Consider the following 144,179-nt stretch of genomic DNA (forward strand, 5'->3'; position numbering starts at 1 on the left):
GTCATCACCCTGATTAGACTGGGAGCTCCTTGAAAGCAGGGATGATCTCTTACCTTTCATTGTTTCCCCAGCATTTAGCAGAGAGCTCAACACATGATAGCCTCTTAAAAAATACATATTGAATGAATGACTGACTTATTGGGGGATACTTCTGTCTAACCCAGCTCATAAAGATATGGTAGATTTCTCCTCCTGGATGCTGTTCAACCCTCTGATCTGCTGCAAATTCCTTTTAGATAAGCCAAGTCTGGCTATCTATCCACTATGAATTAAAGGATGCAGCATTTAAAGTGTGAAACTCGAAGTTTGAATTCTTCCTAGATATGTATTAGCTGTGAGATCATGGGCAAGTCACTTAGCTTCCATTGTTCTCATTTGTAAAATTGGGATAATAATAATAATAATAACTTGTAGCATCATAGTGAGGATTAATTGAGATAATATTTATAAAGTGCTTTGCAAACCTTTAAACACTCTATAAATGCTAATTATTATAACTCCTACCTATTATACTTTACAGCATCTCACAAGAGACATTAGAGGTCTGTTAGTCCAAGTTCCTAATTTTATAGAGGAGAAAATTAAAGCCTAGAAAAGAAAATCGGCTACTGCTTTGCTCTCTCATATTTCAGACAACTGATAATCTCCTCTCAGACTCTTGTTTTTTACAAAATTCATCACTCAATAGTGGGTTACAGTGGACAACTGTCCTCCAGGGAATTAGGAAACCTGAATGACCAGAGAGTTGGACAGGGTGATCTCTCATATCCTTATTTTTTCAAAAAAAATTTTATTAAGTGATAACATTTATGAATTGCTTGTCAGCTCTGGGGAGGGGAAGGAAATAAGGGAGGAAAAGAAAATGAATCATGTAAACATGGGAAAATATTTTAAAATAAAAATTGATTTAAAAAAATTTGGTGGTAGTAGTCTCTCGGAAGCCGAGAATGACGATTGTCTTTGTGCATGTGTGCACAAAGATACTTGTGCGTGAAAGAGATTTAAGTGGAAAAGTCGGTGCACAGAGAGAGTCCCACTCTCTCGGCGTTGGAACTTAACTACCATCACCACCAAAATTTAAATAAACAAATGCATAAAAGAAATTATGTGCAAAAACACAAGCTCCACAATATTTATAATTTCTAATATGTAAATTATATATGTGTAATAATATAAATATCCTCTGCTTTTGAGTTCCCTTTGGACCTTTTTTACTTTGATACTTTTTTCCCCTTGCTTTTGTGACTATTATTTTTACTTTGATAATAATATGTATTCTTATCTTCCTTGCTTCTCTTTCATCTCTTCATATATTTTCTTTGTTTTCTTCATATTTTTTATATTTATCATTTCTAATAACATAATAAAATCCATTACATTCAAATATCACAATCTATTCAGCCATTTCTCCCTATTATTGCATTTGTGTCATTTCCTGTTATTTTGTCATAACAAACAAAACTTCCATTTTCATATATACACAGTTTTTTGCCTTCTTAATAATGTCCTTAGGGTGTAATCCTAGTAATGGAATCCCTAGGTCAATCAGAATTAACAACAGTTTTATAAGTCTATGAATATTTCCATCTTGTTTTCTAAAAATACAATTCACAGCTCCTATAGTAATGCAATGTTGGACCTATTTTTCCGTGTTCCTATCAGCATTTAATTGGATTACTTTAAACCATCTGGTTCTCAGCTATCATACATTATCAGGACCATATTTAGCTAGTTTGGTCCTTAGGTATAGTGTGAATTTCAAAAAGTCACAATCTGTTGCCAGGACCATATTCTTTCCAAAACTCATCTTTCCAACTTGATCATGCTCAGTGGAACTTTTGTTCCAGTACCATAACCACTCAGGGATGCAGGAATATCTCCATAGTATGAGTGTTAAAGTAAATCTTTTACAGAATATTTATGCTCTCTAAACTATTGTTGTTCCATAAGAAACTATGTTTAGATTATGTGTATGCTCAGGCTTAGATTTACTACTAACCCCATTCAGGTGTGTGGCAATTCTTCAAAAGTCTATCATATTTAATCTATCTAGATTCTATTCACCTCCTTAATACTTTCTTATTTATTTTTTGGTTAGATTTATCTAGCTCTGAGAGAGAGAAATTAAAGTCTACTGTTATTTTGTTATCTATTTCCAACTGTACCTTGCTTAGTTTTTCCTTTAAAAATCTGTGTGCTATAGCATTTGCTGTATACAGGTCCAATATTATAATATTTCATTATCCATATTACCGGCCCACTTCAACATACTATAGTTATCCTGTTTCTCCATTCTAATAATACCAATTTTAGCCCCAACTCAGTGATCCCGACTACTACTCCTGCCTCCTCTGAATCATATGAAGCATATTTTATTCTGCTCTAGCCCCTTGACTTCCCTCTCATTTTTAGTGTGTTTCTTGTAAACAGCACACTGGTTTTATATCTATTTTCTTTCCATAGGTGAATTCATTCCAGTTACATATACTCAGTGTCAGAGTTATATCTACTCTGTTCCTCCTCACTATTTGTCCCATTCTTTCCTTTTTTTTCTGCCATATCCCTCCTCAGATTCCAATTTCCTTTGACTAATACCTCTTCAATTCATGCCCTTTCCCAAAAATCCTCCCTTTCTCTGCCTCCTAGTTTGCCCTCCTATTTCCAAACTGGCCCACTCTCTTGTCCCTTCCCCCTTATCTTACTGTTTAATTTACCTTTTCCAAAATCCAGTTCCTTATCCCCACAATCGAGCCCTCCTATTTCTTGATATGAGCTAGATTTTAAAAATCCCTCTCCTATCTTGTCCTAAGAGTTCCTCCCTATCCCTTCACCTAAACTCCCTACCTTTTGATATACTTGATATGTACACACTTCCTCAGGCCCTTCCTTATCCCATCTCTTGTTTCTATGTACATTAGGAAAATTCTTACCTTTCTAATTCTGTGTGTGTTGTTTTCTCTTTATTACAGGTCTGATGGGAGTAGAATTATAGTACTACCACGCTTCCACACCTTCCTGCCCTTCTTTGTGACAGTTCCTCCACTCATTCCTTCTCCGTTCTACCCTACTTCCTCCTATTCTATCCCCCTACCTTTTTTAGCTCATTCTATTACATTCACCTTAACCTTGAGTTTTCCATCAATATGTGCCCCTTCAAAATACTCAGGAAATGATGTCATTCTTAGGGGCTAGAGATGACATTTCCCCATACAGGAATCAAACAATTTGACCTTTGGGTTGCTTATGATTAATTAGTCTTTCATTACCTTTGTATGTTTCTTATAGATCAAATTTTCTGCTGAGTTCTGGGGTTTTCCCCAAGAATAGTCGAAACTCCTTTAGTTCAATGAATATCCATTTTTTATCTTTTATAATTATGGTCATCTTTGCTGGATGTTATTCTTGATTGTAATCCCCGTTCTTTTACTCTTTGAAATGCTGTGTTCCATGTCCTGCATTCTTTTAATATTGAGACTGCTAAGTCTTGTTCTGACTGTCATTACACAGTTAAAAAAAAATTTTCCCCTTGTTTGTAGTATTATCTCAATGTGGAAGCTGAAGAATTTAGCAATGATGTTCCCATGTGTTTTCATCTTTGTCTCTCTTTTAGGTAGTAATTGACAGATTCTTCCCATTTCTATTTTACTTTCTTTTTCTAGAATTTCCAGAATTTTCTAGAATTTCTTGGAGTGTTGTGTCAGAATTACTTTTTGATCATAACTTTCCAGGAGTTCAGGTATTCTTATGTTGTCTCTCCTTTGTCTATTTTCCAGATTAGCTAATTTTGTGATGTTTCATATCCTCTTCTATTATTTCATTCTTTTGCTTTTGCTTTATTATCCCTTGTTGTTTTAGGCAATCATTAGCTTTGCCTGATCTCATTTTAGTTCTTAACACATTATTTTCTTCCACAAGCTTCTGGATCTCTTTTCCATTTGGATGTTCTTTCTTTTGTAATTTTCTTACATTGCTCTTATTTTTTTTTTCTAATTTCTCCTCAACCTCCCCCATGTGGTTTTGAATTCTTTTTAAGCTCTTTCAAAACTCTCTTTGAGCTCATGGACATTTATTTGTATTTCTGTACTGTTTTTGAAGTAGCTATTTTTACTTTACTATCCTCTTACGTTTGAGCCAAGGTCTTCTCTGCCCCTATAATAGCTATTGATAGTTGGGTTTATTCTCTTTTGCTTGCTCATTTTTTATGAATGTATTTATTTATTTTAATTTTAGTGATCAGGCTGATAGATTTAATTATTGCCTTTTTCTCAAGTCCCAGGGTTCCTAATGTGTTTAAGTATATTACCTCTGATTTCAGGATTTTTTAATGTGTTTTTTCCCTCCTGGGTCCTATTTCATTCCAGTCTTTTTTTCTTATATTAATGGTCAGATGTACTTTCAGTCCCTCCATTCAAACCCTAGTCCATTATTGACCTCAGGTGCTCCAACCAAAGCTTACAGGCAGTTCTGCCATTGCAACTGCAAGCAAACAGTCCACCTCCCCCTGTTGCAGCAGCCAGGGATTCCATTCTTTTGGGAGTGACCATAACTGATGAGTCCCTAGATCCTCAGCAACCATGCTCACCAGTATATGTTTCTTCTTCATTCCTTCTTTCCTACTACTATAGCCTAGGATAGAGCAGGTATCTAGTCCACATTTCTTAGACCTCCAAAGTTCCTCATTTGTTAGCAGAGAGGTTTGAATTCCTTCCCTTAGGACCTGGCCCTTGTAGACTCTGTGGTATCTACTCATTCAGTTCCCAGTTTGGGGCCAGTGGGGGGTCTTCAAAGCCAAGGCTACAGAAAACACAAGTGCTCCCAGGGACCTCTACCTGCTCCCTTTCCCTGCAGATTCCAGTGGTATCCTTGGAGATGCAGGTTCAACAAACAAGGTGAAGTTGCCAATTCTGCCCCTGGGATTACCTTGTTGATTCCACTCTTTTTTGCTCTGTTCTACTCCCAGGGCCAGCCCAGGTAGGACTGAGGCCCAGGAAGTCAGAAACCTTCCTCTCCAATTATACCTGGCTATTCAGCTTCATTCCCTATTCCTGTATGTTTCTGACACTTTTAGCATCGACTGTGGAGTTATTTTTGATTGTTTGTGAAGGGTATTAGGAGGGTGAGGAAAATTCTTACCCTACTTCACCACCTTCCCACAGTGCTAGACTGCAAAGGTCTCTCATATCCTTGCAGCCTTGATGTTCTCTTTCTATGATCTCATGACTCTCATTCTGGTTTCCCTTGCCTAGAATCTTTCCTTGATTGGCTATGATTCTTTAAACCTCCTGTCCTTAAATATACCAAGTACACCGAGAAGCATAGATTTAGAGCTGAAAGGGGTTTGGAGCTCATCAACACGATCCTTTTATAGATGAGGAAACTAAGACTCAAAGAAAAGTAAAGCAGTTTGCTCAGGGTCACCCAACTAATAAGGATAGATTTGAACCCAAGGCATTCCAATTCCCAATATAGTGCTCCATCCACTATAGCGTGCTACCTGCTAATACTACTCTGTCTAAGTATTTTGGACTTTTTATTTTTGTTGTATTATATTTTGGTATACTTTTAGTAAAGTGGCATTGCTGACATGGCTAAAGGGACAGTAGACACCAATGGAGAGAATCTTTTTGGGAAAGCATCATCTCCCAAATAACAGATGGTAGGTATCCAAAGGGAGGTGGTTCATACCAAGCTGAGAATGTTTATTATGCTGAGTTTGTTAATGCCTACCCATAAAATGTGAGGAGCTACATGGAACTTTGTGTCTAATGGCAGGTGGTGGTGGATTTCCAGGGTGTCAGAACTGGAAGGAACTTAAAATATTATCCCACTGCTTCCCCCCCCCCCAACTCACTTTATAGATGAGGAAAATGAAATACAATAAGGGGAAACACCTAGGAATTATTTGATTTAGAACTGAAAAGAACTTTTAAAGATCATTCATTTCAACTCTCTCATTTTAAAGATGGGAAAACTGAGGCTCCTGTTGGTTTCACACAGAGAGTTGTTGACAGAGATGAGATTGGAATTTAAACTTATTGAATAATCCAGGACTCTGTCCATTAGGAAACACTGATTGGGAAGGTTGTTAGTTCCTTTGGACTATAAGTAAGCAAAGAAACCAATCTATCACATTGTATAAATTGACAGACAACAAGAAGTCCCCCAAATATCCTCACCCCATTCCAAATTAGACTGTTACAGTACCTGAAATTCTGTCCTTAGAACTGGGGCTCATTGTTCAGTTGTTTTCAGTTATATTTGATTCTTCATGACCCAATTGGGATTTTTTCGTCAAATAGTATAGTGGTAGTCTCTCGTTAACCAAGAATGATGATTGTCTTTGTGCGTTTTCATCTATGGTGTATAGATGAGTGTGCACAAAGACACTTGTGCATGGAGATTTAAGTGGAAAAGTCGTTGCACAGAGACAGTCCCACTCTCTCGGCTTTGGAAGCCTGGGTACAGTGGCACGAAAAGTCATTACACCTGGAGACTTGCTCAGCTGCATTGGATGGCCATGTTGTCTTTTGTGCTCCAACACGCACTAAGCACTCCACAGTGCTTTGCTGCATTGCCATCTCAGCCGTTGAACCTTCTTATTGGTTTCTTCCATCTGTTCAGTCGAAGCAGTCTTCACATGCTGGGTGAGCAAAGCCCTAGTTCACCAGGGGTTTACGACCCGATGGCTACCCTCACAAGGTTTGGCCTGCCTGTCGAAGCCATTGCCCGGGGTGTGGCCGCTGCTGCATGCTAGCAGCTACTAGGAGCCACAAGTGAGAGCTGGGTGTCAGGTGAGGGTCAGATGCTGGAAAGCTGCCCTAAGAGGGCACAACAAGCCCTCCATACCAGAGATGCTACCCCTCCCTGAGCACCCCATACACCCCTCTCAACAAATATATTGCAGGCAAACATACATGCCTTTTGTTTCTCCAGCTCATTTTTACATATGAGGAAACTGAGACAAACAGTATTAAGTCATTTGTTCAAGGTTCAAGGACAGATTTGATAAGTCTTCATGATTTCAGGTCTACAGATCTATCCACTGAGCTACCTAGCTAGCTGACCTATGTGTCCCCTATCTTATGGGTCAGTCACTACTAATGTTCATCTCCTATGTTAAAATACATCTCTTCCTCTATAAATTTATAGAATGTGAGAGCAAGAAAGAGCATTAATATCCATCAGATCTAATCCCTTAATTTTATAGCTGAGGAAGCTAAATCCCAGAAAGGTCCAGTGATTTGAAAAATAATATATAGTTAGCAAAATGGAGCAATCAAGATTTGAACCCAAGACTTCTAACTTTAAGCCCAGTGCTTTCAATGAAATCACATGTTCTGCTGTAGGGTCAACCCAAGTCAAAAGAAATGCACTGAGACTGAGTAGAAAGAATGGGAAGCCTAAGAAAGAGGGTAGAGAGAGGAGCCTAGAAGTTCTAAGGAAACTTAAGAGACTTCACAACTTTTTTTCAGGGTGGGAACAAGGGCATGACATACTCTCTGAGCAAGAATGCAGGTGGCAGAACAGGGCAGGGCATCACTGAGGTTGGTAGAGCATAGGAGGAAACACAAAGTTTGGGAAAGGAGGAATTGCAGAACATGGTAAGAGGATCAAATAATATGGTGCATCTGAATAACCATAAATACAAGGGAATTGAAGAGTGTAGGGACTCAGGGAAGTCAGAGTTAAATTCAGAGATGGCCAAAAAGCAATGTTGTATAGGAGATAGAGCACTGCACTTGGAGTTGAGAAGACCTATGTTCAAATCTCTTTCAAGCATGTGTTTAATTTGTGACTCTTAAGGGGCTACATGAATGTCAAGTATTAGTTCAGAGTCTTTATTGCCAAGTGTGGCTCGAAAAGGATGCCATTATGAAGAGGGAAGGCAGAAAAGAGTGAACTTGATTCAGATCTTTGTGATTCACTGGGAATAGGGGATACTCCACAGCCTCACAGATCAATGGTTTTGTTTTGCAAAGGAAATCTCTAGGAGAGACCAAAAAGCTCCTAAGTGTTTGGGCAAAGTTATTGGGCAACATGGTAACACCTTTTCTTTTGCAGGCAAGGAGGAAAAGCTGAGAGCATGTGATAAGGAGTGAAGGGAGACATAAATTCTTGTCTCAGAGAAAACCAATTTCATAATCTGTACCAAGACATCCTGAGAAAGATTGAAGCATATTCATTGGACAAGTGGTACTGAACTACCCTTCCCCAGATCATTGAACAAATGGTACTGGGCTCCTCTTCTACCAGTGTCAAGTTTGTAGAACATTTGCGTTTCTTACCCATGAATCTTCTAACCAGTTGTTCTAGTCTTCTCTCCACAACAGGTGCAAATGTAGGATTTCAACCTCTCAGGGTTTTTTGTCTTTGTTTTACAGATCACAAGACTCCATTAAAGGGCTAAAAGTTATCACAATTCAGGACTCTGGGATGCCCACAGGGATACAGTACCTTCAGTGAAACATCAGATAGCAAAACTATTTTAAAACAGAGAGATCCTGCTTGTACTGAGCCCAACCAGAAGAAGTCAGGGAAGGCAGTCAGTGTTATGAGGCTATTATGGAAACTTGTTTCCTTGGGTTTGTTCTCTACTGTTGTCAGAGAGATTGCAAATATCTCTTCTCTTCCATTTAATTTATTTGACTGGCCCAAGCTGAGCAAAGCAGAGGAGAGGAGAATGCCATTATGAAATGAGGGAATAAGAGGTTGCAGTTTAAAGGAAAAAGCAAAATAAATAAAAAGGGGGGAAAGTTGGGAAATCGTGGAAGGAACATAGAAAAAAATTGAAGGTTGAAAATGTTTGGAATCAAAGCTTGCTCCCTAGTCAGCCTCTGCCAGCATTGTCACAGACTAAAGAGAATCTGGGAATAGAGCTATCCCTCCACTCTAATTCAAAGAGTGCTTCCTCCCTTTAGATGAAGGAAGTATCCTCCTTCAGGACAATCAGCATTTAGAAATATTGTAAAGTTTCTGCATTTTGGATGATGGCAGCAGATCTCCAGGGATGACTGACTTCAAGGGCAAAGGAGAAAACCTGATTTGGGCTTGTGGGGCATCAGGAAGGAAAAATCCCAGAGCTCTAAGACAACTGGAAGAGGACTGTATTCAAACTCCTCCTTCTTAGTCATAAATGAAATAAAACACATTTCTACATAGAACTTACTGCATTCCAGAATCTGCTGAGAAAGAAAAGCAAGCTCCTGCCTTCAGGGAGCTCATTCATAGTCATGGGGAGAGGGAGTGGGATGGAAAAACAGGACTCCTTAGTTAGCCGGGGAACACATAAAACAAACAACTAGGGAACAATATGAACATGATATGTTCACACCTGGAATACTGAAGGTATTTTTGTCCACTGTCCTCTAGGAAAAAGTTAGGAGAAATTAAGAAGGTCCATAGAATGGAGAGGTTTGATGGAATGCCCAAATCCCTGGGTTGAAAATCAGAAAACTTGAATACTAATTTTAAGTCTGCTATCAAATTATTATGTGACTTTGAGGAAGTCCTTGACCTTCTCTGAGCCTCAGTTTCCTCCTTGGCAAAGAAGGGTTTGGGCTAGATGTTTATAATCTTTTTCAGCTCTAGAATTCTTTTAAATTCCTTTTAAGTTCTAAAAGAAATGGAGAGGCAACTAAGGAGGTAAATTAAAACAATTGAGCCCTTGTATGTGGAAAGACTGACAGAAACAGATCATTATTTTTAGAGATTATTTAGGGAGAGAAAATACAATTTCAGTCCTCTTAATACCAAAATCAAGGAGAAGTCCCCAGTGGATCCAAAGGAAGATAAATTTAGGACTAAAATGAAAGGTTATAGAACACTAGCGCTGGAAGGGATTGCAATAATCATTTAATCTGAGAACATTATTTTTAAGAAACTGAAGCTCATGGAGGTTGTGATTTTAAATTTTTTACTCAGGTCATAGGAGAGAGAGCTTGGTATAGAAGGAAGAGTACTAGGTTTAGAGTCAGGAGATCTGACTTCAAATTCAAGCTCTGTCATCTACTATCTGAATGATTGTGTGAGAATCACTTAATCTTCTTTGGCCTCACTTTCCTCATCTGTATGTCCAGAAGTTTGTGGTCTAGTGGAAAAATCACTGATTTGGAACTAGTGGATCTGGGTTCAAATCATAACTCTGCAGCTAAAATAGAAGCTTTGCATTTAAATATGAGTATTTCATATCCCAATCCAAGTTTCTTTTCCCAGAGTCATAACTAGTGCAAGAGAATTGACTTTTTCCTTTGGAAAACAACATGGTGGCAAACTACCAGCAAACCTAGGAAGCTGAACTTCCCTACATCAACCACTAACAAGGCCAGGCCTCAGGGTCTTCTTTGTCCTGTGCCCTACTACTCTCAGGACCCTGTTACCAGATCACTCCTTGTCTAAGTCTGCCATTCTCTCAATCCCTGGGAAGGTATGAGCTGGGGTCTTTCCTCTTTCAGCATGACTGCATAGGAGAGTGTCTTACCTATACTCAATTTCCCTTGGCTCACCTGCCCTTCAACTATTTTTGCTTTAGATGAAAATATTTCTAGTTATTTACAGATATAAAATAATAGACTAGGGCTAGATGATTTTGAAGACCCCTTCTCATCTTGAGAATTATAAACCTACAAGAAGAATCTTAGAATCGTTCCAGTTTGATTAAGGAAATATTTATTTTTAATTTTAATTTTAAAATTTTATTGCTATATTTTACTTTTACGTTGCCTGTATTCCTCTCTTTACTTGGAAATCATACCTTACAACAAAGGATGGGGGGAAACAGTTCAGTAAAAATAGCCAACATACCAAAAAAAAGCTTACATCATATGCAATGTTTTGCACCTTACATCTGCAAAGAAGGAGCAGGGTTGGTTATAAGGAAACAAATTCATGTTTCCTCTTTAGGGTTCAGCTTGGTTGTAATCATTTCAAAGTATTTAGTTTCAATTATTTTGTTATTATTGTTTCCATTTGCATTATAGTCATTGTATACGTTGTTTTTCCAGTTCTGCTTGCTTGTATCTGTTCATAGAAATCTTCCCACTCTTCTATGAATTCATCAAATTCATCAGTTCTTACTACATCATAGCATTCCATCATCTGTAGGTTTTTGTCATTGAGTCATTTTCAGTTGTGTTTGACTCTTTGTGATCCCATTTGGATTTTTCTTGGCAAGATGCTGGAGTGGTTTACCACTTCCTTTTCCATATGAGGAAACTGAGGCAAACAAGCTTAAGTGATTTGCCCAGGGTCACACAGCTAGTAAGTATCTGTGGTTGGATTTGAAGTCATTAAGATGAGTCTTCCTGGTTCGAAGCTCAGCAATCTATCCACTGAGCCACTAAGCTTCCCCTTCATTTTCATAGCTTATCAGGCTTCTAACAAATATTTAAGTGACCACTATATGTCATGTCCTAGCCTAGAACCTTACAATGAAGGGTCTTTGGGGGATTATTCAAGCCATCCTCCCACTTATTTCTCTAAACTATTTCTGGTAAGTTGTATTCTGGCTTCTCTTTACTCTTCTGGTGATGGGGAACTCACTATCTCACAAGGCAGATCATTTCACAATTGGACATCTCTAATCACCAGGAAATTCTTTACTTTACTTTGAAATGTTTCCCTATAATTTTTGCTTCCATTACTGTTCCTAACTTTAAACCTCACCCCCCCCCCCACTCCGCCCAGTAAAATAAATCGAATCCCTCTTTCCTAAATAACTCTTCCTCTATCTGAAGATAGCTCAAGCCCCTAAAATCAGTCTTTGCCACTTTTATCCACCACCCTCCCCCCTTCTATTTGGGCTGCTGCACTCGTCCCAAGAATGGCAGGAAGGGGGAGGGGAGGGGAAGAAAGGGGTGACAGTTGTCTGAAGGACAACAGAGTGATGGGGAAGGAGGAATACTGGAGAACAGCTTGCTCTGTCAAAACTGTTCCATGTGAGAGAAACCTTTCATCAGCTTTCCCAAGGGAAGAAGAAAAATCCTATGGTGGGTCTGAATTCAGACGAGCCACCCATCCCACATTGCCTTGCACACAATATGCCGTCTGGGCTCAGTGCATATCATCACAGCTAATCTCGTGCCAGCTGTCCTGAAGCTTTCTTCAGGCAACACCAAATAGAAACTGATAATAGGAGGAGCTTTCCTTCTCTCGCGCTTCTCCCCTTCCTGCCAACCTCCCCCGACCCCCCTCCTCCATTCTGGGAGAGAAGATGACTGAGTTGAGCCAAAAGAAAACTTAATACCCTGTGCTTTCGGAAGGGAAAGCAGGCTGCATTCTTTGCCTTTTCTGGTGGTGCATTCGGCTTGTACTAGCAAAGTGACACTTCATAATTCACAGTCCCTGGGAGAGGGGAGACCCCACCACATGAGAACTTGGAGTGGTTGGGTGGGAAATTGAAGGGTTTACTAATCAAATTCACAGAGTCCACAAGATTTGTGAGGAGGAGGATTGAGAGAGCAAATGCTGCCAGGCACGCAAGCACTTTAGAAGCATCCAGATACAGTTTAGGAGAAGAGGCAGGGTGGTAGAGTTCAAAGAGCCTTAGTCTTGAAGTCAGGGGAGACACAGCTTCATATCCTGCCTGGCTATATATTGACTATATGTCTTTGCTCAAATTAATTCAATCACTGGAACCCCATGAGCCTTAGTTTCCCCATCTGTAAAATTGGAAAACTGGGCATTTCTTCCTTCCTTCCTTCCTTCCTTCCTTCCTTCCTTCCTTCCTTCCTTCCTTCCTTCCTTCCTTCCTTCCTTCCTTCCTTCCTTCCTTCCTTCCTTCCTTCCTTCCTTCCTTCCTTCCTTCCTTCCTTCCTCCCTTCCTCCCTTCCTCCCTTCCTCCCTCCGTCCCTTTCTTTCTTTCTTTTTCTTTCTTTCTTTCTTTCTTTCTTTCTTTCTTTCTTTCTTTCTTTCTTTCTTTCTTTCTTTCTTTCTTTCTTTCTTTCTTTCTTTCTTTCTTTCTTTCTTTCTTTCTTTCTTTCTTTCTTTCTTTCTTTCTTTCTTTCTTTCTTTCTTTCTTTCTTTCTTTCTTTCTTTCTTTCTTTCTTTCTTTCTTTCTTTCTTTCTTTCTTTCTTTCTTTCTTTCTTTCTTTCTTTCTTTCTTTCTTTCTTTCTTTCTTTCTTTCTTTCTTTCTTTCTTTCTTTCTTTTCCAAGGCAAAAGAGCATTAAGGGCTAGGAAATGGGGGGTTAAGTGACTTGCCCACAATCATACATTGAGGAAGTATCTAAGGTCAGATTTGAATTCAGGAGCCCTAATCTTCAGGGTTGGCTCTCAACCTAATGAGCCACCTAACTGCCCCTGGCTAAATTATTTCTAAGGTCCCTTCCAACTCTAAATACTAAATCACTTAAAATCGTTCTTGGTAAAGTGATTCCCCAGGGAATCCCCATCACTACACAAATGACCTCTATTAGCAGAGTTTGATCAATTATTTATTTATTTATTTTTGTAGGCCCTCATCTTTTGTCTTAGAATTGATACTGTGTATTAGTTCCAAGGCAGAAGAGCTGTAAGGGCAAGGCAATTGAGATTAAGTGACTTGCTCAGAGTCACACAGTCAGGATGTGTTAAGGTCAGATTTGAACCCATGTCTTCCTCACTCTACTACTAGCACTTTATCCACTAAGCCACCTAGTTGCTTTTCAACTTGATTCATTATAATCTTAGTTTGAGTGCTAGAGTATTGGATTCACAGTCAGAGGACTTGTGTTCGAATCTTTGTTCTGCCACTTATGAACTAACCATGTGACTTTTATCCAATTTCTCCCCTCACCACAGCTCTGGGGAAGTATGTACTACTAAGTGAATTATCCAAGACTAAAAAGTTAAAATGGGAATTCAAATCCACGTCTTTTGAACAAAAAGTTAATGTACTTTCCCTTATTGTACTGTGATAATGGGACAAATTGCTGGGAATCTACTTTTTTTTCTTTTGCTGAAAGTTCTACAAGTATGGGATAGATATTTTGTGGAAGAAAACATTCCTAGAGGTCTAGACCTTACATAGGAATACCTAGTGCCTTTATTTGCAGGCCATGGGAATTTGTAAATGATGACATATATCTCAAAATAGTTCTGAAGTTCTGAAATACCTGAAGTGAAGTATGGGAAATGAGGATACTCCCAGAACCATTTTCTCACAGGATGCAACAACTATCTAGTGAATATCTATTAGGCAAGAAGCTTGTACCAAAGATATGAGTCCTTTAATCTTCTACTTCAAAATTGGATGCCTTGTCCAATAGACTTCATGGCCTGTATAAAGATTAAATATGACTATAGCTGTAAATGTATTCCTCCATAGTGGCTTATTCTTTAAGCTATCATGCCTATGGCCTTCTCTGACAAAGTACAAACTAATGTAGTTATATTAGGATTTTGCATATGACTTGAGTTGGAAGTCCTTCCAGATTATGCTACTTTTATCCAAAGTGTGAATTTATCTCTTCCGCAGAATCTTGGACAAAATCTCAACTAGCTTTTGCTTGAAGGTCTCTAAAGAGTGAAGACTTCCTATTTCATGGTGGCCATTGCCTTCTCAAAGAACTTCAAATTCTCCTTTATCCTGATCTTCAATCTGCCTCACCATAAGTTCCATATTAATGCCTCCATCACCCAGAAACACCAATCTTCCCATCTCTCCTTAACACATTTGAAGATAATTATTGTGTCTCCCCTACATCTTTTCCTCTCTGAATTTGGAAGTAGAAGTGCACATAGGTTCACTTTGTCCAATTTCCTCATTTTACATTTGAGAAAAGTCACAGAAAGGTTACATGATTTATCCAAAGTCATGGAGTAATAACAGAGATGGAATTGGAACATAGAATCTACATTCTCCAAATCCAGTATGACACGGGCTAATGAAAGATCAGTTTGGGAGATCTGAATATAGTCACTGGAAAAGGAGGTATTTTGACTAATTTCTGGGAACAGGGAAGGATCTCTTCCTCAACTGCCTACCCCAAACCATACACCTTCAAAATTTTTATTGGCTTTCTGATGGTAGAAAGTTTGTCCCTAGATGATCTGAGCTCAAGCTTTCAAGGAAGACTAAAGAGTCCTAAACTTGAAGGCACATAAACCAAACTAAAATCTTGACTTTGCCTCTTACTACTTTACTACCTCTGTAAATTTACTTTTCTTACCTTCAGTTTCCTCATCTGTAAGAGGAAGGAATTCCATTAGATGACCTCTCAAACACCTTCCTTTATGCTCCAGAGCTATAATTCTATAACTATCCACACTCCCCACGCCCCACTCTGCTGGAGAGCAGGAAACAAATATTAACATTCTCACTGAGATCTCAGAATCTTTATTGGGGGGAGGTTTGAAAAGGAAAGAATAGGGAAGAACTACAAACTTGGGACAGGGAAAAGAAATAGTGATCACCATGGAGGTGGAGGAGAAGGGGAGAACAAGAGAGGGTTTGGTGAAGCTGGAGAACACATTTGATTGATTTCACCATTTCATCTCAAGACTGGCACTGCTTAAACATTCATCAAATTCGGCAAGAGGGATATTGACATTTAATAGGAAAGCCCCTTCTCCTTCTCCCTCAACCCATAACCTTCTTGGACACTGATGTCCAAATTTAACTCCCCATTTCCTTGGACAAATGACAAACTGCCTTTGAAACAACCTTCTTGAGGCCCTGAAGATGGGGATGCAGCTCCTACTCAGTTTCATTCATCTGGTCTCTATCCTACTGTTTTTGATAGGACATTTATCACACATTTTTTGTAGGTGAGCCCTGTTTCTCTTGGTATACTGTGAAATCATGTACACCACAATATGATGAATTTAGTATTAACTAGAGGAAATCTTCCTAGAGCCCCCCTGGCTTTTAATGAAGGAAGGAAATGCAATATGAAGGCAAATAAGAATTTTGGAGAAATCCTTTCCAAAGCAAGAATTTGGGAAGAAATCATCTCTAGGACTGAAACTGCTCATGCCTGTGGTTTTATAGTTATGGACTCTCCTCCATGATGCATGCCCATGTTTCTTGAAAGTCCCATTTATGGCAATGCAGTCCAATAAAAAAAATGGTTTCTGAATTAGACAAGCTGGTATCATACTATTCAGGACATCTTGAACAAGTCATTTCCCCTCAATGGACCTCATCTCAGTTCTCACCTTTGTAAAATGAAAGGTTTGGATTTAATTAGGAGTTCTTAATGTGGAGGTCTATGAACTTGTGTATTTAGGTATAAAATGATTTAATTTCAATATAATTGGGTTCCTTTGTAATTACGTCTATTTATGCACTTAAAAACATTCTGAAGCCAAAAAGGTCCAGGACACAGAAAGTTTAAAACACTTGATCTATATTAACTCAAATGTCTTTTTTCAGCTGTAAGAGCTATGATTCTTTGTTCTTCAAGAAAATAGTTTATGATGTGAAAATTTCATTAAATTCATTATGTTCTTGACTTCCCATGATATAAAAATAGGTGTGCTGCATTACCATTTTAACTTTACAGAACATATTCATAACAATAATCTCATTTTGTCTTTGTGCCATCAGGGCTTTGAGATATTTTGGTTAAAACAACTCATTTGGAGGGTTCATGTCTTTATTTTCAGGGTACAGTGTTTTTCTTCGCAATTGTCCAAAAACACTTGTTGAATGAACATCCCCTTTGTGAAGATGTGGCACGTTTTATTCCTTTTTCAACGTAGGCCCAGAAAGACATCCCAGTGCTAAGAGTAAAATGCAAAAGCCAGAGGTGCCCAGTAGCAAGAGCTTGGCACCAGGATTTTAAGTACAATGGCTCCCTCTGTTGGTCCATAGTTTTTGATTTTTAGTCATCCTGCCTTTCCTTGGGAAATCAAAATGGTCTTATCCTATGCTTTTAAGTCCTAAGCCACAGGTGTTCTAAAACTGAGGTCAATGAACAAATTTTTGTTTGCATTTCAATAGAATTGATTTCCTTTGCAATGTTATGTATTTTATTTTGTGCTCTGAAAACCATTCTTAGAAACAGCCCCCAGGAATCAAAACAAAAGGTGCAGAACCTCTGAGGAGACCTAGGAGGAAGATCAGAAGGGATTGCTACCTCTGTGGATTCTCTTCCTTTCAGGAAGGAGCTTTAATGGCTGATGGTAAGAGAAAGTCTGTTTGTCTCTCTTTGCCAACAGAAGCTGCAAATCTTCTACTTTCAAAGAGTAGGTGAGATGCATAAGTAATTCACTTGGGCTGTTTGACACCTCTTACACTTGGGATGCTTGACGTTATGGAAACTGAGGGAGGACTCTGTCACAAGGCTGTCCAGTACAGAAGTAATGAGAACAACCTGCAATTATTTAACACCTTAACATTTGTCAAGTACTTTCCTCATGTAGCCCTGTTAGGTAGGGAGTGGGGATAGCTTTCTCCCCCTTTTATAGGAAAAGCAAACTGCAACTCCAAGAAGTTAGTGGATTTCCCAACTAATAAAGTCCAGGCTCTGGTTCACACCTAGGTTTCTTGAGTCCAAGTTTCATATTCTTTCCTCCTTTTAAAAACTTTCTTCCTCCTTTTTTTAATTGACAAATTTTACAGCTATGCCATGTAAAGCTCCAGCATACTTACAACCAAATCGCCTACAACTGATCATCTTTGAGAATAGTTGAGTAAGACCCTATCAATAATAACTGTTTGCAAAGTGCTTTTTTACTTATGTTAACATCATTTAGTTTTCCCAGCAACCCTGTGAGGTAGATACTATTATTATCTCAAATTTATTGATGAGGAATCTGAGTTTGAGGGAGATTAAATGACTTGCCCAGGGTCAGTCACACAGCTCATGAGTGAGGATTAGAACTCACAGCTCCTGTTTTCAAGTTTACTACTTCATCCACTATGATAGCAAAGAGAGATTACTATGGCCAGTTCATGTAGTGGTTCAGCCTAATGGTTTTCTGTTTACTAAAAGGACAGATGTGTTTTCTAAGTTAACACTGATCTAGGTGAATATGTTTTATCTGAGCTTTGTTGTCAGAGAAGAGAGAGTATCTATGAGGAGACAGTGGTCGGCATTGTCAAATGCTGCAGAGAGGTCAAGAAGAATGAGCATTGAGGAGAGCCCATTAGATCTGGCAATTAAGAGATCATTGGAAACTTTGAGGAGAGCAGCTTCAGATGAGTGATGGTGTTAAAAGTCAAATAACAGAGTATTTAGAAGAGTGAAAAGAAAAGAAGTGGAGTCAATGATTACAGATGGCTTTTTCAAGGAGCTGAGCTGAGAAAAAAGAAGAAAGATATAGAATGATAATTATTGAGGATGGTGGCCTTGAATGAGGGGATTTTTTTTTTTAGGATGGAGAAAATGTGGGCATGTTTGTAGTCAGCAGTGAGGGAAACAAGTGGAGAGGGAGTGATTGAATATGTTAGAAAGGGTGGGGATAATAGAAGAGGCAATCTGCTGGAAAAGATAGGAGAGATGGAATCAAGCAGACATTTTAAACCATTTGGCCTTGTCTAAGAGATGCACCATTTTTTTTTCATTAAAAACTAAAGGACAGGGGCAGCTGGGTTGCTCAGTGGTTTGAGAGTCAGACCTAGATACAGGAGGTCCTAGGTTCAAATCTGGCCTCAGACACTTCCCAGCTGTGTGACCCTGGGCAAGTCACTTAACCCCCATTGCCTAGCCCTTACCACTCTTCTGCCTTGAAGATGGAATGTAAGGGTTTAAAAACAAAACAAAACAAAAACCTAAAGGACAAAATGACAGGAGATGATGTGTGTCTGTGTGTCTATGTGTTTGACTGGAAGAATGATGAAATCAGAACATAAAAAAAGAATAGAAAGTAGTAAATACCCCCTTGGAATTTTTTTGAAAGTATACGGTAAGGATAGTGAAGAGGAGAGAAAATTATGGCTGGAAATTCTAAAAGAGGAAGAGGCTATGGGAAGTAGAAAAACTAGAGGTAAAAATGCCGTAAGTTTAAGAATCTATTGTAATATCAGAGGAAGAAGCTGGGGGGGGAGAGGGGGCAGAGGAAGACTTAGAGGGTGGAGATTGGTAATGGTGAACTGCTTGTATTGGACTGAGATAGTATATGACAGCTAGATTATGGGATACAAAGACAAAGATAAAAACAAATGATTCCCTACCCTCAAGAAGTTTATATTCTATTGAATTCTCATTATATAGATCTGTACTTTATATCCCTACTAGATTTATGAACTCCTTGAGTGAAGACACAGGTTCAGACCTTTCCTCTGATCCTGATGCCCTTTGTGACTTTGGCAAGTCACTTAACTTTCCTGGGCCTCAGGGACATTATGGCAGTTTGCAGGCATCTGAAAGGCTGTCATATGGAGGATGATTAGGCATGTGCTTTGTGGTCCCAGTGAGCAGATAACTAGGACCAATTAGGACTTCTGAATGATCAGAGCTGTTCATGAGTGGAATGGACTCCTTTGAAGACTAGGGAGTTCCTCATCACTGAAGGGTTCTCAAGTAGGATCTGGACAACCACTTGTTGAGGACTCCATTAAAGGCTATTCCTATCCAAATAAGAGTTGAAATATCTATATGGCCCTTGATATTCCTTCCCAAACAGATTTTATGCTTCCTCTTTTCTGTAGAGCAAGGAAGATGATGGTAGGGTAAGGACATAATTTACTTAAGAAACAGAAAGTAGGCCAGGAAAGGACTCTGTGGAGAAAATATGAGATGGAGGCGGTTGGGAGGTCAGTCATGAATTAATAACTTGAGCTAAACTGGACTATTTTTATATTTTCTGGTGGCTGGATGATTCATGGCTTTGCTCATTTTTCCCCTCCACCTCCTCTATATTCTCCACATTTGCCACGGTCCTGCTCAAACTCTACCTCCTCTGGGAAGTCTTCCCTGACTATTACAATTGTCATTATCCTTCCTTTTTCTGAAAAAGAACTTGGGTTGAGAACCAAACCATCTAATGCTCATGAACTGTCACCTCGTGGTGATTCCTGTTTTCTCTGGTAGGCTTGGTGCTTCCAAAGAGGAGTGATTCCTCATTCTAAGTTTGCCTCCCTCTTCAGAACTTAGTGGTTCCCATGATAGGGCCTGAATTTGTTTTCTTCCCCCTAATTATTAGTATCCCATGACCAAAGTTCTTCTATGTGCTGAAGTTTAAAACAAGAGGACATTTTCTTAAAGGCTAGAGGGGTTGGACTCTACTCCTAAAGTTCTCTCTTTATATTACTCAGAAAAGAGCCAGGCCAAAGGCAAAGGCAGAGGCAGTAGTCTCTTGGATGCAAGCCTTTTGGGGACAAGTCTTACCTGCCAATCAAATATCAGAGCTAGAAGGGGTCTTAGACTCCAAAATCAGGCATTTCTCAAAACAAACCATACTACAAGAGCAGGTAAAATACCCAAATTTCTCACCTCAGAATTACTGTGTTGGTTCAAATAAAAACCTTTTAGTTCTATGTCCCTAAAATTTGACTCAAAGGTCACTTGAAGGCTTTTTCTTACTAAAACTTCTTCATTGAACTAACTGAACACTTTTGCTTGGAGCTAGAATCAGTTTTCATTCATGGAGCTCTCTAGTAGCCTGGTGAAACCTATGGAGTCCTTTTCTGAGTAATGTTTTTAAATACATAAAATAAAATGCACAGGAATATGAAGCAATCTAATTATATTAAAATACAGTTATAGAATATACATATATTTATATATAACAAATAAATATGTGTATATATATCAAACATATATATATATGTTCAAAGCAAAATTCAAGTCCCTCTGAGAGGGACCCATGTTAAGAACCCCTGCCCCAGAGTGAAGCATGGGATGCTTAAATTAAAATAGCCAGAATGACTGCTGAATCTAGAGGGACAGTCTCTGACCACCAAACAATATTTTACCAATCTCAATATCTTTCCCAAACCAGCTTCCTTGTGTTTGGTATATTCACAGCCATCTGGGTACTCCTTACACTGGAGTGGTGAATTTGCAGAGTACCAGTTTTATTTAGACCTGAGTATAAAATCATGGAAGCTCCAATGTCTAGTTGTAGCTCAAGTCAGATGAAGTCTTTGTATAGCTTGTCAGTGTCTGGAAGGCCTCCCTCTGGCGTGTACCAAATCAAGACAAAAGAAACTTGGGTGGCTATGTTGTAGGTCACTTTGCCCTTGACTCCATATCCCTTAGAATGTAAACTCTTTGAGGATGGAGACTGTTTCATTTTTATCATTGTAACCCTATCATCTAGCAGTGCCTCACACTAAGTCACTACTTAATAAGTGTCTACTGAATTGTATCAAATTCTCTTGTTTTAGCATCAATATATTCTATCTAGGTTAAGTTCCCTTTCAGCGTGAGCTATATCTCTCTTCCTTAAATGCAAATAGAATAATATAGGTCTGTGAAAATGGCAGCCCTCATAGATGAATGATTGCCTCACTGGGGATCCTTCTAGCTTCCTGATCTTCCAAAGTGATCCTGTCACCTCCACAACACATCATGACAAGATGGCTCCTTCCCCACTGAGAGACACATGGCACAGCTGAGCCAAAGCAAGCTGGAGATAGGAGATTTTAAAAGGAGAAGTTTGCCCTGTCACAACATTTCCTTGCAGAGACTCGGGAGTTATTCAAATTAGATGGAAGGGGGCAGGGAAAGGCAATATGTTAATAGAACATGAAGTCTGAAATTTTTTTAAATGGGTAAATGTGGAGAAATCTTAAAAATTAAGCTTTCTGCTGCATCATCTCTATAAATGACTCCTACCAGAGTCAGCTGTTTCACTCTTTCCCATGGAAGGAGAGAGGAGAGGGAGGTTTAATCAGTCAAAGAGTTGGAGGCATCCTAGGATATAATCTAGTCCAACTCTCGTTTCTGAAGTGAATAATCCATCCCTGGAAGCATTTGGAATGTTCCAGGTCTTCTTTGGTCTTTTCTTGATCAGTTCCAGGATTCCTCAAAACCTCCCAGAAGACATTGCCAGCCTTATCTCCAGTTGTACCCCTCTTTCCACCTTCCCTTTATGTGTTGTCTTCCCCCATTAGAATGTAAGCTCCTTGAGGACAGAGAATATCTAGTATGCTCTTATTTTTATCCCTATTACCCATAAGAGTACCTGACATACAGGTGCACATGATAAATACTTTATCTGCCTGTCTTTTATAGGTGAGGAATCGGAACTTAAGAAAGGAGAAGGAACTTACCCAACGTCACAGAGTGAGTGGCTGAAGAAGCCAGGTAAAAATTCCAAGTCTTCTGACTCCCCAGGTAAGTGCTCTTAATAAAAATAGCATTAAATGGATATGTTAGAGTTAGAACTTGAAAGTGAGGATTAAGAACATAGTCATGGACTTTTAGAGTTGGAAAGGACCTTAAAACATTGAATGTCAAAGCTATATGACCATCTAGCAACAAAAATCTAGGATGACTCAGGAGCATCAGAATACAATGGAATGGGATCTGGAGTCAGAGGACCTGAGTTCCAACACTTCTTCTTTCTTACTATCTGTGTGACCTCACAAAAGATCCTTCAGTGATGTCCATCAGTTGGGGAATCACTGAATGAATTGTGGTACATGTTGGTGATGGAATCCTTTTGTGCTATAAGAAACGATAAGCAAAATGATTTTGGAAAAAGCTGGAAGAATCTGCAGGAACTGATACAGAATAAAATAAGCAGAACCAAAAGATCTTTGTACACAATAACAACAATATTGTACAATGATTATCTGTGAAAACTTGGTTACTCTCAGCAGTGCAATGATCTGGAACAATCCTGAAAGACTTATGATAGGAAATGCTCTCCACCTCCAGAGAAAGAACTGTGGGAGTCGTCTTTCACATCAGTATATTTATGGTCTTATTTTGAGGTTTGGGTTATGAATAACTTTGCTCTTACAGCAATGACCAATATGGAAGTGTGTTTTGCATGACAATAAGAATATATATTTTTTAAAAGATCCTTCACTTATCTAAGCCTTCTGTAAAAAAAGAGTTTGGACTAGATGGCCTTTAAGGTCCTCCTTCAGTTAGTCAACAAATATTTAGTAAGCATCTATGCTGTGCCAAGCTCTGGGTTAAGTGCTAAGAATACAAGGTGGGTCAAAAAGCAATACCTCCTCTCAAAAAATGTGTGTTCTAATGGGGAAGACAACATATAAATAACTAGGTACATGCAAGATACATAAGTTCATGGCAATTTGGAGTAAGATTATGGAAAAAAGGAGTTTGTCTAAGCATTGGGGAACATACAATTTTTAAAAATTTCAGTGTAAAGGTAATGAGGCTTAAAATCTTCCTTGCATGCCTTAGGATGGTGTGGATGTGATTGTACTCCACGTTCTGGTAGCAGAATGAAGGTTTTGCATTTGGCCCTGGGAAGCAGGACCTATGTGTTTCATCTGAGAAGCACTCTAAATTCAGAGTGGCTCATCACCAACTTTGATTCAAGGTAATTAAAGTTTCATTTGCAGCAATTCTCAAATACCCCCTATTAAAGTGAAAAAGAGACTGTAATCTGCATTGGTAAGAAGAGTCTCTATGTCAGCTTTCTGAGACTTCATAGAGTAGTAGAAAGAGAGATGGACTTGGATTCAGAAAGGCCTGGTTTCAAATTCTACCTCAAACACTTGCTAGCTAATTGACTCAGGATAAGTATGCCTCATCAGCGAAATTAGAGATATAGACTTGACAGCTTCTAAAGTTACTTCTGGTTCTAAACCTATGATATTATTCTATGGCAAATTAAATCATACATCTGTGAAGAACTGAGTAGTGGAGAACCACTGAGGTATTTGAATAGGGCAGTAGCATGATCATAACAACACTTTATTTAGAAAGGAAATAAATATTAAGAACCTACTACTGTTCAGAAGCATGGCATTAAGCAATTTATAAATATATCTCATTTGATCTTCAAAACGACTCTGTGAGGTAGGAATTATTATTATCCTTCTTTTACAGTTGAGGAAACTGAGACAGAGTTTAAGTAACTTGCCCAGGGTCACATAATTAGTGTCTGAGGCTGAATTTGAAGCCATCTTCTGACTTCAGGTTCATTTTTAGTGTGGAAGTGAGAAATTTACCATTCAAATAATCCCTTATTACATTAGGCAAAATAAAGGTTATTTTAGAGGAAGACAACATGGAGTCAAGGAAACCATTACATACTCCACAAGGAGAGGTGACAACTGCCTAAAACCATGGTGGTGATTATGATAATAAAAAAAGAGGAAATGGCTATGAGAAGTAGAAAGGAACTGGAGTTGAGACAAGGCAACAGATTGACTGTATTCAGTGAAAAGGAGAAAAGTCTAGTGGAGGATTCTAAAGTTTCATATCTGAATAACTTGCAGGATTGTCAACAGAAACAAGGAAATTAGGAGGAAGCAAAGAAGAAAATGAGTTCTTTTTAAAACTTGCTTAGCATTTGGTAGGATATCTATGGAGACATATAGATTCATATGAGATCATTTGCAAAAAGATTAATTTTGGTGGGGCAGCTGGGTAGCTCAGTGTATTGAGAGCCAAGCCTAGAGATGGGAGGTCCTAGGGTAAAATCTGACCTCAGGCACTTCCCAGCTGTGTGACCCTGGGCAAGTCACTTAACCCCCATTGCCTAGCCCTTACTGATCTTCTGCCTTGGAACCAATACACAGCATTGATTCCAAGACAGAAGGTAAGGGTTTTTATTAAAAAAAAAAAAGATTAATTTTGGATTGGAATTTAGGGACTGAGGGGAAGGGAGTTAGATCAGCTCATAACTCAACTAATAGTGCTCTATAGTTCTTTCTACATCCCTTCTAACATTTCCCTTTTTTTGTCATGTTAGTCAATGCAATAGGTGAAAGATAGTATGTCAGAATTACTTTAATTTTCATTTCTCTAATCAATAGTGATTTAGAGCATTTTTTTATGTGACTATAGAAAGCTTTGCTTTCTTCCTCTGAAAATTGCCTGTTCACACTTTTGACCATTTATCAACTGGAGAATGACTCTTATTTTTATAAATTTGGTTTGGTTCCCTATATATTTGAGAAATGAGGATTTTATCAGAGAAACTTGCTGCAAAATTTATTTCCCACTTCCTGTTTTCCTTCTAATTTTGGCCATATTGGTTTTGTTTCTGTAAACTCTTTTTATATTTAAATGAATCAAAATTATCTATTTTGTTTTCTGTAAAGTCTCATATATCCTGCTTTAATTTTTTTTTTATCCTCAGCTGAAGTATAATGGATTCTTCTTTAGCCCTCATTTTAACTTTCTGCATGTCTCTCTGTTTCAAGTATGTTTTTTGTAAACAACATGTTGTTAGATTCTGGTTTTTAATCTACTCTGCTATCCACTTCTGTTCTATGGATAAGCTCATCCCATTCACATTCATAGTTACAATTACTCACTTTAATTTCCGTTCATTCTATTTTCAACCATTTATCCCTCTCTGTTTTTATTGTATCCCTCCTTTAAAGCTTGTTTTATTTCTGACCACTGTCTTCTTTTATCTGCTCTCTCTTGTATTACCCTCCCCTCTTCTCTTATCCTCTTCCCATCCAACTTCCCTGTAAGACAAGATAAATTTTCATTACCAAGTTAGTATTTATATCTATTTTTTTTCCTTTTTGAACCAAATTAAGTGTGAGGTTAAAGCATTACCCATCCCTGACCACTATTTCACCTTCTATAAAGATTCTTCCTTGTGTGATTCTTTTATGTGAAATACTTTTCTCCATTTTTTTTCTCTTTCTTTCTCCTTCTCCCAAGGCAACCCTCTTTCTCTTCAACTCACTCCAGTAACCTCTTTTTTTTCCATAGAATCATTTTAATTTCCCTAAAAGTAATTAAAAAAAACCTTGGAAGATACATGTCCTACCTTCCCATATAAAAAAAAAGGTAAATAATTTAACCTTATTGGGTTCTTTATAATTTTTCTTCCATATTTACTTCTTAAGTTTCTCTGGAATTAAGTATTTGAAAGTAAAATTTAATATTCAGCTATTGTCTTTTTATCAGAAAAGCTTCAAATTCTTCTATTAAATAAATGTCTATTTTTTTCTCTTTCAGGATTTATTCTATTTTGTAAGTTATTTTTAAGTAAGTTATTCTTCATTGCAATTCCAGCATTTTTGCTTTCCAAGTAATCATTTCCACTATCCTTTTAAAATATAGCTGCTTGAATTGGGAAACATTGTACACAGAGACTGATACACTATGGCACAATTGAATGTAATAGACTTTTCAACTAGTTACAATGCAATGACCCAGGACAATTCTGAGATACTTATGAGAAAGAATGCCATTCACATCCAGAAAAAGAACTATGGGAGTAGAAACTCAGAAGAAAAACATATAATCAACAGATAAGTTTGAAAACATATATGTTTATATGAAAACACAAGTTTTCCAAAGCTATATGATCTTAATTGTCTCCCTCTCTCTCAATCCTCTCCCTTCCTGGAGTTGGCAAGCAATTCAATATGGATTATATATGTATTATCATGCAAAATATATTTCTAATTGTTCATTTTTATAAGAGAATAACTATATAAAACCCAAACTCCAAAATAAAAATTGAAATAAACGAAAGTGAAAAATAGTATGCTTTGCTCTGCATTCCAACTCCTAACAGTTCTTTCTCTAGAAGTGGATAGCATTCTTTGTCATATTTCCTTCAGAATTGTCCTAGATCGTTGTATTACTGAGAGAAGCTAAGTCTTTCACAGTTTATCATTCCACAATATTGCTGTTACTGTGTGCAGTGTTCTCTTGATTCTGCTTATTTCACTCTGCATCACTTCTTTAGATTTTTCCAGCTCTTTCTGAAATCATCCTGTTCATCATTTCTTACAGCACAATAGTATTTCTGTCACCATCATATACCATAAGTTATTCAGATATTCTCTAATTGATGGATATCCCTTCAATTTCCAAACCTTTGCAACCACAAAAGGAGCTACTATAAATATTTTTGGATATGCCCTCTCCTTGTTTTTAAGATCTCTTTGGGATATAGACCTAGTAGTGGTATTACATTGTTTTATAGCCCTTTGGGCATAATCCTAAATAGCTCTCCAGAATGGTTGGATCAATTCACAACTCAACCACCAGTGCTTTAGTGTCCCAATTTTGCCATATTCCCTCCAACATTTACCACTTTCCTTTACTGTCATATTGGCCAATCTGCTAGATGTGAGGTGGTACCTCCAAGTTGTTTTAATTTGCATTCTCTAATAGAGATTTATAGCATTTTTCATATTATTTTTGATAACTGATTTCTTCATGTGAAAACCACTTATTCATATCCCTTGACCATTTGTCAATTGGGGAATGACTTGTATTCTTACAAATTTGACTTAGTTCTCTATATATTTGAGAAATGAGACTTTTATCAGAGAAATTTGTTATACAGTTTTTCCCAGTTTGTTGTTTCTCTTCTAATCTTGGTTATGCTGGTTTTGTTCATACATTTTTTAAATTTAGTATAGTCAGAATTATTCATTTTATATGTGGTAATGTTCTTTTTCTCATTTGGCCATAAATTCTTCCCTTCTCCAAAGATCTGCCAGGCAAACTATACTGTGTTCCTCCTAATTTACTTATATTATCACCCTTTATGTCTAAATTATACACCCATTTTAACCTTATCTAATAGGGTTTATACGTAGTTTCTGTTATACCTTTTTCTAGTTTTCCCAATAGTTTTTGTCAAAAAGTAAATTCTTTTCCCATAAACTGGGGTCTTTAGGTTTATCAAAAACTAGATTGCTGAGGTCACTTACCTCTAAGCTATTCCATTGATCCAAACTTCTATTTCTAGTCCCTGATTGTTTTGATGGTTACTGTTTCATAATCTAGTTTGAGTTCTGATACTGCTAGGCCACCATCCATCACATTTTTTCTTCATTAATTCCCTTAAAATTCTTGATCTTCTGTTCTACCAGGTGAATTTAGTTATTATTTTTCTAGCTCCTTACACTAATTTTTTGGTAGTTTTGATTGGTATGACACTGAATAAGTTAATTAATTTATCTATGTAGTTAACTAGCCTGGAGATCTCATACAAGTGACAACATTCAGGGACTCAGTTTCTACCATCGTAAATATAGAACCAAATAAAATCCCTTCTAGGTAGATGAATATGCTTTCGTCCCATCAGCAATGGGATTGTGTCTCTTAATCTCCCCTAGACCCTAGCACTGATCTAGGCCTCTCCATAGGGATTCATCACTTTTTGGAGTTATCACATGTACAAAGTTTATAGGACCTTAAACACAAAATACTGGCTTTGGGAGAGGATTTTCTAGGAGATCTCGTTACCCATTATAGCAATGATTTGTTGTGAGGACTGAGTTCTCAGTCCCTAGTTACAGAACACAAAGTACAAACTGAACCCACTGGAGTGGTTCTGTAAAGGGAAGCAGGTGTCCGTACTTTGGCTTGACTACTCTTGACAAGACCTGGAGCTGCTCTGTCCATTTGTAAAAATGGAGATTTGAACCCTGGACTTCAATCCCCAGAAGTCCTTGCTCTAGTTCCCAAGATGCCTTCGAATCTCACTGAGATCCCTACCTGGGCGAGATCAAAATTTCTATTTAAGCTGGCTGTAAAGCCTCCTGAAGTCTCTCTCTTCCTGCTTCCACTTCCAACCACAGGCGTCTCTCAAGAGGTAGTGTAAGTGAAATTGAATGGGCCTTTCAACCCTCCTAGGCACATGCTTTCTTGTTTTGTATTTTATTTATTTCTTAATCTTTAATAAGCCTCTAAAAAATATAATACTTTTAGCAGAGAAACCTAATTTCAACCGTTACACATTTGACAGTGGGTCTGGAAAGGAGGACGTTTCTAAAAGATCTACCTAATGCCTGGTAGCTTCCTCCATTCCTATAGAGACAGAGATGCGGTATCCCTTCACAGCGAGGCTTTCACTATTTGGCCCTTTTAGAACAGCCCGTCTACCTGTGGCCCGCCCTCTCTCTTGTTGGTAACAAGATGCTCGTTTCTTTCCTTTAGCATTGTGTTTGTGAGGGGAAACCCTATTCCCTAGCAACGGGACACTGGTGTGGAGTCTGCAGTTGTTTCCTAGGAGATAGAAGCCACTTCAGTCAAGGGCACCCAGGGCAGCCCAGTTCAGACTTCTCTCTGATCCCCGCTTGAAGGAGAGTCAGTTGTCTCAAAGACTATGCCACAGTCCAGTGTCCTGCTCACCCAGGAGCCTTCCCCGCAGACCGTCCAGATCTGTGACCTTCCCCACAAGGTCTATGAGATAGAACGCAACACAGGGCCCTACAGCTCCTCGGGCTCAGCCACAGCTGGCTTCCGGACAGCCAAGTACCTTTCCGAGGAGTGGTATCAAAACAACTATGCCCGCTACCACGAGGCCTTTGCTGACCGGGACCATGCAGAGCGCAACAGGCACGAGTCCAAGCAGCTGACGTGTGAGACCGAGGCCCTGTGCCGGCGCACACAGTTAGACTCCAGCAAGAAGGTAGGGGAGAGACTACAGGACATATTTTTTTGGAAGTCAGAGCTTCAGAGGGAGATTGAGGACCTCTTGGCCGAGACAGAATTACTGAATGGTATCAAACTGAGGATGGAAAGGGCTCTGGATGCCCTCGAAGTACCTTTCAGCATTGCCACAGACAACCTACAATGTCGGGAGAGAAGACAACCTCCAGACCTGGTTCGGGATAATGTGGAATTGGAGCTACTAAAGGTGCGGAGTCCTCTCTCTTCTTGGGGCAGGCTAGAGAGATGGGTTATCACCCCCAAAATACCCCACACACACACACACACATTTCCAAGGCAGCTACCAAGGAACTATTTTCCTAACCATGGCCCGTCCTCAGTATGGGATGCTGATGACTGTAGTGAGAAAAGGTCTCAGGGTTACATGTCAGTCCATTTGTCTGTGTAATGGCACCCAAGCCCTCTCATCCTCCACTAGAGTTCCATTACTTTTAGAGGCTAGAGTTGCCACCTTTTAAAATACCATCCTATTGGGTGGCAGAAAGGGCCAGGACTCACATACTAGGTATTTTTATTTATGACTTTGTAGAGAAAAGAGGGCCTGAAAGGAGAAGTCCAGAATGTGAAAGCAGAATTTATGGATGAGGAGACTAAAAATTATTGAGTCTAATAATTTCATTTGAAAGATGAATCAACTAAGGACTAGAGAGAGGAGAGGACTTGCCCAAAAGACACATTGGTAGCATGTAGTAAATGGTTTGAATCTAGATCCTGTTTCCAAATTCTTTCTTCTGCCCAGGTAATATGATTTCCCCAATTTCATTTTCTTTTTATCAATACAAGGTAAGGTCAAATTTAGTACATTGAATCTTCTGTTAAGTTCAGATTATGCAGTTACTCGTGTCTCTCCAAGATGTGTGGAGGGGTGAAGGAAAATGAATTGATAATGTGGTCAGAATTATCAAGCTGACAAATGGTTGGGCAAGATCTTTTAAAGGGACAGTGTAGAGGGTAATGGGCAGCTAAGTGGAATGGTGATTAGAAAGGTAGGCATGGAATCTGGAATCTGAGTTCAAAGTCAGTCCCAAACACTTACTAGCTTATATTACCTGTTTGCCTCTGTTGCCTCATCTGTAAAATGGACAAGAAAATGACAAACCACTCTAGGATCTTTGCCTAAAAAACCCCAATGGAGTCACCAAAAATCAGACAATAAATTGAAAGAATTGAACAACAATAGAGGTCATTATCAAAAAACAAATCATTCATTTTACAGAGAAGGAAACTGGGAAATTAAATGGCCTCTAATATCCTACAGGAAGCAAACATAAGAAGTAGGATTAGAGTCAGTGCTCTTTTCCCTGAATAATAATGTCATTTCTGGGTCAGTGGGGTTGCCCTGTATCATTTGTTTACACATCGATTCCATCTGACACAAGGTAAAGAATATCTGACTGGGAGACAGGAGTCCTTGGTTTGCTTTCTAACTTCAGGTGATGAAACAAGTCATTCCCCCTGCCTGGGATAAAGTTTCCCTCTGAAGGGTTATAACCAAGGGTTTTCAAGGTTCCTAACACAAATTTAAACTGTATGGGACTCTGGGTCACTCTGCTTCTGATCAGGCTGGGCTTTGATGACATCTATCCTTAGCTATGTCTATACCAGTAAAATGGTTGGGAAGAGTAGTGGACAAAATCGACATGGTCAGGATTCATTATATAGTGAAAATTTAGGTTCTAAATAAATTTCACTTCCCTCCTCTGATTCCTCATTCCCTTCATTTGATGTCTCCTTGCCTTCCATCACTTAGTGATGTCCTGCTTTCACCCCATTGCCCAACTACCACTCATACATTCCCCAGTTTCATTTTGAGGCATTAAGAAATGTGCTTTCCTTTAGTAGAAGACATGGGTCTAAATCTCTGCTCCTCCATTTATTACCTGTGTGAACTTAGCTGTCACTTAACCACTCAGGACTCAGTTTCCTCAGTGGTAAATGAGATAGACTAGATGACTGTTAAGAGCTCTTTCATTCCTAAATGTATGATGTTAGGGCCAACACTCAAGTTGCAACTTTAAATAAGGAATTAACATTCTAAATTTCAGTTCCTTCCTTTTAAAAATGCTACTTTTCTGTTGGAAAACACATTTTTCCAATTAATTCAAGTGAATATTGGGGAAATCAATGTGGCAAAGTAGGAGAATAGTAGAATAAAATCTTGGAGATGTGGGCTTAAGTCCTAGCCTTATCATTCATTAAATAGTCTGATTCAGAACAGGATGGTTCACATCCTTCTGAGAAATGAACTCATAAAGGCTCTTCTGTCACAATCCTTTATGCTTTCCTCCATTCTATGATGTAAACAATAAGCCAAGTTAAAAAAGAAGCTTCTCTGTGCCTAGCCTTGTGCTCAACTGTGCTGTGGGGAGAGACAGATGAAAGACTGATCTATATCCTCAGGAAGTGCACCATTTAGAATTACACCCACAGCACAGTTAAAGAATAGTAAATGACACTTTTATGCTTGATGTCCAAAGGAGAGTGTAAAAAGGGCCATGGCCAAAATAATCCATTCCCTAGAATTTTAATTCATAGACTTTCAGAGTTGGAAAGAACTATAGATGTCATCAGCTTTAACCTTTATGTGATACAAATGAAGAAACAAGTCCAAGTGGAAGTGATGTGTCCAAATTCATATAGTCAATTTCTGACTGAAAAGGATTTGAATCCTAACATCCTGGCTTCCAGCCCAGGGTTCTTGTCACGTTGGTTAGAAGAAGAAATGGTCTTTAAAATGCTTTTCAGCTTTAATATTCTATACTTTTCTGTTACTCATCTGATAGGATTTGTCTTCATGTTCCTGGATCATAGACAGTACATAACCTGGAAATCATCCTCACTGTGTAATTTAGGATGCTTATAGATTTGATTGGACCATGGTTTCCAGGACAACAGAATCCACAACTATCTGTTACTCTCTGTAACCCATTCTAGTTTATACAATTTAGATTTGGCTCCTCCCTCAGGCTCCATTGAACCACCTAGACAAGCCTCTTCATGTCTATGCTAGACTGAGAGATGTATAAGATCTCTGGTGCTGAAGAACCTGGACATTTCTGCCATTATGGCTCTATAGGGGACAAAAATACCTTTGGGTCCTATAGCAAATGAGGAGAAACATTCTCATGCTCAAACTCCTGAGTTATCTATTTGTGAAGCCTAAATCAATTCCTAACTGAGGATCCTGAGCTTGGGACCTTAGTCTATCATCACATATTAGTTCTGGCTTCCCAAGATAAATCAGTAGGGTCATCTTGTGCCTAAAATGTGAATCAAGAAACAGGGTAGATTGATGGTTAGGTTTTAGGTATTCTCTCTTCCAAATTTCTTTAGGAACTATCAAAGTCCAAAAAAATCTATAAGATCCAACGGAGTGAAACTCTGTGAAAGTTTAGGAAGCAGGATAGACCAAGAATGGAAGGAAGGGAAAATGAAAGAATAGGGAGAGAAAGGAAGGAACATTTATTAAGCTCTTATAAGACACTGTGCCACACACAATTATCTGATTTGATGACAACATCTAATCAAATATTGAGAAGTTATAGAGTGGAAAGTCAAGAATGAGAAAGGGTCTCAACTTTGAACAGTGAATGTGTTCTCAAGTTAAGGCTATTGTTAGCCATAATCATAGTCATAGTACTGGTACATAGAATGTCATCCCAATGCCATGGAAATAGAATTGTACTAGAATTAATCTGGTCAAGTAACCTATTTAAACTAAGCCTCAGTTTCCTTATGTGTAAATGAATAGGTTGGTTTAGATGATCTCTTAATTCCCTTATAACAGTGATGTTCTATGGCTCATTATTCTCCAAAACTCAGGAAAAAATGCAATGCTATGCCTGTCAAGCTTAGTCTCTGAATATTCTATTTGTGTTCTATAGCAAAGCTTCTCTTAGTGTTCCTCACTCCCAACAAACCCAGGAGTATTTTCCTTTGCTGAAATCCAGCAAATCAACAAATCCTATCCAATATTAAGTAAATAAGTACCCAGTATATGAGCTATGAAGTTCAGATAACAGATGACCCTTGTCTTCATGGAGTCGGTGGAGTTAAGAGATTAGGTTTTGTAAAAGTGTTTTATTGGGATTATATTTTTATATCATTCTCATATGCCTTTGATTATCCTTTATCCTCCCCCCCCCCACCTCAATAGAATAATTAAGTGCACTCAAACAAAACAAATTAACACATTGGACATATCTGAAAATGTGTGCCTCATTCTGTACTTATAATCCATTATCTCTTGGCTGATAGGTAGAAGGTAATACATCACCATCAGTCTTCTGAAGTTGCAAGTGGACATTGCTTTAATCAGCATCACAGATAACTTTGTCACATTGATCAATCCACAATTACATGGTGGGCTATTTTCTCTATTGATGAATATTTCAAATGTTACCTTTTGATCTTAGGGGGTTTTGCACAGGTTTTTCTATAAATCCTCATTAGAGGGTCCACACAAAAGTTCTGTACCATTTCCTTTGTTCTTTTAATATCCGGAGGGTAGAAACGTTCCATTGAGGTCATCTATTTTGTTGTCTAGTTCGTGTTATGTGTCCAGAGCATCTTCTCTTCAGTCTGTACATATCCTTGATAATGTCCTTTAAATATTTTTTCCTTTAAATATTCTTACATACAATCCACCTCATTTATAACCTGATCCTTCTAATTTATTCCCACAATTCATCTTTCTATTACCCTTTGGCTTCTTATAATATTAACTCTTCTTAGGTCATGAAAGGCGTCATGATTTTTAGCCACATAATATCATTGGGAGAATATTGGTATGTAAGAGATGGAGCTGAGTTTTTTCAGCAGTGAGTAGTTTGGGATCATTCAAAGCACTGGATATTTTCCCAGATAAGATTCATTTAATCTCTTCCTCTTACTCAAGTATTGGCCTAGCTCTTAACCTGTTTGTAGCACCTTGCTAAGATATGTGTTTATGGGCCCCCTTCAGCTATTAAAAGAAGCAAAGATGGAAAGCCAGAAAAACCTTTCTCATATACACACATGTGGATAAAAATAAATGTATGTTACATGTATTTCCTGAAGTGATACAGATACCAGCTCTTGCCCTATGTGTGCCTAGGCATCCATAAATATATACATATATACTGAGTTGGTGATGCCCTTTCAGCTGCATTTCATGGACTGGGTCATCATCATTTTTAGTTCACCTGATTTTTCCAGTCCAGATCAGATTAATTAATATCCTTTACATAGCTATGCACTTTGCAGAGGAAACAGCATAGTGTTCTGGAGCTCAATGCAGTGAATATATTTTCATATGCAAATGAAAACATCTGGAGAACATTGCTATTGGAATCCTTTCTTCTGTTTAGACTCTGCCCATAAGGCTAGTGAACACTGGAGGTTAGCATCTACTAACCTGTCTTACACCTGGACTTTGCAGATTATTGAACAAAATTGTTTTTGTAGGCCCATTTGTCATTTTCTGGCATTTTAATTTTTTCATGGGAGACACTTTGAAGGAGAATATTCAAGATCACATTTTCTTTTAATAAGTCTTTTTTTTTATTTGGAAAAAGTAAAAAAAAATATTTTAATAGGTAAGTAACAGCTTAATAATGTTATAGTTTTGACCTTGAAGATTTCTGAAATCATTTCAGGGATTGACCAAGGGTCAGAGTACCACATTTTGAGAACCACCATAATAGAACATTACCACCAACAGTCTCTAGAAAGGTTCTTTTCTCATACCCATCAATACCTAAAAACCCACCATTCTTGATTCATTTGTTTGGCTTATGATCATACTCTTCATCCTCATCTTCAGTAATAATAATAATGCATCACAGTACCCTTTTCCACATCAGTCTTGATATGGAACATAGTCATTAGGTAAAATTTTCTAATCAATAAATATACAGTGAGATCTTTTATTTCCTACACTTTTCAGTTAGTGGTATAATGATTACTATCTGCTATAAAAATTGTTTGGTCAAAGACTTCTTGTCCCTTTCTCATATGTTCATCAAGGATATGCCTCGTGAAAACACAGATCATTCTCACAGTTTATAGAGATAAGAAGACACATGAAAACCAGTAATTGGTGGTTTTTGATTACCTTATGTAGATGAGGATGGGAAGATAAAAGCATCATCTCTAAGATCTCATTTTGGTGGAAATTTATTTTCTTTGCAATATCTTGGAAGTCAATACCCCAAGTGTCTTTAAACTTATTTTTCCTTGGTCACATACTTCCTATGTATATACCTGGTGTGGCCAAGTTGCCTTTCCCAGCCACCATCTTAACTGCCCTCCTACTTCCTTAAATAGTATATTGGGTAAAGAAGTGGTAGAGTCCAAAAAGTGATGGTTCTATCATCATATCTGATAATAAATTGATAATAAAAAATGCCAGCAAAACCGTTTCATTTGATATTTATTGTTCTCTTCCAATTTTATGCACACATAATTTCTGAATGATGTGATACAGCTAGATCTCACACCAAACTTCATGTGCTTGTTCTCTCCTTGACTGTTTTTTAGTGTTTTGTGAAATAATGTTCATAATCTTATCTCACCTTCCACCATAATGTTTTACACATGAGCATGTAAACTGGTGCTGCTTTTGGCTGGCTGGTCTCCCTCTCAGACAATCAGATTGAATATTCACTCTGATGGGCTTTCTGGCTTCTTTCCAGTTCTTCTTTTAGATTATTAGAGTTAGCTAGGTGGTACAGTGGATAGAGTACTGGGCCTGGAATCAGGAAGAGATGAGTTCAATTCTGGTCTCAGACACTTAGTAGCTATATAACCATTGACAAGTCACTTAACCTCTGACTGGCTCAGTTTCCTCATTTGCAAAATAAGAGGAATAGTAGAATCTCTCTTACTGGGTTATTGTGAGGACCAAATGAAATAATATTTGTAAGATCACTTAGCGAAGTGCCTGGCAAATAGAAGGCACTTAATACATATTTTTTCCTTCTGATTGTTTTAAACATCTTTAAGAATCAGTGATATTAAGTTAACATCTTTTCTTTTATCTATTTCACATTTTCACTATTCTTATCTTGGAATAGGAGGTTAAAAGACCATGAGACTAAGGGCTTATGGGGATTGTAGGAATTATATACTTCACCTCATTTTACAAACGACAAAGTTTAGACCCAGACACTTGCCTAAAGTAACAAAAGTTACTAAGTTGAAAGACTCGAATTTGAACTCAGGTCTTGTTACTCCAATTCTAGTGCTCTTTTTCATTATCACACTGACTGCTGACTTGAATATGGTTCCTGGACAGCCTGAGAATGCAGGTCAGGAACTTGTCTATTCCATGGTGAGCTACTGTGAATAAAGTCATTTTTCATCATCTATGAAGTACCCATCATTTTACATACCAATAAGACAGCAGGTGCTTGTCTTTGGAGGAAAAAAATCTGCTAATATTTATGAAGCAATATATTAGCTTCTCTGAGGAAGAATTACAATGTAATAATAATAGTAACAATAATTAGCATTTATATAGTGCTTTAAAGTTTGCTAAGCTGCTACTATTTCTTTTTGTTCCTTCCTTCCTTCTTTTGCTTTCTTTCTCTTTCTCTTTCCTTCTTTCTTTCTTCCTTCCTTCCTTTTTCCCTTCCTTCCTTTTTCCTTCCTTCCTTCTTCCTATCTTCTGTTCTTTCCTTCTTTCCTTCTTTCCTTCTTTCCTTTTTTCTTTCTTTCTTTCTTTCTTTCTTTCTTTCTTTCTTTCTTTCTTTCTTTCTTTCTTTCTTTCTTTCTTTCTTTCTTTCTTTCTTTCTTTCTTTCTTTCTTTCTTTCTTCCTTTCTTCCTTCCTTCCTTCCTTCCTTCCTTCCTTCCTTCCTTCCTTTCTTTCTTTCTTTCTTTCTTTCTTTCTTTCTTTCTTTCTTTCTTTCTTTCTTTCTTTCTTTCTTTCTTTCTTTCTTTCTTTCTTTCTTTCTTTCTTTCTTTCTTTCTTTCTTTCTTTCTTTCTTTCTTTCTTTCTTTCTTTCTTTCTTTCTTTCTTTCTTTCTTTCTTTCTTTCTTTCTTTCTTTCTTTCTTTCTTTCTTTCTTTCTTTCTTTCTTTCTTTCTTTCTTTCTTTCTTTCTTTCTTTCTTTCTTTCTTTCTTTCTTTCTTTCTTTCTTTCTCTTACCTTTTGACTTATCATCAATATGATCAATTCTAAGGCTGAAGAATGGCAAGAACTAGGTGATTTGGGTTAAGTGACTTGCTGAAGTTCACACAACTAGGAAGTATCTGAAATTGGATTTGAACTCAGGTTCTCCTTACTCGCAGACTGTCTGTCTAATGCACAATTTAGCTGCTCCTACAATTATTTCAGTATTAATATGCTACGATCTTTGAGGCCTCCGCGAATTTGCTTATTTCTTTTCCTTCCTTTCCTCTATCTGCTCTGTTATTAAAATCAGTCGCACTTTTCTTTAAGATGCCTCTTATCTACTTTTCCACACACCCTAGTTCAGGCCCTTATCACCTCCTATTTTTCAAGTTATTTTTATTTCATTAAATATTTTCTAGTTACATGTAAAAAATGTTTAACAATCATTTTAAAAATAACTTTAAGTTCCAAATTCTCTCCTTCCCTCCTCCCTCCTTGAGAAAGGAAATAATTTGATTTCTATTATATATGTGAAGTCATGCAAAGCATATTTCCATGTTAGCCATGTTACAAAATAAAATACAAACAAAATAAAACAATAAAAATAAAGAAAGTTCCAAAAGAATGCTTCAGTCTCCCTTCTAAGTTCATGATGTCTCTCTCTGTAGGTGGATAACATTTTTCATCAGGGGTCCTTTGGCACTGTCTTGGACATAGCTCAGTCTTTCACAGTTGATCATCCTTTTAATATTGCTGTCACTGTGTGTACCATAATGCTCTTCCAGTTCTGCTCATTTGACTCTACTTGAATTCATATATGTCTTCCCATGTTTTTCTGAAACCATTCTGTTTCATCTTGCCTGTTGCAAAATCCTCCTAAAGAGACTTTCTTGCCAGTAAACACAGACTTCCAGAGGCATTTACTAATGCACAGCTCAACAGTATAGTGGAAATAGTTCTACCTCAGAAGATAATATTTATAAAGCACTTAGCACAAGGACTGGCACATAGTAGGCATTTAAATGTTCTTGCACTTCCTCTCCCCTCTTTCAGTAGAAAAGGTTGATTAAAGCTCTTACCTCTGTTACATAGTGGTGTGACATTAGAAAAAGCACTTAACTACTCTGGAGTTTATTTGTAAACATGAAGGAGATTGGACTCAATGGCTTCTGAGGTCTCTCCTAGATCTGGGTTCCTACAGAATTCTGATGTTCAAAGTCCTTCACCTATGGCATAAAATGACAAGCCCTCAATCTAGGAATGAAAAGATTTTTTACAACTAAGCTTCAACCCACCATTTGAGCTTCATATCAAGCAGCTGCTCTCCTCTAGCCAAATCCATTTCCTCACAATCCTTTAGCCTTGCCCAGTTCACTCCTCCATTGTACCTTCATTCACATTGTTCTTTCATCCAAAATGCCCCCCCTTTCTTCTCATCTTACCTAAATGCTACTGATTATTTTCCAGCTTCAACTTTAGGAAGATTCACCAGAACTCTCTCATAACAATCCCCAGGCCATCTCTCTTTCCCCATCTAGCTCATGTTGGCGGTGCTTATCCATAGTGAGTGTTGATTACACCGTCCAGGATTTATTTGTTCTTTGTGTATGAGTTAAGAGCCCTGGGAAGGCAGGAACCATATGGGTAGCAGTATTTTTATACTACAAGAAGGGACAGTTTCTGACTTCATCTAACTCAATCCAAGAGTTCTCAAGGAGTCATGACTCCTTGAGAACTCATGCTATAATATAATGAGGTAGCTATTTCCTCCAAGGAGGCTCATTTTCCTTGCCAAAAAGTAGGGTTATTCATGATCATTTCATTATTGTTTTTTTTTAATTTTCTTTTGGGAGTATTGATGAGTACAGAGGGATAAGCCTTTCCTGAGTACCCCAACAAAGGTTTAGAATGCTGTGATCTTTGAGATAGAAGGGATGCAGGAGTTTTTAAAGACTAAAAGGGGACAGCTGGGTATCTCAGTGGCTTGAGAGACAGGCCCAGAGATGGGGGTGGGGTGGGGGGAATCCTGGGTTCAAATCTGGCCTCAGACACTTCCTAGCTGTGTGACCCTGGGCAAGTCACTTAAACCCCCATTACCTAGCCCTTACCACTCTTCTGCCTGGGAACCAATACCCAGTATTGATTCCAAGATGGAAGGTAAGGGTTTTTTAAAAAAAGACTATACAACCTGAGAAACTGACTTCAGTATACTTTCAGAAAGAGGCATGGAGGAGAAGACAATAGCTAAATAAAAGATCAAACTTTAAATCACCTACCAAAGAAATAATCAAGATTAAGGGAAGATTCAGCTCAACCTTAACCAGCTGGAAAGAAAGAACAGGAAAGATATTTCCATAGTGACACCCAACAGGGTTATGTTATTATTACTTAGAGACTACAAGAATAAGATTCCACTGGTATGGGCGCATCCTCCACCCTATGCAATCATGATCTCTCCATGTTTTTCTATGTATTTTCATAAAGTACTGAGAAAAAAGAGATTCATCAGCATTGCAGCCGATATTATTGTTGTAAGAATGGGAATCATTGTCATCATCTTTATCAATAAAGCTTATGAATTGGGACTAGATGGTCTAGACAGCCTCTGAATTCCTTTAAAACTATAACCCCATGATAATTATTTTTATTGAGATTCCATTTATTCCCCATGGGGTAATGCTAGATTTTGTAGAGGAAATGAGCTAAACAACTAGAGTTGGCACACTGAGGTTATCTATTTGTGAGGCATTTGAAGTGCCTTCTAACTCTAAAATTCTGTGATTCTGTGAAATCCCCAGAATCCTTATTTTTGAGGCCAGAGGAGTACTTCTGGTCACTGTATTTCATGAATGGTCACCATTTTTTTGTTATTCAGTTATTTCAGTCATGTCTGACTCTTTGTAACTTCATTTGGGGTTGTCTTGGCAAAGATACCAGAGTAGTTTGCCATTCCTTTGGTAGCTCATTTTATAGATAAGGAAACTGAAGCTTAACAGGTTAGGTGACTTGTTCAGGGTTAGACAGCTACAGCTGTCTGTTAGACAGCTACAGCTACAGCTACAAAGTGTATGAAGTCAGATTTAAACTCAGTAAATTGAATCTTCCTGACTTCAAATTCAATACTCTATCCATTATTTCACCTAGCTACCCAGATGATCACTACTGGAAGAACATAAACTCTAATCCTAACCAAGGAGCCAACTATTTATGTTTTGAGGGGTGAGTTGGTCCCCTTCTGAGCCTCAGTCTTTTCATCTGTAAAATGGGGATTATAATACCAACCTTAACAGAACACAGCATGAGCATGAGGAGGTGTCATTATAAGTCAACTACCTAGCTAATTCTCAGGATTAAAAAAAGTCTACAAACTCTGGAAGTGACATAACAAGTTAAACCCCTTTAAGTTTCACAAAGAAAACAAGCCCATAAATTTAAGTCAAATATAATCATTTGGTATTCAAAATTGAAAGACTATTTCTTTTTTTTTTAATTAATTTATTTGGAATATTTTCCCACAGTTGCATGATTCATAATTTTTCCCCCTCTTCTTCCTTCCCCCTTCTGGAGCTGACAAGCAGTTCCATTGGGTTTTACATGTATCATTGTTCAAACCTACTTCCATATTATCCATATTTGTAATCGAATGATCTTTTAACACCAAAAACCTGAATCATATCCCCCTCGAACCACATGATCGATCATATGTTTTTCTTCTGTGTTTCTACTCCCACAGTTCTTCCTCTGGATGTAGAAAGCTTTCTTTGGAAAGATTATTTCTGTTGGATCTCCACAACAAAGACTTATCAGTATAAAGTTAGCCTAGGAAGAATTTATGGCTTCTTCTGCACCATTAGGGGCAGCCCCAGTCCTGCTAGTGTTGGAACTACAGAATCATAAAACAAAGTGACCACCTTATCCTTTGAAATCTGAAATATTCATTATTCTCTCAATTGATGTCACTCATACTATTAATGAAGGCAATTATTATTGTTAACTTGGATATCAGCTGAAAACTGGCTTAAGTATGCTTCCAAGCCCAAAGGATTTTTCCATCGGTGAAAGGTTTGAAGAGATTCATTCATTTAGAGAGTGCCTACTATGTGCTAGATTCCTCCTGAAATCACTTACCTGGCTGAGAAAGGTTACCATTACCTTACATAGACAAGGTAGTCACTTTATACTCTTAAAATGGTGACCCCAAAGTGTTCAGGAGAGACTGGCTATCGTTCCCACTTCAAAGGAAAGAATACTGCATACCTCTGGAAGAGGCCTGATGTATAAACACAGTGGAATTGCTGACCTCTTAAACCCAGAAACCTGTTCCTGGACTTAGCACCTTACACAGTTTCATGGACTGGCATTGGGAGAAGTACTAAAAAGCACTCCCAGGAGCTTTATGGTGAAAGAAACACAAGTAGGGGGATAAAGAATGAGCTCATACAAGTCCAATCCCATACCTGCTCTTCATGGACTAATCACCAAAAGGCCTCTACTCTGGAAAGTGTTAGTAAAATTTAACAAGTTCTTAAAATTGCAGGACATGCACTTTACCTTCATCTGCATCATTAATATTTTGTCCATCACATTCTTGAGTCCAGACAAATCACAAAACAACAAACCAAGCCCTGATTTGTAGTTTTCTTAATTCTGAGGTATAAATGCTCGCCATTGAAAATTTAACAATCATCTCTCTTAGAGCCTTTCTGGACTGACTCCAGTATACCTCTGACTCTATCCCAAACCAACACATGTGGAAGATTATTAATCTTAAGGTTTTATAGATCATTGGAGCTAGAAAGGATCTTTGAGAGTCTAAAACCTAAGCTTTATACATGAGGAAACATTCTCAGAGACAAGTAACTTGCCAACTGTCAGAGATGTAGAGCAGAGATTTTTCTCTGTGACAACTTTACAGAACTAGTGCAACTCTCTCATCTTATTAAAGCCCTTTCCTGCTCTAGATCCAATGGTTTTGCCGTAATCTGAGTTATGAGGCAACTTTTCTCACAATAGCCTTGTGAGGGAGGTCATACAAGTATTATTCCCATTTTATAAATAGAGAAACAGAGACTTGGAGGGACATGATCAGAATAGCATTTAGTAAGTATCAGAATTAGAATTTAAACTCACGTTTTATAAATGTCTCTAAAGTTAGTATTCTTTCCATAATACTGTGCTGCCTTTTTTTTTTAAATCATCCAGCCCCAGTCTGAACATTTCCAACTCACTTCTTTTCAAAGAAACATGCCTATCTTTGTTTACTCTGGTTAAGACATCTTTCCAATTCCCTGACATTTAGAGGGTATTCTTTGTTATTTCTTTCCTTACTTATATAATAAAGCGAAGGATTGTAGTTTGGGGGGCTTTGTTTCTGTTTGGTCAGTCCTACAGTGTCTGCACTAAGTTAGGGGAGGGAATTTTCTTTTTCCTAGGCTTGAAGGGCCAGACAAATCCCCCATTCTCCAAGGGGCAGAGGGGAAAATTGGCAAGGGCTGTTTCATGTTGTGGTAAGAATACTGGGTCAGCAGCCACAGGTGTACTGAAATCAGCTCATATTGGTTTTCGGGACTCAATTGTTAAATTTTCAGTGTGAGCATTTCCATCTCAGAAACCTCCAAATGCTAGAAATCAAAGCATGATTTGTTTTGTTTGTCCAGAAAGTTAGCTGATTGCTAAGAAAATGATGGAAAAAATGTTAATGCAGATTAAACTATAAAATGTGTCATATACGTTTCTTTTTGAGAGTCAGTTCTTAAATATTTCTTAGCACACCCCTGGTTCATGTGCCTGATCTTTTTTCTGGAGGAAGCACCCAAGAGATCATCAAATAATAGCTCACATGTCAGTGTAAGGGGCAGCATTCTGCTTTAGAGTGAGAGCTAAGTGGAGGTCATTCTTAAGGCTTCTCTAACTCTCAGAGAGCTGACTACCTCTCATTAGCTGTACTTTCATGAATGCTAATATTTATCTCCCTAATTTAAAGCAAAGGTTCTTCATCTAGGGTCTGCTTGAATGAGGAGAAATTTTACATTTTTATTTCAATTTTTTCCTTTGTCATCCTATTTTTTTTTTTTACTCCATACATTTAAAATGTTACTCTGAGAAGGGGTCCAATAGATTTCCAAAGACAGAAAAAGGTCAAGAACCCTTGATCTAAGGATTTGATGTGTGGCTTTACCCAAGTAGATCACAGCTCAGCCCCCATTTTATGTAAGCCTCTCTCCCCTTCTCATTCCCAGTTGTGTGCTTCATTGATTCACCTCTAACTCTAGGACATATTATAATCAGTGTTTAATCAGAATAAATCACACTGAGTTACAGATGAGATACTGATCTGCATTGGTAGAGGGAATTTCTCACTAAGAGCTTCTATATGGAAAAAATATCCCAGTTCCCAGGCCACTTAACCCCCTCCCCCAACACACAAAAATCAAAGCAGAAGTATTAGTCAGCATATCACAGAGACATCACAGAGGGTGCATTACATTACATTAGATCCCTCCCAACTCCTTCCAAGAAACTTTTTCACAGGGCCAGTATCCTTCTTTCCCTCTCATCTTCCAGCCTGGAATTGTCCCAGAAATGTGGTTTATCAGTCAATCCAAGGCAGAAGCTTAGTAAAAGGGGGTTCCCTCTCCCCCAAGAGATAAATATGAAGTACTAGAAGTCAGATCTTCTATTGATGCAAATCAGGAAATTTAAGTACCCTGAGAATTGCTATTGCAGAGAAGTAGCATGGTTTGAGCAAATGGGCAGCGCCAGGCTCTCGTGACCATCCTGTATCTCCATCTTTGAACAAAGTCAGTTGGGCTTTCTCCAAGAGAAAGGTCACTGCAACTATCAGTGTCCTCTCCAAAGGAAATGGCCCAAGAAGTAATAGGGGCAGGGGAACACCATCAGATGGGTCCTTATCCTTTGCCTTCTTTTCTCTACCAAATCTCCTTGGAAAAACCTGCAAGCTTGTTATTCTTGATGTACAATTCTGTGCTGTCTAGACTGAGAAAGAAACTGAGGCCCACAGATGGAGTGATTAGACTCAGACTATATATTAGAAAATATTGAGGATGATTAGTAATAATAATAACTGACAAGGTATGTTTGTACATTGGGGCAGGTAGGTGGTAAAGTGAATGGAGAACCATGCTTAGAATCAGGAAGGCTTATCTATAGGAATTCAGATCCAGCCTCAGACACTTACTAGCTTTGTGACCCTTTGCCAAGAAAACTCTAAAATGGCTTCATGAAGAGTCCAACACAACTGAAATGACTCAACAAAATTATATACATTATCACATTTAATTCTCACAACCGTGTAAGACAATGCTATTATCTCCATTTTATAGATGACAAACTGAGATTCAAAAATGTAGTTATGTTTGAATCAGAATTTGAACCCAGGTCTTCCTGATTCCAAATCCAGGATGTCCATGTATCCATTATACCACATTACAGAAGCAGAATGAAAACCTAAGTCCTTTTGACTACAGATCTAAAATGTTTCTTTCTACACTTATGTTCCCTCTGTGAGTTTCATAGCATCAAAGAATTTCTTGGTTGGAAGGAACTTCAAAGTCCATGTTAACCAAGCTGGATTTGAACAAAACATGCCAGATCAATGATCAAGCAGCTTTTGCATGTGGGGCAGGATTTCTTTCCTGAGGCAATTCATTCCATTTTTGTTACTGTTTGTTATTCAGTCCTAGCCAATTCTTCATAATGCCACTTGGGATTTTCTGAGCAAAAATACTGGATTGCTTGCCATTTCCTTCTCCAGCCTACCTTACAGATGAGGAAATTGAGGAAAACAAGGTGAAGTGACTTGCTCAGGGTTACATAGCTAGTGTCTGAAGCCAGATTTGAACTTGTGATGTTGAGTTCATTGAGCCACCTAGCTGCCACATTTAAGTAGCTCTATTTGTAAGTTTTATATGTCTTTATATCTGTGTTAAATCTTCCTCTCTGTAGCTTCGACCCATTACTCCATTTTTGTCTTCTGAGGCCAAGTAGAACAAGCCTTTTTTACAAAACAGCCTTTCAAATATCTGAAGATAGTTACAATGTCAATTATCCTGACTCAGGCCAGTCATACTACCTCTCCTCCAGCCATCACCTTCCCACCAGTAAACTGGACTCTATTCATGTATCCCTAAGTTCAAGCAGTTTGGTCTTACCTTTATCTTTCTGGGGTCTAGGTCCCATGCCAGTGAGGAGACCTCTCCCATTTCTCACTTCCCCTTTAAGTATTATCTTTCTGGATTAGGCTATAAGTAACAAGAGCAGAGACCATCTTGCTTATGTTTTATTGCTTAGTCATTTAGTTGTGTCCAAATCTTTGTGACCCCATTTAGGGTTTTCTTAGCAAAGATCCTGGTATCATGTGGCATTTCCTTCTCCAGCTCATTTTACAGATGAAGAAACTGAGGCTTAACAGGGTTAAGTGGTTTACCCAGAATCACATAGCTAGTAAGGTGAGGCTGAATTTGAACTTAGGTCCTTCTCATTCTGTGCCTGGTGCTCTATCCACTGAGTCACCTAGCTGCCCCAACTTGCTGGTATATACATACATACATACATATATGTATATGTATATGTATATATATATATATATATATATGTCCAGTGTCTGACAAAGAGAGTGATGCATTGTAAGCACTTGATAAATGTTTAATCTATCTATTTCTCCTCCAAGTCTTCTCTAATCTAAACATCCCTAATTTCAATTGACCCTCTTCTAAATGTTCTCTCTTTTTTATTTTATTTAGTTTTAATTTAATTTAACTAAGAACAAACTGGATTTTCTCTAAAAAAAAATCACACCCCAAACTAAGCCCAAGGCTCCAAATGTCATCTGACCATGTGAGGGGACAATTAGATGAGTCCCTATCATGGTCACTAAGCTTTTTGTATGCTCTCTAAGAACATTATTTTTCGTAGCTGCCATATATAACTCCTGGCCTTAAATTTGAATTCATAGCATCTCCATATCCTTTATAGATGAATTGTTGTCTAGCCAGGCCTCCTCCTCCACATCTTATATTCAGACTTGGTTTTGTACCCAAATGTAAGACTCTTTCATAAAGATGTAAAGACACTTAACTCTTTTGAACTTTTCTTCCTTTTTTTTTTTTTGAGAGGTATCTGGGTGGCCCAGTGCGTATGATGCCAAGTCTGAAGGATGCTTTGAAGACTCATCATCCTATGCTCAAATTTGGCCTTGCATACTTACTAGCTGTGTTGCTCTGGGCAAGTCACTTTGCCCTAATTGCCTCAGTTTCTTTATCTGTAAAGTGAGCTGGAGAAAAAAAAAAATCTCTGCAAACTATTCTAGTATCTATGTCAAGAAAACCCTGAATGGGGTCATAGAGTTGGGCATGACTGAAAAGACACAATTAGATTTTATCTTTTTAGATTCAGGCTAATAAGCTAGCTTGTCAAGATTGTGTTTGATTCAATATGATAGCAATTCTAATTACCAGCAAGTTTGTTGAAGATAATCTATGACATTATCTAAGTCACTGATAAAAGGGGTTTACAGCACCAAACTAAGGATAGATCCTTATCTAGATCAATCCTAAAAGAGGGTCTTTTACAACTTAGAGTTGTTATCAAACCATTAATGACTATTCTTTGGTTTGAGCCATTCTTTCCACAATGATAGTACTTGAGACTTTTCCCATTGCTTATCTGGTACCTAAGCTGACTCATAGTTACTCAACCAAAAGGAAAAAAAAAGGAAATGAGGTTAATCTAGTATGACCAGTTCTTGATTTGTTTTCCTTTCTGGGTGTTCACTAACATATCTCTCCAATAGGGAATTTTAGAATTTTGCCAGGTATCACAGCCAAGATCACTGGTCTACAAAGTCTGTTTCCTTTTTTGAACTCTGGGATATCATCATTCTACTTCTCCAGCCCATTCATGGCTCCTGTTTTCTGCAATCTTTCAAAGATTATTAAAGGGCTTCAGTGATCCTATGTGCTCATTCTTTAGCATCTTGGGATATCATTCATTTGGGTTTAGTCACTTGAACTTCAGTAATGGTAGCTCTGATCTCTTACTATTTCCTCTATTTTTCTTGGGCTTCAAACCCTCCCAACCCAGTTAGGTATTATTATTATTTTTTATCTTTTCTCATTCAAGGAGTATTCTCAACAGAGAAAAGAAGAAAAATGGGCTTTGGATAATTCTGTGTTCTAACCATTATCAGTTATCATTGTCTTATCCACTCCAACCAGCAATGTATCCTCATTTTGATCTTGTTCTTTTTCCTAATATAACTTTAAAAAAATTCCTTTTCTGGGTATCCTTCCCTTGTGGTCCTGGTCAACCTTCAACTTACTCTACAACAACTATGGGGCTAAATGGGAGAGGATACATTGGTATTTATGACCCTGGTGCTCAATCCAAGGCTTGACACATAAAACCTTGTTGATTAATTCATTGAAGAAAGAATCATAGAAACATAGGATTTAAGTAGCAGAGTCTTGTAACTATGTGATAGTTTCTTCATTTTTGAAAGCAAAAAAATGAAAGTAAGAAAAGTTAGGTTACTACTTAGTGATGAGAAGAAAATTGCATTGATGCTGGCAGATTAAAGGGGATTGAACGTTTTAGATGAGAAGCTGTGGATACTATCATGTGAGTTGGAGGAGTACTTGTAGGGCAGAGATTAGTCAGTATGTAATAACACAATGGGCATCTAGGATAGCAGGCTGGTGTCTTTTGCCTTTTTATCCTAGATGTTCATAGGTATTTGCCTTTCATAATTATTCAGCAAAGGACAGCCAGGTGGCACAGTGGATAGAGCTGGAGTCGAGAAGACTCACCTTCCCGAGTTCAAATCTGGTCTCAGACACTTAATAGCCATGTGACTCTAGGCAAGACACATAACCCTGCATGCCTCAGTTTCCTCATCTGTAAAATGAGGCAGAAAATGAAATCATAAATCTCTTTAGGATCTTTGCCAAGAAAACTCTAAATGGGGTCATGAAGAGTCAGACATGACTGAATAACAAAAAGAAAAGACGTTACTAAACCCATAAACACAGCAGGTAGGAGTGCAGTGAAACCAAGCAGTGAAGCCATGACTTCATCTTCAGCCTCCCAAACCGCTTAATCTGAATTGCACCAACTGAGCTTGCTCCTGGTTGGGTTTGGGGTAATCCGATATCTTCAGTCATTCATTCCCTACCTTCGGGGTGAGATAGAGTCTGAGAAAGCATTTAGTACAGCAATTCTAATAGTCACCAGCATTTAGATAATGCTTTCAGTTTTGCAAAGTACTGTATTATTATCCCTATCTACTGCGCCACCTAGCTGCCTAGATTGGGATAGCGCACTGAGTCTTTAGTTAGTTTTAGTGACAAAAATAAAAGCCAAGAACAGCTCACCTTTACATAAGCATTACCATTTACCAAACACTTTATGCCCAACAACCCGGAGAGATAAGCAGAATATTTTCTTTCATGTTTAAAAATATTTTTGATTGGTATTGTTTGTTTTTCATCACTTTTCTCTTCTATCCTCCTTCCCAAAAGGTCATCCTTTATAACAAAGATTTTTTTTTTTTAAAGTGGAAGAGAATATCTGCAAAATCAGTTAAGCTATCAGAAAACCTTCATACTGAATATTCCATATCCATAGACTCACCACCTTTCTAAAGCAATTGGAGGATATTTTCGTCTCTTTTCTTTGGGGGTCAAATTTGTTCTTTGTATTTCTCAACATTTATTTTGTATTGTCTTGTAGTTTTTTTTATTATTATTCCCATTGTTTAGCTTTTCCTTAAATGACCAGAATCAACCTTGATTCAAATTAATTGCTACCATAAAAATGGCACATAGAGAGCCTGTCTTTTCCTTACACTTCCTTAAGGCATAGACATAGCAGTATAATTTCTGAATCAAAGCATATGGATATTTTTGACACTTTATTTCTATAATCCCAAATTACTCTCCAGAATAGATCTACTAATTCAGATCTTCACCAACAATACATCTAGTGTGCCTATCTTTCTATAGCTCCTCCTGCTTTGATTATTTCTATCTTTTGACAATTTGGATTGAAGTAAATTTCAGGCTTGTTTTGATTTGTATTCTCTTGTTAGTAAGTTAGCATGTTTTCTCATATAGTTGTTAAATCATTTGCATTTCTTTTGAGAACTGTTTGTTTTTTAAATTATTTATTTTTTATTACAAATTTTACAAAACTAAATGATACAAGCATTTTTATATCCAAAGAAAAAGAAGATAATACACAAATGAAATCTTAAATCCCCTGTATATTTAGCTTACTTTTCTTCATATCTACATAATTAATCCTATCTACTAGTATCTCAACCTCTCCCCATCCTCCCTGCATCACAAAAGATATTGTCTAGGCAGCCAACATGTACATTATAAATTGTCATATTCCACCTTTCTGTTCCCTTTCTGAAGAGAACATTCAATTTATTCTTCTAGGATTAATTCTGTAGCTATGCATATGGGAAAATTGACTGTTAATATCCTTTGATTTCTTCTGTATTTGATATTTTGGTTTTACATATTTTTAGTTGTCTACATATCTTTGATGCCAATTTTTTTCAGAGCTATGATATAAAATATATTTTTCCCACATAAAGAATTCTCTTCAGTACATTTATTTTGTTTGTGCAGAAGCTTTCCAATTCCATGTAATACAAATTATATTTTCTCTTTATAATTGTCTTTATTTCTTATTTGTTTAAGAATTCATTTTCTGGGGGCAGCTGGGTGCTCAGTGGATTGAGAGCCAGGCCTAGAGATGGGAGGTTCTAGGTTCAAAATCGGCCTCAGACACTTCCCAGCTGTGTGACCCTGGGCAAGTCACTTGACCCCCATTGCCTAGCCTTACTGTTATGGGGTTCAAATGTGCACCCTTGGGGTTCGGGAAAGGATACCTTTTGCAAGAATGCAAGACTCCAAAACTTAGTTTAAAAACAAAAAGAGAATTTTATTAATTTAGAGAGTAATGTTAAGAATGGCCAGGAGGATAGCAAGGTGGGACAGCAAGATGGGGAGTAGTTCCTGGGAGGACAGCATGAATGGAAAGGCTGTCCTCCGGACATCAGTTCTGGGAATTTTATACTTTTTACAAAGGAGAGTATTCCTCCCTCAGGCATTTGGTGGGGTGAGGTGGTCACCAGACTGGGGTCTGTCTGGAGGCATAAAGATTCATCTCTTTGTCCATCTTAAATCTAGAGGACCATCAAAGAGGATAAACATCTCAGGACCCTGGAGGGGGGGATCATTGGGTGTTTCTAGGTTCAGAGTCAGGAGGATTCAAGGGAGGGAGGGAGTTTCCCTGATAATAGTAAGCCTGGGTTTCTGGAGGTACAGTGTCCATGTCATTACCACTCTTCTGCCTTGGAGCCAATACATAGTATTGACTCCAAGACAGAAGGTGAGGGTTTAAAAAAAAAAAAGAATTCATTTTCTATGAGACAAACATTATTACTATTCTACAACTGGGAAACAGGTTCAAAGGAAAGGATCTGCCCAAGGTCACACAGCAAGTTAGCAAAAGACCTGGAACTTGAACCCAAATATTTTGACTCTGGTCACATCTTTTCATAATTATACAGCAATCGATGCTGATTCCTAATAAAATGGATTCTCTTTTCTTAAAACACAAATCAGGAGACTAAATATAGAAGAAGGGATGACTGACATTGATGTATAAAATAACAGAATCATAAACATAATGGTAATGATAATTGCTATTTATATAATGCCAGACAGATGACACATTATTAATCTTGAAAGAAGGGGCTTATTTAAAGCCTTCACTTTTTCCCCTACATGTTTAACAAACTGATCATTTATGGCTCAATTTGCTGATCAGTGTCTTTTGAATTGCTTTGCATTTTAATTATGACTTAGGCTCAAGATAATCAATTTCAAATTTTAAAAGTGATTTTCTTGGCATCATTGTTAGGAAAAGGAATAAAATTATATCTAACACAAGAGATACAGTATGTCGCATGGTGCTGCCCTATATGTGTGCCCTCCTTTCTTTCCTCCTCCCCCTCTTCCCAAGTGTTATTCAAGATGAGTGTAAGTTGCAGAAGGATCAATGGGTTTGGGATCAAGTCTTACTGACCATTGTTTGGGCTTCTGACTTCCTTATATGTAAAATGAAGGGAGTGGACTAGATGATCTATAAGGTTTAATCTAAATATTGTGATTTATAAAAACAAGAAGTCTGGGATCAGACAGGATTACAGTGCTATTATGTTCATTGTTTTTGTTTTAAACTCAGGAAGCTGAACTAATCCGAAATATTCAGGAACTTCTGAAAAGGACTATAATGCAAGCCATCAATCAGATAAAGTAAGACACCTTCTTTCTAACATTCTTGTGTTGCTGACCAGACCTGTAGAATCAGCCTTGGTTCTCTTTATTGGCCTTTCCTCAAAATAAAGACCAGATATATTTCATGGATGAATCATCAAAGGGATTTTGCTAGAGCCAGTTGGTACCAGCTCCAAAAGCCAGTTGTTAAATTTTCAGTGCAAGCCTTTACACAAATCATGGTTTGATTTATTGTTTGGCTGATTATCTACATTTAAGGAAGCAATGGAGAAAATGTTTAAAATTCACATTAATGTAAAAGAGTATTGTGCATATATTTGGGGGACAGGGAGCTGATTGTTGATCATCTATAAGCACACCAGTGGATGGATGTAAAGAATAATCCCTTGACTTTTTTGATGATTTAGAGAATATCCATAGGAAATTCAGAGTTGGAGTGATTACAGTGCCAGACTAACTAAAAGGCATGGATGTCTTAGTGCTTTGCCACAATCCTCCATTGGTTAGTAGTCATAGAACCTTGGAGTTTCATATCATCCAAAATTTCACAATGACCTTGTCTGAGGGCCTGGGTTCAAATCCTGACTGTTTCTTATTACCATTAGGAAAGTGATTTATCTTCTCTAGGCTTATCTCCATATTTATAAAATGGGGTGTTTTGTTTGACTCGATGCTTTCTTAAGGTGTGTTCCAAGTATAAATTTGAGACTCCTATTAGGCAAAAAAAAAAAGTTATTTTCATTTTACAGATGAAAAAACTACAGCTTAGAGAAAAAGGAAGGTCCCAAGAATAATTTCAAATCCTTTCATCATGCTTTTCTCCCAAGTGGTCAGTATCCCCTGTGCATGACAAAAATCACTTTTATATATAATTATACTTATATTTATGTAAATGACATTGGGACATTGTACATTTGATTATAATATACTCGTCTGTATGTAAGTACTTACATTGCATACACATTTGCTTGGAGATCAAAGCAATCCAGATAGGTCCAGCAAGAGTATTCTTTTCATTTCTTGGTTGATACTGACACCTGGTGGATAGGATGAGACTTCCCTCTGAAATGATGAGTTTCCATGACCAGTCTTTTCAGAGAATCCCAAAGATCTCAAAGCTGGAAGGGGTCCCCAGAGACCATCTAGTCCAACTTCTTAATCCTTAGAATAACAACAAAAAGGATACATTCGGGTAAAGTCAAAGCCCAATTCCACAAATTACAAGAAGACACTTTTGAAATTTCATTGTCCTTTCTGTCCAGGGAGGTATGTTTTCTGAGGACTAGAGGGTAGAAGCCAGATGCCAGATGATGGGCTACTTCAGACCCTGGTTTCCTATCATCATTGAACCACAAGATATCTTAGGCTGATAAACTAACACTGATGGGCTCTCTTTTGCCTGATAGTCACAGGATAACAAAACAACAGACCTACAAGGGATCTGTGAGTTGCTTATTTTATTAATTTAATTTTTTTAATTAATTTAATTAGTTTGTTTCTTACATTAAAAAAAATTAACTCACTCCATCCCTCTTTTCCCTATTAGAGAAGGCATCATTTGACCAAAAAATGTAAAACTAAAACGTCTTACTTATTTTTATTGATCAAACAAGGGACCTGTGAAATAGAGCATAGAATGTCTGAACTGGAAGGTCTTTTAGAGAACATCTTGTCTAAATTCATGATTTTTAAAATGTAGATATTGAAGACCAGACAGAAAAAGGAAGTACTGAAGTAACTCAAGTACTTAAAATGATAGCTAGTCCTTTCCAGACTCAGATCTTGAACCAAGACCTAAGATCAACATTCAAAGTTCAGCATTCCCTCCACCACACTATTTCTCTTCCCTCACAGCAATTGGGGATGGGAATCTTTGGGGCTTTCAGCCTTTTCCACTGAATTTTCCATTCAGCTGCTGTGTGATAATTTTAAATTTTGGTGCGTTTGAATTTCATTCCAACAATGTTTCTTCTCCTTTCCTTTTAGGCTGAACAGAGAACAAAAGGAAATCTGTGAATTAGACTGGTCAGATAAGGTAGAGACCTACAACATCGATGAGATGTGTGGACGCTACAACAACCGAAGCACCAACATTCAGTTCCATGCTCATTCAACCAAGTTTGAAGAAAGGTCAGTACTTTCCTGCTTATGTGGCACCTCATCTTCTGGACTAGCCTCAGGGTCTTCATTTTTTGTGAATGCTAATATATCAGGCACAATGGTTTGAGTTGGAGAAAGGGGAAAAATAAGCTGGGTGGTTACATTTCCTTTTCCAGGCCATTAGAGTGGAAAAGTACCTAGTATAACCTATCATTCAGTTCCATTTAGCTCTGGAATGGATTCTTAAGCTTATGTTTGAATGAGAGCATGCCCAATATTCTGGAAATTTACATTAACATTGGTTTTGAATGGAATAATTAATTCATATGGAATATGGAATATGATGAGTGAGTATGCATCCATTTTCCAACCTCATTAGTCCTCATCTTCCATTTAGTCAAGGATTCATCACCTCTCATTGCATTTTTTAAATACCTCTTAGCTGGCTTCCATGCTTTGGTTCCCTCCTCATTCTCAAATTTGTCCCATGATCAGATTATTCTTCCTAAATCCCAGATTATATCACGATACTCCCCATAAGACACACACTCAAAAATCTTGAATGAATGCAAAGAAACATTTATAAAGCACTTTGTGTCTAAGCCCTCAAGTCTGGGTTCAAGATTCTTAATCTTCTGGCCCTAAGCATACCTTCCCAGCCTTATCACACACCACTTCCTTGTACTTCTAGCCAAACTAGTTCTTTGTCCATGGTTCATGCCACATACTTTCCTCCCCCAAGTGCCCTTGCTCCTATTTTCTTCTCTGCTTGGAATACTTTCCCCTTCACATGTCAATCTATCAAAAATCAATCTTTCTTTCAAGGTCCAATTGAGGTGCTGCCTCCTCTAGAAAGTTTTTCCAGATTTCCTCAGCCAAAATACCCGCTCCTAATGGTGAATTCCTTGGCCATTTCTTTGAAGTAACCTCTCCTTTAGCATTTTTTACTTCTGTTTTATGCTGTAGCTAAATTCAATAATCTTTTTTTTTTTTAAACCCTTACCTTCCGTCTTGGAGTCAATACTGTGTATTGGCTCCAAGGCAGAAGAGTGGTAAGGGCTAGGCAATGGGGGTCAAGTGACTTGCCCAGGGTCACACAGCTGGGAAGTGGCTGAGGCCAGATTTGAACCTAGGACCTCCCATCAATAATCTTTTATTAAGGGCTCACAACAGGTATGGCACCTGTTATGTATTGAGGATATAAAAGATAGACAAAAACCAAAAGATCTCCTGCCTTCAAAGAGCTTAAAATTCTTAGAATTCTATTTAACTCCTTCAAATCATACTCTATTGTTCTGAGCTTAGAGTTCTACTGTATTCCAGTTATGCTGATCTGTGCCTCAGTGCATATTAGACTTCATGAACTCACTGAGGGCAGAGATCTCATCTCTTCATCTTTGTATTCCACCTCCCCTTCTTTATCCCTAACTCTCAAATGTCAAGCACCTGAGTCTTTGTAAATTAGATGTCCATGAGTATCTACTGAATGTGGACATGTGGGATAGATGAATAGAGTTTCACCTCAGGGACTTAAAAGAAGTCTTGCAAAAGGGAAATTTCCACATGTTATAGACCACCATCATCGTCACTGCTTATTTCCATGGAGCTCAAAGATTTGCAAATTTATTTCTTCTCAAGAACTTTGGTAGCTAAGGACTGCAAAGATTATTTACAAATGAAGAAACTGAGGTTCTTAGAGATGAAGAGATTTGCCAAGGTAGCTAGGTGACAGTGGCTAGAGTTCTAGAGCTAGAGTCAGGAAGACTCATCTTCCTGATTTCAAATCAGGCTTCAAACACTTACTAGGCTGTGTGACCCTGGGCAAATCACTTAACTCTCTTTCCCTAAGTTTCCTCACTGTAAAATGAGCTGGAGAAGGAAATGGTAAACCACTCCACTATCTTTTCCAAGAAAATCCCCAAATGGTGTCAGAAGGACCATTCCCCCCACTTTTACGCCCCTCAAAAATAGAGACTATTTGGATATTTCTATCTCTATGTCCTTGAAAAGTAACTAAAAATATGAACGTTTGTTGAATTGAATTCAAAGCCTTTTATAGCCTGGCTCCTTCTTACCATTCCAATCTTCTTTTATCTTCTTCCCTGCCACATATTCTTCTATCCAGTAACACTAGCCTCCTAACACAAGACACTATATTTCCCAACTCTCTGGGCATTTCATTCCCAATTCCTGGAATGCTTTCTTCCTCACCTGGGCCTCCTGATTTCCCTTCAAGTCCAATCTAAAATCCTGTCTTCAGAAGCTTTTTCCTAGTCTTCCTTAGCTTAGTGCCTTCCCATTGTGAATATCCAGGGTACATCTGACTTGTGCATAGTTGTTTGCATGTTTTCTCCCCTCTTTAGATTAAGTTCCTTAAAAACAGGAACTATTTTCTCCCTTCCTTTGTTTTCCCCAATGTTTAGCACTGGATATGGCATATAGGAGGTGTTTAATAAATGCTAATTGACTTAATGATTGACTATAAAGGAGAGAAATTAGGTTATTGGCCTTGGTTCTCCAGCTAGTCTAGAACTCAGGTTTCCTTGTGTCACTCTAAAGTCGCTGCTACTTTGGATAAAACGTCCCTGTAACTTTTGTCCTAGGATGAAATCCCATGATTCACTGATGATATTCTCTTATTTTCTCAAAAAGTCTCAGAGAATCTCAGAGGATCTACTTCCCCACCACTCTGCCACTCTGTTGTGTATTCTACTCCTTTTGAGTTGGCATATTGTGTAGTTTCTTTCAATGATCAACAGGTGGCAACCACCCCTTTCAAATGGACTGTTTGCTTCAATCCCCTCAGTTTATCCCAGAGGATGATCTATGTCCAAATGCTTCTAAATCACACCAGAGTCCTTGGAGCAAGTGAAGAAATAGCTCATATATGGTGTAATTTTTTCTTTCTTCCTAGATGTGTATTACTACAGATGACAAAAGTTCAAGGGATGATAGTGAATCCAGAAGAGTGACTTTGGGGGAGAATGAAATAAGGAGGGGGTGCAATTCATAGAAAGGCCATTCATTCTAATCCCCTTGTTTTAGTCATGGGGAACTGGGGTTAGGTGACTTGCTTGCTTAAAGACATACATCCAATACATGTCTGTAGTTAGAGTCAAACTACCTCCAGCTAGGGTCTAGCTTTCTCTTCAATATTCACCAAACTGAAAGGGGTTCCAAAAAAGTGTCCAAGACTGACTTCTGTCTGCCTCTCAAGGTCTGGAGCAAATAGGGCAGAGAAAAATATGAAATGAGTATGCTATATTTCTTCAGGTATTATATAAAACAGGGGTTCTTATCTGGAGTCTTTGATCTTGAGCTTTGCACTTGAATGGGGATGAGGGAATTACATTTTTATTTTCACTAAAATTTTAACTGAAATTTATTATTTGCTTTGAAAATATAAAATATTATTCTGAGGAGATATCTATATGTTTTACCCCCAAAGAGTTAAGACAAAAGGGTTAGGAACCTCCAGTAGAGAAATAAGATATGTTTTTACATCTGCCTCTGAAAAAATTAAATTGGACCTAGCTGGGGAATAGCCATAGACAATATTGTGTGAAAGGGGATAGGGACTGGGGGTTCATGGTTAGGAGCTACCCCAAAGCAGAGGACTGGTTGGGTTTATGGAAGGAATCTAATTCATTCTAATTCAGGACACTTTATTTTTCTTTGGAGAACCCACTGTGATGGGAGCTTATGATGGTAGTACCATCATAGTAGATATGATGGTAGGTGCTCTTCCCCCACAAAGTGTAGTTTCTATACCTGATTTCAAGGTTCTTAGAAATCAAAATGAAGGAACCCAAGGCAGTAACTCTGAGCCTAGTCATGGTCAAGATGCTGGGGCCAGAGGTTAGCTTCTGGCGCTGGGAATCACTTCTAGTAGCCAAACCCATCCAGGGCTATAGAAAGGAAAAGTAAATATTCTTCCTGGAAACCATTTCTCCCCTCTGCTATTTGAGCACTGTGGGACCATTCAGAGGCCTAATCTGTATTGCCTTTATGTACTTTAGGCAGACACCAGAATCCTCTCTGGGTAGATTGTAGCTATGAACTGGGTTTTTTTTTTTCCCCTTGTTTTAATCAAAGGTTTTTTAGGGACTTCAGTAAGGAACTTAAAACCTCTCTTGGCTCTCTTTAGCCCCTAGACAGTTAGAGAAGCTCAGTGCCCTATACAATCCAGACTATCCAAAATATGATCAATTTGGAACTGGAAAAACCATGAACAACTCAACTCCCTGACTTTACAGGAGAAGAAACTGAAGCTCAGAGAAGTCAAACTATTTACCCCAGATTATACAGGTAGAAATGAGCAGAGACAGAATATAAACACAGAGTTCTCTGACACTAAGGAAATGTTCTTTCCTCTAGATACTTCCTCAAGGCGAAGAAGTTGGGACCTTTCCCCAGCTAGATTACTCTTTATAAAGTCTAGTAGCCCAGCCTTGCATGTCAAAGCTTCTTCCCCACAGCTTACCAATACTTGAACATCCAAGAGGTCAACTGAATTCTCCTCTAAATAACATCAAGGTAGAAAATGAATAAAGGAGAAATGATTCCAGTAATTAGACACAGAAGGATTTCTTGGAGGAGGTGAACCTTGTAAAAAGTCCACTTGGGATGTTAAATTGTCCCTTTAGGAAAGGATCAGTAAGTTCATTCTGGTTAACCCTGACAACCAATCCTGGGAGATGAAGAAGCATAGTTGATAGAGTACCAGGCATAGAGTCAAGAAAATTCATCATTTGTGACCAAATCTGGTCTCAGACATTGGACAAGTCACTTAACCTGCTTACCACAGTTTTTTTTATCTGTAAAATGAACTAGAAAAGGAAATGGCACACTGCTCCACTATCTTTACCAACAAAATTCCAAATGGGGTCACAAAGAGTAGGACATGACTGAATGACTGAACACCATGACCAACCAGTGATCTTTCTTTTCTCCAGATTCCTACTTTATTTCTTTGTGCTATATAGTCAGTTAATCAATTAGCATTTATTAAACATTTCAATTAACATTTATTAAACATTTACTATATGTCAGTCTCTGTGCTAAATGCTAGGGACAGTTGCCCCCCAATAAAAGGCAAAATATAGTCCCTGATTCCAAGTAAGCTTATGGATTAACTGAAGAGACAACATGTAAACAATTATGATCAAACTATATATAGGATAAATTGGAAATAAACATAGAGGGAAGGCACTATCATAAAGGGGGGTTAGAAGAAGTTGCTTATGGGATTTAGGATTTTAGATGAGACATGAAGGAAGCCAGGGAATTTAAGGGGGAGAAAGAAATGAATTTTAGAGTTGGCTCATAGCCTATGAAAATGTTCCAAGACTAGAGATGGAATGTTGTTTGTGAAGAACAGAAAGGAGACCAGTGTCATAGAACCAGAAATTGCCTGAGGGGAGTGTAAGGTGTAAGACACTGGAGAGGTAGGAATGGGGCAAGTTGAGAAGGGTTTTGAATTCCAGAGAATTTTCTGTATGAACTGGAGGCAATGAGAAGTCATTGGAATTTATTGAATTGGGATCCAGATGTGTATGACATGGTCATGTTTAGGCAGATCAATTTCAAAGCTGAGTAGATGGCCTGGAATAGAGAGAGACTTAAGTGTGAAGACCTCCATCATCTCATTTGACACTACCTAGGATGTCTGGGCTTATTTCTTGTTCCCATCCCCATTCCCCACCCCCAATCAGTTTTTTTTTTATTATTTGTTTTTTTAGTTACATTAGTAGAAACATTTTTGATCATTTTCTCCCTCCCCTCTCCAGACCCAGTATCTGTGGTATCACAGTTTATGGTTTTATTTTGGGATTATGGTTTTATATGACTATTCTCTTGCAACAATAACCAATATTGAAGAATGTTTTGCCTGATAATAAATGCATAACCTAGATCAAATTGTATACCACCTCCAAGAGGTGGGGAAGGAAGGGAGAGAGATGATTCCAGTAGTTAGGCATGGAAGGATTTCTTGGAGGAGGTGAACCTTCAAAAAGTCCACCTGGGATGCTAAATCGGCCTTATAGGAAAAGATCAATAAGTTCATTCTGGTAAACCCTAACAATTTGGATCATATAATTTCAGAAACTGTATGTTGAAAATTATTACAAGTAAATGGGAAAACAAAATGTCTTTGAATAAAAAAATAATATTCCATTGCAACCATATACTACAACTTGTTCATCCATTCCTCAAGTGATAGACAACTCCTCAGTTTCCAATTCTTTGCCACTATAAAAAAAAAGCCGACTTCTGGGTAAGCATGGTTGCAGAATAGATGCGGCTTACTTCCTCTCCTCAGACCCAATGACAAAGACGACCTCAAAAGACCCTCCCAAAATAAAAAACAACCATCCTCATAAGAATGGAAAGACCCCACAACAAGGCGAAGCTCTGAAGGTAGGTGGAATTCCGGCATCTCCACAATATAAGGGAACAAAAAGCTGATCCACCCTCTCCTCCCCCACCAAACAGCCGGAGCCAGAGTTAAAGTCAGCACTGGCAAGAATCAACAAGTGAGGGAGGGGCACCCCAGGACAGGACTGAACAACGGGCAGCCCCTGGTCTGGGGACCTGAATAAGATAAAGTCCTTCTCCTGAAAGTACTCACATCCAAAACCCCAGCAGGCATGCTAGGGGACCACTGATCTCGGGCGCTCAGAACTAGCATGCTATAATCACTGAGGGCACGAAGGGATCCCCTGATGTGAGCAAGGGGCACCTACAGGTCTTGGGAGTTAGCTAAGACTATCAAAGACTTTCATCTGAGAACACTAACTCCCACAATCCCAGCAGGCAGGGGAGGGCAGTCCCTAAGCCTCCCCAGGAAGACAGCACAGCTGCAGAGAACCTAGAATTAGCCTGAGACTAAAGCCTTGGCCATTAGACCCTTATACAGAGAGCAAGTACTACTCATTCAGATTTCTGACTGGAAAGGGGAGGAAGGAAAAAAAAAGAAACAAAACACAGAGATGGCAAACTGTACCCAAGAACCCCAAAACCCCAACACCAAGAAAAGCAAGAAGAAGGGGGTGACTTTGGATACATTTTATGGAGGGAAAAAAAAACCAGAGGAAATAGCAGAAGAGGAAATGCAAACAAATGCTCCAAAACCTTTCAAAAGAAATGGAAATTGTCCACAAACTCTTCAAGAATTTAAATTGGAAATTAACAAAAAGATGGAAGTCTTCTGACAGGAAAAATGGGGAATAATGCAAAAGGATCTCAGCAATCTGAAGCACGAAAAAATGCAAATGCAGAAACAGCTTGAAGCCTCAAATACCAGGATAGACCAAACTGAAAAGGAAAACCAGGCTTTAAAGGTCAGAATCAGGCAACTGGAAGACAATGATCTTGCAAAAGAACAAGAATTAATAAAGCAAAGCCAAAAGACTAAGAAATTAGAAGATAACATAAAATATCTCACTGAAAAGGTGACAGACCTAGAAAATAGAGGAAGGAGAGACAATCGGAGAATCATTGGCCTACCAGAAAAGACAGAAATAAATAGTAATCTCAACATCATAATACAAGATATCATCAAAGAAAACTGCTCAGAGATTCCAGAACAAGGGGGCAATACAGGCATTGAAAGAGTTCACAGAACACCCTCTACACTATATCCCCAAAAGACAACTCCCAGGAATGTAACTGCCAAATTCCAAAGCTTTCAAGGAAAAGAAAAAAATCTTACAAGAAGCCAGAAAAAAGACAATTTATATGTAAAGGAATGCCAATCAGGGTCACACAAGACCTTGCAATTTCCAATCTGAATGATCGTAAGGCATGGAACATGATTTTCAGAAAGGCAAGAGAGCTGGGTCTTCAACCAAGAATCAGCTATCCAACAAAACTGACTATATACTTTCAGGGTAAAGTATGGGCATTCAACATAATAGAAGATTTCCAAGGTTTTGTAAAGAAAAGACCAGCACTCTGTGGAAAGTTCAATATCCAAACACAAAGAGCAAGAAAAACTTGAAAAGGTAAATATGAAGAAAAGGTAAAAGGAGAAAAATGTTATCTTTTTCTTTTATTCAAACTCTCTTCTATAAGGACTACATTTATATCAAGTTATATATATTAATATGTGGGGAAAATTTAATGTGTAACTCTCAATAATTGTATGCATCATTACAGTAGTTAGAAGAATCATGCATAGAGAATGATTGGGTCATTAAGACGATATGGAGAAAGGGGGGTGAAAGAAAGATAAATGGAGGGGGAAATTGTTGATGGTACTAAGATATACTTCAAGAAATAGAAAAAATAAACTAAATAGAATAATCTTTCTCACACAAAGATACACATGGGAAGGGGAGGGGAAGAAATTTCCTATAGGGAGGAGAGGAAGAAAGTGCTAATTGGTATTACTTAAACCTTACTCTCAGTGAAATCAACTCTGAGAGCTTAGAACATCTAGATCCATTGGGATCTTGAACTTTATCTTATCCAACAGGGTAAGAGAGAAGGTGAAATTAAGGAGGGGTCAGGGGAGGGAATATAAAAAGGGAGGGAAGGAGAAGAGGGAGGGGAAGGGAACAAAAATGTAGGGGATAGAAAGGGAAGCATATCAAGCGAGGGGACTAGGGGGACTAATCTAAAGTAAATCATTGGTTTAAAAGGTTATAGCTAAAGAAGAAAGGTCAGAATTAGGGGAGGATATCAAAATGTCAGGGAATCCACAAGTGACAATCATAACTTTGAACATGAATGGGATGAACTCACCAATAAAATGTAGACAAATAGCAGATTGGATTAGAATTCAAAACCGTGCCATATGTTGTCTTCAAGAAGTACATATGAGGCGGGTGAATACTCACAAGGTTAGAATTAAAGGATGGAGTAAGACCTTTTCGGCATCAACTGATAGAAAGAAGGCAGGAGTTGCAATCATGATATCTGACAAAGCCAAAACAAAAATAGACCAGATCAAAAGGGATAGAGAGAGTAAATATATTCTGTTAAAAGGGAGTATAGACAATGAGGAATCATAACTAATCAACATGTATGCACCAAATGGTATAGCATCCAAATTTCTATGGAAAAACTAGGAGAATTGAAGGAGGAAATAGAGAGTAAAATCATATTAGTGGGAAACTTGAACCAACCACTATCAAATTTAGATAAATCAAACCAAAAAATAAATAAGAAAGAGGTAAACTGTGTGAATGAAATCTTAGAAAAATTAGAGTTAATAGACATATGGAGAAAAATAAATAGGGACAAAAAGGAATATACCTTCTTCTCAGCATCACATGGCACATTCACAAAGATAGATCATACACTAGGTCACAGAAACATGGCATACAAATGCAGAAAAGCAGAAATAATAAATGCAACCTTTTCAGATCATAAGGCAATAAAAATAATGATCAGTAAGGGTACATGGAGAGCCAAATCAAAAATTAATTGGAAATTAAATAATATGATACTCCAAAATTGGTTAGTTAGAGAAGAAATCATAGAAACAATAATTTCATTGAGGAAAATGGCGAGACATCCTTCCAGACCTTATGGGATGCAGCCAAAGCAGTACTCAGAGGGAAATTCATATGCTTGGGTGCATATATGAACAAACTAAGGAGGGCAGAGATCAATGAATTGGAAATACAAATCAAAAAACTTGAGAGCAAACAAATTTAAAAACTCCAGAAGAAAACCAAACTAGAGATCCTAAAAATTAAGGGAGAAATTAATGAAATCAAAAGTGATAGAACTATTAAACTAATAAACAAGACTAGAAGCTGGTACTTTGAAAAAACAGACAAAATAGACAAAGTACTGGTCAATCTAAAGGAAAGAAGAAAGGCAAATTAACAGGATCAAAGATGAAAAGGGGGGACCTCACCTCTAATGAAGAGGAAATTAAGGCAATCATTAAAAACTACTTTGCCCAACTATATGGCAATAAATTTACCAACCTAGGTGATATGTATGTATATTTACTAAAATATAAATTGCCTAGACTAACAGAAGAAGAAATAGAATTCTTAAATAATCCCATATCAGAAAATGAAACCCAACAGGCCATCAAAGAACTCCCTAAGAAAAAATCCCCAGCGCCTGATGGATTCACCAGTGAATTCTATCAAACATTCACAGAACAGCTAATCCCAATATTATACAAACTATTTGACATAATAAGCAAAGAGGGAGTTCTACCAAATTCCTTTTATGACACAACATTGGTACTGATTCCAAAGCCAGACAGGTCAAAAACGGAGAAAGAAAACTATAGACCAATCTCCCTAATGAATATAGATGCAAAATCTTAAATAGGATACTAGCAAAAAGACTCCAGGAAGTCATCACAAGGGTCATCCACTATGATCAGGCAGGATTCATACCAGGAAGGCAAGGATGGTTCAATATTAGGAAAACCATCCACATAATTGACCATATCAACAAACAAACAAACAAACAAAAATCACATGATTATCTCAATAGATGCAGAAAAAGTCTTTGATAAAATACAACACCCATTCCTATTAAAAACACTAGAAAGCATAGGAATAGAAGGGTCATTCCTAAAAATAATAAGCAGTATATATCTAAAACCAACAACTAACATCATCTGCAATGGGGATAAAGTAGATGCATTCCCAATAAGATCAGGAGTGAAACAAGGATGCCCATTATCACCTTTATTATTTAACATTGTACTAGAAACACTAGCAGTAGCAATTAGAGAAGAAAAAGAAATTGAAGGCATCAAAACAGGCAAGGAGGAGACCAAGCTATCACTTTTTGCAGATGACATGATGGTCTACTTAAAGAATCCTAGAGAATCAACCAAAAAGCTAGTTGAAATAACAACTTTAGCAAAGTAGCAGGTTACAAAATAAACCCGCATAAGTCATCAGCATTTCTATATATTTGCAACACAGCTCAGCAGCAAGAATTAGAAAGAGAAATCCCATTCAAAATCACCTTAGACAAAATAAAATACTTAGGAATCTATCTCATGAGACAAACACAGGAACTATATGATCACAACTACAAAACACTCTCCACTCAACTAAAACTAGACTTGAGCAATTGGAAAAATATTAACTGCTCATGGGTAGGATGAGCCAATATAATAAAAATGACCATCCTACCCAAACTTATTTATTTATTTAGTGCTATACCCATTGAATTTCCAAAAAAAAATTTTTTTTACTGACTTAGAAATAACCATAACAAAGTTCATTTGGAAGAACAAAGGGTCAAGGATATCCAGGGAAATAATGAAAAAAAAAAATACAAAGGAAGGTGGCCTTGCAGTCCCAGATCTCAAACTATTATAAAGCAATGGTCATCAAAACAATTTGGTACTGGCTAAGATACAGAAAGGAGGATCAGTGGAATAGACTTGGGGTAAGGGACCCCAGTAAGACAGTATATGACAAACCCAAAGAGCCCAGCTTCTGGGACAAAAACCCACTATTTGACAAAAACTGCTGGGAAAACTGGAAGACAGTGTGGGAGACATTAGGTTTTGATTAACATCTCACACCCTACAGCAAGATAAACTCAGAATGGGTGAATTACTTGAACATAAAGAAGGAAACTATAAGTAAATTAGGTGAACACAGAATAATATACATGTCAGACCTGTGGGAAGGAAAAGACTTTAAAACCAAGCAAGACATAGAAAGAGTCACAAAATGTAAAATAAACAATTTTGATTACATCAAATTAAAAAGTTTTTGTACAAACAAAACCAATGTAACCAAATTGAGAAGGGAAGCCACAAATTGGGAAACAATTTTCATAACACAATCCTCTGACAAAGGCCTAATTACTCAGTTTTATAAAGAGATATATCAATTGTACAAAAAATCATGCCATTCTCCAATTGATAAATGGGCAAGGGACATGAACAGGCAGATCTCAGCCAAAGAAATCAATACTATTAATAAGCACATGAAAAAGTGCTCTAAATCTCTTATAATCAGAGAGATACAAATCAAAACAACTCTGAGGTATCACCTCTCACCTAGCAGATTGGCTAATATGACAGCAAAGGAAAGTAATGAATGCTGGAGGGGATGTGGCAAAGTCAGGACATTAATTCATTGCTGGTGGATTTGTGAATTGATCCAACCATTCTGGAGGGCAATTTGGAACTATGCCCAAAGGGCATTAAAAGAATGTCTGCCCTATGATCCAGCTATAGCACTGCTGGGCTTGTACCCCAAAGAAATAATATGGAAAAAGACTTATACAAGAATATTCATAGCTGTGCTCTTTGTGGCGGCCAAAAATTGGAAAATGCGGGAATGCCCTTCAATTGAGGAATGGCTGAACAAATTGTGGTATATGTTGATGATGGAATACTATTGTGCTAAAAGGAATAATAAAGTGGAAGAATTCCATGGAGACTGGAACAACCTCCAGGATGTGATGCAGAGTGAAAGGAGCGAACCAGGAAAACATTGAACACAGAGACTGACACACTGTGGTACAAGAGAATGTAATGGACTTCTCCATTAGTGTCAATACAACGTCACTGAACATTCTGGAGGGATCCAGGAGAAAAAAACACTATCCACAAGCAAAGGACAAATGGTGGGAGTAAAAACACCAAAGATAAGCAACTGCCTGACTACAGGGGTTGAAGGGACATGAATGAGGAGAGACTCTAAATGAACACCCTAATACAAATACCAACAACATGGAAATGGGTTTGAATCAAGGACACATGTGATACCCAGTGGAATCGTGTGTTGGCTAGGGGAGGGGCAATGGGAGGGGGGGAGAAAAAAGAAAAGCATCTTTGTTTCCAAGTACTATTGTTTGAAAATGACCAAATAAAAAATAAATTTCCTAGCTGTATGACCATGTGGCAAGTCACTTAACCACCAAAAAAAAAAAAGCCACTAAAATATTTTGATTCAGGTAGGCCCTTTTCCCTTATCTCTGATCTTTTTGGGTCTTTGGGATATAGGCTCAATAATGGTATTGCTGGATCAAATGGTATGCATAGTTTTATGACTCTTTGAGCTTGGTTCCATATTGCTTTTCAAATGGTTATATCAGTTCACACCTCCACCAACAGTGTATTATTGTTCTAATTTTCCCACATCCCTTTTAGCTAATCTGATATATGTGAGGTAGTATCTCAGAATTGTTTTAATTTGCATTTCTCTAATCCATAGTGATTTGGAGCATTTTATATAATTATGGATAGTTTTAATTTCTTCTGAGGATTTCTTGTTCCTATCTTTTGACCATTTTTCCATTGGAGAATATTTTGTATTCTTATAAATTTGACTCAGTATTTGAGAAATGGGGCTTTTGTCAGAGATAACACTTTCTATAAATTTTTTTCCAACCTTGTTTCCCTTGTAATCTTGGTTGCATTACTTTTTTTGCTTAAATAGAAACTTTTAATTTAATGTAATCAAAATTATCCATTCCATTTTTCATAATGTTCTCTTTATCTTGTTTGGTCATAAATTCTTCCCTTATCCATAAATCTGACCAGTAAACTTTTCCATGTTCCTCTATTTTATTTATGGTGTTACCCTTTATTTCTATATCGTAAGTATCTATTTTTACTTTATCCTAGTGTATGGTGTACAATGTTGATCTATGTCTAGTTCCTGTTATACTGTTTTCCAGTTTTCCTGTTTTCCCAGCAGTTTTTGTTAGAGTTTTTTTCCCCCAAAATTGGATCTTTCAGTTTAACAAACACTAAGTTGTTATAGATATTAGCTGCCATTTATTCCATTGCTCCACTACTCTATTTCATAGCAAGTAGCAGGCTGTTCTGATGATTACTATTTTATAGTATAATGTGAGAACTGGTATAGCTAGGCCTCTTTCCTTTTATTCCCCATTATTTCGCTTAATATTCTTGGTGTTTTGTTCTTTCAGATGAAATTCATTGTTATTTTTTCTAGTTCCATGAAATAAATTTTGGATAATTTGGTCAGAATGGCACTGAATAGGTAAATTAATTTAAATAGGATTATCATTTTAATTGCATTGGCTTGGCCTACGCATAAGCAATTGTTTTTCCAATTGTTTAGGTCTGACTTCATTTGTGTGAAGAGGGTTTTGTAACTGTGTTCATTTAGTTGCTGGGTTTGTTTTGGAAGGTATGCCTCCAAGTATTTTATATTGTCTAGAGTTATTTAAAATGGAATTTCTTTTTCTGATTCCTTGCTGTTAGGCTTTATTGGTTGTAAATAGAAATGCTAATAATTTCTCTAGGTTTATTTTGTTTCTTGTGAGTTTGAAAGTTGTTAATTATTTCTAATAGTTTTTTTGGTTGCTTCTCTAAGATTTTCTAGGTATGCCATCATACCATCTGCAAAAAGCAATAATATTTCTTCCTTGTCATTTAAATTCCTTCCATTTATTTTTCTACTCATTATTATAGTTAGTATTTCTAGTGCAATATTAAATAATAGTTGGATGACAGACATTGCTTATTCCTCTTCTGATTGGGAAGAGTTATAGTGTATCCCCATTAGAGATAATACTTGTTGATGGTTATTGACGGTATAGAAATGGGTCTTGATCAATGACACATGTAAAACCCAGAAGAATTGCACATTGGCTATGGGAGGAGGGTTGAGAGAGGGGAGGGAAAGAACATGAATCTTGTAACCATGGAAAAATATTCTAAATTAATTAAATGAAATTTTCAAAAAAAATTCTTGTTGATAATTTCAGATAAACGTCATTTATCACTTTAAGAATGGTTCCATTTATTCCAATGTTTTCTAATGTTGTTATAAGGAATGGGTGTTGTATTTTGTCAAATGCTCTTTTTGCATCTATTGAAATAATCATATGGTTTCTGCTGGTTTTGTTATTAATGTGGTCAGTTATACTGATGGCTTTTCTAATACTGAACAATTCCTACATTGTCCTGCAAGGGCTCTGAGATTCTGGCATATACTATTTAAATTGTACTCATATCATTCATACACACACACACACACACACACACATATAATATATATATATATACATATATATATATGTATATATATATATATATATAGAGAGAGAGAGAGAGAGAGAGAGAGGCTGGAAACTGGGAAATGCATACATATGTGTATATGAACATGTGCATGCACATGCATACACATACATTTATATCCACATAAGCACACATAAATATATATGTATGTGTACATGTATGAGTATGATATAAACATATAAAACATATATGTGTGTGTACATGTATATATCTGTGTGTGATACATGCATGTCTATGTTTACAAAAGCCTATGCATGATATACATAGATCTGTTTTCACACATATGAATTTATGTGTGTGTACTTCTGGACACATACATACATACATATATACATCTGTATTTATACACACACACACACACACACACACACATAATTTCCTCAGTTAGAGTGGGAACTCCTTGGAGGCAGTAAACTTCTCCTGACTCCAGACCAGGTTTCTTCTTGTTTCATGACTCCTTCAACCCCCAGTTCCAGGAAATACTAACTTTTTAAATATCCCCATGAACCCTTTTAGTGCCTCCTGTCCAGAAACATGGTCCAAGTATACCCACGACAACATCTACAAGGCAGAACGGGAAAAGATGGCATCCATCAACCTGCGGCTCATGATGAACAATATCCTCAATGACACGGCGGAGGACCTCCGCCTACAGTGTGACACTGTCAACTTGGCTTTTGCCAAGCGATGTGAGGAGATAGATGATGCCAAACACAAGTTGGACCACCACCTGAGGAAAGTAAGCACTTTTGACTGAGCCTCACCTCTGCTGGCCACCTGCAGACTTACCTCTCTACCTCTAAGCCCTCAGGGCACAAAGTTCTGTCAACAAGTTGGGTCAACAAGCATTTATTAAGCACCCACTCCGAGTCAGGCACTGTGCTAAGCACTGGGGATGCTAAGAAAGGCACCAAACATTCCCTGCTCTCAAGGAGCTCAGTAGCCCAATGAGGGAGACAACAATGCAAACAACTATGTACAAATAAGCTACATACAAGATAAATTATAGATAATCAACAGATGGGAAAATAGTAGCATTAAAGGGAATCAAGAAAGGCTTCTTGCTTTAAGTGTACTTTTAGTTGAGCTGGGAAGGAAGCTGGAGAAGCCAGAAGGTAGAGATGAAGAGGAAGAGTATTCCAGGCATGGAGACAGCCAGTAAAAATGTCTGGAGTCAGGAGATGGTTATCTTATGAGAGGAACTACAAAGAAGACTGTGTCATTGGATCACAGAGTAAGCAGGGAGAGTCCAGGTATGAAGAGCCTAGAAAAGAAAGTAGTGGGGCGGGTAATGAAAGGCTTTGAACTCCAACAAATTTTATTTTTGATCCCAGAGATGATAGAGAGCCACTGGAGTTTATTGAATAGGGAGCATAGAAAAGCATGTCTTTGAGCTTTAGGAAGATCAGTTTGACAGCTGAGTGAAGGATTGATTGGTGTGGGGAGAAAAAAAGAAGTCAACCAGCAGGCTATTGTAATAGCCTAAGTGTGCTGAAGCCCTATGCTGGAGCAATACTTGCAAATGTAAGAGGAGAGATAGAAGGTGCTCTATGTAAGATGCTCAGCTAGATAGAACTTTACTTTATAGCTAGACAGAGGCTTAGAGGTAATTAGTACATTGACCTTCTTCAGTAGCACCCAGACTGGTTATCATTCAGCCACTGCTTGGAGCCTTCCAGTGGTTATAGCCTAAAAGATGCTTGTTTCATTGTCAGATAGCGCTGATTGCTAGGAGAGTTTTCTCCTTGAATTGAGCCCAGAACGTCCTCCCTCTTATCTAGAATCATGCAATGTCTGAGTTAGAAGGAAGAGGGCATTGGGCTCAAAATCCTCATTTCATAAAACCAAAGCATTCAGAGTTGAAATGCTTGATCAGTAGACTTATAGCTGGGAAGCACCCACAGCCATCCCCTAATGTGGATTTTCTGTGTCAGGAACCATAATTCTTTCCATAACGTCTGACTGCTGGTCCTCATCCTATGAAATTCCTCCTTTCAGTCAGGCACAAGCACCACAGGTCGGGCATGGACCCAGAAAGGGACATTTCCTTCCTGTGTCAGTACCTATGGCCTCTCCAAGCCAGAATCAGACATTAGACTAGGCTTCCAAGTTTCATTCTGGAGAAAGCACACAGGTCACCCCAATGTTCCTTATTCCAAACCCCAAAGGGCAGTTCGCTGGCAGTGCCTGGAGACCAGTAGCCAAGGATCCCCTCTGCCAAGACTTCCAGATACAAAAGGGGACTTCTTACCCAAGTTCTCCCTTCCCCAGCAAGCCCCAAACGACTTGTTCTAAAAGCAGATCCCATTCAGCTGCTTTAAAATAATTTGACATTTGGGATAATTTGGTACAATTATAAAGTAGGAGTGACTCACTGTAGGAAGGTCACATTCTAGGGGAGTTTTAATGGGAATGAATGTAAGCCAGTTCCTGTGTTTTGTCAGCAGAAGCCTATAAACTCAGAACTGGGAGGAACCTCAGCAGCCATCTAGTCCAATTCCTGCCAGGGCAAGAATTCCCTATACAACATCCTGGGCAAGTTGTCTTCTATCTTCTGTTAGAAGACCTGTAGGGAGGTAGAACTCATGATTACTCATTTGTTAAGAGGCTCCTCTTTTTAATAAGCAAAATCAACCTCTTCTTTGCTTCCCTTTTTGGTACTAGTTTTGCACAATTCCCTGGGACTCAGTTTCTTCATGTGAAAAATGATGGAGTTGGACTAGAAAGCCTCTGAAATGCTTCCCTTTTCATCATAGATTATCTGCACTTTACAAATGGACAAAGTGAGGCTTAGAAATAGATGTTCTGTAACATACACAGGTAGTAACTAATGCAGCCAGGTAGTACTGGGTCCTGGGACCTTCTCACTCTGCCATACTTCCTCCTTCTATCTCATTGGATGAGGAAGAACAGATACCCAATTAAACTTGCTATGCCTCCTCATCTGTAATCTCATCTGAGAGGTGGATTCAAGGACCTCTAAGTTTCAAAACTTAGCTACATGATCCTGTAACACTTCTCTTGCCATAACTTTGACCCACTATACCCTAGCAGAGTACTTTCAGGGCTTAAGAGCACAGGGCACCTGGAATTTTTCCCTCAAGTAGATCATGGGAGCTTTTTCAATTTCTTTCTTAGCACTGATTTATCATGTTTTTGCATTAAACAAATTCAGGCTATGGATCTAATAGCAAAGAAGAGGCACAGAACAAAGTTTTCTGCAGTCTCTGAATTCACTCCTATACCTGGATATATGCTGGAAGGAGGGAAAAGCTCAGACCTAAATTTGCTCAATGAGGATTAAAGGGGATGGGTCTTTCAGATGTCTGAGTTTGGAAGTCAGAGGCTTCATTCTTCCCTCTAGTCAAGAAAGGAGAGCATAGTGGAAGATAGAAGTCACAGGAGTTGCTTCAGAGAGTCATATCTCAGTCTTATGCAAGTTATTGCAGACTTACACATATCCCTGGATCTGTACCATCTGCTGGTCTGATTAGCTCTATCATTGTCTTGGGTGTTCGTTGAAGTCAAGGACCAGGTCTTTTTACTCGGATGCCTTCCCCTAAAGCTTCATAGCTATTTATATGGGTGAAGTTAATAATAGATGCTCAATTTCCTGTGTAAACACTTGGTTTCTTCCACAGATACTCGTAGAAATTGGTGACCAAGAAAAGAACATTTCATCACTCAAACAAGCTATCAAAGATAAAGAAACCCCCTTGAAACTTGCTCAGACAAGGCTTTATCACCGAGCTCAGAGGCCGAATGTGGACCTTTGCAGGGATGCAGCTCAGTTCAGGTAATTACTTTGGCCTGGTTTCATATAGCTTATTTTTTTTTTTGTACACATATAGCATCCCCTTAACTAATCAGAAGGTCATTGTGGTTACTTTGGAATAATTCAGATGATAGCCTGAACTTCCCTCTATTGTGTTATTCTATTGCTAGGTCATTCTAGAGATGAATAGGTCCATTAGCTTTTGCCTAATGTTTTTCCATTTAATTAAACCATGATATAAAGAGGTAATTAAATAGCTTAATATTCTCTGTGCCCATACCCAAAGGAACACAATATCCAGTTCTCCAGAGGAGTCATAACCTAATTTCCCTTTAGTTACACAAAATCCCACAAATTGTAAGGAACTGACTAATTAAGAAATTCAAGTTCCAGAAATATATACTTTGAATGCACGTTCTCTGAGTAGGAAACTTTCTTAGGGCTTCTTTAGGAGAAGTTGAAGAATGGCTGAAGTCTCTTAACTTGGCCCTGAAGTCACTCACATGTGGGTCTGGTGATTGGAGTGGCCATGACCATGCTACTCCACTTGGTGCTCACTCTGCAAGAAATAGTATGGTTATAAGGAAAAGGACCTGAACTTATAGTCAGAAAACTTGAGATCAGATCCAAAATCTAATACTACTTTTCATCTCTCCAAACCTCATATTCTTCATCTGTAAAACTATGAAAATAATAAAACCCTTTATAGTGCCTATTTTGCAGGAGTATTGTTGGGGGTAGAGTTGTTTTGTTTTTATTTTGCTTTGTTTCTTTAATATTAGGGTGCATCTAGGACTGATTGCATTAGTAAAGAGAACTCCCAGGGAGAAAATTTCCTCTACTCATACAGACTGGCAAATTTATAGACATAAAAAGTTACATGGAGGACTTGAGTGGTAGAGTGATTAGTTCATGGACATGTGTGTCAGGGGCAGGACTTGAACACAGGTCTTTAAAAGGTCAGCTTTCTACTGAATATTCCAAGTTGCTTCTTCACTCAAATGTTCAATAAGGAAAATAACCCATGCTAAATGAAATAGTTGTATGATTGTCAATACTGCCAGAAACATTTTATGTCATTTATAATATTTTTTACTTTTTCTTTAATTTATTTTTAATTAACTTTGGCAAGTATATAACATTGTATCAATAAAATAGGGTGGTATTATCATTATATAGCCATCCTGGTAAAACAGCAAGCTCTCTAGGTTGACACAGAAAGTGACCAGGGAAAAGGAAAATCCAAACCTTGCCATTTTCTTGTTGGGTAATTTTGGGCAATTTGTTGGCCCTCTCTTGGCATCAGTTTCCATAGGTGCCAAATTAGAGGTAAAGTAGGATAAGTGGCATTTTGGGGTCTAATGATCTATGAAAATAGCAGTAGAAGTAGGGACTCCATGAGAGCTCAAATTCCAACATGAGTTTGATGTCCTCCCTTAATATATTCCATAGGGCAACTTCCAGGCTGAGCCTCTTTCAGACTAGAGTAGAATTGAAATCATTATTGATTTGTCATGTTGAGTTGTTTTAGTTGTGTCCAACTCTTCACAACCCCATTTAGAGTTTTCTTGGCAGAATAAATACTGGAATGGTTTGCTATTTTCTTTTCCAGCTTACTTTAAAAATGAGGTACTGAGGAAAGCAGGGTAAAATGATTTGTCCAGGTACACTTATCTCTGTTTGCCTCAGTTTCCTCATCTGCAAAATTAGCTGAAGAAGAAAATGGCAAACCACTTCAGTATCTTTGAATTGGAAATTGAGAGGATGTCTGTCAGTAAGGGAATGGATGAACAAGTTATAGTATATGATTGTACTGGAATACCATTGTACTATAAGAAATAATGAATGGGATGGTTACAGAAAAATCTGAGGAGACTTATATGAACTCATGAAAAGCAAAGCTAGCAGAACCAGGAGAAAAGTGTATACAGTAACAACAATATTGTAATGATGATCAACTGTGAAAGATTTGGCCACTCTGACCAATACAGTGATCCAAGACAATTCTAAAGGCCTCATGATAAATTCTGCCTACCTCCAGAAAGAGAACTGATGAACAATTAGTGCAGAACAAAGCATATCTTTTTTACTTTTTCTTTTTTGCAACATAGTTAATATGTTTTGCATGGTTTCACATATATAATGGACATCACATTTCTGGTCTTCTCAGAGGGTGAGGGAGGAGAGACTGGGAGAAGAGAGAAATTTCAGAATTCAAAATTTAGAAAAAATGAATATTAATAATAAAATTTTAAAACTAAGTTGAAAACCATAGCCCCCAACCAGAAAGGGTCTGGTTAGAAATGTCAGTAAGATTTCCTGAAAAGCAAAGGCAGGGGCTAGGCAGATAGTCGTTAGATAAATACAGCAAGGGAGATTTAAAAGTTTTGACTTCTAAAAGGATTTTAATGCATTCCCCAATTGACAAATGGTCAAGGGATATGAATAGGCAGTTTTCAGATGAAGAAATCCAGACCATCAATAATTACATGAAAAAGTGTTCTAAATCCCTCCTGATTAGAAAAATACAAATCAAAACAACTCTGAGGTATCACCTAACACCTAACACCAGATTGGCTAACATGACAGCTATGGAAAATAATGAATGTTGGAGGGGATGCGGCAAAGTAGGGACATTAATTCATTGCTGGTGGAGCTGTGAATTGATCCAGCCATTCTGGAAGGCAATTTAGAATTATGCCCAAAGAGCTTTAAAGGAATGCATGCCCTTTGTTCCAGCAATACCACTACTGGGTTTGTACCCCAAAGAGATAATGAAAAATGTAGAAAAATATTTATAGCTGTGCTTTCTGTGGTGGCAAAAAAGTTGGAAAACAAAGGGGTGTCCATTGATTGGGGAATGGCTGAACAAATTATGTTATATGATGGTGATGGAATGCTATTGTACTATAAGGTATGATGAATTGATGGATTTCTATAAGAACTGGAAAGACCTACATGAACTGATGCAGAGTGAAAAAAAAAGAATGTGTGAATTTCAAAACTACTCAACCCTATTCAGACCATTCTTTAGAAGATGGGATTTAGCTATTTCCTGATCAATAACAATAGAGATACTTGGAATAACAGAATCAGGTCTTGGAAACTACAATCTCCACCCTACTCAGGGTAACAGGATTTAGGAAGGGCTGCAACAAAGCTCAAGATTTAATTATTTGAGAATATGGCCTTCAACAGACATGTCCAAAGGGGACAGACCTCTGGGTGATCCTAGGTCAAGCTAGAGCCACCATTGGCACATATGAGACACAGGAAGTGAGGTAGAGGGCAGCCTCAGGAGTTCTTGTTACTTCCTATGAGGAGGGAGAGAGGCAGTTGGAGGCTGGTGCTTGGAGTTGGAGGAGCCCATGGACTGTTTTCTCCAGTTTGGTCATGTGAGCTCCTTCTGCATATGCTATGGCTCCAGAGAGGATTTTTAACCTCAGCTGGAAAATCCATAGCTAATGCAGAAATTATTAATGAAGTTCTTTTTGCTCTCAAACTGCCTGAAGCCCTAGCTGTAGTTCATTGCTCTGCTCATACAGGTGGCTCTGGCCCTGTCTCTAAGGGAAATGACCGAGCAGATGCTGCTGCAAAGCTAGCAGCCATAGAAGGACCTGGATTAATTTTAACATTAACAACCACTGATGATTTCAATTTATCACTTTCCTATAATGAAAAGGAAGTGGAAAAATGGAAACAAAAATTTAAAGCAAAACAGATTAATGGAGTATGGGTATCGTCTGAAGGGAAACCCCTGATCCCTAGAAGTTTCTATCACCAAATTTGCCAATCTGTTCAGAAAAATGGTCACTTTGGTACCCAGGGCATTGTCACAGAGGTCATAGAGTGAGTCTATAATGGTACAAATGAAAAGGGAGTTGGATTTGGAAGCAAAGGATTTAGGATCAAGTCCAGGTCCATCACTACCACTAGCCAAGTCACTTCTTCCCTTGAGGTTCTTTATTGGCAAGATGTGGAATAGATCATATAACCTCCAAGATCCCTTCTAGATTTAATATTTCATAATTCTGTTTGAAGTACAATTGGAACTTAAACCCAGATGTAAAGATGAATAGCCTAGTGCTCTGTAAATATCATCTGTCTTCTCAGTGTTCCCTTTATGCCATGTAGACCCATCTTTAATATGTATTAATGGTTACCTGTGCACAAGTGATTGCTAAATAATGTTGTCAGTAATAGCTATTATAACTTGTCTTCACATAGCACATTAGTAGCTTTCACCAACTCCATTAAATAGGCAATGAAAGCATCATCATCCCCATGCACCATGATTACAGATGAGGAAAATGAAGACACTACAGATAAACTTTCTCAAGCCATACTGTTAGTAACTGATAGACTGAACTCAGGTCTTTAAGATCAATGTCTGATCCACTATACCATGATGTTAATTATTCTGGGAAGGTAATTTTGCTCATAGAAAGAAAGTCAGGAAAAGATACATTTTGGTGTTTATATTACTCCCTAGCTACCATGTTACTCATCTGAACCTCTATAATGAATGAATGGGATTCTAAACCTTCCAGGCAAGGATTTTTTTTTAACTTGACTTGTGATTTGAAAATCCCATTGCCAATGTTGCCAAGACACATTTTTGTGTCACTTACAGTATTTTTTGCTTTTTCTTTGATTTTTTTTCAATCAACAAGACTTCATTTTCCCTTCTTCCCATATCCCCTTCTGTTAGAAAAAAGTGGGAGTAAAACCTTGATAACAAATTAGAAGTTTGACTATGTCCAAAAATAGGTGTTTCAGTCTACATATGGATACCATATTATCTCTGTCAAGAAGTGGACAGAATCCTTCACCACTGGCCCTTTGGAATCATTGTTGATTAGAGTTCTTAAGTCTTTCAATGTTGTTCATTTCTTAACAATGATATAGTTATAGCATAAATTATTCTCTGCTTTACACTAGTTCACACAAGCCTCCCAAGATTTTCAGAAACCATCTATTTCATCATGTCTTGGGGCTTAGACTCTGTGAAGAGAGTGTTTTGTTGTTGTTGTTGTTGTTGTTGTTGTTGTTTTGCTTTTGGCTTTATATCCTCAGCACCAAGCATAGTGCTTGGCACTTCTAAGTGCTTAATACATTATTGTTAATTGATTAAAAAAAAAAAACAACTAAGGACTAGAAAGAGTAAATGACTTTCCCCAAAGCCACACAGACAGAGGCAACTTTCTGGTAATGATCCTATCTGTACTTACCAAGACTGCTCTTCAGATTACAAATAAATCACCTCTCATTGGACCAATATGTGGAGCCCTTTCAGCTTGATAGAACCTTATGAGACTTTTTAACCTCTGGGAGTCAAGGGTCATCTCTTTATAATAATGAGGCATTAAAGGAGATCTTTAGATCTACTACTAGTGGTAGTCTCTCGGTGACCGAGAATGACTATTGTCTTTGTGCATTATCATCTACAGTGTACCCTCATATGGCTTTGAAGTCCAAAGACTAAGGCGCAAAGTTTGTGGTACATGGGCCATGGGACGCCAGTTGTTACAGGAGGTGCGGTTGTGGCCTGGTGTGGGTGTTCATGCGCAGCAGCAAGACGTCGATGTCGTTTATCTTCAAAGGTGGTGGCGGCATGGTTAATGTGGGTTCACCAGCTGCTTCTGACAGAGGCAGTGAGTTCTAGTTGCTTTGGTGTAATGCCAGCCCACTTCAAGTTTGACTTTAGCTGATCCTTGAATCTTTTCTTTGGTCGACCTTCTTTCCTGAGTCCAGCTGACAGTTCACCATAGAATACCTGTCTTGGTATTCGCTGTGGGTCCATGCGGATGACGTGTCCAGACCATCGTAGCTGGATTTTGAGGACCATGACTTCGATGCTGGTGGAGTTGGCTCTGTCGAGGACTTCCTGATAGGTGTTTCGGTCCTGCCATCAGATCCTCATGATTGACCGGAGGGAGCGTTGGTGGAATTGCTCCAGCTGTTTCATGTGCTTCCGGTACAGTGTCCATGTCTCACAACCGTACAGGAGCCAGCTGAGGACCACTGCGTTGTACACTTTGAGCTTCGTCGCAGTGCTCACACCGCTGTGTTGGAGGACTTTGCAGCGCAGCTGCCCGAGTGCCTGGCTGGCCTTTTGGATCCTGGCATTAATCTCGTGGTCTAGGGATGCGTCGTTGGCGATGGTGCTGCCCAGGTACAAAGTGTTGACGTTAGAAAGCTGCGTGCCATCGATTGTAATGCACAGTTGGTTAGTTGGCCTCCCTGGTGCAGGTTGAAACAGCACCTCTGTTTTGCTGAGGCTGATAGTCAGGCCAATTTTGTTGCGGTAGAGAACCTGTCCACAATGGTTTGGAGATGATTTTCTTGGTGGGCCATGAGAACACAGTCATCTGCGAAGAGAGCTTCCAAGATGAGTCTCTCTGTTGTCTTTGTTTTTGCAGTCAGGTGGCGAAAGTCGAATAGTGAGCCATCCAGTTGGTATCTGATGTAGACGCCCAAGTCTAGATCCATCACAGCATGACGTAATAATTGGGTGAAAAATAGGTTGAATAGTACCGGAGCAAGGACACAGCCTTGTTTCACGCCATTGGAGATGTTGAAGTGATCAGAAGTCTCTCCACCAGATAGGACTTCCCTGTCATGTCGACATGAAAGACCTGGATTAGTTTGACGAATTTTGCTGGGCAACCGAGCTTGCTGAAGATCACCCACAATGCATCCCTGTTCACTGTGTCAAACACCTTCATCAGGTCTATGAAGACAATGTAGAGACTCAGGTTCTGCTCAAGGCATTTTTCCTGCATTTGCCTCACCATGAAGACCATGTTGATGGTGCTGCGATCTGGTCGGAAGCGACATTGTGATTCAGGCAGGTTCTGCTCTGAGACAGATGACAAGAGTCTGTTGAATATAACATGGGCGAGGATCTTTCCAGCAGTAGAGAGTAGTGAGATGCCTCTGTAGTTGTCACAGGCTGCTTGTGAGCCTTTGTTCTTGTATGGGGCTACGATGGAGGCATCTCTGAGTTCTGGGGGCATGTCTTCCTCTTCCCATATGCTGGTCAGCACTATGTGGAATGCCTGGAGTGTCTTTCCATTTAAGGCCTTGTACACCTCGGATGGGATCCCGTCTTTACCAGGTGCCTTGCCTGCTCTCATTTGTTTAATGGCTTTTTGGACTTCCTCTATTGAAGGAGGGACATCAAGTTGTTCAATGGTGCAGTTTTGGGGGATCTGGTCAAGGGAGCTTTGGTCAACTGAAGAGGGTCGGTTGAGAAGCTGACTGAAGTGTTTTTTCCACCTGTTGCTGATGCCTTTTTTGTCTTTTATGAGAGTGTCACCGTCAGAGGATAGCAAGGGAGTGGTGGTGGGTTTTAATGGCCCATAGATAGTCTTGAGGGCACTGAAAAATTGTTTGTAGTTTTTTGTATCAGCAAAATGCTAGATTTCTTCTGCCTTTTTTTCCCACCATCGGTCTTGCGTCTTCCTGATCTCATGCTGTGCCGTGGCTTGGAGAGGCTTGAATCTGTCCTTTTTAGGAGCAGAGTTTGGGTTATTTTGCTACTCCATAAAGGCTTTGTTCTTTTTGCTCAATAGGTCTTCAATAGCAGTGTTGTTCTTGTCAAACCAGTCCTGGTGGTTGCATTGTTTGGGGCCTAGGACTGCCTTTGATGTTTCCTTCACTGCATCTCTGAACTGGTTCCATTTCTCGGTTGAGCTTCCAGTGAGTGGTCCCTTGGCAGACAGCTTGTTGTCCAGGCAGGATTGGAATGTTTGCAAATAAGATGGATCTCTAAGACAACTCACATTGTAAAATGCGCGAACTGTCTGGGCGTGTTTTGGATGGCGAGGCGCAATGTGCATTTGAAGAGTCGCTCTAACCAATCGGTGGTCTGTCCAGCATTCAGCTCCTCTCATGGCTCTGGTGATCTGTACATCCTGGATGTCTTGCCGGCATACAATGATGTAGTCAATAAGATGCCACTGTTTTGATCATGGGTGCATCCACGTTGTTTTATATTTGTTCGCCATTCTGAACACAGTGTTCATGATGGTGAGTTTGAACTCTGAGCATTTGCTGAGTAGCAGTAGGCTGTTGTTGTTCATTTTGCCCATGCCGTGTTTGCTGAGCACTCCTTTCCATCTTTCATGGTCCTGGCCAACGCGGGCGTTGAAGTCTCCCAGTAGTATCAGCTTGTCATTGGTGGGCACTGAGTGTAGGATGGCACTCAGGTCAGAGCAGAACTGCTCGATAGTTTCCTCTGTGCTGGTCAGTGTTGGGGCATATGAGCTGATGATTGTGGCATACCGGTCTTTGCTGAGAGGTGAACGGATCTTCATGAGCCTCTTGCTGATGCCCACAGGCAAGTCTGGCAGCTGTTTGAGCTAACTGGTCTTGATGGCTAGGCCAACACCGTGGATTCAGTCTTCATTTGAGGCTCTACCTTTCTAGAAGAAGGTGTATCCAGTGGTGGGTTCGCTGAGTGATCCCTCTTCTGGTAAGTGTGTTTCGCTTAAGGCTGCGATGTTGATATTATATCATGCCAGTTCTTTACCGATTAGAGCTGTTCTTCTCTCAGGTCTTGGGGTATTCTCTCTATCAAGTAATGTCCTGATGTTCCATGCTCCTAGTAGGAGTTTCTTTGTATTTTTTCTTTGATTTCGACTGCTTAAAGAGGATGACCTGCCAGTCGCGGTGTGCTGACTGGGTGTTTGTAGGGCAGACAATGTTTGGGACACCTTTTCTAGTCCCCTCCCTTGATTAGGGTGAGCAGTGCTGTCCTAGAGAGGGCTGCTCAGTTGCCCAGGATGCTGCCGAACATCCCTGCTGCCCACAGGGCTGAGTGACCACTGGTCTGTGGGCCACCTACGTGCAGGATCGTGACTACAATTGCCAGTGGTCACCTCCACCTGTTGCGTTGCCACTCCCCCATCGCCGCAGGTCTTGAAGAGGGTGGACGGGGTCAGGATAGATGAGTGTGCACAAAGATACTTGTGCGTGAAAGAGATTTAAGTGGAAAAGTTGATGCACAGAGACAGTCCCACTCTCTCGGCGTTGGAATCCTGGGTCCAGTGGCACGAAAATTTGTTACGTCTGGAGACTTCCTCAGCTGCATTGGATGGCCGTGTTTTCTTTTGTGCTCCAACACGCCCTAAGCACTCCACAGTGCTACTATTATTTGTGTTAACTATGTATTTAGCACTTGATGGTTTTCAAAGTTTCTTTGTTTCTATTATCTCACTTGTTCTGCATTAGAACTCCCAAGAGAGCAGGGGGTTTTATTGTACATTTTATAGAGACTAAAACTGGCACAGACAGGGAAAGAGACTTGGTCAAGGTTACATGACAAATCAGTGGTAGAGGCAAGACTATCACCCTGGCAGGGTTGTCAGCTTGGGGGGTGGGGTGAGTGTGAGAGGGAACACACACAAACATTTTTTAAGTTTAATTTGCATTGTTAATTTCTCAATCACTCTTTAAAGTCTAGACAATCAACTAAATAAGAGATCAAGCCCTAATTTATTACATTTACCAATTTCTGAGGTGTTTACAATGCTCATGCTGACCATTTAATAAAATAGCTCTAGTGAGGTTATAGGATCTACCTGCAACACAACACTGAACCCAGTTTCCCTGATTCCGGGTCCAGAATTATTTTCTTCTTACTAGACTGCTTCTATACACACATATATACACATGTGCACACACATCTATTTTAAATGAATTCAACCCCCAAAATGTTGAATTTAGCTAGTCTTTTATTAAAAGAAGAAAGCTATCTATTTGATGATAATAAACATTTAATAGACTTTTCCATCCTTTATTAGCGGATAAACTCTTGAGATGCTGAATAAATGACATTCACACAGTCAGCCATTTTCTACTATACACCTCCCTACATAGGAACCCAAGTCCATTAAAAGAGCTCATTGTTGCCTCCATTCCACTTGGACAAGCAGAATAGTGTAACAGAAATAGCATTTAATTAGACATGTGAGAGTCTGGGTCTTAACCATGGTTCTGCTATTTACTAACTAATGGTGACCATGACTAAGTCACTTCCTCCCTTTGCCCAATTTCCTCATCTTAAAATGAGGACATATGTATATACTTGATTATCTTTGATATCTATTCAGTTTTAATTCATGGAACCAAAGGAAGATAGGATCGTGGGATATATCTTCCCCTGCCACACTACTCAATGGCTCTGATGAATGTGCTCATTCTAATCCTTCTGCTCTCTGTCTCTGTGTCTTTGTGGTTTAGGCTGATCAGCGAGGTTGAAGAGCTACACATGTCCCTCAGGGCCCTGAAAGATAAGCTTGTGGAATCAGAGCAAGCCCTGAGGAACCTGGAGGATACCCGGATGACCCTGGAGAAGGGAATTGCCATCAAGGCTAATAGTCTGTTCATTGACCAACAGAAGTGCATGGCACATCGGACGCGCTACCCCACCATCCTCAGGCTGACAGGCTACCAGTAGGGATCCAATCTCCTCTTCTCAAGATCCTCTTAATCCAAGGAAGAATCATGGAGGGCACTGCTATTCTCAAAAAAGAATAGCCCAATTGTTTCATAGAAAACTCAGGTTACACAAAATAAAATGTGTTTACTTTTGCATATCTTCCTTCCAGTTACTGACTATCCTTAGACATTTATAAGTTAGGTGACCCTAGACATGTCACTTAGCCTCTGCCTGCCTCAGAGATTAATAGCACTTATCTCCCAGAACTGTTATGAAAATCAAATGAGCTAATATTTCTGGAGTACTCTGTAAACCTTAAAGTGCTATATAAAATGTTACCCATATCATTATTATTATATTATAGACACAAGTTAACTATATCATAGATTATAGGACAATGCATATAAAGAGAATAGAACCTTAAAACTGAATTTAATCCCTAAAATTAATTCCTAAGATCCCCCTAAGAGAGGGGAAGAATATTGCCCAAAGTTAAACAGGTTCCAAGTAGCAAAGTTAAGATTCAAAATCAGATTGAACTCCCTTTCCCCATGATAAGTTGACTTCCAAGATACTACAGAGCATCTGCTTATATTTCTTTAAAATCATACCCATAATTATCCAGTCAATGAGCATTTTTTCCCTAAAAGTCCCTGGGGAACAAGGTATAGAATCAAAGATTGTTCCAGGTGTAAAGGTCCAACCACTTCATTTTAGCCTTGGGAAAATTGAAGCCCAATGAAGGAGGAAGCTGAACCAAAGACACAGAGGGTAGGAGAGAGCCAGGAAGTGAACTCAGATCCCCTAATCCCATATTCAAGGCTATTTCCATTTAAAACATGCTCAGATATCACCCAAGTAACCTCTCCCCAGCTTTCTTCCACACATTCTTTTCCAGCAACCCCATTTTCCTATACGGATGCCCTGACAGTATCAAAATCTTTTAAACATAGGTCCCTTCCCAACAGTATATTACATTCATTAGAGACCCCTTTCCATCACCATTTTCCCCCTACAAAGATCTTTCTGCAATATCATATTCCTTCACCCCCTTATTCTTCCATTCTCTCTTTGTTTCTTCTTCAGTATTCTCCTTCACTCCCCACCCAACCCCCAGTCATGAAAATAGTATCTGGCAGTTGTTTAGATAAGATCAGGGTCAGGATAGTAGTTGAAATTGTAAATATATTGAAAATGTATGGCTTGACTCCAGACAGATAGTTTTGGACCTGGCAGGGTAGGCACATAGTTAATGGTGCTTTATACTTGTGGTCTGGTTTTTTTTTTCCTTTTTTTATCTTAATAAATTCCCACATAAGTTGTCCAAAGTTATATCATCCAAATTGTCTCTCTTCTTCCCTCCCCCTCCCAGAATGGATAAGCAATTAAATCCAGTTTATACATGTATTATCAAGCAAAACATATTTCCATATTATTTTTATAAGTGAATCAGCTTATAAAACCAAAACATATGCCTAAATAAGTGATAAATCATATGTTTTCTGCTTTCCTACTCCAACGGTTCTTTCTCTAGAGGTGAATAGCATTCTTTTTCATAAGCATCTCAGAATTGTCCTGGATCATTGTATTGCTGTTAGTAGCAAAGTCATTCTTATTTGATCATTCCACAATATTGCAATTATTCTTCTTGTTTGTCTTAACTCTGCATCAATTCACATAGGTCTTTCCAGTTCTTTTTGAAATCATCCTGCTCATCATTCCTTATAACACAATAGTATTCCATCATCATCATATAGGCAGTTTTCAGCCATTCCCTAATTGAGGGACATTCCTTTAGTTTCCAATTCTTTGCCACCACAAAAAGAGCAGCTATAAAAAATGTTTTTGTACAAACAGGTCTTTTCCCGTTTCAAAAAATCTCTTTGGGATCCAGACCTAGGAGCAGTATTACTAAATCAAAAGATATGCATTTTTTTTATAGTTCTTTGGTCATAATTCCAAATTACCCTCCAAAATGGTTGGATCAGTTTACAACTCCACCAGCAATGTATTAGTGTCTCAATTTTGCCACATCCCCTCTGACATTTATCATTTTCCTCTACTGTCAATAATGGCCAATCTGATAGGTGTGAGGTGGTACTTCAGAGTTGCTTGAATTTGTATTTCTTTAATCAAGAGGGATTTAGAACATTTTTATATAACTATTGATAGCTTTGATTTCTTAATCTGAAAACTGTCTATTCATATCCTTTGACCATTTTTCAGTTGGAGAATGACTTGAACTCTTATAAATTTGATTAGTTCTTTATATATTTGAGAAATTAGGTCTTTATCAGAGACATTTGTTATAATTTTTTTCTTATTTTGTGGTTTCCCATCTAATCTTGGTTGCATTGGTTTTGTTTGTACAACCCCTTTTTAATTTAATATAATCATAATTATTCATTTTACATCTTATACTGTTCTCTATCTCTTGTTTGGTCATAAATCCTTCCCTTCTCCATAGATCTGACAGGTAAACTATTCTATTTATATCTATCTATCTATCTATCTATCTATCTATCTATCTATAAACTAAACTATGTTCTCCTAATTTACTTATAACATCACTCTTTATGTTTAAGTCATATGCCCATTTTGAACTTATCTTGGTACAAGGTTTTAGTCTAACCCTAATTTCTGCCATGAGATTTTCCAATTTTCCCAACAGGTTTTGTCAAATAATGAGTTCTTATCCCCAAAGCTGGGATCTTTAGGTTTATCAAACACTAGACTGCTGAGGTAATTTACCCTTAGTCTAGTCCACTGATTCTCCCCCTCTATCTTTTAGCCAATACCAGATTGTTTTGATTACTGCTTTATAGTACAGTTTAAGATTTAGTATTGCTAGGCCATCATCCTTCACATTTTTTTTTATTAGTTCCCTTGATATTCTTGAGCTTTTGTTCTTCCAGATGAAATTTGTTATTTTTTTCTAGCTCTATAAAAGTTGTTTTGGTAATTTGATTGGTATGGCACTGAATAAATAATTTAGGTAGGATTGTCATTTTTATTATATTAACTTAGCCTACCCATGAGCAGTTAATGTGTTTTTTCCCAATTGGATCCAATTAGATCTAAATTTATTTGTGAAAAGTGTTTTGTAATTCTGTTTATATAATTCCTGAGTTTGTCTTGGCAAATAGATTCCGAAGTATTTTATATTGTCTAGAGTGGTTTTAAATAGAGTTTCTCTTTCTAACTCTTGCTCCTGAGGGTTTTTTTTTTTGGGGGGGGAATATATAGAAATGCTGATGATTTATGTAGATTTATTTTGTATCCTGTAACTTTGCCAATGTTATTATTTCAACTAGCTTTTTAGTTGATTTTCTAGGATTCTCTATATATACTGCAATATTATTCACAATGATGTTAAAGTGATTTTCTCAATCTCTCTTTCTGTCTCCTTAGGAGGCAAGAGATCAGAATTTCTAAATAGAGCAGAACTGACTGGTGTCTATGAGCCAGAACTGAAGATTCCAATAACAGGGAAACAATAGGAGAGATAAGGAAGGAATGTTGGCAGTTAAGGGCTTTTCTGGATCTCAAGAGAGCAGGAGGTCTGTCTCTGAGGTCTAAAGGACCTACTTGCAGTTTGCTGCTGATAGTTGGGGGTTAGAAACTGATTGAAGGAGTTTGTGAGTAGTGAATGTCCGATTATTTAGGAAGATAGGTAGTTAGTGAATCAATTTTAGATAGTATAGGTTAGATAGGCCTGATCTTGCCAGGCAAGAAGAACCTGTCCTCAGAAGACAGAAGTAGGGATTTTAGAAATTTTACATAGCATTAGGAATTTAAGTATAGACATAAGGTATTAGAATAATAATCTCTCTCTCTTTTTTTATTTCTATCTGTACTGCTCAAATTAAACTAAGTGTTTATTTAGTTGTTCTCTTCACTTTTGTTGAACCCCTTTCATTTAACCCTTATAAGCCTGGCAAGCCAGGTAGGAGTTTGATTAATCTGTTAATCTTCTGTTCCTCACTTATTATCCCTACTTTTCAAGAATAGGCAAAAGGTAGAAGTGTAGGAACTTTTAGGCAATTGAACATGATGCTATATATCATGGTTCATGTGGCAAAGGAGGAGGTTCCAGTCTACCTCAAACAACTCCCACTCTCAGGAAGCTTTACTGAGCTGTTACATCTCACAATTTTAGATTGTCTCTGGTTATTACCATTTCTGTAAGTATTCTTTCTGTCAGGATTATTTCAAGGATACCAACTTTACCAAGCACTTTGTCAAATTCTCTCTAAGAAAAAGAAACAGCTGAAAGATTATTCCTACTTATTCTTATTCCTACTTCTTCTACCAACTCCAGGGCAACTCAAGCAAAAACCCCAAAGAAAGAAGGTATATCCTATTCCCCTTCAGGGAAATACCAACCTTTAATCCCAAAGAAGAGCTAGTTAATATATCAAAGACCATTTACCCCTTAGGATATTGAGAGATTTAAGTGAAGCACCCCTTTTTTGAGGAGGAGCCCATAGCTGTTATCAAAAGGCTAGAAGGCATATGCCAAGAATTTGATCCAACCTGCACTGATTTTGAGAATTTGCTAGATGAATTGTTAACAAAAAGGGGGAAAAAAGATTATCATGCTTACTAATGAGGCTTAGGCAAGATGAGCAATTCACTGTCCAATGAAAGACCCCAAGTGGGATTTTAATGATGAAACTGACTATACCAGATTGTGTCAAGCTAGAGTGTCAGTACTTAAATCAATGAGATCATGTTCTGACAGACTGGGTACCTGGACAAAATATGAAAAACTAATACAAAACATCAGAAAAATCCTTCACAGTTCATGGACAGACTTGTAGAACTGGAAGGAAGATATAGATTCTGAGATTTGACCAGAGAAAAGAATGTTAGACAATTGAGAAGGCAATTTGTGAAAAATTGTTGCAGGGTGGTTGAATACTTAAAACCAACTGTCCTACCTGACTAAATATGGACCTAGATGAATTAAGAAGAGAGTCAGTATATGTGTATAATGGGCATGAAAGGAAAGATGAAGATGATAGTGATTTAGTGGAGGCATTAAGAAAAGAGATAAAAGTATTGAAGGGAAATCTTGAAAAAAAAAAGAGATACAAATTATGGGGTAGCTATGGCTCCTTTGTGAGAATTTACAAACCAAACAACAATACGTTACTTATGCAGAAAAAGGGGACACCTAATATTAAATTATAGAAGCTGGACTTAAGTATTCAATAATTTTAGAAATAATGGTGGAAACTTTAGGAACAACTATTCTAGGAACAAATATTTTAGAAACAATAACAATTACAGAAATAACAGTATGGAAATTATTGGAATGATAGAACCAATAATCAAAATGAGTCAAATGACATGTTACAATATAAGTGTTGGTCAATACTCACCTCAGGGGGGATATTGTATTTATATAATATTCTTGTATATAATGTTCTTGTATAATTTTTGTACATAATAATTTTAAGTTGAATTTGGATTAATATCTTTAGGTTCTTATTTCTGTAAGTATAGTCAGGATTGTGTTATTTGTAACTAATTATAATTTTGTAACTATTTGTAGTTGTTTATAATTTGAGACTTGCTTTCTTCCTTTCTCTTTACTTCTCTCTGTTTTTCATATTAATATAATTTTCTATTAGAAAGAATTAATAGTATAGGCAACATTGACTAGGAATAGTATGTAAGATGGTTATGTTTAAAAGACCCATTGGGGAAACTAGTGTTCCAAAGGATCTCAGGGGGATATGTTAAAGGGATTTTCTCAATCTCTCTTTCTGTGTCCTTAAGAGACAAGAGATCAGGATTTCTAAGTAGAGCAGAACTGACAGGTGTCTGTGAGCCAGAACTGAAGATTCCAATATCAAGGAGACAATGGGAGAGATAAGGAAGGAATGTTAGCAGTTAGAGGTGTTTGCCTCCGGATCTCAAGAGAGCAGGATGTCTGTCTCTGAGGTCTCAAGGGCCTAATAGCAGTTTGCTACTGACATTTGGGGGTTAGAAACTGATTGAAGGGGTTTGTGAGTAGTAATGTCAGATTATTTAGGAAGATAGGTAGTTAGTGAATCAATTTTAGATAGTATAGGTTAGATGGGCCTGATCTTGCCAGGCAAGAAGAACCTGTCCTCAGAAGACAGTTAGAAGTAGGGATTTTAGAAATTTTAGATAGTATTAGGAATTTAAGTATAGACATATGGTATTAGAATAATAATCTCTCTTTCCTCCCTTTCTATTTATATCTGTACTTCTCAAATTAAATAAGTGTTTTATTCAACTGTTCTCCTCACTTTTATTGAACTCCTACTGTTTAACCCTTACAATGGTAGTTTAGTTTCCTATTTTAATTCCATTAATTTCTTTTTCTTCTCTAATTTGTTAGGGGTAAAATTTAGGGTCAAGACTGAATATAGTGTTTTAGTTGGTCACCAGGGATTTAAATTCTAAATCCCAATGAAATACTCATGTCAGAATGGAATTTTATGATGGTTTATTTACAATAGAAGGAAGAAATTAAGCATGAGAGAGAGATTAACACCACGTGATCATCTAAGGGAAACAGTCTGAGGTCTCATGCTCGAGGTCCTCCAAGTCAAGTTCCATCACCAAAAGTCCCTCTCACAAGATGTGAAGCAAAATATAAAGGCAGTTCTTCACATCACTTCCTGTGTCTTACATGTACCAATGATGGCTTAAACTTGGTTTTGGACAGCCCAGGGGTTCAGTCAATTGTTTCTGATTTTTCACTTGTTAGCACATGTGGGTCATAGACCTTCCTCACCCACACTTAATCCTTAAGTGGGGATGTACACATTCCTGGTTGCTAAAATTCTAAAGGCTAAGCAAAGTGGACTAAATCTAAAATTCACAAATTGCTACAGCTAGCATTTCAAATACAATATTAAAAAATAGTCTTGATAATGGGCATCCTTGCCTCATTCTTGATATTATTGGAAAGACATCTAACTTATCCTCATTGTAAATTATATTTACAAATGGTTTTAAATAAATACTACTTGTGATTTTAGGGAAAGGCCCTTTTATTCCAATGCTTTCTAGTGTTTTCAATAGGTATTTGTGTTGCATTTTGTCAAAGGCTTTTTCTGCATCTACTGAGGTAATGAGGTGATTTCTATTAGTTTGATTATTGATATTGTCAATTATGCTGATAGTTTTCCTAATATTAAACCAGCCTTGCATTCCTGGTATAAATCTCACCTGGTCATAGTGAATAATCCTTGTGATATATTCTGTAGTCTCATTGCTCTAATATTTTATTTAAGATTTTTGCATCAATGTTCCTTAAGGAAATTGGTCTGTAATTTTCTTTCTCTGTTTTTTGTCTTCCTGGCTTAGATATCAGCATAATATTTGTGTCATAAAAAGAATTTGATAGAACTTATTCTTTGCTTATTCTGCCAAATAGTTTGCATAATATTGGGATTGATTATTCTTTAAATGTTTTCTAGAATTCACTTTTGAATCTATATGGCCTTGGGGATATTTTCTTGGGGAGTTTGTTGAAGAATTATTCAATTTCCTTTTCAGAGATGGGATTACTTAAGTATTCTATATCCTCTTGTTAATTTTAGGTAATTTATATTTTTGTAAATAATCATCCATTTCACCTAGATTATCAGTTTTATTGTAATATCATTGGGCAAAATAGTTCCTAACAATTGCTTTAATTTTCTCTTCATTAGAGGTGAATTCACCATTTTTTTCATCTTTGATACTGGTAATTTGATTCTTTCTTTTAAATCAAATTAACCAATGCTCTAGTTTGTTTGTTTATTTGTTTGTTTTTCATAGAACTAGCTCCTAGTTTTATTTATTAGTTCAATTTTTTTCTTTTACTTTCATTTCTCCTTCAATTTAATTTCTCCTTCAATTTTTAGAATTTCCAGTTTAGTCTTTAACTGGGGATGTTTCATTTGTTCTTTTTCTAGTTGTTGTTGTTTTTTAGTTGCATTCCGAATTCATTAGTCTGCTTTTTCTTTTTTCTTTTTTTATTACTATAAGCATTCAGGGTTATCAATTTCCCCCTGCATGCTGCTTTGGCTGTATCCCATAAGTTTTTATATGTTGTTACCTCATTGTCATTTTCTTCAATGAAATCAGTGATTATTTCTATGATTTGTTCTTTGGTCCACTCATTTTGAAGAATTAGATTATTTAGTTTCCAATTAATTTCTAATTTCCTTTTTATGAACCCTTATTGAGTATAATTTTTATTGCATTATGATCTGAAAAAGTTGCATTTATTATTTCTGTTTTTCTGTATTTGGTTGTGAAGCTTTTATACTCTGGTACATGGTCAATTTTTGTATATGAACAATAAGCTGCTGAAAAGAGGGTATATTCCTTTTATCCCTATTTAATTTTCTCCAGAAATGCAATCTAACTTTTCTAATATTTCATTCATTTCCTTCTTTATTATTTTTTGGTTAAGTTTATCTAGTTCTGAAAGGGGAAAGTTGAGGTTCCCCACTAGTATAGTTTACTGTCTATTTCCTCCTTATAGTCCTTTAGTTTCTCCTTTTAAAATGTGGATGCAATCCCATTTGTGCATATATATTAAGTACTGATATTACTTTATTGTCTATACTACTTTTCATCAAGATGCAATTACCTTCCTTATCTCTTTTAATCATCTCTAATTTTGCTTTAGTTTTGTCTGACATCATGATTGCTACTCCTGTTTTTATTTGTCTCAGTTGAAGCCCAGTAGATTTTGCCTGAGCCTCTCACCTTTACTCTGTGTGTGCCTTAAATGTGTTTCTTGTGGACAACATATATTAGGATTCTGAATTTTAATCCACTCTTCTATCCACTTTCATTCTATGGGTGAGTTCATCCCTTTTACCTTCCCAGCTATAATTAGCTGTGTAATTTTCCTCCATCTTTATTTCCTCTTTTAATCCTACCCTCTCTCCTTTCACTCTTTCCCCCACATCAGTTTTTTGCTTTCAATCAGTCCCCTACCTTTCCTCTCCCTTATATTACTCCCCTCCTCAACACCTCTTTTCTTATTCCCCTTCTACTTCTCTATAAGGTAAGATCATATTCTATACACCAGTGAATCTGACTTCTTCCTTCTTTGAGCCAATACCAATGACAATAAAGTTTAAGTAGTACCCATCACCACCCTCATTCTTACCTTCACTGTAATAGCTCCCCCTGACTCTTTTTGTGATATAATTTAACCCATTTTACTTCTCTCTTCTCACTTCTCTTCAATCCTTTTTTTCACTCCTAGCCTTTTAAAAAATATATTATCCTAAACAATTTACTACCACACTCTCTATTTAGGTATACTTCTTCTAAATACTATGATAATGATAACTTTTAAAAAAGTTACAGATAACATGTCTCCATATAAGAATTCAAACAATTTGACCTTATTGAAGCAATTAATTTTTTCTATCTTATCCTTTTTATGCTTTTCTTGAATTTTATATTTGGATATCAAAATTTCTGTTTATATCTGGTCTTTTCTTCAGGAATACCTGGAAATCTTTTATTTTATTAAATGATCATACTTTCTCCTGAAAGAATATAGTCAGTTTTGATTATAAACCCAGTTCCCTTGCCTTCTGGAATATCATATTCCAAGCTTTCCAGTCCTGCTAGATCCTGTGTAATCCTAACTGGGGGCTCCATGATATTTGAACTATTTCTCTTTGGTTCTTTGAACTATTTTCTTCTTAAGCTGGGAGCTTTTGAACTTTACTATAACATTCCAAGTAGTTGTCATTTGGGGATTTATTATAGAAGGTGATCTGTGGATTTTTTAATCTCTATTTTATCCTTCTGTTCAATAATATCAGGGCAGTTTTCTTTGATAATCTCTTGTAATATGCTGTCTAGGCATTTTTTTGTCATGACTCTCAGGTAATCCAGTAACTCATTTTTTTAAACCTTACCTTCTATCTTAGAATCAATACTGTTTATTGTTCCAAGGCAGAAGAGTGGTAAGATCTAGGCAATAGAAGTTAAGTGACTTGCCCAGGGTCACATAGCTAGAAAGTGTCTGAGGCCAAATTCAAAACTAGGACCTCCTTTTTCTAGGCTTGACTCTCAATCCACTAAGCCGCTTAGTTGCTCCCTAATGGAATAATTCTTAAGTCTCTCCTTGATCTAATTTTCCAGGTTAGTTGTTTTTTCCATGAGATATTTCATATTTTCTTCTATTTTTTTCATTCTTTTGATATTATTTTATCATTTCTTAATGTCATGTGGCAACATTAGCTTCTATTTTCCCATTTCCAATTTTAAAGAATGAATTTCTTCCATGACCAAAATTTTCATTCTCCTTTCCATTTGTTTCATTCTACTTTTCAGGAAAATTTTCTTCATTGGATCTTTGTACTTCTTTTTCCAGTTGACCAGTTTTGGTTTTTAAGGTGTTACTTTCATTTTGCATTTACTCTCCTTTCATTTCTGTTTCCCATTTTTCTTCTGATCTGTCTTATTTGATTTTTTAATTCCTTTTTGAATTCTTCTAGAGCTTGAGACTAATTTCCATTTTTCTTTGAACTTTTGCATGTAGTTGCTTGGATCTCGCCATCCCCTACTAACTCTGTGCCTTGCTTTTTGTCGCCATAGATGTTTTCTAGGTTTATGTATTTGCTCATTTTCCCAGTATTTTTTTCACTTGTGGTCTGGGAATTCTGAAAACTGATGATTCTGTCTCCTCTGCTGATGACTTGCAGGGCTGAGCACTGTGAGCTATTTTGCTCTGGGGGCTAGGTCTTCACCACAGTGCAGGCTTGGAAGGTGAAAATTTATTTGTTTATTGGGGTGAAAATTTATCACACCAATGCAAAAACTCTAAGTTAAATAGTTTTATTGAGAGGAAGCCAAACTCCCAATAAAGCTGGACCCTGGTCCAGATCAGGAGCAGAGACCCCAAGACTTAGGAGATAGCCTTTTTAATGCCAAGAAATCTGATGATGCATTGACAGAAAATACAATCAGAATTAAAATAGAAAGGATACAAATTTTTTCACATGTCTTAATTAATGACAGTCAGGTACTGATTAATTGTAAAAAAGATCACTATGGGTGGTAACTTATTTCCGTTATTATAGCTGATCTTTCCAAGACCTTTGCAATACTCAGTCATGGTCTTGGTGCTTTTGCTGACAATTATGGCATAAATATTAGGAGTCAGTAGTTTGGTTAACTGATATGTGCAAACAAGAGTAGCCCTCTACTTCCTGTGTGTATCTCATAATGCACACAAGAGGGGTGTGGTAGGATTAGTGGAAACTTCTAGGTTATAGGCTTACAGTCAAGATGTAAACAAGATTTGATACTTCCCTAAACTGTAATTTTCTTAGCTGATCTTCATAATTTTTATGAAGCAAAATATATTATTTGCCTAAAAACTAATGATTGTATTATGAAAATAATCATAAAGGCTAAAGCTATTATAGACACAAAAGGGGTAGAGTGTTTCACACTCATACTATGGACTTCTAGGTCTCTCTGTGGATGGTACCAGGGCCTGGGACTTCAAGGGAGTGCACCTGGGATGTGAAGTGCTCTGTGGTTATTGTAGCCAAGGTTGGTGTATGCTCAGGCTTAGTAGGTATGGTAGGTGTAGGAGTTGGTTTCTCAGCTCTCCTCTGTGTGCAGTTTCACTTTTGGTTCCCCTTTACCCTATGAAAATTGACTTTGCCTACCTTTCAAGTTGTATTCAGTGGGAGAACCCCCTCACTCTGTCTTGCTATTGGTTTTTGACTTCTGTCATTTTGATGCAATTTTTAAAGATTATTTTAGAAGGATTATTAGAGAGGCTTTGGCTTTCAACTGCTATTAAGCTGCCATCTTGGGTCCTCCCCTCCTATACTAGTTGCTTCTTGAAAAAAGATACAGCCTTTTACTTCTTTAAGAATACCCTTCTATGGGAGCTATAGGGGAACCTTTTGGCCCTCTCATACCTACACCACCCTGGGACCACTCTAGAAATATGATACTCCCATATAGAGGCTTCCTCTGAAATATGACATGGAGGGAAAACAATAAACTGAATTATCCAAGTTACAGAAACATCTTTTTAATCAATCAGTCAGTATTTATTAAGCACCTACTTTGCATTGGGTACTTGTTTTTAAGCAACTTTTCCCCTTTTCCTAGGGTTTGGAAGTATGTTTTTGATAGTGGTGGTAAGAGATGAACCTACAGTTTATCAACATAAGGAACTCTCAATAAATAAATTCCCTCCAGAAATGAGAGAATGAAAGGTTAAACATCTTGCTCAGCCAGTCACACAACTAAAGGCAAGACTTAAAACCAGACTTTCTTGATTAGGAAATCCACCCCTCTATCTGCAACTCCATCTCTCTGATTCATGAGAGGAAAGCCATTAAAGTCTCAGGGAATGTTTATTGGTGTAGTAGAGTGATCTCAATAAATGAATCTGAACTTCCTTCCCAACATTGAGATGCTATGATTACCTAAGGAGAAGTCTGAAATAGATGATCATAAGTTTGCCCCATACATTTACTCTAATTGTTTTTAATAGTCTCATTAAAGAAGAGATCAACCCAGTCTGTTCAGTTGCTCAAACAATGTGGTACAGGTGGCATTTAAAGCTGACCTGCAGATTCCCTTCATCAATACTCTCCCATTAACACAGAGAACTAAGAGTTGGCTGCCTTATTAAGGACTAAGTCTAAAATTACTGTACTTTAATTGAAATGATTCAGGAAAGTACATTAGGGGGAGCATTGTCCTCTGTGACAGCCAATTTCACTCAGAAACCCATTATCCCCAGAGAAAACCAGCCATGGCTGCTAACCATTCTGACTTGGGGAATTAAAAGCCCAAACATTTGCTCTCCATCAAATGATGTTAGCAGTTCTGAGCAGGGTAGGGAAACACTTTCTGTCATGAGGATAGCTTAAGCAATGTGAGCCAGCAGAATTCAAAAGGAAGGAGAACGGGACAAGTTAACAGGTATGACCTTTCTGAGGTGCCTGACTCCTCTCCAAGATGGCATGAAAGACTTACAGGATTTTTGTCCACTGTACCTCAAAACCACCCTAGTATTTCCTTTCCTAAGATGTAATAGTTAGCATATCAGAAACCTCCAGATCATTCCATTGGTCTTCATGCAAGAAATAGTGTGGGTTCTTCTCCCAATTCTATACCGTACAAATTAACCAACCAAAACAGAAATTAATAACTTAATTATAATTCTTATTTAGAATTTCTTTAGATTTCCCTAATTATAAATCATTTTCCATTCAAATATTTCTGAGCTGTGTTAAGAGGCTCAGGGCTCAGCTGATAATCCCAGGCATTCTGATTCATTACCTAGCCAAGAAAGGATGCTTCAGACCCCAAAGGAAAATACTTCCACAGAATTTCAGAAGAGAGGAGACAATGATTCTTATTTCCTCTTCTGGGTAGGTAGGTTTAGGAGGTTAGTTCTACCATGCTAAAAAGTTTTTGAAGCTTTTCTTCAAAATAGTTCCACGAGGAAGAGAGAGGAAATCTCATTCTCACTTTGTGGATGAGGAAATTGAGATTCAGAAAGATGAAATGACTTAAAACATCCAGAGTCACACAAGTATTTTGAGTATTCAGGAATTTAGGTGGCTCAATGATAGAGTCCTGGGTCAAGAATTAGAGGCCTGAGTTCAAATTCAGCCTTAGACACTTAGGCTTAGACATGACTCACTTTACCACAGCTTGCCTCTTGTTCTTCAACTGTAAAATGGAGATAATAATAGCACCTACATCCCTACATTGTTGTGAAAGGATAGAAGGGCAGGCATCCATATCACTGAATCCTAGAGATGGAAGAGAACCTCAGAGAACATAGAGCCCAACCTCCTTCCAAAACACAACTTCTTATTAAGATATCCTGAACAAGTACTCATTTAGTGTTTGCTTGACTACTTCCAAGAAAGAGGACACCAAGAAAGAGGAATAACAACTAGAATTCATAGATGTAAAGGTCACAAAATGCTTTAGTACATTTTATCTCCATTTTATGCTCACAAAGATGCTGAGAAGTAGGTGTTACCACCATTTTAGAGATGAGGAAATTAAGGTAGAGAGAAATTAAGTAACTTGCCCATTGTCAAACAACTAGCAAGTGTCTGGGATCATATTTGAAATTAGGTCTTCTCATCTCCAGGTTAATACTTCTCTCTACTGGTCACCTAGCTTCCTCAAGACAAAGACTCTTAAGGCAATCCATTCCACTGATGTATAGAACAATCAATAGAATATTCACTTTTTCCTCACAATAAGCCTAAAATCGTTTCAGGTTCTTTCTACTGCATTTAGCTCTAACTTCTGGGGTCCAATACAACAAATCTAATGCCTTTTTCATTTAAAGTTAAATATTTGAAGACAACTATTGCATTCCCTGGGCAGCTAGGTATTCCAGTGGATAGAACAGTTCAAATCAGACTTCAGGTGCTTCCAAACTATGTTACCTTGGGCAAGTCACTTAACCTTGTTTACCTCAGTTTCCTCATTTGAGAAAGGAACTAGAGAAGTAAATGGCAAATCTCCAGTATCTTGCCAAAAAGGGGCCACAAATAGTCAGACACAACTGAAAAAATGGCTAAGCAACAAGTTAAGTTCCCTTGTATCTTCTTATGCAAATAGATATCTCTAGTTCATTCAACTTATCCTCATGTGGCATGTCCTTCTCTGGATACTCTCTGACTTAACAGAATGCCTCTCCTAAAATGTGGCTTCCAAATTGAACACAAAACTCTAGATACTGTCTGACTAGAGCAGATCACAGTGGGGTTATTGCAGCCTCAATCCTCAAAACTATTGTGAAGATAGGATTAACTCTCTCCTTGTCTATTTTTAGCTAATCAAATCAAGAACTTAAAAGTATCCCTATTTATCATTAAGTAGGAGAGTTCATGAGTCACTTATTAGAGTAAGCTCACACTTTCAAAGGCCACTGCTCTCCCCCCCCCCACACACACACACACTCCTTGCAGTACTATGCAAATTGAAAGGCTGCCATTGTTTTTTGTGAAGAAGGGAGAGTGACAGGATGTGACTTGCAAAAAGAACCCTAAAAGAAGAGACCAGCATGGTCTAGCATGCATTCCCTTGCTGGCCTTTGGAGAGATTGGTTCCAGAGATTCCCTTCTTGGCTTGAAGGAGACTTTTCCTCCATGGATCTTACATTGGTTTGCTGGGTGAGTGGTTGAGATTCCTACCTTGGCTTTGGAGGAGGCTGTATTGATGGAACCCTGGCTGAAGACACCACTGGGACTTCTGGCTGAGGATTACTGGGAAATCCACATGGAGACAATCTTGGGGAAGCCCTTGCTGGGGCTGAGCCAGACTTCACCAAAGAAAGATTGGATCTGTCTTTTTATCTACATTTACACTTTCACTCTTCCCTCCTCTTTGTAAATAAAAGCTGTTAAAAGTTATTTTGACTTAAACTATAATATTTTAAAATCGGGGACCACAATATTACTTTAAAACTCTCATATTTAGCATAAAACCTAAATTTAAACTCTTATACTATGCTCTGCTTAATATAGACCAATATTATATTAGCTTTGGGAGGGCTTCCATTTTATTATACTCTAAACTCAATATAAGTCTGCTCTCACCCAAAACCCCAGATCTCTTTAATGCAAACTGATTTCTGACTATGCCCCTCTCATCTTCTATTTATAACTTTTTTGAACCTCTGGTGTTCTGGACAGAACTTGACTCAGACCAATCCCCTGGTAATTTAAGTTCGATGTTGGAATGAAATGACATTTGCAGGTTATTAACAGTTGAAGAGATTTCATTAGGCATAGCAGAATCCTGGGTTTGGACATCCCTTGGAGTTTATGGAGCTTAGCAAAGATCCCATCATGATCCACCAGCCAAACATCTGAATTCCTTGGTGCTCTTCATGGATATTTTGTACTCAGGTGATGAGGAAGTCACTTCACTGGTCTAAGACATTAGTCCTCTGAACCAACCAGGTCTTGAGGAATAAATCAATATCTTTTAAGGAAAAAAAGAATTATTTCTAACTTACATGGGAGTGGGGTGGGGTGTAAAAAGGGATTAGGCTATTGCTCCTACCACACCTGGTTGCCACCAGATGACAATGGATTTAGGGTTAGGAAAACTCAAGTTTGAAATCTCTCTCAGACACTGTGTGATGCTGGATAAGTCACAATCTCAACTTTAATTTCTTCACCTATATAATAAGAATAATTATAGCACCTACTCCAAGGGTGCATGTGGGGGCCACCTGAGATAACATGCTTAAAGAGTTTTTCAAATATTAGAGCACAATATATACTAGCTATTAATAGACTATTTATGGACAATTTATTAATATAACCATTAATGCTTATTAATATGAAATTTTATTTAATTGACTAACATGGATTATCCATAATCCATATGAAACTTCATCTTGGTAGAGCTAGGCTAATATGTTAGCATGTTGATGTATTTCTAGGTATGGATTGTCATCTTTTATATCTTGTATTCCTTTTAATTTTGAGTCATGTGCATATTTGCTAAGTGTGCCATTTGTCTTTTTAGCCAAGTCGTGGTAAAAATAACAACAATTTAAAAAACAAAATAAAATTGTAAATCACAAAGGACAAAGAATTGAAGCCTGAACCACTCCCAGAGAATACCTTCTTCCAGATTTATAAGAACCATTAATAATTACACATTGTGAATGCATTTAATTGTACTATCTCTAGCTTGTGCATCTCCTATTTTTTTCTCAAGAGGTATTTTTAAATGCTTTACTAAACTATGATTAAACCTGAACTCCAACATTCTCCTCATCTTCCAGTTTAGTGGTGATCCTGTACACAAAGGGAATAAAGTTAATAGAGCATGAAATCTTATTTTTTTTTTAAAATTCAGAATATTACATTGTTAGCTTTTATTTTTATAGCATAACCATTTCTGAAGATATATCTCCGACAGATACATTTCCAATGCCACCCTTCCTCACCTCAGATTTAACCTTCCTTTTGTAACAAACAAAATCAATTAAACAAAACATCCAAAAAAAATACATCTAATAATGTATCTAACATTTTCCCTAACAAACCATTTTTCTGCCATAAAAAGGGAGAATATGTCATTAGCAATATTATTAGATTTTTCTAGTGAGTCAGAGTTCCTTTAAGCAAGTATTTTATTTATATTATTGTGGTCATTGTGTATATTAGTCTTTTGGTTCAGTTAATTTTATTCTGCATCAACTCATACAAGTCTTCTCATGTTTTTCTGAATCCTTCATTATTCCTTATTTCTCATTGCATAATAATATTGTATTGCATTATATCATGGACTTTTTGGACCCATTTCCCAATTAATGGATACAACCACAAAGAAGTAGCAGTATGAATATTATGGAATAGATTATATTTGTTTCTGTCTTTGACCTCTCAGAAGTATATGCTCACCAGTGTAATCATTGGGTCCAAAGTATGAGCATTTTAGTCAGTTTTCTTATATTATTCCACATTGAGATCTAGAACAATTGGAACAATTCAAATCTCCACTAGCAACATTTTAGTTTGCCTATCTTGCCCCTCCAACACTGACTTTTCAGAATGTGATATAAATCTCAGAATTGTTTCAATTTGCAATTGTTTTATGATTTAGAGATTTTCAAATGATCTTATGTGGTTTTCAATTCTTTTATAAACTTTTTGTTATGGGGTTCAGATGTGTACCCCTGGGGTTCAGGAAGGATACCTTTTGCAAGAATGCAAGACTCCAAAACTTAGCTTAAAAACAAAAAGAGAAATTTATTAATTTAGAAAGCAATGTTGAGAATGGCCAGGAGGATAGCAGGGTGGGACAGCAAGATGGGAAGCAGTTCCTTGAAGGACCTTGAAGAATGGTGTGAATCTTGAAATTTCTCAGACTTGTGAATGTTAAAAGATTCTCAGACTCTACCTTAGAACATTTGGTTAAGACCATTCCTCATTTTAAACAGTGAAGCTACTTAGATCTAAAATGTGAGAACTCTACTTGGATCAGAAATGGGAGGACCTCTACTCCACCCATACTTAGGACTGCTTTAGGGGAGAAAACTCCTTGCTGAACAATGAGAAATGCTTATACCCATACTTAAGCCATGCCTATTTTTAGAATTAATACAATGGGGTGCTAAGTACCTATTAAAGGTCAGACGACTTGTAAACTTGCCAGGACAAAAGGGTGAGAAACTTACTCAGAGATTCTAATCTACTCAGCTGTGAATTCAGAATGGACTGTCCTTTGAAAAACATCTATTGTGATTGGTAGATGTAAGAATTTAGGGGAGGTGACAAAGGAAAAAAATCCCTATATAAGGAAAAGAAAAAGTCTCTTGAGGGACAGTCAGAAGAATCTCTCTCTGGAGAAGGATGGCTGGATAAACTGGTGTCTATATTCTCGCTTAGACAGATCTTGTGATGAGTGATAAAAGACTGACTGATCTCTCTTAAGACTCAGGTCTAGGCCATATTGGCTTGAGGCCCTTCATACTTATTCCTTTCTTACTCTTTATTTCTTTCTTTGATTCCTCATTGTATTATTAATTAAATTCTCTCTAAAACCCAGTTGACTTGGGTATATTCATAATTGGGAATATTTCCCTGGCGACCACCTTATATTTGATTTTAAAACAAGACACTGTGGTGAAAACATATTTCCTGAGGTCACAATTTACTCACCCACTCTTATATCTATCACAATTTATATCTTCAACCATTTTAATTATTACAGTTTATGGCATCCACTCTTTTAACTGCCACAGTTTATGGCAGACAACTCTTTTAAAAGCTACAATGGAAAGGCTATCCCCCAGACAACATCAGTTCTGGGGTTTTTATACTCTTAAATGCTATCTCCTGCTGTGGACATGACCTGAGGTAAGCCCTCAGGCATTTGGTGGGGTGGGGTGGTCATCTGACTGGGATCTGCCTGGAGGCATAAAGATTCATCTCTTTGTCCATCTTAAATCTAGGATAAACATCTCAGGACCCTAGGGAGGTCATTGGGTGTTTCTAGGATTCAAAGGCAAGGGAGTTTCCCTGATAATAGTTCCCTTGAGTTTCTGGGGTACAGTGCCCATGTTACTTTTTGTATCTTCTAACCACTTAACCTAAGAATTTATACTACTTCCCAAATAGGGAGAGCTATTTGTTCATATTCTTTGATAATTTATCAACTTTAAAGTGACTCCGGCTTTTTTAAAGAATCAATATAAACATGTATCTTGAATAATAGACTTGGCAGAGAGAGCCTCCTTATTTGGTAGTTCCTGATATCAATGAGATCACAGATTCCATTTCTATCCCTGATAGACTTTAATTCATTATATTTGGTGCAAATAATTTCCCCCAATAATAGTATGTTTATAAAACATTTTTAAAAATACATCAGCATGGTACCTGCATCCCTCTTCTTTCTAGGCTAACTTACTTCTCATTTTCCTCTTGTTGGCACATTATGGGGAGAGAATGTTAAACTGGAGAAAACACAGAATTATTAAATAGTTAGAAAAAACACTCTTTAATTATGGAGAGGAGTTCAGAGCTAAATAAGGCCTCCTTGCAGAGCTGTTACAAATCCAGCTCTGGTCACTGAAGGGTGACTGATCAGCATTCCTATGGCTACAATGAAATGGGAGGGTTCAAACTATACTGATTGTATATACAATCAAGAATGGGAAAGGAATCATAGCCAGAGGCCAGGGTGTAAAGGAATGGACTATTTACAATGGATACTAAAGGGTGTCCCAGCACAGGTGTGGGTCTTGGGAAAGGTTCTTGGATACAATAGGAGAAGCTACTGGGATAAAATGATATTTTAGCATTTGATTAAAATCTGTTAACTCCACCAAGATAAGTTCATTAAATATCTTAAAGTCTATTCTTCAGTCTGAAACTAATAGTCTGAGATTACCCTCAGGGTAAATTCTTACAGGAACAGAGCTGAACTTGGGTCTCCAGCTTACAGGCTAACCTTAAAATTTGGGGCTCATCAGATCTTACATGGCTACAAGTTTGGATGTTTCTAGATTCCACTTCAACAGAATAAACTACCAAGGTTTGGTGATAGTGACCATAGCAGTCACCACACTGATATTGACATGGGCACTGTATCCCAGAAACCCAGGCTAACTATTATCAGGGAAACTCTCTTGCCTTTGCATCCTTGTGACTAAACCTAGAAACCCAATGACCCCACCTAGGGTCCTGAGATGACTATCTACCCTTGAACATTCTCGAGACTTAAGATGGACAAAGAGATGAATCTTTATGCCTCCAGGCAGGCCCCAATGAGATGACCACCTCACCCCACCAAATGCCTGAGTGACTAATACTCTAGGTCACGTCCACACCAGGACATAGCATCTAAAAAGTATAAAATCCCCAGAACTGATGTCGTCTGGGGGACAGCCTCTCCATCCATGCTGTCCCCATGGAGGAACAGCCTTTCCTTTCATGCTGTCCTCCCAAGGAACTGTTCCCCATCTTACTGTCCCACCTTGCTATCCCCCTGGCCATTCTCAACATTACTTTCTAAATTAATAAATTTCTCTTTTTGTTTTTAAGCCAAGTTTTGGAGTCTTGCATTCTTGCAAAAGGTATCCTTCCCGAACCCCAGGGGTATGCTTTCAGCCCATAACAATATAACTAAAAGTTTCAGATTCCCAGAGATAACCCTATTATGGGGTAATATACTCCTACTATTCACCATTGAACCCCCTCTGTTATGTTTCACATTTCCCCAAAATGAGTCACAATGACACTCAAAATATTACAAACTTAATAAACTATAATAAAGAATAAATAAATGATAATAGATCATCTAGGTAGTGTCAACATGGAATCTAGGAATCCTAAACTTGTGGCCTAGTGGGATCTGATGGACCCCAAGTTTCAGGACTAGCTTATAGATTGGAGACACCAAAGCTTGTACTTGTTCCCTGTTCCAATGGGAATCTACCCTGAAGGGAATCCCAAGCTAGCAGTTTCAGACTGAGTGGGGGACCCTCAGAGGAATGATAATCCTAGTTGAGTGGGACTAAGCATATGCTAAGGACCCTTTAGTATCCATTGTAAGTAGCCTCTTCTCTTATACCCCAGCCTCTAGCTATGATTTCTTTCCCAATCTTGATTGTATCCTATATCCAGTAGTTTGAACACTCCCATTTCCTTTGTAGCTGTGGTGATGTCAATCATCTTTCCCTGTCCCTGGATTCTCCAAATTGTATAGAGGTTCCCCAAATGCTTTTGTTCCCTGGAGTTGTCATCTATCTTGATGCCACTCACAGGGGTCAGTGAACAGAGTGGCCAGAGTTCAATCCTCAGATTCTGTGCAGTTGTGGGTGGAGTGAAGCTCTGTGTTGAGGCCTACTAGAGCTGAACCCCTTTTTGCACTTGATTAAAGAATGATTTTGACTATTTAATATTTCTGTGTTTTTTCCCAGTCAACAGTAGTATAGTGGATAGAATGCCAGGCCTACAGTTAGGAAGATTCATCTTCCTGAATTCATATCTGGCCTCAGATACTAGCTCTGTGACCCTGGGCAAGTCACTTAACCTTGATTACCTCAGTTTATTCATTTGTAAAATGAACTGAAGAAGAAATGACAAACTACTCAAGTGTTTTTGCCAAGAAAACTCGAAAGGGGCTCCCAAATAGTTGGACATGACTGGACAACAACAAAATGATCAAACAAAATAAATAATGGTATTTACTCAGAAGGAAAAAGATAACATAACACTTATTTAACAAAAGGCAAAAGTAGGATCACAATGCAACAATTATTCCCAAACCCTAAATCACATTTTTATACGATGAAGTGGGGAGAGACAATGTTGAAAGAGAATGAGGTTATATTTACAGAAACTCAATAGGGAGTCATCTGACCAAGAAAAGTCATGTGTCCAGTGCAAATCACAACTTGGACTTCAGTCCCTGGTGTCCTTAATCTCTTTAGGAAATATTCTATACCATGTGGCACTTGCTAGGTAAAACCACTTCTCTGCTATTTTCTCCCCTCCTTGTTCTCAAAGATTTACTACTAGGAAAAGCTGATTCTGTTTCAATTGGGTCTTTGAAGCAATGCCATCCTCCTGTAATGTACCTTTGACATAAATTCTGAAAAATGTGTTATATTTTGACAAAATATATAGCATTTCAATCTCTAGGTAAAGCAGTTCATTTAAGCCTGGGATATCTCAGACTAATGAGATCTATATTAGGGGCTGTGAAGACATTCCCCTTTTGAAACCATAGGGGGCAATTAAGGGGACAATGCTAGCAATCATAAGAAGTTTCCTCTCCCTTAGGGTATAAATAGTGCTAAAGGGCAATAAGCCTGGGTAACTCTGCAGATAACAGAAGATTCTACTCTCTAGAAACTATAAAGTTCCCTTACAAGCAAGCAGCAACCTGACATCCCCAAAGCCTACCTGTCAGCTTGTGTCAATTTTGGAATTCTCTCATATTTAAGTACTGGCTCTCCTTTGTTTTGTATCTTTGATCCCCAGATTATTCTGACTTCTCTTCTAACTCAACTTCTTTTCCTAGCCCCTAAAGCTACTAATGCCTTCTTGGGTTTAGTGACTCAAATCTACCTTATGATGTGAAACTCAAAACAAAAAAATAAATCCACCTGTCAGAAATGACCCCAATAGTCCTTATACTTCCCATTATTCCTAGAGTTATATGATTCACATTTCTTCAGTTATATATCCTTAAAAACAATCTGAAAACCCATTAATTATAAATGAACTGAAGAATTATACTGTACAGATATCCCCAACCTCATTTAGGTCTTTTTCCTCTTAGAGAATCCTCTCAGAACAGTCCAAGACTCATTTCAAGCACTTTTATCTGAGGGACTCTTTCTTCTCAAGTTGATGTGATCCATGTTCTTCAACCTTATTGTATAAATTGAGAAGAAAAAAAGAATGGTGCTTCACTCATGGGAAACCTTTCCATATGCACACATATTTGTGATATTCTATTTATTTGTTTTGTTTGTTTTTTTAACCTTAATCTTTGTTAACTTGGGAAAACCACAGAACTACTAAAGTAGTCAGCAAAAACCAAGTCTTTAATTAGGAAAGACATAGTGTGCAATAGTCTGCTGCTACAGAGTCAAGTGTCTAAAACCACACAGAGCCAAAGGCTCTGGCACTCTGGCAACAGTATCTCTGAGAGGATCACCACGCTAGATGATCCTGGGAAGAACAACAAAATTAAGGGAACTTATAAACCATTTGGGGAACTAAGGATAGGGAAATATGATTGATTGACATTACCCTGGTTACAATGGAAATGAGAGTTCCAGCCTATACTGACAGGATGAAAACAGGCTTTGGAAATAAACCATAGCCAGAGGCTGGGGTATTAGGGAGTGATCTACTTACAATATATACTAAAAGAATGTTCCCTGCCCAAGTGTTGGTCTTCTTGGATTCTAATTTTTAAAGAATGAATTTCATCCCTGATTTTTTGGTCATCCTTCTCCTTCTGGTCTGATTTTCTTTGTAGGCCATCTTTCATCGTCTTTGCCTCATTTTCAAGTTGGTTAATTTTGGCTTTCAAATCACTCTTTTCTGTTTGCAGATGACTTATTTTGCATTTTAAGTTCTTTTCACAATTGTCTTCAGCCTCCCTTAAATGTTTTTTGAATTGTGTTTTGAGTTCTTCCAAAGTCTGTGTCCTGGAGTTTCTGTGCTTTTGCTTGGTGTTCCTTCATCTTCTCCCTTCGCTCTTTGTTCATTACCTGGATAGAAACTGTCTAATGTAATTTCTTTTTTCTGTTTTTTACTCATATTTTTCCTTCTTTCCTCCCTGTAATTGACTGTAATCTTGCTCCTCTGATTATTTGCTGGAACTGTGGGTTTGATCTATTCTGCCCTGAAGGGGCTTCTTCACTGCTCTGCTGATTAACTAGGTTAGGCTGATGGTATTGATGAGCCCTGAGGTCAGATCTTCCCCAGCTGGCAGCAGAAGCCAAAGTTGTAGGTGAAGGGAGCTGTGTTTCTGTTGATCTTCTTGGGAAGGATCTCTGATACAATGGTGGAAACTTCTAAGACTAAAAGGGTACTTAATATTTAATTAGATCTGCTAGCCCCACCTAAACTGGGATTATCACTTACTTTAGGGTCTATTGTTCAGTCTGAAACTGATTAGTCTGAAACCTCTCTCTGGCATATTCTCATGGGACAGGGGCAAACTTGGGGTCTCCAGATTTGAAGTTAACACCTTCTATCTTAAAACCAATACTAAGTATGGGTTCCATGGCAGAGGAGCAGTAAGGACTAGGCAATTGGGGTTAAGTGACTTACCCAGGGTCACACAGCTAGGAAGTATCTGAGGTCATATTTGAACCCAAGACCTAACATCTTCAGGCCTAGCTTTGTGAGATGGAAATCACATTAAAAGACTGATATATATTAATTTAAGGTCGCCAAGGAATTCAGCTATGTAATTTCTAAATGAAAACTCAAGTCAGCAGTCAACCTTTTATGGAGTTTTTAATTTCAAACAGGAGGAAGAAAGGTATTTTAGAGAGAGAGAGAGAGAGAGAGAGAGAGAGAGAGAGAGAGAGAGAGAGAGAGAGAGAGAGAGAAAGGGGAGAGAAGGGAATAGGGCTTAAATACCCACTCTGCTTAGGCTGGGCCAAAGGCCCAAGCCTTGGATAGCTGAGGCAAAGAAAAGAGATCAGTCCCTATCACTCATGTGACCAAAATGGAGAAACAGTCTGACCTCCTCCACTCCAAAGCACCAAGCTCCAACTACCTCCTTTCCTCCACACAGGAAGTCCCCAGACTCCTGAGCTGTCCTCTACCTCACTTCCTGTGTCTCCCCTGTGCTAATGGTGGCTCTAGCTTAACCAAGGACCGCCCAGAGGTCTGTCCCCTTTGCACGTGTCTGTTGAAGGCCATATTCTCATATAATTAAATCTTGAGTTTTGCTGCAGCCCTTCCTAAATCCTGTTACCCTTAGTAGGGTAGAGATTGTAGTTTCCAAGACCTGATTCTGTCATTCCAAGTATTTCTATTGTTATTGATCAGGAAATAGCCAAATCCCATCCTCTAAAGAATGGTTTGAACAGGGTTGAGAGTTTTGAAATTCACAGCTTTCTATCCACTGAGTCACCAAGCTGGTCCCCTTTTTTCTTTTTGTTTTATTTTGTTTTTGTTTATGAATGATTTATTTTTTAATTTTAAAATTTTATCGGGAAAATAAATTGTTTTTATTATTATTCCAAATTTTACAAAACCAAATAAAATAAGCATTTCCATAAACAAAGAAAAAGATAGTCTCACATGAAATCACAAATCTTCTATATGTTTAGGATATTTTTCTTTATATCTGCATAATGAATCCTATCTACAAGTGTCCCAGCATATCCCCTCCCTCCCTGCATCACAGAAGATATTATGAGGGAGACCAACATGTACACATAAATTAAATCTTTTATTTTTCACTTTTCTAAACAATTTAGTCTTCTAGCATTAATTCTATGGTTTTGTTTAATGTTCTGCTTCCACTCATTTAACTATTTGTTATCTCATATAGTTCTAAGTTGTTTTTTTTTTTAATTCAGTCTGTTCATCTTATCTTATGGCACAGAATTATTTCATCATAATCATATACAATAATTTGTTTAGGCTTACCCCAGTTGAGGGGCATCCTTTCAGTTTTCAATTCTTTGTCACCACAAAGAGCTACTATAAATATTTTGGCACCTCTGGGGTCCTTTGCTCTTTCCCTGATCTCCCTGGAAAACAGATTCAGCAATACTGTTTCTAGGTGTAAGGGTATATACAGTTTTATAATTCTCTGGGTATAATTCTATTTTGCTCTTCAAAATGGTTGGATCAGTTCACAGTTCCACCAACAGTACATCATTGTCTCCATTTTTCCACATGCCATCCATTTTTCATGTTGCCCTTTTGTCATTTTATACAGTCTCAGTATGAGAAATGGGAGGTAATGTATCAGAGTTGTTTTGGTTTGCATTTCTCTAATAAGTAGTGATTTAAAACATTTTTTCATATACCTTTAGGTGGCTTTGATCATCCAAAAATTCATCTGTTAATATCTTTTATCCATTTATCAATTGGGGGATGGATTTTATTCTTATAAATTTGACAGCTGTCTACTTTAGATATGAAATCTCTAGTTGAAAGACTGTCTAAAAATTTTCCCCAATTTTCTGCTTTCATTATAATCTTGACAGAATCTGTTTTATGTATACAAAACTTTTCAATTTAATGTACTCAAATTTATCCATTTTACATTTCACAATGCTATTCATCTCTTGTTGATTCAAATTCTTCTCTTATCCATGAAACTGATAAGTAGTATGTTCCCTGTTTTAATTTACTCATGAAAGAGATATTTTTATGTCTAAATCATGCCTCTATTTTGATCTTATCTTAGTGAATGTTGTAAGATATTGCTCTATGTCTAGTTTCTGCCAAACTAGCTTCTTGTTATTCCAGCAATTTTTACCAAATATATATATATATATATATAAACAAATAGGTTTCTTATCCCCAAAATCTGGATCTATGATTTTGTCAAATGCAAGATTATTATAAACTTTTATTACTGTTTGTTGTATGTCTGTTCTGCTCCACTGGCCAAACTTTCTATTTCTTAGCCAGTACCAGATAGTTTTGATAATTACTGCTTTATAATAAAATTTAAAAATCTAATTCTGCTAGGCTTCCTTCCTTTATGTTTTGCATTAGTTTTTTTGATATTCTTGATCTTTTATTCTCCCAAATAAATTTTATTATTCATTCTAACTCAATAAAATATTTTTGGTAATGTAATTGGGATGACATTAAATAGGTAGATTAGGTAGGGTTGTCATTTTAATTATATTGGCTCTGCCCATTCATGAATAATTAATATTTCTCCAATTAGTTAGACCTGACTTTATTTGTGTAAAAAGTGTCTTATAATTACGTTCATGTAGTTCCTGGGTTTGTTTTGTCAGATATACTCCCAGGTATTTTATTCTATTTGTGGTTATTTTGGACTCTCTTTATCTCTTCTTCCTGGACTTTGTCAGTAATATATAAAAATGCTGATAATTTATATGAATTTATTTTATATCTTGCCACTTTGCTAAAATTATTGCCTGTTTCAACTAACTTTTCAGTTGAATTTCTAGATTTTTCCATTTATACCTCACTTCATCTGCAAACAAAGATAATTTTATTATCTCTTTGCCTATCCTTATTCCTTCAGCATTTTCCCCCCTCTTATTGCTATTGCTAGTATTTCTAATGCTATGTTAAGTAATATTGGTAGTAATGGGCATCCTTATTTCACTCCTGATCTTCTTGGAAAGGCTTCTAACTTTTCCCCATCACTAATGATACTTGCCAGTGGTTTTAGGTAGATACTTCATATAATTTTAAAGGAAAAAATCCATTTATCCCTAAGCTTTCCATTGTTTTTAATAGGAAGCAGTGTAGAATTTTGGCAAAGGCTTTTTCTGCATCTCTTGACTAATCATTTGGTTTTTGCTACTTTTGTTATTGATAGTGTCAATTATGTTGATGACTTTCCTTCTATTAAATCATCCCTGCGTTCCTGGTATAAATTCTGTTTGGTAACAAGTGTTATCTTTGTGACATATTATTGTAGTCTCCTAGCTAGTATTTTGTTTAGGTTTTTTGCTTCCACGTTCATTAATGAAATTAGTCTGATTTTTCCCCCTTGTTTTTGCTCTTCCTGGTTTAAAAAATACCCTTTTTGCTTCATAAAAGAGTTTGGCAAAACTCTTTCTTTATTTATTATTTCAAATCATTTGTTTAATATTGGAATTATTGATTTGAGGAATGATCCTTAAATGTTTGGTAGAATTCATTTGTAAATCCATCTGATCCTGTGCTTTTTTCTTAGAAAATTCATTCTGGCCCCTATATTTATTCTTGATGAAGTTGTGAGGTCTCTTTGGGATCAGTACTTTATTTTCTAAAGGCTGACTAAAAATATCTTTAATCAATTCTAGAATTTTGCCAGATATTTATCAGAATTTGACACCATATAATCTGCAGATTTCATTCTCTTCCCTTTTCCTCTGAAGATTAGTATACATTTTACCCTGCTCCAGTCCTGTGGAACTTTTTCCTTTCTCCATAATCTTCAAATATCACTGACAGTGACTCAGAAATTGCACACTTTCATTATCCAGCAGTCGAGTTCATCTGAGCCTGGGGACTTAAATTCATCAAAGGAAACTAGGTTCTCAGTTACTATTTCCTTACTAATCTTGGTTATGAACTCTCTATAAGTCATTTTTATTTTATACTTTCAAGTCCAAAGGTCATTTTCCTTGACAAAGAAAACACAAATAGGAGGATTTAACATCTCTGCCTTCTCTCTGTCTTCATTTATCACCTTTTACTTTTCCCTGTGAAATAATAAAAGCTAGCATTTACCTAGTACTTAAAGATTTAAAGGCCAAGAATGTTATTTCATTTGAGCCTTACAACAAATTTGCAGTCTGTGTTATTATGAATCTTATTTTCCAGGTGAGACAGAATTTAAGCTGAGAATGTTAACTTGTCCAGGAGCACACAACAAGTGCATTTCTGAGGCAGATTTCAAACTCAAGTCTTCCTGACTCCAAGTCCATCACTTAGCTGTCTCAGTGTCCATGTCCTTCTTTTTCATCTCTTTCCGCCAGTATAGCTTAAAAACAATACAATCCTTGCTATTATCCTAAGCTTTCACGATTATCTCTTTTTCACAACTAATATCTTTTTTGGGTAAGCTTTAGCTTTTCTGACATGACTTATGATAATGCCATTTTTCTGTAAGTGTACTCTATTACCTCTTGCTCCAGCATTCATTTTTTGAACACATCTCTTTACAATCTTAGTTGGTTGGTGAGTTCCCTATGCAGCCACATGGGAGTTTAGAGAGTTGATCATTTGAAAGTTTTCCCTACAAAGAAGTGAAATGTGCCTCTTCATCACATGCATACTCTAATTCCAGTTCAGCTTTCCAAGGATAAATGAATTTCTCTGTTCCCTCTTCCACGTGATTGAGTAAAATGGCGGGAGTGGCACTCCTTCAGTGGAGATTACATCTTCTCTACCTAGACCTAAATTCTGATGATCCAAATTCATATCCAACTTCAAATACATACTACCTATGTGACCCTGAACAAATTGATTGACCACTGTTTGCCTCAATTTCTTCAACTACAAAATGATACCATCTATATCCCAGAGTTGTTATAAGGATCAAATAAGATCTGAGAGTCCAAGATTCTTCTTATACCATGATCAGATACTGGAGGAATTTTAGTATAGGATTTCGACATGAAATTCCTATAAATAGCTAGAGATTATTTTTTCTTCAATATGTTCTAATCAGTCCTAGTTCCCAAATTAGGAACCTCCTGCCTCCCAGACCCTTGCTTTTTCTCCTAGACTTGATTCATCTATTATTGGCAGACAAACTAAAATGTCCCCTCTCTGGAATTAAAATCCAATGCCCTCAAAATCCAATGCACCTACTTCCAATAAATAGTTCAATAAGCAGTTAATGGGCACTGTGTGTGACATACACCTCTATTATGCCCTTAGTGCCTTTGTCATCCCTCAAGGGAACTCTGGGTCTTTCACACTCTGACAATTACTTGACACCATGAGCCAAGCCGCTTTGCAATGATGATTTCCATCAGATATATTTGAACACCGTCCTTTCCTGGGTCCAGCCACATCTAGAAGCCAGGTCATGGATTCAAAGAATTTTGGAACTAGAAAGCATCCATCAGCCCAGTTCCCTTATTTAGCAGGTGAGCAAAATGAGACCCAGAAAGCTGAATTGAACTTGCCCAGTGTCCCACAGCTAGGAAGAAGCAATGGAGCAGGGTCTTTTGGCTACAAATGCTGGGTTCTTTCCACTAAACTATGATGCTTCCTTGAAGCCTGGGAGTCCAGATGTGAGTAAAATGATAGAAATAATGAATAGTGCCATCTGTGATCATCTGGGACAAAGGTCGAAGGTTAATAGTAGGAGATGGAGAATGGCTTCTATTCTTAGAACAAGGGAAAGATAGAAGCATGGCCTCCGTTTAAGGCCTCCCAAACACAATGTTCCTTCTACATTTTTGAGCAGAGTTCACCACACAGTTTCTGCAAGCACAGGTCACTCCAGTTGCAGCTGCTTTCCTTTAGAATGGCTACAAATTTTGTCATGGAGAACTCTAAGCAAAAGTGATGGAGCAGATGACTTCCACTTCAATGACTGCTTTCTTTTGACTACTCTCATTTTCCTTTCTCTCCCCTTCCCTGCCACCTCTAGTGGCACAATGGATAGAGATCTGGGCCTACCATTAGGAAGACCCAAGTATAAATTCTACCTTAGTGGTATAAACTCTCAAACTATATCAGACTATTTACTGCCATGGGGGAGAGAGAGGGAAAGAGGGAGGAAAGGAGAGAATCTGAACGGTAAAATGTCAGAAAATAACTGTCAAAAATCACTTCTACATGTAATCAAAACAAAAACAAACAAAAAATGTATATTTTTTTTATTTAAAATTAAAAATCTGCCTCAGACACTTGCTAGTTGTGTGACCCAGGGCAAGGCAATTAAACTCTGTTAGCCTCAGTTTCTTCATCCACAAAGTGGGGATAAGACTAGCATTCACTTCCCTGAGCTTTTGTGAGGATCAGATGGGATAATATTTGTAAAAGTGCTTGGCACAGTACCTAGCATATAGTAGGTGCTATATAAATGTTGATTTTCTTCCTCTTCTATTCCTCTGCCTCCGTCACAATCTTCTGTCCCTATTTCTGACTGATGATCCTGGATACTAACTACTGCCATTTGTTTCCTAAAACCCAGGTCCTGCTTAATGAGGCTGACCACATACTACTGCTGGGCTTATACCCCAAAGAGATAATAAGGAAAAAGACTTGTACAAGAATATTCATAGCTACACTCTTTGTGGTGGCAAAAAACTATAAAATGAGGGGAAGCCCTTCGATTGGGGAATGGCTGAACAAATTGTGGTATATGTTGGTGATGGAATACTATTGTGCTCAAAGGAATAATGAACTGGAGGAATTCCATGTGGACTGGAATGACCTCCAGGAACTGATGCAGAGTGAAAGGAGCAGAACCAGGAAAACATTGTACTCAGAGACTGACACACTGTGGTACAATCGAATGTAATGGACTTCCCCATTAGTGGCAATGCAGTGATTCAGGACAATTCTGAGAGAGCTAGGAGAAAGAATACCATCCACATTCAGAGAAAGAATTGTGGGAAGAGAAACATAGAAGAAAAATAGCTCCTTAATCACATGGTTTGATGGGGATATAATTGGGGATGTAGACATTAAATGATCACGCTAGTGCAAATATCAATAATATGGAAATAGTTCTTGATCAATGACACATATAAAACCCAGTGGAACTGTGCATCAGCTATGGGAGGGAGATAGGAGTAGGGAAGGGAAAGAACAAGAATCTTGTAACTATGGAAAAAATATTTTAAATTAATTAATTAAATAAAATTTTCCAAAACTTAAAACAAACAAAAACATAATTTTCCTAGCATGTGTATCTCTTACACTCCTTTACACACATGTAGAGCTAATTGTGTCAACCCTTCCTCTTCCACCACATAAAATATACTCTCTATAAAATCAAGTGGCTCCCTATTAGGTCCAGAATCAAATGTATGCTATTCCTTTAGTCATACAAATCCAACCCCTTCACAACTTTCCATTATATGCATTATACTCTCTATGAGCTCACTGTACTAGCCTCCTTTGCCCTTTATATATACAACTTTCTACCTTCTATCTTAAAAATAAAAAAGATGAAAAGATGTCTTCCTTATATACAAGAATGCCTGTGCATCTAATTCCAGTTCTACTCTATCACTTAAGTTCCAGCCCTGGGATCTTGGGTTTCCAATTAACTGCCCATCTTAGTTCTATGCCATGTCACCACACATGTACCCTACCACACCTTCCCTCTACAATTTTAGCTTTGGAGTAGCATTTGGATTAACATTACCATTTCTATTCCTGGAAAGGTTACATCCATTGTCTTATTATCCCAGTCACCATTTCTTCCAATTTCTGAAACTGAAGGGTGTCCATCAACTGGGGAATGGCTGAACACATTGTGATATTTAGTTGTTATGGAAAACTATTGCACTATAAGAAATTATGGACAGGATGAGTTCAGAAAAAACTGGAAAGACTTATATAAACTTTTGCAAGGTGAAGTGAGATAAAACCAGGAAAACAGTTTATATAGTAAAAGAAATATTGTACAATGATCAACTATGAAGGACAAAACTATTATTGGCCAAATAAGGTTACAAGACAACACTAAGGGAACCACAGCAAAAGAAAGAACTGTTAGAATCTGATTGTGTATCAAAGCATGCCACCTTCACTATATTTCCTTCATGAAGTTTTTTATTGTATATGTGATATGTGTCTTCAGCCATGACATGGAGAATTTAGAAATACATATTGCACAAAAGCACAAGTATAACCTATATCAAACTATTTACTGCCTTGGGAAAGTGGGGAGAGGGAAGAATGAAGAGATGCTGAATTTCAAAATGTTAGAAAATAATTTCTAAAAATTGCTCCTATATGTCATTTCAAAAGTAAAATTTAATTTTAAAAATATTAAAATTTTAAAAAAATTAATTATTTCTTCCAATTTCTTTTTCTAAATCCTTAGCTATGACCAAAAACGTCCTTTTTTTTTTTTGCCACAACTGGTGGCAACTCCTTTGCTTTAGCTCTACATTTTTCCAATATTGGCACAAGGAAATCTCATGAAAGAGCATTAGAATATAGACTCCTTGAAAACAAGGAGTATCTTATTTGTTTGTGTTTATATACTTGGTACTTGGTTCAGTGCCCAAAACATAATAAATATTGATAAATACTTCTTCTCTAACTTATTGAGCACTTACTGGGTTAAACAATTCTTCTATCAAACCTCTTTTAGACCCAGTGATAGACCCTAATATCCACCACCTGTGTGACTATTGGCAATTATATTGAAAGGGTAAGACTAGATTAAGATATCTTAACCTGGGATCTGTAAAAATTTTTTAAATAATTTTCATAACTACTTCCATGAAATTGGTTTCCTATAAATTTTATTTCCTTTATTTAAAAACATGATTCTGTGGTATCCAAAGGCTTGTTCCGGGACAGAGGTTCAGAACAGGTATTCTAGATGATCTCTAAGGTCCCTTTGAATCCTAAGTCTATTGTTCTTTCTGCTCCCCACCCCCCTCTTCTGACATTCAGTGAATTTATGAGCAATCTCATCTAATCCAATGTTTTTGGAGATAGCCCACGCCTAGAATCCTTGTCCTAGGAGAGTTAAATGGGTATCTCAAGTTAGCCAAGCATGGAAAGACAAGCAGAAAGTCACCCAGTTGGAAAATTAATGCTGATTTTGGACAGATAGTTAGCCACCAGAGGGATGGAAAAGGTTGAACCACTCTCTATATGAGAAAATCCACAATCTTCTTAACACTGGCTTTTTAGAAAGAAAAAAAATCAACCCCACTTTATGGAATGAGCAAGATACATTTCTGAAAGATCTTAAGGATATACTTTTTACGGACCAGTTTTTTTTCCTCCCTAATGAAAGCACCTTTAAATGCAAATGCCCTGTCAGAAAGATTGTATGTCTTTTTTTTTTTTTAAATAAAAACCCTTACCTTCCATCTTGGAGTCAATACTGTGTATTGGCTCCAAGGCAGAAGAGTGGTAAGGGCTAGGCAATGGGGGTCAAGTGACTGTCCCAGGGTCACACAGCTGGGAAGTGTCTGAGGCCAGATTTGAACCTAGGACCTCCCATCTCTAGGCCTGACTCTCAATCCACTGTTCTACCAGCTGCCCCAAGATTGTATGTCTTTTAAAGTGAAAAGTAGAGATTTTCTGGTCCATGGGCTTTAAAAAGGTAATTGAATATTTCTTAAGAATGGAGTATGTTTAATAATGGGAACTTTGAGGAGTTAACTCACCACTGCTAGGGGAGATAGGGTGGAACCTTCAGGTGAAATTACCAATTAGAATGTTTTCAAGAGGATTCAGGCATAAGATAGAAATTCAACTCAATTCAATTCAACAAATACTTGTTAAGAAACCATTATGTGCATTGGTCTAAACTAGGCACAGATGAGAGAAAGAAAGAAAATTATTTGGAAATCTTGCTCCAAAGGGACTTACAATTCAGAAAAGAGAGGGAGAATGCTCTTGTCCAAGTCTACTATTAGCTTGATTATTAATTTGACCTTGGGCAAATGACCTCTCTGGGTCTGTTTTCTCCCCCATAATGAAAGAATTAGATTAGATGTCCTTCAATATTCTTTTCAGCTCAAAAAACAAAATACCCTGTTCTCTGTGAAGGAACCTTCATACAAGAAAGAGTGTGATAAAGACTCTTTTTGGACCAGCGCCAAGATGGCAGAATGAGAAGGGAACTTGCCTGATCTCTCCCTCATTCCTCTCTAAACTACTTTAAAATCAAGATTCTTTTTGCCTTGTTTTGCAATCCTAGTACATACAGTAGGCATTCAATAAATGTTACACTCCCCTTTAGAATTATGGAGCAGGAGGTAGAGCCTAAATGGTAGAACAGAGTCAAGAAAAGCTTGAACCTCTCTGAGAATTCTCTTCAACATTAAAATAACCCTTTAAAACAAATACTAGAAGGGCAGAGCCAACAAGGGGAGAGATTGATACACTTTTCCTATTGAAGACAACTTGGAAGGTAGGCAGAAATGGTCTGTTTCACTGGAGTGAAAGGGGGAGCATAGACCACAGCACAACCAAACCAAGGAGCACCTTGGTGCAAGGCAACAGCAAACCCTCTGAAATCCCCCATTGCTTGAGGTTCTGAACCTAGGCCCATGCCAACATCAAGATCCTACCTAAGTGGGGAAGCTGAGTAATTCAGTGAATTGAGAGTCAGGCCTAGATATGGGAAGTCCTAGTTTCAAATCTGGCCTCAGACACTTCCCAGCTGTGTGACCCTGGGAAAGTCACTTGATCCCCATTGCCTAGCCCTTACCACTCTTCTGCCTTGGAACCAATACCCAGTATTTATTCAAAGATAGAAGGTAAGGGTTTAAAAAAAAAAGATCCTACCTAAGCCAATGGTAGAGCATTCCCACACTTACCCCTTAAAGTTCTAAGATCCAGTGCAAGCATCACTGAGTCTCCAAGCTCTAGCACAGGGCAGTCCACAGTGCACCTGGCTGATGCAAACTCAAGGGAAAACTCAGAGGCCCTGCCCAAGCTGAAGGTGAGGCCCCAAACCACGATGCAATGAAGTCCTTAGTGCACCAAGCTCATGCAAGCCCAAAGAAAGATCCAAAGCCCCTGAACAACCAGAGGTGAGACTCTGAACCCCAGCACAAGGTAGCTCATAATTATCTGGACCCCAAAAGCCATCAGCAAGACCTAGTGGAGGCTGAATCAGTAGTGGGAGGTATCTTCAAGAACTCTCAACCCAACGGCTATCAGATCACCTTAGAACTGAAATCTATAGACAACCAGAACTAGAGCTGAGGGTAGCAGCAAGGGTAAACTGAAGTTTAAGAGAGTGTCCCTTCAACTCTGGGAACTATGATGATTAAAATAGTGGGAGTCATAAACCGTTACAGATAAAAGAGTGGTTGGCTTAAATTGTGACTGCAGAAAATATGGTTTCAAGACAGTGTCTTGTTTTAAATCAAATATAAGGTGGTCACCAGGGAAAAATTCCCAAATATTAAATATACCAAAGTCAGCTGGATTTTATAGAGATTTTAATTAATACAAATGAGGAATTAATGAAAGAGAGAGAGAAAAAGGAAATAATGAGAAAAAGGGCTAGACCAGCCTAGGCCAGCATGAGCCAGCCTAGGCTGAAAACCTTAAGAGAGAGATCAGTCAGTCTTTTATCCACTCATCACAAGATTTGTCCAAGCAAGATTCTAGTATTCAGAGAGACACCAGCTGCCTCCTCCAATTCAGCTTTTCACAGCTGAATCTCTTGAGACCTCCTTTTTGACCTCCTTTTAAAGGGAATTTTCTCCTATGTCAACTCCCCTAAGTTCTCACATCTACCAATCACAGTAGACGTTTTTTCCAAAGTATAGACCATTATTAATTCACACCTGAGTAGATTTAAACTTTTGATTAAGTTCACACTTGAAAAAAACTCTGAGTAAGTTCTCACCTCTTTGCTCCTTGTAAATTCACAAGTTGCCTGACCTTTATAGGTACTTAGCACACTTTTGTATTAGATCTAAAAATAGGTACAGCTTAAGAACTTTTGCCTTACTATAAGTATGGGTTTAAGTATTTTTCATTGTTCAGCAAGGAGTTTCTTCCCCTAAAGCATGCTTAAGTAGGGGTGGAGTAGAGGTCTCACATTCCTGCTCTAAGTTCCTTCATTGTTTAAAATGGGGAATGGTCTTAACCAAATCTTATTAAGTAGGGTCTGAGAATTTTTAAGATTCACAGAACAGAGTCCACCTTTAAGATAAAGATAAAAGTAAAAAATATGTCTGGGAAAATAAGCAAACATTAAAAAAAAACTAACCATAGAAAATTTCTAAAGAGAAGAAAGAGCAAGTCACAAACTTAGAAGGAGACAATGAGATCAAAGCAATTATATGCAGAACTTCAAAGAAAAATGGGAATTGGTTTTATACTCTGAAAGAGTCAAAAGGGATCTCAAAAATCCAATAAGAAAGCAATAGGAAAAAAGGGTAAAAGAAATGAAAGCCATGTAAGAAAGAGTCAAAAGCTTGCAAAAGGAGACACAAGAAAATATTGGAGAAAATACCACCTTAAAAAACAGAATTGGCCAATGGAAAAATAGATGCAAAAATCCAAAGAAGGAAAGAATTTCTTGAAAACAAAAGCTGATCAAATAGGAAACAAAGTTCAAAAGTTCACTGAAGAAAATAATACCTTAAAAACTGAATTGGGCAAGTGGAAGCTAATAACTCAATGAGAAATTAAGAAATAATAAAAATTCAAAAGAAGAAAAAATAGAAGAATATACAAAATATCTCATTGAAAAAAACAACTGATCTAGAAAATAGATCTAGGGGAGATAATTTAAGAATTATTGGACTACCTAAACATTATGATTTTTTTTTAAAGTCAAGACATATTTTAAGAAATTACAAAAGAAAACTACCATAATATTCTTGAACAAGAAGGTAAAATAGCAATTGGAAGAATCTGCCTATCACCTCCTGAATTAAATAATCAAATGACAAACCCCTCTATCATAGCCAAATTCCAGAGCTCTCCAGTTAAGAATAAAATACTGCACACAAACAGAAAGACAATTCAAATATCATAGAGCTACAGTCAGAATTACAGAGGACTTAGCAGCTTCTACATTAAAGGACTGGAGAACTTGGAATATGATATTCCAGAAGGCAAAGGAGCTAGGTTTATGACCAAGAATCACCTACCCAGAAAAGTTGAGTATATATTCTTTCAGGGTAAAAATGATAATTTAATAAAATAGAAGATTTCCAAGATTCCTGGTGAAAAGACCACATTTGTACAGAAAATTTGATGTTCAAATACAACTCAGGGAAAGCATACAAAGGTAAACAAAAAAAGAGATAATTTAAGGGATACAGTAAGGTCAGGCTGTTTATATTCCTATATGAGATTATACTTGTAACTCTTTTAAAAATTATCATTATATGGCATTTAGTTATAGTATACATAGATAAAGCATGCAAGAGTAAGTTGATTAGAATGATGGGGCAGAAATTGGTTTTGCTTTTGTATTTTTAAGAATCTAATAATTATTTTTCCCCACCACTCATTCATTGCCAAACTTCCCCATCTGAAGAAAAATGTAATCTTTCCCTCCTCAAGGCATACATAGTATTTTTTCTTAGGCACTTATGATTTTGAATTTTGAGTTCTTGTGTGTGTGTGTGTGTGTGTGTGTGTGTGTGTGTGTGTGTGTCCAATTGCTCTGTTGGGTTATAAGTTTCACAAGGGCAAGAACTTATTCATCTTTGTATCTCCTCTGGGCAGGTAAGTTGTACAATGGTTAGAGTACCCAGCCTGGTATCAGGAAGACTCATCTTCCCAACTTCAAATTTGGTCTCAGTTACTTACTAGCTATGTGACCCTGGGCAAGTCACTTCATCTTTTTTGTCTTAGTTTCCTCTTCTGTAAAATGAGCTGGAGAAGGAAATGATAAATCACTGCAGTGTATTTGCCAAAAAAAATCCCCAATTGGGGTTGCAAAGAATCAGATATGACTTAAAAGCAACTGAAAGCCAATAAATCTCTCCTGAGCCAGAAAAATGTGTTTAATAATTGTTGGTTAAGAGAATTACTCTTTTGCAGCCTGTTGTGCCTACCATTGGACATTAGCAGATATTTAGCCTTTAACCTGTTACAGGATCATAGATTTAGAGTTGGAAGAGACTCTAGAAACCATCTAATCCAACACCTTTTTATATGTGATAATTCTAAAACACAGAGAGGTTACATGACAAAGTTACATGAGATTACCAAATGACAAAGCTAGGATTTGATCATAGAAAGTATTTCCAGTTTCAAGGCTCCATGCTGCCCTTGCTGCCAAGTTTGACAAGATCTGAAAATTAGTCTTCCTGAATGAAATTAACTCCCATTTATATATCCAAAGTATCTGGGGCCAAGGAAATTTTCTTATGGGATATTGGGAAATAAAAGGATTAATAAAGAAATTTTGAGATACTTTAGAAAATTCAAGTTATGGACATGAAAAAAATGGCCATTCTAAAATATCTTTACTCCTAAATTTCCAAAGACTAGAAAAGGTTCCAGGAATATAGAATTTATAATTTTGCTCATTTTTTTTTTCTTCCTTTAACATTAGGGAAGCTGACTAGAAAAATGTCAGAGCTAGGATAAACCTTAGGAAGTATCAAGTTCAGTATCTTCATGTTTCGAATTAGTGAACTAAGATTTAGAGAGAGAAATGATTTGTCAAAAGTCACCCAAGGCATTTTATTGCAAAAAAAAAAAAAGAACTAAAATCTGACACTTTGACTCATATTAAATCACATTAAATAATTACATATTATTATATGTATGTGTTCATTGGTCTTATGATCATTCTATCTTACCAGCTTTGGTCTTCTTATAAATTAAATGTTTTCATTCCCAGTACAGAGAGAGAATAATAATAAGCAAAGCAGAAGGAGTTGTATAGAAATCAGTGGTTTGGATAAATGAAGTAGATTGCCTTCATTAGACAACTGAATGTCATTTTGTGTTATTACATTTTATATGCCTGTCTGTCTAGTCTGTTTCTGTTTGCTCAATAAAGGAGACATCTTCCACTGAGAACAGAATATTTAGCATTCAAAGAAAAGGCAGAGGGAATTTCTTGCCTGCCATCAAGGCTTTGGATGATGGAAGAATATGATAGCAGAGGAGGAAGGGCAAGAGGAGGACCACTGAATATCTAGAGGCTACTATTTTAGTAGACGGAATATCTTCCCTATAGATAAGGTATCTTAACCAAACCTAGAGGAAACAACTTCTTATGCTTTAAGGCAAAGAAGATTTAGGTCCATAGGTGCTATCAGGTGATCTTCAGTAATAACAGACAGAGAAATGAGACAAAATAAGGTTTCTTATGAGGTTTGATCAGTGAGAACTTAATCCATGTTTCTAAGGTACCCCTGATTATTCCTAGCCTTAGACAAGAATTCTGAATCCTCAGGACTTAGGTGTATTTTTCTGTGATGTCAAACTCAGGGCAGAGAGGGATATCTATTAGGAAAGAAATTTAATATGACCTCAACAATAGAGAATTTTCTTATATTTTTAAGATATAAATTTTCCAAGTGCTCTCCATCCTTGTCAAAATTGACAACAGCTCTCTGGTGATTAATGTGGAAACAAACTGATACCTAGAAACAGCCTAGAAAGCTAAGAATTAGGAAAACCCTAACAAAACAAAACAAATAAACAAAAACCAGAAGCCTTTTGAGACATAGGTCCCATTTTTTAGTATTGTTACCCATTAAAGTCAAGGGATTTCAAAGAATAGATTTAGGAAGTCAAGAACTGACTTGAAAAATGATCTCTCTGAGAAGGTTGTGAAAATATGAAGAGGTATAGTATGATAGCTCAAGGGGATGAACCAACTAAACATTTTTTTTGAAGATGGAGTAGAACTGGGCATTTTTTGCAACTAGTCAGAGAAGTATCAGTAGACATTAAGAGATGGAACTTCAGAAAAAGAGAAAGGATTGTTAATAGGAAAAAAATAGGAAATGAAGAGATGAGATGGCATATAGTATTTATATTCACATGAGGAAATGTAGGAACCCAATGGAGATACCTCCTGGAAAGACTTAGGTAAAGATCAATAGAGGAAGAAACAAGCAAAATTGTAGGAAAAAATATACTTCAGACAAGACATCCAGGATTTTAAGAAATGAGCAACAAGTTGGGTATGGAGATATAATGTTGTAGTGATGGGACTTTATCTGAAGATTTGCTGGAGCAGAAGAACTAATATATTTGTGATTTTCCCTAATGATATATTCAACCTTGTAAAGGTAGAAGAATTGAAAAATGTTATTGCTATTTCTTGCCTTCTTAAGACTATCAAGAAGACATTGATTGCTCAATTTTACCTAGGGGCAAATGATGACAGGATTACTGGAATTAATGACTGAGAAAATTAGAAAAACCAAGCATAGTCATGCATACTTTGAATCTGGGGGAAACAGATTTTAAAGAGATTCACAAAAAGGATAGTTAGATATCAACATTATAATATTTATCATAGAAAATGTGGTCTGAAAGCTGATAAGCTTTCAAGATAAATTCTGAAAACACAGATAAAAAAGTACTCATTGGAAGAGGGAAAGGGTAGTTGCCTAAAGATATTACTCTTTCTCAAGAAATTCATCAAAGAAGCAACATTTTTTAAAGGCTTGTAGAGAGAATAGAAGCAAGAGCAATAATAAAGAATGAGAAGAGTGAAAGTCTAAAAAGAATAAAGAAGAATGAACTGAGGTTTACAATGAAATCCTTTGCTAGGAGGTATGCCCTCTTCTGATACAATGAACCACACTAAGAACCTAGGAGTCCAGAAAATCAAGTACAGTACTTAATAAAAAATATATTGGTTACTGTTATGTAAAGGTAACCCAAAGAGAAACACAAGAAGCCAACAAAAGTTCCCTGCTCAAACCCTGGAGTTGCCCTTCTATACTTTGCTCAGAGGGCCAACAATTGTATTTTAAATTAATTTACCTTGGGATAAATTTAACTCTAATTGTCCCAGTAAATTGCTCTACTTCCTGACTCACTACAGGATAAGCTAGTGGAAAGGAGTGGGAGTGAGGAAGTTATCTCAAGCTGCCTCAAACAGTGATGGAGAGAGTAATTTACATGATTTCAGGTCCACAAGAATTTTAGTCAACAACAAATGGTACTTCATTTCTCCTTCCCTCTCTCTTCTATTGAGGGTGGGAAGAGGATTTAAGAAAAGTTCATTCAATTCAAAAAAAGCATTTATTTAAATTCCTGTTATGTGTAAGGCCCTGGGTTAAGTTTTGGGCATGCAAAGACTATTTCAAACCTTCTCTCACTATTCTTGTAGGTTTGAGCCAACCCTACTTTGGAGATTCTCTGGAACCTGGCCTGATGGATGTAATGGAAAAAGCAAAAGAGCTATACATTGCAGGCAGATAACAAAGGGACTCCCAGGTCTTCAAGTTTTTCTTCATGCAGGGTTATTGCAACAGTGATGGGATGTCTTCGGGTTGTAGGATTAAAGATTCCAGAGTTTGGGGATGTGAATCTTAAAACTACTCAGATTCTACTTTAGAAGACTTGATTAAGCTATTCCCCATTTTTAACAATGAAGATACTTAATCAGGAATGTATTGAGAACTTTTAAAATTACTCCACCCTGCTCAAATAGTGCCTTAGGGAAAGATAAAGTTGAAAACTCCTGATTGATCAATGAAAGGTCCCTAACTCATACCTTATAGTAAAGCTAGAACCTTAAGCTGGGTCTATTTTTAGATCTAATACAAAAAGGTGCTAAGGACCTATAAAGGTTAAATTAGAACCTAAAAGGTCAAGCAACTTACAAAAGGCAAGCTTATCAAAGAGGTTGTACTTACTCAGAGGATTTTATCTAACCAGAGAAGGTGAGAACCAAAGAAGATGAGAATGGGAAGTCCTGGGGAAAAGCATCTACTGTGATTGGTAGATGTGAAAATTTAGGGGAAGTGACATAAGAGAAAATTTCTTTAAAAGGAAGGGGTAAGAGGAATTTAAGGGGTTATGGAATTTGAGTTGAATTGAGTTAGAGGCTGAAATCAGTTCAGAAGTTTTTGAGTTCAGTGGAGAACTGGAACTCAGCCTGCAGGATTCCCCCTCAGAAAAGCTTCTTGGAGATGATCTTGTGGTGAGTGATAAAGCCTGACTTACTCTCCCTTAAACTCAGGCATAGGCCATTTTGGTCTAGGCCTTTTTATACTGCTTGGCTCAGCCTGAGCCAGAGCAATTAAATCTCTCTCTCTCTCTCTCTCTCTCTCTCTCTCTCTCTCTCTCTCTCTCTCTCTCTCTCTCTCTCTCTCTCTCTGTCTGTCTCTCTGTCTCTCTCTGTCTCTCTGTCTCTGTCTCTGTCTCTCTCTCTCTCTCTCTCTCTCTCTCTGTCTCTCTGTCTCTCTCTGTCTCTCTCTCTGTCTCTCTCTCTGTCTCTGTCTCTCTCTCTCTCTCTCTCTCTGTCTGTCTCTCTCTCTCTCTCTCTCCTCCCCTTAATTCCTTCATTTATATTAATTAAAATCTCCATAAATCCCCAGCTAACTTGGGTATTTTTCATATTTGGGAATTTCCCATGGCGACCACTTATTTTAGATTTTAAGTCAAAACACTAAAATTATCTTTACAGATTGGCCAGAACCTTTACAGTTTTTGGCATTTACAGTTTTTAACATTTACAGGAATGGTACTATTTTCCCCCTCTTTCTTCTTTTAGGACAGATTTTCAGCTTTTAACTTCTATTCATCTGTCTTCCCTCTTTCTTTTTTGATCTCTTACCTGCTTAGTGCTTCTCTGCTATCCTGAGTCAATATGATTTCTACTTCTCATTTAATCTATCCATTCATCTATCAATTAATAAGCATTGATTGAGCACATACTGTGTACAAGGTACTGTGCTAAGATACTGGAGATAGAAAGACAAAAATATAAAAGAGTTCTGCCTACAAGGAACTTATATTTCTAATGGGGAAGATTATATATATATATATATATATATATATATATATATATATATATATATATATATATATATATATATATATATATATATATATATATATATATATATATATATATATATATATATATATATATATATATATATATATGTTTATAAACAAGAACAAAAAAAAAACAGAAGGTGGTGACCAAAGTCTTCAACAAGGAGAGGGAGATAAAAGGGAAAAGGGAAAAAGAAGTGATACAGTGATATGGAAATCAGTTTAAGAGACTTATATATATTAATTTAAGGTCACCAAGGAATTCAGCTATGTAACTCCTAAATGAAAACTCAAGTCAGTTGTAGACCTTTTTATGGTGTTTTAATTACAAACAGGAGGAAGAAAAGTATTAGAGGGAAAGAAAGAGAGGAGGGAAAGGGAGAGAAGGAAATAGGGCTTAAATACCCACTCTGCTTAAGCTGAGCCAAAGGCCCAAGGCCCTGGATAGCCAAGACAAAGAAAAGAGATCAGTCCCTATCACTCACGTGACCAAAAATGGAGAAACAGTCTCAGGGCTCCTCCACACCAAGCACCAGGCTCCAAAAAAAACCCACTTTCTCCCTCCACACAGGAAGTCCCCAGACTCCTGAGCTGTCCTCTACCTCACTTCCTGTGTCTCCCCTTACTAATGGTGTCTCTAGCTTAACCTAGGACCACCCAGAGGTCTGTCCTTTTTGCACATGTCTGTTGAAGGCCATATTCTCAAATAATTAAATCTTGAGTTTTGCTGGAGCCCTTCCTGATCTTGTTACCTTGAGTAGGGTGGAGATTGTAGTTTCCAAGACCTGATTCTGTTATTCCAAGTATCTCTATTGTTATTGATCAGGAAATAGCTAAATCCCATCTTCTAAAGAATGGTCTGAATAGAGTTGAGTAGTTTTGAAATTCACAATACAGTGATTCATATGATTGCTGAACATGTGTCAGTCCTACAAAAGAGAAAGATGATTTGTTCCTGAAGTGAATGATGAAAAAAAGAAACTAAGTTGTATGATTTGTTACCTTCTTTTAATTAGGATTGGAAAATTGCATCTAGTATTTATATAGCATAAAGAAGTCTTTTACAGACCTGCAGTGAATTGTTGGAAGGATGTGTATGTATCTTTAGCTCTCCTGTGTTGTTTATCACATTATAAGTGTCTCAAATTAGAAGAAAAGTCACCTTTTCTGAATATATTGTTTGAATTAAACATATTCATCAATCTTTATCTTACAGTCTGCTCAACTTTTGTTAATTTTTAAGTTCCTAAAATAAAGAATTTGAAATAAAATAAACACAAAAACCTCTTACCTTTCATCGTAGAATCAATACTAAGTATCAGTTCCAAGCAGAAGAATGGTAAGGGCATATACGTATAAATGTGTAAATTAAAGATTTATGAATATGTTTCATTCTCATTTGCCCCATATGATCACATGGTATTTAATCTATGTGGCATAAATGTGAATCCTGGTCTCTCTAATCCTGTTGGTGTTCCCTTTGAAGTGGTGCACTTCACAAAGTGAGTTCGAACACCTAGAATTCAATTATTGGACCCGTGATTTATTAATGAAAGAACAAATAAAGAACCTACCAGCTGGGACAGTCTTCCCTAGTGGAAGACTGTATCAGACTGACATTACAGGATAGTTTATATATGTTATAAGATAAAAAGCTATTTCCTTTCACATATAAGTTCTTAATCAAACAAAACCTTATCAAGATACAGGAATGTGGGGGAAGAGGCAATCCTCAGATTTATGTGAGGGCTGTTATTTAGGGGCTATTTACTTTCACATCTATTAAACATATGTTATCTTATTTCCATCCTGACCTCTTTGATAGTCCTGAAATTCCTCTTTGTCTCCTGCTCCTTTCCAATTCACATCCCCCAAGGTAAGTAGAGACCAGCCTGCTGTCTGCATAAACAGCTCGACTTCCTAGGGGAGGGAAGACAGGTCTGTTCCCTAAAAAATGCTGTCATAGGTTTTTTTTTATCTGTTTTATCTATTTCAATTTTTCTTCCTTTCTTTCTTTTTCCTTTTAAACGTTATTTTATTTGGTCATTTTCAAACATAATTCATTAGAAACAAAGATCATTTTCTTTTCCTCCCCCTCCCCCTCCCACCACCCCTCCCATTGGCGATGCATGATTCCTCTGGGTATCACATGTGTCCTTGATCCAAACTCACTTCCATGTTATTGGTTTTTGCATTAGGTTGTTCATTTAGAGTCTTTCTTCAATCATATCCCCTCCAACCCTGTAGTCAAGCTGTTGCCTTTCCTCTGTGTTTTTACTCCCACCGTTTGTCCTCTGGTAGTGCTTTTTTTCTCCTTGATCCCTACAGGTTGTTCAGGGACATTGCATTGACACTAATGGAAAAGTCCATTGCATTCTATCGTACCACAGTGTATCAGTCTCTGTGTACATTGTTCTCCTGGTTCGGCTCCTTTTCCTCTGCATCCCTTCCTGGAGGTTGTTCCAGTCCCCATGGAATTCCTCCACTTTATTATTCCTTTTAGCACAATAGTATTCCATCACCAACATATACCACAATTTGTTCAGCTATTCACCAATTGAAGGGCATTCCGTCATTTTCCAGTTTTTTGCCACCACAAAGAGCGCACCTATGAATATTCTTGTACAAGTATTTTTCCCTATTATTTCTTTGGGATACAAACCCAGAAGTGCTATGGCTGGGTCAAAGGGCTGACAGTCTTTTATCACCCTTTGGGCATAGTTCCAAATTGCCCTCCAGAATGGTTGGATCAATTCACAACTCCACCAGCAATGAATTAATGTCCCAACTTTGCCACATCCCCTCCAGCATTCATGACTTTCCATAGCTGTTATGTTAGCCAATCTGCTGTGTGTGAGGTGATAACTCAGAGTTGTTTTGATTTGCATCTCTCTGATTATAAGAGATGTAGAACACTTTTTCATGTGCTTATTAATAGTTTTGATTTCTTTAACTGAAAACTGCCTATTCATGTCCCTTGCCCGTTGATCAATTGGAGAATGGCTTGATTTTTTGTACAATTGATTTAGCTCTTTATAAATTTGAGTAATTAGACCTTTGTCAGAGGTTTTTGTTATGAAAATTGTTTCACAATTTGTTGCTTCACTTCTAATTTTGGTTACATTAGTTTTGTTTGTACAAAAACGTTTTAATTTGATGTAATCAAAATTATTTATTTTACACTTTGTGACTCTTTCTATGTCTTGCTTGGTTTTAAAATCTTTCCCTTCCCAAAGGTCTGACATATATATACTATTCTATGTTCACCTAATTTACTTATAGTTTCCTTCTTTATGTTCAAGTCATTCACCCATTCTGAGTTTATCTTGGTGTAGGGTGTGAGGTGTTGATCCAAACCTAATCTCTCCCACACTGTCTTCCAGTTTTCCCAGCAGTTTTTGTCAAATAGTGAATTCTTGTCCCAAAAGCTGGGGTCTTTGTGTTTGTCATAGACTGTCTTGCTGAGGTCACTTACCCCAAGTCTATTCCACTGATCCTCCTTTCTGTCTCTTAGCCATTACCAAATTGTTTTGATGACCACTGCTTTATAATAGAGTTTGAGATCTGGGACTGCAAGGCCACCTTCCTTTGTATGTTTTTTTCATTATTTCCCTGTATGTCTTTGTTCTTTGTTCTTTGTTCTTCCAAATGAACTTTGTTATGCTTTTTTCTAATTCAGTAAAAAAATTTGGAAGTTCAATGGGCATGGCACTAAATATATAGATAAGTTTGGGTATGGAATAATTAAAATAGAGGAAGACATAAACTGTAGTAGATATAAGAGTGGTTGTTAAAATTGTCAGCTTCTGCACAGGTAATGAGCAAAGAGCGAATGAAACAGAGGCAGCAAAGGAAAAATCAGAAATCCCAGCGAATTGGATACAGGCTTTGGAAGAACTCAAAATGCAATTCAAAACACAATTAAGAGAGGCTGAAGACAATTGGGAAAAGAACTTAAAAACTAAGATAAGTCATCTAGAAACAGAAAATAGTGTCTTGAAAGCCAAAATCAACCAGCTGGAAAATGAGGCAAAGGAGATGAAAGATGAGGCAAAGCAGATGAAAGATGAGGCGAAGAAGATGAAAGATGACCTCCAAAGAAAATCTGACCAAAAGGAAAAGGACGACCAGAAAACTAAGGATGAAATCCAGTCTTTAAGAACCAGAATACAACAACTAGAATTGAGTGACTTCACAAGGCAGCAGGACTCTATAAAACAAAACCAAGAGAATGAAAAAATTGAGGAAAATATGAAGCATCTCATTCACAAAACAGAGGATTTAGAAAATCATTCAAGGAGAGACAATTTAAGAATTATTGGCCTACCAGAAGACCATGGCAAAAGAAAAAGTCTGGACATTATATTACAGGAAATTATTAAAGAAAACTGCCCTGAAATCCTTGAACAAGAGGGAAGAGTGGAGATTGATAGAATCCACCGATCACCTCCTGTACTTAATCCCCAACTGACAACACCCAGGAATGTTATAGCCAAATTGAAGAACTATCAAACCAAAGAAAAGATAATACAATTGCCAAGAAGAAGTCATTCAGATACCAAGGAACCACAGTGAGGATAACTCAGGATCTGGCTGCATCCACACTGAAAAAAAGAAAGGCATGGAATATGATATTCTGGAAAGAAAGGGACCTAGGTCTACAACCAAGAATCAACTACCGAGCAAAACTGACTATATTCTTACAGGGGAAAGTATGGTCATTCAACAAAATAGAAGAATTTCAAGAATTCGTAAAGAAAAGAACAGACCTGAACAGAAAATTTGATGTCCAAGCACAGAACTCAAGAGAATCATCAAAAAATAATTAAAAAGAGGGGGAAAAAGAAAAACAAAAAAAATTTTAAGAGACTCAATAAGTGTGATAATTTAAATGTTTGGGAGCAAGGGAAATATATATATATATATATATATATACACACATATATATATATATCAATTATGACCACTGAAATATGTTTTCTACTGTGTCTTGGTTTTATATAAATATAAGATGGTCGCCAGGGAATATATTCCCAATTTATGAATATGCCCAAGCCAACTGGGTTTTATAGAGAAATTTAATTTATAATACACTGATTAATCAATAGAAAAAGAGAGAAAGTAAGAAAGGAATAAGAATGAATAAATCAGTCAGTTGGTTTTATCACTCACCCAAGATCTCTCCAGGTAAGACTTCTCATGCCAACCTCAGGCTCCACCTTCAAGAGAGCCTCCTTTCAAGAAATGTTTCCAGAGAATTCTCCTCCTTCAGAGCCAGCCTTCTCTCCTGGTCCTCCAACAGAGCAACCTCCTCAGTCCTCCTTCAGAGCCACCTTCCTCAGAGCAAAACCTCCTCCTTCAAAAAACTCCCCAGAGGAGAAAACTCTCCTCCTCTGTCCTCAGACCCTGATATCTTTAAGGAAACCATCTAAGTTCCCTCCCCTCAGTTCTCACATCTACCAATCACTGTCAATGTGTCCCCTGTGCCAATGGTGGCTCTAATTTAACCCAGGACTACCCAGAGGTCTGTGGCTTTGCACATGTCTGTTGAAAGTCATATTCTCAAATAATTAAATCTTGATCTATGCTACAGCCCTTCCTAAATCCTATTAGACTGAGTAGGGTGGAGATTGTAAGTTCCAAGACCTGGTTCTGTCATTCCAAGTATATCTATTGTATCAATTCTAAAATCAATCATGACTCAAAGAACTTCCTGTTCTATGCTTAAGCATAGGTCAAAGCCCTTTCCATTGTTTAGCAAAAGGTTTCTGTCCTAAAGTAGTCTTAAGTAGGGAGGAGAAGGATCCTCCCATGCCAAGGGGTTTCATATTCCAATAGAATTCTTACTATCAGTAGGAAATTTTTTCCAAGTATGAAATTTTCCAATGGTGAAATTTCCAACATTCATAAGTCAAAGAAATTTTAAGGTTTACATAAGTTAAAATGATATGTATCCCTATAAGAAAAGAGGTCATTGGTAACTCTTAAAAACTGTTGTTATTACCTGGGCAGCAAAAAGAAGTATACTTAGAGGGAACAGCAACAAACTGTATAGGATGAAAGGACAAGACATAAATAGGTATATAGATATATGCATGCAAAAATATATACTCATAAGTATGCATATATATATATATATAACTAGAGCTTAAAAATAGGTTAATATTAAAAGAAATGGGAAAAGAAACAAATTGGGGTAAATTTATATGTCATAAAGAAGCTCATGATGGGAGCGGGGAGAACATCAATACACTGGAAGGGTAAAGAGGTCGGAGACAGGGCATACTCAACTTTTACATGATTTGAAAGTGACTCAAAGAGGGAAAAACAATACAATCCATTGGGGGCACAGAATAGATTTGCACCCTATAGGGGATTAGAAGGGTAACAAATGGTCTGGTGGGGAGGGAAGCAGTACAAGAGAGGGAGGGAGTGGGGGGTTAATTTTAGAAAGACTATAGGGAAAATAAGGGGGGTATAAATAGGGAGGGGTTAGAAAGGGAAGTAAAATAAGGGTGGAAACAAGGGGGACTGTTCAAAAGCAAACATTGGTGTAGAAGGAAATAGTGAAAGAAGAAAAGGCAGGAAAAGGAGCAGAAATCAAAATGCTGGGAAATACACAGCTAGTAATCATAACTCTGAATGTGAATGGAATGAACTCACCCATAAAACGCAAGTGAATAGCAGAGTGGATTAGAGTCCCAAACCCTAATGACTTGAACATAAAGAAGGAAACTATAAGTAAATTAGATGAGCACAGAATAGTATACATGTCAGACCTTTGGGAAGGGAAAGATTTTAAAACCAAGCAAGACTTAGAAAGAGTCACAAAATGTAAAATAAATTATTTTGACTACATCAAATTAAAAAGTTTTTGTATAAACAAAACCAATGTAACTAAAATCAGAAGGGTAGCAACAAATTGGGAAACAATCTTCATAAAAACCTCTGACAAAGGTCTAATTACTCAAATTTACAAAGAGCTAAATCAATTGTACAAAAAATCAAGCCATTCTCCAATTGATAAATGGGCAAGGGACATGAACAGGCAGTTCTCAGCCAAAGAAATCAAAACTATTAATAAGCACATGAAAAAGTGTTCTACATCTCTTATAATCAGAGAGATGCAAATCAAAACAACTCTGAGGTATCACCTCACACACAGCAGATTGGCTAACATAACAGCTATGGAAAGTAATGAGTGCTGGAGGGGATGTGGCAAAGTTGGGACACTAATTCATTGCTGGTGGAGTTGTGAATTGATCCAACCATTCTGGAGGGCAATTTGGAACTATGCCCAAAGGGCAATAAAAGACTATCTGCCCTTTGATCTATCCATAGCACTGCTGGGCTTGTACCCCAAAGAGATAATAAGGAAAAAGACTTGTACAAGAATATTCATAGGTGCGCTCTTTGTGGTGGCCAAAAATTGGAAAACGAAGGGATGCCCTTCAATTGGGGAATGGCTGAACAAATTGTGGTATATGTTGGTGATGGAATACTATTGTGCTCAAAGGAATAATAAAGTGGAGGAATTCCATGGAGACTGGAACAACCTCCAGGAAGTGATGCAGAGCGAAAGGAACAGGACCAGGAAAACATTGTACACAGAGACTGATACATTGTGGTACAATCCAAGGTGATGGACTTCTCCATTAGTGGCGATGCAATGTCCCTGAACAATTTGCAGGGATCTAAAAAACACTATCCACAAACAGAGGATAAACCGTGGAAGTAATAACACCGATGAAAAGCAACTGCTTGAATACAGGAGTGGAGGGGATATGACTGAGGAGAGACTCTAAATGAACACTCTCATGAAAATACCAACAACATGGAAATGAGTTTGAATCAAGAACACTTGTGATACCCAATGGAATCGTGCATGAGTTATGGAAGAGGTGGTGGGAGGGTGGAGGGAAGAAGAGAAAATGATCTTTGTTTCCAATGAATAGTGTTTGGAAATGACCAAATAAAAATTTAAAAAATTAAAAAAAAAATTGTGACCACAGAAAATATGGTTTCAAGACAGTGTCTTGTTTTTAAATCAAATATAAGGTGGTCGCCAAGGAAAATTTCCCAATTATTAAAATATACCCAAGTCAGCTGGGTTTTATAGAGATTTTAATTAATACAAATGAGGAATTAAAGAAAGGGAGAGAGAGAGAAAAAAAGGAAATAATGAGAAAAGGATAGGCCGGCCCAGGCCAGCCCTGGCCAACCCAGGCCCAAGCTTTAAGAGAAAGATCAGTCAGTCCTTTATCCACTCACCACAAGATTTGTCCAAGCAAAGATTCTAGTGTTCAGAGAGAGACTAGCTCTGCTTTGGACAGCTGCCATCTCCAGAGAGAGTACTTCTGAGATAGTCCCCAAGAGAGTCCTGAGAGAGAGAGAGTCCAGAGGGACAGAGTCTCTTCAGAGGGAGCTCCAGGGAGAGAGTCCTTCTGAGACTGTCCTCAGACTCAGTTTCTCATCTCCTTTTAAAGGGAATTTTCTCCTATGTCACCTCCCCTAAGTTCTCATATCAACCAATAACAGCAGATGTTTTCCAAAGAACAGATCATTGTTAGTTCACACCTAAGAAGGCTTAAATTTTTTATTAAGTTCACACCAGAAAACCTCTGAATAAGTTGCCTGATCTTTATAGGTACTTAGCACCCTTTTGTATTAGATCTAAAAATAGGCACAGCTTAAGAACTTTTGTCTTACTATAAGTATGGGTTTAAGTATTTTTCATTGTTCAGCAAGGAGTTTACAACTTTATCTTCCCCTAGGGCATGCCCAAGTAGGGGTGGAGTAGAGTTCCCACATTCCTGGTCAAGTACCTTCACTGCCCAAATGGGGAATGGTCTTAACCAAACCTTATGAAGTAGGGTCTGAGAATTTTTAACATTCACAAGTCTGAGAAATTTCAAGATTCACAGGTGGTGACCATTCACAGATGGTCATTTTTATTATATTAGCTCTTTCTATCCATAAGCAGTTAATGTTTTTCCAATTGCTCAAGTCTAGTTTTAGTTGTGTGGAGAGTGTTTTGTAGTTGCGTTCATATAGTTACTGTATTTTATTTTGTCTAAGGTGATTTTGAATGCGATTTCTTTTTCTAATTTTTGCCGCTGAGCTGTGTTGGAAATATATAGAAATGCTGATGACTTAAGTGGGTTTATTTTGTATCCTGCAACTTTGCTAAAGTTGTTGATTATTTCGACTAGCTTTTTGGTTGATTCTCTAGGATTCTTTAAGTAGACCATCATGTCATCTGCAAAAAGTGATAGCTTGGTCTCCTCCTTGCCTATTTTGATGCCTTCAATTTCTTTTTCTTCTCTAATTGCTACTGCTAGTGTTTCTAGTACAATGTTAAATAATAGAGGTGATAATGGGCATCCTTGTTTCACTCCTGATCTTATTGGGAATGCATCTAATTTATCCTCATTGCAGATGATGCTTGCTGATGATTTTAGATATATATTGTTTATTATTTTTAGGAAAGACCCTTCAATTCCTCTGATTTCTAGTGTTATTAATAGGAATGGGTGTTGTATTTTATCAAAGGCTTTTTCTGAGTATATTGAGATAATCATGTGATTTTTGTTGGTTTGCTTGTTGATTTGGTCAATTATGAAGATGGTTTTCCTAACATTGAACCAGCCCTGCATTCCTGGTATAAATCCTACTTGATCATAGTGAATGACCCTCATGATGACTTGCTGTAGTCCTTTTGCTATTATCCTGTTTAAGATTTTTGCATCTAAGTTCATTAGGGAGATTGGTCTGTAGTTTTCTTTCTCAGTTTTTGACCTGCCTGGCTTTGGAATCAGTACCATGTCTTTGTCATAAAAGGAATTTGGTAGAACTCCCTCTTTGCTTATCATGTCAAATAGATTGTAGAGTACTGGGATTAATCAGTTGTGGAGTACTCATTGGTGAACTCTGTGGACTGTTGCATCCGTGAAGGAAAATTACACAGAACACACCATCCAGCACAGCAAGACACAAATAAGTATTATTTGAAGTCTTTTCTGAAGCAACGATTTTCCATTCATGCTTAGGACTTTGTACTGTAGCATTTGGAGAAGAGACACATCCAGTTGAACTGCTACTTATCTGCTTGTGGCCATTCTCACATGGTGGCTTTTTCTGCACAAACTGAATGTGTTCATCATCACGGCCAAACACCTCAGCCTGTCCTTCTAGTAGATTCCCATCAAGCAGCTTGTGATCAGCTAAGTAGTACAACGTTTGAACCTGTTCCATCAGCTCTTCCAGATGGTCTCCATTCTCCCAGATGCTATGCTACACCCACTTGATTACCTTTGTATATAATTTGCCATTGCTAGGTAGGCAGACATTGTCTTCAAGCATGAAGGGGTGTATGGGATGCTCAGGGAGGAGTAATACCTTTGGTATGGAGGGCTTGTCATGCCCTCCTAGGGCAGATCTCCAGTCTCTCACCCTCATCTGACACCCAGCTCTCACTTGTGGCTCCTAGTAGCTGCTAGCATGCAGCAGCAGCCACACCCTGGGCAATGGCTTCGACAGGCCAGCTAAACCTTGTGAGGGTAGCTATCAGGTCGTTGAAGACCCCTGGTGAACTACGGCTTTGCTCACCCAGCATGTGAAGACTGTTTCAGCGGAACAGGCGGAAGAAACCAATAAGAAGGTTCAACAGCTGAGATGACGATACAGCAAGGTACTGTGGAATTCTTAGGGCGTGTTGGAGCACAAAAGACAACATGGCCATCCAATGCAGCTGAGGAAGTCTCCAGGTGTAACGATTTTTCATGGCAATGGACCCAGGCTTCCAACGCCAAGAGAGTGGGACTGTCTCTGTGCATCGACTTTTCCACTTAAATCTTCATGCACAAGTGTCTTTGTGCACAAAAATGCACAAAGACAATCGTCATCCTCAGTTACCGAGAGACTACTACTACAAAAAAAATTGGGATTAGCTGTTTTTTGAATGTTTGATAGAATTCACTTGTGAAACCATCAGGCCCTGGGAATTTTTTCTTAGGGAGTTCTTTGATGGCCTGTTGGATTTATTTTTCTGATATGGGATTATTTAAGAATTCTATTTCTTCTTCTGCTAGTGTAGGCAATTTATATTTTTCTAAATATTTGTCCATATTGCCTAGATTGGCATATTTATTGCCATATAATTGGGCAAAGAAGTTTTTAATGATTGCCTTAATTTCCTCTTCATTGGAGATATTTCATCTATAATACTGTTATTTATCTTTTCTTCTCTCCTTTTTTAATTAGATTGACCAATACTTTGTCTATTTTGTTTGTTTTTTCAAAGTACCAGCTTCTTGTCTTATTTATTAAATCAATAGTTCTATCAATTTCGATTTTATTTATTTCTCCCTTAATTTTTAGGATTTCAAATTTGGTTTTCTTCTGGGGGGTTATAATTTGTTTGCTTTCAAGTTTTTTGATTTGCATGTCCAATTCATTGTTCTCTGCCCTCCCTAATTTGTTAATATTTGCACTCAGGGATATGAATTTTCCTCTGAGTACTGCTTTGTCTGCATCCCATAAGGTTTGAAAGGAAGTCTCACCATTTTCATTTTCTTCAATGAAACTATTAATTGTTTCTATGATTTGTTCTCTAACTAACCGATTTTGGAGAATCATATTATTTAATTTCCAATTGATTTTTCATTTTGCTCTCCATATACCCTTACTGATCATTATTTTTATTGCCTTATGATCTGAAAAGGTTGAATTAATTATTTCTGCTTTTCTGCATTTCTATGTCATATTTTTATGACCTAGTATATGGTCAATCTTTGTGAATATGCCATGTGCTACTGAAAAGAAGGTGAATTATTTTTTGTCCCCATTTATTTTTCTCCATATGTCTATTAACTCTAGTTTTTCTAAGATTTCATTCATCTCTTTTTTATTTATTTTTTGATTTGATTCATCTAAATTTGATATTGGTTGGTTCAGATCTCCCACCAGTATAGTATTATTATCTATTTCCTCCTTCAATTCTACTAGTTTCTCCATTAGAAATTTGGGTGCTATACCATTTTGTGCATTCATGTTGATTAGTGATATTTCCTTGTTGCCTATACTCCCTTTTATCAGGATGTATTTACCTTCCCTATCACTTTTAATTAGGTCTATTTCTGCTTTGGCTTTGTCAGATATCATGATTGCAACTTCTGCCTTCTTTCTATCAGTTGAGGCCAAGAAGGCCTTACTCCATCCTTTAATTCTGACCTTGTGAATATCCACCCACCTCATATGTGTTTCTTGAAGACAACATATGGTAGAGTTTTGGATTCTAATCCATTCTGCTATTTGTCTACATTTTATGGGTGAGTTCATCCCATTCACATTCAGTTATGATTGTCATTTGTGAATTCCCCAGAATTTTGATATCCTACACTAATTCTGACCTTTCTTCCTTTGCTATAACCTTTTAAACCAGTGGTTTACTTTAAATCAGTCCCCCTAGTCCCCTTCCTTGTTATGCTTCCCTTTCTGTCCTCTCCCTTTTTGTTCCCTTCCCCTGCCCCCTCTTCTTCCCTCCCTTTTTGTACTCCCTCCCCCCAGCTCTCCTTAGTTTTCCCTTCTCCCTTACCCTGTTGGATAAGATAGAATTCAAGATCCCAATGGATCTAGATGCTCTTCCTTCTCAGAGTTGATTTCACTGAGAGTCAGGTTTAAGTAATGCCAATTAGCACTCTTTTCCTCTCCTTCTTATAAGAGAATTCTTCCCCTCCCCGTCCCGTGTGTATCTTTGTGTGACAAAGATTATTCTATTTAATTTATTTCTATTTCTTCAAGTATATCTTAGTACCATTGATTCCCCCCTCCCTTTTTCTTTTTTTTCCTCCAAGTCATGTTAATTCCCAAATCTTTCCCTATGAGTGATTCTTCTGATTACTCTATTAATGCATATAATTTTTGAGAGTTTCACATAACATTTCCCCCATATATATATGTATATATATATATATATACATATATATATATATATATATATATGATTTCATCTAATTGTAGCCCTTATAGAAGAGAGTTTGAATAAAAGAAAAAAAATTCTCCTTTTCCCTTTCTTTCATATTTCTCTTGCTCTTTTGTTTGGATGTCAAACTTTCCATTGAGTTCTGGTCTTTTCTTTAAAAAAAAAAATTTGGATATCTTCTATTTTGTTGAATGCCCATATTTTCCCCTGGAAGTATATAGTCAGTTGTGATGGGTAGCTGATTCTTGGTTGAAGATCCAGTTCTCTTGCCTTTCTGAATATTGTGTTCCATGCTTTGTAGTCTTTTAGCATGGCCACTGCTAGGTCTTGTGTAATCCTTATTGGTGCTCCTTTGTATCTGAAGTTTCTCTTTTTAGCTTCCTGTAAGATTTTCTCCTTAGCTTGGAAGATCTTGAAATTGGCAATTACATTCCTGAGGTTGTCTTTTGCGGATTTAGTATAGAGGGTGTTCTATGAATCCTTTCAATTTCTATTTTGCCCCCTTGTTTGAGAACATCAGGGCAATTCTCTTTGATAATTTCTTGTTGCATGGCATCAATATTTTTGTTTATCTCTGGTCTTTCAGGTAGACCAATGATTCTCAAATTATCTCTCCTTCCTCTGTTTTCCTTGTCTGTCACGTTTTCAGTGAGATGTTTTATGTTTTCTTCTAATTCATTAATTTTTTGACTTTGCTTCATTTTTTTTACATTATTTTATTTGGTCATTTTCATACATTGTTCATTGGAAACAGATCATTTTCTTTTCCTCCCCCCTAACCCCCCCCACCACTTCCCTAGCCGATGCACGATTCGTCTGGGTATCACATGTGTCCTTGCTCTGAACCCATTTCCTTGTTGTTGGTATTTGCATTAGGGCACTCATTTAGCTTGACTTTGCTTCATTAATTCTTGTTGTTTTGCAAGATCATTGTCTTCCAGTTGCTTAATTCTTGTCTTTAAGGACTGGTTTTGCTTTTCAGTTTGGTCTGACCTGCTGGTTGAGGCTTCCAGCTGTTCCTCCAATTGGGAGTTTTTGTCTATCAGACTGTTGACCTCTCTCTGAATTTTTTCCCATTTTTCTTGCCAGAAGGTTTTCATCTTTTGAATAAGCTACATTTTGAGTTCTTCCAGAGCTTATGGACAATTTCCATTTTGGGGGGAAAGTTTTGATTTTCTTTGAATTTCATCCTCTTTTTCCTCTGTAGCCTGGGTTTTCCCTCCATAAAAGTTTTCAATAGTCACTTTTTTCCCTTTCTTCTTGGAGGGTTGATCTTGGGCACTATGAGCCATTCCTATGGTTGTTTTCCTTTTCCTTTTTAGTCAGAGGTCTGATTGAGATGGGCGGGTTTTCTGAGGATTTATGTGGTGGTACTTTTGCCTCAGGCTGGTTCTTCCACAGCAGCCTCCCCAGTTTGTTTGCATGCCTGCATGGTCTGTGGTCTCTTCTCTCCCATGTGTAGGAGTCTCCTGTGAAACCACTCTGAGGGGTAGTTATCTGATAGAACTTGTCAGTTCCCAAGGACCCTGGCATGCCCCCCCCAACTACAGCGAGGAGTGGAGCTTTTGCCTCAGGCAGGCTCTAGAGTCTCCACGACATTCCCAGTTTACAAGAGCCCCCGGGATCTGTGTGCCCTCCAGTGTGCAGGCATCTCCTATGAAACCGCTCTGAGGGGTAGTTCCCTGGCAGTCCTAGTTAGATCCCAAGGACCCTGGTGTGCCCCCCCCAGGCACTACAGAGATGTTCCTCACTCAATCCCTGTCTCCAATGAGCTCACTGTTCCTCCATAGGTGAGGTGGGGGAGGGTAGTTCAGATCATGTTTGGATGTGAGCTTTTTCTCCTTCTTATAGTGTGGAAATGCTCAAACCCCCACTATTTTCATTTTTGTGCCCTACTTTAGAGTCCTTCCAAAGATGATTTTTATGCTCTTTTGAGGTAGTCTATTTCACTGGGTGCTGGGGAGAGGAAGCAATTCATCTCTAGATTGCAGCCATGTTTACCTGGAAGTCTATTTCAATTTTTCTATCTTGTCCTTTTTGGGGCTACTTCAACTTTCAACTACTATGCCTCCCACCAACTGTGAGCTTCCTAAGAACAGGACCCCAGTCTTGTTCTTCCTAATCCCCTTTCTAGACAATAGGCTCTCTAGGAAAATGACTCTTTCATTCTTTTGTCTTTCTGTTTCTAGAGCTTAGTATGGTACCTGGAACATAGCAGGCATTAGATGAATGCTTATTGAGTTAGAGTGAATAATATTTCTCTCTTTATTAATGCCACCTTTCTATGACCAGGTTGATTCATCTTTGATTCTTCCTTCTCTCTCACCTTCTATGAAAAATCAGTATATCCTCAAGAATGTTGTGAAAGTAGAGGAAATTTTCAATGTTATTAGGAATATACTTTAGATAAAATGATATCTTTACCAGGGTAGGGTAAAGAAATTAGTGAATGATTCCTTGTTCATATGGGAGTACGTAAACCTGGAGACATTGCTATTTCTCTTGTACTTTTAAAAACACTTATCAATGGACTCAGCCATAAGCACTAGAAACTAGGTAGGTCCCTAAAACACCAAGAGTTGTTCTGATAGTTGAGGAAAGCACTCCTGATGGAAGAAGTAACAAATTAGACAGGAAGATTTTAATAGAAACCATGAAGGTGGTACAAGGTCCAGGGAGTATAGAGGTCATTGAGCCACTGCTGACCAACTACTTTGGTATCCTCTGATTTTGTGACCTTTTAGAAATTTTTGATTTAATTTTCACTTTAAATATGTGGTTTCTCATGCATAATCTGTCTCAGCTGTGAAGAGGAGGGAAGGTAATTAGGTCATAGAAAGTGGATGAAAGAGCTAGAAGCATTTGGAGAATTGGGATTCCAGGATTAGTGGCCATGAATGCTTCAGGGTCCTGTGGGTCAACCAGACAAAGCACTGAGCCAGGACTTGAAGAAATGATGGAGAAGAAATAGTTCTAAACGAGCAAGTGGTTATGCTTGGGAAAATAAGTACAAGGTTCCAGGACTTAAAGACTTTTTAATACTTCCCTGTGCATCAAATTGATTAAAAGAAATGTAGACATTTTCTTCCTTGGCAAGATCTAATAAGAGGTTGGCTTTCTTGTAGGTACCATTCTTTGTACCTACTTCCTTTGAAGGCCAAATGGAAAGTGGCAGAGAAGGGAGTTGGTTACTCTTGAACACTCCAGTAGAAGAGAAAAATCAATTTTCTTACCTACCCCGGAACAATAACAGTTTGACAAGAAATTATAGGTATCCATTTTGATCAGAGAAAATTAAAGTCCCCAAGAAACAGAGGTCAGCTTTTCTAGCCTGAGGATAACTGCTTATTCTTGGAATCTAATGTTCAACTTTCAATTGGTTCCCTATTATCTACAGCACCATGTCTTATTTTAGTAAGTACATTTGTCACAAGTCATGCTGAAAAATACAAACTTTCCCTGTTTGGGAATTGCCATGCTGTGCCCTCTAACAGACCTATTCTTTCATTTTTCATGGAGATAATGAAAATCTCCAATGGTGTCAGAGAACAAAACAAAACAAAATAAAAGAACCTATTTATTCAGAGGCTGGCAATCTAGCTTATAGATTATCCTAGCATCTAATTCCTCCTCTTATTCTTCTTACAGCCTGATTTCTAGTTGTTATTTTCTTCCAACAAGAGGTAGCAAGAACAGTGAGAAAAGGCGATACTAAGGTTCAAAAGGAATCCTAAAGGTCTGGTTGAAACTGTCACTCTTATGTGAGAATCTTGTCTGATGTATCGATCAATCTACTAATCTAGAGAACTATTTATCTGTCTCAGATCTGCCTAATTTCTTCATTTTTAAATGAAATATGACGATATTGATAGAAAGATGATAGATAGATAGATAGATAGATAGATAGATAGATAGATAGATAGATAGATAGATAGATAAGATACTATGGAAAGGACTTAAGACATTCAGTATACAACATGCCTACATGATAATCCCCTTCAGAACATTTCCAATAATTGGTCATTTACCCGTTGCTTTAAAATTTCCAATAAAAAAGAGTTCACTAACTTCCAAGGAAGGCCACTCTGTTTTTGGCCTCAAGAGAGTCTGAACTTGCCTTTTGAAGATCTATTATGGGATAAAATGCTAGTGGTGAGTAGTCCAGTATTTAAGACTCTAGTTTTGGATGGAATCCTGACCTATCTAGATTCTTAGTAATGATGGAGGACTGGGGCATAACTGATGTTTTTGCCCAGGCTCTTAAGAAATGGAGAAAGACCTAAGTTTCCTGTACACACACACACACACACACACACACACACACACACACACACACAAATAAACACACACATACACAAAGTATGGACTTTTAATTTCCTATAGGCAACATTCTATTTCAGTGACTAACTTTCATCAGTGCTGACATGATTGGTATTAATGAAGCCAGAAGACTTAAGGAAGCTGCTTAATTGCAGAAAGGGAAGAAATGCTCTGCTACTTAGGGAGAGTTCTACTTAGAGAGCAAAATGAAAGTGTTTTATATCAATTTTCTTCATATGCCTATAGATTACCTGGATATCTTCCTTTGAGAAATACCTATTCATATTCTTAGACAATTTATCAATTGGGGAATCACTCA

The 144,179-nt window shown here is 37.6% G+C and overlaps 1 protein-coding gene across 1 annotated transcript; it reads left to right on the top strand.

The window, feature by feature from the left end:
* The first annotated feature begins 29,006 nt into the window (after positions 1-29,006).
* On the top strand, positions 29,007-83,367 carry TEKT4 (tektin 4). The gene is made up of 6 exons (XM_001373833.4): positions 29,007-29,645; positions 51,834-51,904; positions 53,873-54,016; positions 69,507-69,729; positions 72,632-72,786; positions 83,014-83,367. The coding sequence occupies exons 1-6, from the start codon at positions 29,112-29,114 to the stop codon at positions 83,228-83,230; spliced, it is 1,344 nt and encodes a 447-aa protein (XP_001373870.1). The 5' UTR covers positions 29,007-29,111; the 3' UTR covers positions 83,231-83,367.
* Positions 83,368-144,179: the final 60,812 nt, after the last annotated feature.

Source organism: Monodelphis domestica, chromosome 7 (assembly GCF_027887165.1).
Source record: "Monodelphis domestica isolate mMonDom1 chromosome 7, mMonDom1.pri, whole genome shotgun sequence".
In the NCBI taxonomy this organism is placed as follows: Eukaryota; Metazoa; Chordata; class Mammalia; order Didelphimorphia; family Didelphidae; genus Monodelphis; species Monodelphis domestica.

Coding starts and splice junctions, on each gene's coding strand:
- TEKT4 (XM_001373833.4), top strand. CDS start 29,112: ATGCCACAGTCCAGTGTCCTGCTCACCCAGGAGCCTTCCCCGCAGACC. Junction 29,646..51,833: donor TGGAATTGGAGCTACTAAAG/GTGCGGAGTCCT, acceptor TTTTAAACTCAG/GAAGCTGAACTAATCCGAAA. Junction 54,017..69,506: donor TCAACCAAGTTTGAAGAAAG/GTCAGTACTTTC, acceptor GAACCCTTTTAG/TGCCTCCTGTCCAGAAACAT.